At 39.7% G+C, this 144,179-nt stretch overlaps 1 protein-coding gene across 2 annotated transcripts; it reads right to left on the reverse strand.

Moving 5' to 3' along the window:
• Positions 1-328: 328 nt before the first annotated feature.
• Positions 329-94,350, reverse strand: LOC139346805 (cadherin-12-like). 2 transcript variants are annotated; one of them, XM_070986101.1, is made up of 12 exons: positions 93,893-94,350; positions 57,071-57,504; positions 40,072-40,366; positions 36,373-36,492; positions 34,411-34,578; positions 31,480-31,667; positions 18,839-19,092; positions 14,400-14,536; positions 10,841-10,962; positions 6,407-6,524; positions 4,433-4,684; positions 329-1,625 (listed from the first exon to the last, which is right to left on the reverse strand). In XM_070986101.1, exons 2-12 carry the CDS (start codon positions 57,314-57,316, stop codon positions 1,114-1,116), a joined length of 2,412 nt encoding a protein of 803 aa, XP_070842202.1. In that variant the 5' UTR covers positions 57,317-57,504; positions 93,893-94,350; the 3' UTR covers positions 329-1,113. The 2 variants fall into 2 exon arrangements, with proteins under 2 accessions (XP_070842202.1, XP_070842203.1); XM_070986102.1 differs by lacking the exons at positions 40,072-40,366; positions 57,071-57,504; positions 93,893-94,350 and adding an exon at positions 38,945-38,956.
• Positions 94,351-144,179: the final 49,829 nt, after the last annotated feature.

The raw sequence follows: 144,179 nt of genomic DNA on the forward strand, positions 1-144,179 counted from the left end.
ATGAGCGGAGGACTGACCAATGAACACCATTACTACCCTTCCACTAGTTTGGCCAAAAATAGCAGGACTAGAAAGAATAGAGCACTTTAAACTCATCTTATTGAGATTAAATGTTGGCCTGAACCCTAAAGTTGTCAACAGAAACATTGTTTTACATTTCTATAACTCTGTTTCATGATTAGCTTTAGAGTTTTATGGCCTGTTCTTACTACTTATCATGAATAGTACAATATTTCCTTTAATCCATGGACAAGCTTTTAATAACAAAAGATCAGACACACACAGCGTATTAATGTGAGCCAAATAAGTAAACACAGAAAGGGATTTTGTCCAAGTGTGGTTTATTTAAGAAAACTGTGTTTATTACATGACTGAACTGCAGTATGTAGCCCTAATTAATTTTTTTTTTTACAACTCTAGTACAAGTCTATTCACAGGACCCAGCTAACAGAAACATACATTTTCATGTGGGCCTTGATTAATTACAAAATTCCTCGAGTGTCTCAAAAAATAAAAAATACAGATTGATGACTGAGAGATAAATAGATAAATACACAAAAATCTAATCAAACTCAATCAGCCAATAAATAAATAGAACAATAAATAACATTCAAAACATCTTTGGCCAAACTTGGGCCACTTCATTGTCCCCACAGAGTTGACATTGGTCTTAGTAGATGTCTCAGCCAGTCAGAGCACAGTATGCTGACTGAATTAGCTTAACCTATGGGGTTCTAAGGAACAACACCGGATATGTGGCATGAAATAGCAAGTGAAAGAACAATTATATTGAGGCACTTTTAAGGATGTTCTAGGAAATGACAACATTTCCATGTGTATGCGTATTCCCCAAGAGGAAACAAAATGTAAGACAAGAAACAACATTCAATTGAAAGGTAATTGAATGGCTGCTCCGCTCATCTAATCATGTTACCATATCTTCCCCTGCTTTTTTACAATTTTGGGACCGAGCATGGTAAAAAGTACCACATGAATTAGAAAACGGTGAGCTGGAAAAAAAGATAACATGGAAAGAAAACAATGGTAAAACATTGTGTGTCGCCAACCAAAAGGACATTGTTACGTAACCATTTTACGAGTCTGTGAATAACATCAATGTGTGTTCTCTGTGGTCGTTGAGTCCGACTGAGTTTCTGACTGCTCCCCAAATATCCCTGCCAGTGTCTTAAAGCGGGGCCCCCACTCATTGAGGTAATCATAGTCCTCCTCAAGGTCTATGGCGAGCGAGTCGATGGAGCTGAGCGACTCGGCCACGGAGCCGTTGCCCTCGTACGCGTACGTGGCCAGGGAGTCGTAGGGTGGCGCCGAGTTGTCCATGTCGTGCTCTTTCAGACGCTGGTTGATGAAATCTCGGATGTCGGCGCTGTCCTGAGAGGCAGCCGGCCTGGGACCTCTCTTCAGCTCAGGTTTGACGTCCCTGCGGAACAGGTTCTCTTTGACAACCTTGGGATTGCGAAGTGTCCCCATGTCAAACGCGTGCGTGTCCTCCTCCCCGCCCCCTTCATCGTCATAGTGGATCACATTATCCCGGATGTCCTCTTTGGATGACATGAGGGTTTCCTTTTTCTTCTGCCGTCTCAAGCCCACATAGAGGACCACGATAACTGGGGGACAGACCAAGAGAGCTGCATGTTAGACCACTGCCATCACACCTGCTTAACTTAGCCTTAAACATGTCCTGGTAGAATATCACTATACCTAGAAAGCACAGTTTTGGTCATTTTTTGCATCAAAAGATGTTCAGGTATTTTGGGTTAAAACTGGGCTGCATTTGGTTAATTTCTTTAAGATTTTGCATGTCAAGACCTCAAGCTTTTGGTCAGTCCATCACTTTGGTCCAGACTAAAATATCTCAACAACTTTTGGATGGATTGTTATGAAATTCGTCAGATATTCCCATCCCTGTTAGCATTAACTTTAATGACTTTGGTGACCCCCTGACTTTTCAGTTAGCACCTCCAGCTGATCAAAATTTTAATTTCACAAACACTTTGGCTTATGGGCCCATATCTGCAAAACTAATGACATTCCCAGCAGCCTCTGTGCTACTTTGGGGCTAATTAGCAAGCATTAGCATGCTGACACACTAAACTGATAAGATGGCACTAACTACGACTAAGATGGCAAAAGCAAAAATCTGCATGTTAGCATTGTAATTGTCAGAATTCTTGCATGCTGATGTTGACATTAGCTCAAAGCACCACTGTGGCTTAGTACAGCCTCACAGAGCCGCTAGCATACGTCTGATTTATATGTAATCTCAGTTTCAGCAGCATTCAAATGATATAGTTCAAACCTCCTTTATACTGAGATACAACAAATGAACTCCCATTGAAACTATGGTTCTGAGTAACCTAGACATTTTAAGACACTTTTCATCCAAATGTGGCCCACTTTCAACTTAAATGTCTGGTCCTGTAAATAAATGCCTGGGAATTGCTTTTGTGGCTCAAAGCAAATAATATACGCCGGCTGCATAGCGTACTTATAATAGATAACACAAGAGCTGTAGGGTAAAATTGTAACGCTGAGAATATACCAAAGCTACGGTTTACTGCTCTGGCACGCATCCCTTCAGAGGTTGCTTGAGGTTCTGCACCTTGTAGACACTGTAGTACTGCGGTGTGATTTTCAACACATAATGTTACAATAAATTTCCCTCTCTTCCTCTCTCCTGTCAGTGCAGTCTGTCTCCCTCTGTGCCCTTCTCTCTGCCTCCCCAGTGAAAAATGCAGTGAAATGTTTTCTTCCTCTGCGTTTTCAAAATACAGTTGCATATATAGGAGGAAGGTCAGTAGCCAGGATAAAACTGAAATCATTCACATGAAAGAGTCCAATAAAAACATTCTGACTGAAAAAAGTAGGTCCCTTCCTTTCATCCTTGTTATATCTCACTTCCTCTTTGCCTCCTCACTCCCAAGTGATTTTATCTGCCTGTGTATAGTGTGCCAGCTCCCCCCAGTGGCACCCAGGTGGACTTCAACAACAGTCTGCTATTGCAGGATGCACTGGTTGAACACAGCTTGTCACCGGGTGCAGCCAATCCACATCAGTTTGAAAGAAACAGCAATGCAGATGAAAGTCTCTGTGCTGGTCTCTTTAATTTGCTTCATCATTTCTCCTCACAGGACAACTGGGTCATCCTGACAAATCCTGCACAGGAACTAAGTGGCTCGATGGAAATGTTCTCAGTGTGAGTCCTGATTCTCTCTGCCACTTTCCTTCTCAGGGACAGCATGACAGTTTGGCGTCAGCCTCAGCCTTGGGGGGCGAGTCGACTTGGAGCTTTGAAGACATTCTTCTCAGCGGACGCGAACACAGCTCTACAGCACACCACGACAATCGACTGTGCTTTTGTGTTCCCTCGCATATGAAACAATGAAGCTCAAGCTGATATTTCACACGAATACGTTCGGGAAGGTAATGAAAAAGGATTTATGAGGAAGCATAGTAGGAATTTAACAGCGGATTCCTCGTCGGATCACATATTAGACAGAGATAAAGAAATCTAAATGCAGCTAATTCAAAGGTCATGGATACCTTGACTTGCACTGTCTGATAGGAGCTTCTTTAACAACCGACCATCCCATATTCATAATTCAGAAAATGAAGCCATAAACCTACATTTACTTCCTCCCTGATATGTAGATGAGTTTGGACATTAATAGTAGAGAATTAAAGAGGAGTTTTACAGCCATGACCTTGTGTGAAATGTAAGAGCTGTAGCCTGGGAAGCAGCCACAGGGCACCAAGATTGGATTTAGTTTATAGAGCTAAGCATCCCTCCCTCCAATCTTAAACGTCTCATTGAATGACCAAATTCATATGGGTTCTATAATTAACTGCGGATGGTCCTGGAGTGACGCCAGACTAAGTTTGATGGTCAGCGCAGCACGTTTGGAGTCAGGTGCTGTCTGGCCGTTCAGATGCACATTTGTATTTTGGATGTCAAGCTCAGTGTCTTACAATAATCTCCAATGTTGACATCATAAGCCAGTGGTATTTAAACCTGCATCAGGGAAGATTTTTAAGGTAAACTACACCTGAGCTGTCAGTCTAATTCTAAATGAGACACTGCAGATTTGCTGGTTTGGACAAAGTAAGGTTGGGATTAAGGAATGGACACCTCAGACGGTGAGTGAAAGACCAAATTACTTACAATTCTTTAAGCAACTGTATTCTCCATGAAGCAGCAACAACACACTTGAATCGATGTAGGTCAGAGCACACACCTTACTGAGATAAATAATGATAATAATTATCTTTCTTCAGAGGGAGCTGCCAAAGTGTGAGGTTCCCCTGTGCTGAAAGATCAGGGCAATACATAAAGCAGTCGCATTTGCTCCCTGATTATCGATGACACCGTGCTAAAAGGAAGACAGTTTACAAGCCAGAAGACAACAGGTCTCACCTAATAGGATGATGATACATAGAAGGATGGCGATCAGAGCTCCTGTGCTGAGGCCCACGGGGAGAAAGATGGCCTCTGCACTGCAAGTTAGCAGGGCGCCATCTGATTCGCAGCCGCATACACGGATGGTTAGGGTGCCTGTGCTGCTCTTGGGTGGGTAGCCGTTATCTTCGATCACCACAGGAAGGAAGTAAATCTCCTGCAAGCGCCGCCTGAAGCCACTCCGCTTTGTCACGATTCCAGCTGTGTTGTCTAGAAGGAGGGAGAAGGAGACATTTTGCAATCAGCCACCAAAAAAAAAATCAAAATCAAAAAGAAATCTTCAAAACAGTGGACTTTTTTTGAAAAAGTATGTGGTCTTAGATTAAAAGAAGCTTCCAAATGTGTATGGAAAGGCCTGAAGTAGTGCAGCAAGTGCTTTTATTTGATCCATACAGGTTAGACAGTGTTCTGACCGAAGCAAAAGAAAATATTCCACCTAGCATAACCTCACATCAATCAGACAATCCACTGAGCTACATTACAAGTCCGGAGGTCCGAGTATGAGAAGACCGATGAAACTCTTCAGTGTCTGATAACTCTATGTTTGATATCAAATCCTTTCTGAATGTGATGAGAAACTGCAATGTATCAAAGAGTTGTCTTATCAAAGCTCTCACCATTATACACCACTTACTTTAGAAGCCAGTACATCATTCCCTGAAACACTGCAAAGCGTTTTCTGTCTACCTGCACAGTGAGAACTATTGGGATCTGTTGTTATTTTGTTATCTCTTTGTGCAGGCAGCATCACTCCAGAGAAACAAACAGCAGATTAGCAATGCGAGATAATGGATAAAAAACAAATAAAAACGCACAAAGGGAACAACTTGAAGACAGCCGGGGGTGTGAGGGTGGCGAGTGGAATAGAGGTCGACAATGTATAGGAGGGAGAGGGAACATGTCAGGTTGGACCTGCCTGGTTCTGCCTGCTGCAGCGAGACTGTCTGACCCCTGTCAAGCCAGGTTTGTTCCACTGACGAAGCCTGGCACTTTTTCTTGACAGGAGGTCAGGCATTTTAGCACACCTTGCATGTTGTGCACAACTGTGATTTTGTTTGCACTCCCTCTCCCTCTCTTGCCGAACCTGTCCGTGGTGCCCGTGGTGTTTGTATTTTCTGTCCCTGCCTATCAGATCTCACTCTGTATCTGGAGAGTGTGCTTGCGGGGCCTCTGGCAGCCAGGAAACTGCAAGACAGTGTGTCCAAAAGGTAAAACTGGATCAGAGGTTCAGACCTGGGCTTGTCAGGGATGGTGAATGCATTAGTTTCCCTGGACTCATCCTGCCATGTCCCACTTTTCATTAGCCGTCTTTCTGGTTAGACTTCAAAGGGCTCAGCCGGTGCACACTGCAGAGTGTCATATATGCCCTTATCATAAGACAACGTCTGACTGCATGTGCTTCAGTTATTTTTAGCGTTGAGACACGCCACTCTTATTAGCTTGAGCAACAAACTTTTCAACTACTGTAGCGAACTTGAGAGGTTGTAGAGATTTGTATCTATTAAGATGTAATAATGATCCAGTTTGATGAATTATTTGCACCTAAATTCAAGTATTGTCATTAATATACTAAAAGCTGGTATTCATATCACTAACAAGGCCACCGTTAATATCATGTACAAACATTTTAATGTGTGTGTAATCTCACAAATTGCTTCTTTTCTTTCATAAGAAATGATCAATTCAGCAACAGCTTTCTTTCTAAGAAGCTGGAATTGATTGCAGGCACCGTTTCTTTATCATTTTCCTAAACTATAATGAATTGTCAGGTGTAAAGAGCCAGTGGCGTTTCCATAATTTAGAAGATGATGATGCATAAACTGTGACAGTAAGTGCAGCTAGGTGACACCTACTACTATATATCCAGAAATAAATCAGCTGTGTCTCTCTGTGCTGATTTCAGAGGCGTTATCAGAGTACAAGCACACTTACTTCCAAAGTCACGGATGGTGAAATTCTTGTTTTTCACGTCTTCCTTTGGTGATTTGAAGGAGAACTGTTGTCCAGCGGCTGGTAGATCCTGGTCTCTTGCACTGAATGTTTGAATCACCTGTTGGGAATGAAAACAAAAATGATGTTCTGCGATAATAAAAAGGAAGGATTTCTTAATGCACTTAGGTTTCAACTGGCATTTACTAGTTTCAAGCTTTAGGTTTTACTCCTCTGGTGTGCCTGTATGGGCCACATACATTGATTGCAGACTGACAACTTTTTCATCTACATACTGGCTGAAAACTAACACAGATGGAAGGTTTTGTTTTGAGTGGTTGTTTTGGTGTCAGACGTTTCACTTTATTGGGAAATGAAACTCCTACAGGTCAAACTGTTCTGTCAGAAAATGTGAAATTATTCAACGCTGAAAAGAAGTGTCAGCGAGTCCTGAGCTGACTGCACGTCAGACCCGTCAGTGCTGGAACAAGGCGCTGAATTGTTCTCTCTGTAGTTTTGGATACAGTTGCTGAGCACTTGATTGATAACTTGCTGAAATTTCTAGATCACCTCAAAACACAGTGTGATGGATCAAGTTCATTCAGAACTGCTGGAGCCTGTTGAAGGGTCATGAAGAGAAAACAGTTGTTTCATATTGTACTTATATTACAGTACATCGTCTGAAAGCACGGGGGCCAACTCCAATTACATTCCCAAAACAACAAGAAAAGAAGAAAAAGGACAGTTTGATCAGTCCAGCACCCACTGCAGCACTTCAGCAAGCTGCATGGCTTTATGTGAAAATGTGTTTACTGAACAACACCTAGCCAGACGATAACCTTTCTGTATTTTCACCCTGCTTGACATAGACTGCTGATTCAGCTGCCTTTGTACCAGACTGCTGACGGCTTTATACTTTCTTCTTTTCCCCAGACGTCGCGAAGCTTTGTCTGAAACCGGCTGTCCTGCCAGCCCAGCTGTGTTACCAGCCTGCTCTTCCCCACCCACTGGGCTTGGCCTGATACCTCTGCCCTGGATCCCCCACACGCAGGAACCACTAATCAACCCTGCCGCCCTGTTACATCACCCCGACTGTGTTGCTGTCCCACTCTTTCCCATCTCAGTATTTGAATAAAGTTCCCTCCGGGGAAGTAAACCTGACACCAGGTGCGATGAGAGCACTGTTGTGTTCCCCGTAGCAGCTGCACGCCTCACACTATTGATTTTCGGTGAACAAATTAGCTAAGTGATGAATAAATTTGAAGCTGCAACTAACAATGACTCACTTAATCCATCGATCATTTTTTCAGGAATGATGCCTTAGGTCCATCAAAGCTTACCACAGCCAAAGTGATGTCTTAAATTGTATATTAGTCCCAGTGGAAGAGCAGTTAAGTCACATATCATAGAGCTGCTGTGTCTGCAGTCCAATTCCAGGCAGGGACCTTTGCTGCATGTCATATCCCTCTCCAGTTTATCATTATATTATCATTATTATTATTCATTATATTTTACCATATAAAACGTAATTCATGTTCCTTTTCTTGCACTCAGTGGTTCCCACCTCTTCTCAGTCAGAAGTGGAACTGTGGCTGCTGTAACTGCTTATTACTGGGCACTATTGTATATGTTAAATGGTTTTAAGTTATTCTGTTTTTGCACTCAGCAGCATTGTAAGATAAGCAGATAAGAGTGCCAGCTAAATGCAGTAAATGTAATTGTTCCAGCATTTCAAATGGAGTCAGTGGTACACCATTATAAAAAGAAAAGGAAGTACATTAAAGAGCAAAGAACACATTATAGCACTGGCTGCCCTCAGTATATCTAATACGTAGAACTCCACAGTAAATATGCTTGTTTTATGATTCCTTTGTGGTTGCTTTTTCTCATTTCACCCTTCAACAGTTCACCAGTCAGGACTCTGATTACAGTAAATAATAAAATAAGGAAATATTCTACTACATTACTTTGCCACAGCCCTGACCGTTTTTATTTGCAAATCTCATTTTAAGGTCTTAGGCCGCTCTCCTCCCTGCCTCCCTCCTCCCACACATTTACATGAAAATAGCCAGTTGCTTCTCTTGCTTGGCTACATCCTGGTTACAGATTATTCTCCATGGGAGGCTGCGCCACAGCGTGAGACACTCCCAAACAAGCAGTTTGTATGTTTTTCAGCAGTGTGAGTGCATAATCATCAAGAGAGACATGTGATGGATTTTACAAGCGAGGATCTGCAATTCTTTATCATCCACCAGCTGTACGCAACACCTGGTGGATTCATGCTTCAGAAGCACAGGGGGAAAGAGTATATTCTGCACTAGAGGGCAAGGGAAGAGAGAGGAGAAGAAGGGGAGGGGAAGAGGAGATAAAGCAGCCCAGTCTCATGCCAAAGTGTGTAAATAACCTACCAATCCGCTGGAGGATAGCATGTTCGTGTCATGGCTTACCACACTTAGGCATGAAAGGTACATGGCTATGAAGGTGGAGTACCAGCAGGGGGCGATAATGATGGAAGCAAAGGGCAAACAGTAAAAAGAGAGACAAAGTCTGCTTATGTGTGGAGGTCGAGATGACCGTCACACATGCGTCACACAGGACCTTCAACCAGGAGATGAGAGTTTGAATCCTGTGAGAAACCATCAGTAACTATTGATTGTTTTTAGTCATTTTAAGAAAAAAGGCCAGAAATGTTTCTCACTGAGCTTCACATTGGAAGTCTAACTGGACATGAGACATTTATTATTGCTAAGTTGACCTCGGAATGAGATTGTGTTCTTTTCACGCCCAGACGGGGCACAGTGGGACACTGGCACGGTGAACTGGTGGCTCTATTACACGCTTTGGTGTGGCTGGATTAAAAGCAGGAGATTAAAGTAAGGAAGTAAGGAAGAGGATAAGCTCAGAGGAGATGAGAGAAGGTGATGCCTTTTAAATACAGGGCACATACTGCATGATGACTGCAGCTGATCTGAATATGAGGCTTTAGTTATCTAGTCTTGCACATGTTTTTTTGCCTTTTTGACTTTGACTTGTCTTTTTGTCTTCTTCTTTGTACTTTTCTAGGAGTTTTAAAATATGTGTTTCTCTGTTCCTGATCCACAATGTTTGAAACTGCTGTCTGATTTGTAGGTATAGCAAGATTTGGATCTCAGTGGTATCATTTGTCATAGTCTTGTCAAAGTATTGAAAAACTGAATGGGGAGAGTTACTGGGCAGAAGCTGTTCATCCTTAAAGCCCCAGAAAACTTCAGTTTTCAAATTTTATTCGCATGCCTCCTCCTGTGCAGTCATACAGTTAGCAGGTGTAGTTCAGTAGAAAGAAAATAGTCTGTGCAGATGTGGTTTGAGCAGATTTGATTGACAGTGCCCTCATGGCGTAAGAAAAAAACAAACCCACAACTGTTATCAAATTTTGGCTAAATCCTGATTGGTGGATTTACATACATGACGTCAAGCTGAGCTCTTCACTGTTCCAACCAGTCAGCACAGACAGAAAAAAAATCTGAGATTTCACAAGTGAAACAATCTAAACTCTGGCAGAAAATTGTGCATTCATGCAGGATCGCACTGTAGTAAGCAGCTGATTGAAAGAAAAGGTTATCTGGGCCACTTTTCTGAGTGTCTTGACTCGAGCTTGAAGGCTGAAAACATGGCAAAAATCACAGCCAACTTCAAGACAGCGATGCCTTGAAATGCAGGGCACAGCCGTTGTTTTGATTGCAACAGGCCTGAGGACCGGCAAACCATCCTCAATGTGATGAGGAGTCTACAGCAATTTGATAGACTGCCAAAGAAGCTGTTCCCTCAGAACGCTAACTGCATATAGATGCTAGTTAATGGGCTAATTTACAGGCACAGGTGGTTTACAATGCGCACAGGCAAATTCTCAACTGCATCTCTAATATATCATCTGAAATGTACTCTGGGTTGCTGATATGCAAAGTACTGCTGTGCTTTATGATTGCTTCTCCTGCTGAATCGAACTCTATGACACAATCAGTTCAAGGTTTAGATTCATATACTGTGCTGAAGGGTTCTCTGCAAACTCTCTTGAAATAAAAGGTTTTATTCGAGCAACCTTGAGTAAGATACTGGATACGAACCCTGTGTGAGGTATCAATGTGGGAACTAAATGTGTGTATTTACTACAGCAATACAGGGCTCCAAAAAGCAGAAAATTCCACTATATTTTATCTCCACATGCCACAAAATCACTGTTTATTTATGTCTAAGTGTAAATAATGGCTCCTTGCAAGCAAAACCACACCTTTCAGATTCTGAACACCTTCAAGTAGTTTTCAATAACTACCTTCAAGCCATGTCAGCTTCAATCTGAAAGGTCAACCCGTCTTAACAGCAGAAAATGTGATGCTTTCATTGCCATGAGTGCATGACGTGCACAGAAAGAGGCAGAGAGGAGAGCAAATGTGAACATACCTGTCCCACTTTGGCGTTTTCACACACGAAGGTCTCATAAGGACTGGCGAGCTCAGGTGGGAACTCGTTGATGTCCAACACGTGGACAGTGACGGCCACCCGACTGGTCAGAACTGGACTGTCTGGAGAAGAAAACACAACACAGAATAAGTAAGGCACAAATGTGCTCTCAGGACTGGATAGTGTTACATGAATACAGATAAATACAACATGGGGTTTTTTTTTTTGTTTTCACAGCACTGACATCATGTGGATATCTAAAGTATTACCATCATATGCTGAGCTGAAGCACAAAGGTTTATCACTGTTGCTGTAGGACAGCCAAGTGGTTAAAGAGGCCTTTGTGCCGAGTGTCCAGTCAGAGCGTCCTTGAGCAGATGCTAAACCACCGATCTGCTCGCCCACTGTAGGTCGCTCTGGTTAAATGAGTCTGCTAGAAAACCATTCATGTGTCTGGAACATGTTGAGGCATAAATTGCATCCGGGCGCTGCTTTTATGATTGATGATGAAAAGGAGAATTAAATAAAAACACACAGGAAAAGCTTCCCATGCAAATAAAGCATGTCTCACATTATGGAACATGGCCCTATAGAGAGAACGTTTTCTTTGCAAGCTTGTTTTTCCTCAGGTTCTGTTATGGGTTTTAGCCATAAGATGTGCAGCCCATATTAATTATAGTATGAAAGCCCCCTTGAGAGGGACTAACTTGAATACAGGGCTGTTTGTTGCAATGTTTCCTCACTGCAGGGGCACAACAGGGAAATGTTCTTTTTGTGTGAAAGCCCAAGTAAGGTAAACTTTATGGATTTGATGTGGGAATAGGCTTTGCTCTGCAGTGGGGGGCTTAGTGTGCGCTTGTTTGTGTGAGTGCCAGTGTAGGGGCGCGTAGGTGCGTAGGTTTGTGTGTAGGTGGGTGGTTCAGAAGAATGCAGGGGGGGATCTGTCGAGTCGTCTCAAGGGGATTGGAGACGCAGCCACGGCTCAGTTAGTAACCTGTCTCCGACCTTGACGGAAAAAGCAATCTTCCCACCGAGGTAAAAATGACACCAAGGATGGGATTTGCTGCTTTGCTCTGACTGAACTACTAACATTGATGCGCACCCAGCAAAAATACTGATCTTTTCGGTCATTGAGGTCCTCAGTTCTTTGGCTTCCAAAAAGTTTGGACAACTTCAAATCTTCTAGATCGCTGAAAATTTGTCTTTAAAGTCCCAGACTCCTGGACGCAGGAGCTTATCATTTACGCCTCATCTCATCTCAAGAACTCATCTAAATAACTGTTGGTTGACTCTCAGCATGTCATCAGTGATATATCTTATAGCCCACTAGATGGAGCAATGGTATAGTGCTTATTTTCAAATCTGACTAGTGTCAGCATTCCAGCCCAATAACAAATGCTCTATTTGTTTTATTGAAACAGAATCGTGTAGTGCGACAGAATGCTTGGTCGGTCAGCCATAAAGTTGCCTGCTTTATACTGCTTTTCTGCTGGATATTACTTTTTTAATTAAGCTCATTTTAATAAATAAAAAAACTCCATCTTTGCAAGCAATCAACCACAAATCTATAAACTGTGCTACAAAACAGATAGAAACATTCCATGTGGATAGTAATCTGTTAAAAGTGCAACTGTGGACAAAAAACTCACAACACTGAACTCCATGTTGGTGTGGAACTGCACTATTTACAGTTGCTGTAAATAGATAGAGAGCGTGCTTCCTCATTGCCTCCTGCCAAGGTTATTATTGCATTTAATACATCTTCCCCTCTCTTTGACTCCTAAAAATTGCCACTGGGCTTAAATGCCAAAAAGCAAACCGTTAATCTAGCCCCAGCTCTTATTTAGCACGCCTTCTGCTGTGTGCTGTGTCTCCGGAGAGCAGCAGACACTGCTCTCATTTTGCTGCATGACTGCGGTGTCTAGCAATGACCGGACAAATCTCAGAGGCTTTGTGAAGTGAAAAGTCTCCAACTCAGGTGTTGTGCTAATCATTACAAAGTAAAGGTACCTTTATTCAAGCAAAATGTCATCCAACAACTCATATAGTTGGATATTTGCTTCAGAGTCTTTGTAATGGGAATAAAAGGTGCAAAAAAAAAAAAAAGTTGGACATTATCAGCAGCAAGGACACACAGGAGATGGAGAAATGGGTCAAAAACAGAACTGCAATATTTTACTGTTTATTGAGAGCTGTTGTGCAGTGTCAACTGAGGCAGCTCCAGACTATAGAAAAGTCAGGACGTCTTTGTGTGCACGACCTCTCCTCGTACAATGCATCATTTCTACCGGCATTGGAGGTATCCCGCCTCAGTATTTATTGCTGTTCTTCATGGTTTAAAACCCAAATAACAGACAGACAACATCCCAATGATGATAATAGAATGCATCACAGAGGAGCCATAATAGCTATTCAATACCCACAACACAAAGTTCTGCCAAATCTCACTCAAGGTCAAAAACACAGTTGAACTCAAAGTTGGGACACAAACTCAGGGGTGTTTGGCTTATCCCCACCCCTGCTGCACCAGTGCAACCATGACTGTTTTAACGCTGGTTGTGGATGAGACCTTTTTTTTCTTTCTTCTCACAGAGAAAATAGACGCTGGAGGAACAACGGTCGTCTGAGAGGAGAACCAGAGAGGACAGAGGGATGGATCAGAAGCTGATAAGAACTGAGCAAAAGGCAGACGGGCGAGAGCAAGATATGCAGAAGTACTGCTCGATTCCTGCGCCGCTTAGACTGAACATGTAACGCCCTTGTAAAACTCTCCTCCTCCCACCACCCTATATCCTTTCAGTCTACCTCATCCTCCAGTTCCTTGACACTTATGCACAAAAGCCACACAAAGAGACACGCGCACACACATTGAAAACAGAATTAGCATGTCACTGCCATGACCTTGAGGGGATGTGAGTAATATCAGTTTCCAAGGCGACAATGACTCAAGTTTTAACAGCCCATATTTCACAGTCTGTCCTAATGAATATACAGCGTGGGTAATTTTGATTGAGCACCAGCCTGCCTCTGGGATAATGACTTTGACGGTTCTTAGCAGATTTGATGACTTGATGACGATGGATTTGCTTATTTATCCGGAAATTTGCTCCACTTCCTTCATAAAAACATAATTAGCTTGATGACATTTCTTAAAGCCACAGCTCCGCATTGCTGCGCTTTCTTGAGCTCACAACACGCTGTGATGCAACTGCATCTGGCTGCTGTAAAACTCTAGAAGGTTCACATTTTACTGCGGTGTAAGTAAAAGTTGACTCTGGCAAGAAAAGCTCCCGTCCAATGCCAATGTCATCAAACGTGCTAAAAAAGACTGTTAAAAATGAAAACAGAGTTGAAGTGAGTATGCTAGAGGAGACAATGTCCTGAAGATACATCCCGCTGGGAGAGCCATCATGCTTTATAGTCACCTATAAACCTTTCCAGCAAAATGGGATTGAGTATTGACTTGAGTAAAAGCGTGTTAAATCCTTCACACAGATTATGGCGGGGGAAGGACAACACCACCTGCATGAATCACAATCGATCGTGTTGTCATACTTACTAAGTTTGGTCGCCACGATGGAGATATTGTGCTGCGCGATGCTCTCCCTGTCGAGGAGTTCGTTGGTGGAAATCGTTCCCTCCACGGGATCAATGTCAAAGTAGCTGTCCAAGTCACTCTTCCAGTCAATGGAATACCTGAAAGAAAATGTTTGTTTAATGGCATCCATTTCCAACATAAAGCAGAGATTAAACCACAGCGATTTCCCCTCTGGGCTCATGTATATGAGTTAGGTGTAATATAATGTTGGCGTAGCCTTCATTACTCATTCTGAATGGTCATTTCCAGAAAATGTGCTGAGGATCGCATATAGTTTCCAATCTAGTAATGGGGCACATGTACTTTGGCCATGCTGAGCAAACGGTTTTCTTGGGGGCATAAATGAATTTTAGGCACTGTTGAAACCGTATCAATCTCTCACGGCCAATGAACTACAAAGGCATAAAATGTTGGTTTGGTGTCTGAGAACAGAGGATACGGCGTCCTCTCTGAGAAATACATCTGTGGTCCGGGCCAGTCGCTCTGAATGCAAACTATGAAACACAAAAGAGATCTGAAACCAAACCACATGCCGCTGACAGTGCCATTCATCATGCCATGCTATTTGATCTTAAAAGGCTATTTTTCATTAATAATTTTGTGATCGTCAGTGGAGTTCCCGCAGAAGAAAATATGTTGCTGTCTTCTATTCGCCATCACAAGGAGGTCAGAGGTTGGGGGTTCAGCGCCTTGCTCGCAGGCGCTTCCACAGGACAGATGCTGAATTTCTCATGGGCTTGAGCGTCAACTCTCCATATGAAGGAGCCTCTCCAGGCCACCACTCTGCCATTTTTTCTTTCTCATAGCAAGCTATTTGATCTTAAAAGGGTATTTCTCATTAATATTTATCATGCTTGTTTTTCACACTGTACAGCCTCAAACTGGACTTGACTCACTCATTAAGAGAAAGAGGCCTGGCGTACGTTCAAACCCCCGAAGTCTTTTACTGTAATGAGAACGATAACAAAACCGCTCCGGCAGAATTTTTTTCTCCAAGCTTTGGTTCCATCAGATTTTCTGTTTCAATTTTGATTTGTCCACGTCCTTTCTCTAACTCTGTGTTGCGCACAGCCTTGAAGTGAACATGATCGTGTCAAAATAGTTTAGTGTGAGTCTCTTTGATAAATATTACAGCCAAACTCCCATCAAGAGTTCAAAGATCAACGGTTTGCGATTTCTCCTCAGGGCAAAAAGCATTTTTTGGGGGGGTAGCACGCGTTGCACTGAGTGTGGCCCAGCAGTTTGAGAGAGAGGCTGACTCATATCCAGAATATTCCAAACTAAATGTTTTGAAATTTCCTCGACCAAGACGACAAACCCCCACGAGCACAATCTCACAAGATAAATGGCAAAAACGTCTCAGAGACTGCTATTTTTTTCTATTTATGTGAGATAGAAAACATCAGACATGTTGTACTTGTAATTGGTTCAATCTCTGAGTTATCATTAAGGAGAATGGAGCTCATCAACACATGTGAGAACCAAATCACAGATCTAAAGAGTCTACTTCAGTGCTGAGGACTGTGGATCTAAAAATTAATTACAGCGTTATCTCCTGCTTTGAACTGCAGTAATGATAACTCAGTCCAGGGGACATTACACACAATGCAAAGGAGATTTTAAAAAGTGAAGGCACATTTATGTTTATTTTCCACACCCATTGATTTTTACAGTTTATGGCTTTGCTGCAGTAAACACTTTTTAAGTTCATGGTCAGTATCTTGCAATCTGTGCTAATACCATTTTAGACTGAGGCCAAAAGTTCACTCTTTAAAAACCATTCTGACTTTCAGAAGCTCTTTAGAATCGACCAACAATGCAGTATTCATGACGCCCTTTTGTTTCCCCAGCTACAGATAACTCAGCATGATACTGCTAAATAGCAGATTCAGTTGAGCCTAAAGTCTAAAAGCATGATTCCCTATGCATGATGGGTCATTGGGTCTATTGTTTTGAAGTGAAGAATGCAAAGCTGCTCTCTGAGGGCACACAAATGAACAATGTCAGCTGTGGTATTGATGAATATTTAAAGTGCTGGAGACAAAGTGGAGATCCACAGAATAGAGGGCATAAGCTTTTTGTTGCACAAATCTCTGCATCTCCCCCTTTTTTTGTTGTCTGGAATAAAATATTCATGACAAAACAACTGTCCAGGCAACAGGTATTTTTGCCGTTTGTGTTACGCTCCAGTGATACATCCTGGAAGAACCATTACTACAAAGCAGTGTGCCTGAGCAAAAATAAGTACAGCAGTAGATTTTAACAAAATGGTCCTCATACATTTTTAAGAATGCACTTCTTTTGTCTTTGCCAATGACAGTCTATTGTTATCTATCACTCAAGTGTTACGATAGAACACCCCTAATGTGTTCGTGTGTGTGTTTGTGTGGTGGGAGGCACGTAGCGAGATGGAGAGATTGAGAAAGAGGAGGGATGAAGCCAGAGTTATGTCAAGCATGTCAGGACTGTAAAACTGAACAGTGATTTCTGAAAGTCTCACCTGATAATTACAGAGGAGAGACCTGCAGTCTGCAGCACAGCGCCTTGAAAGATTATTTAGGACTTTTTGTTATGCTATGAATTTTTGCTTGATGAGGATTAATTTTTGAGTTCTGTGGAAAAACAAAGTGGAATTGAAACATCACAGAAAACAGTACAGAACAGTGTTCGCATTAATATGTATTCTTTGCTTCTGTGGAGTTACTGTATATACTGCGCTACTGCATATGTTTTTCTTATCAGCTGTCAGGTTCAATTTAGATTATTGTTACTAACGATGTTTTCACTGTTTTATGTGCAAACTCCCGTTGTCTGGTCCAAACAGCAGCTCTTTTTTATAATCTAACCCGAAAATGTTGGTGTAAAACTAGTTATTCTGAGCATCAACTAATTACTGCGGTGCAGCTAATTCAGAATGTGGATAAAAATAAAAGCATGAGGACAGCTTCCTCTGTGTAATGTGGTCATTTTAATTACAGCCATGAAAGCTGCATAAAAGAACTCTGGCAAAATATCATCCACCTTATTTTCTTCTCAGTGAGGTCACAAGTCTGCCAGGCAACACGACCACACACAAAGGACAACTGTGCAATACCCAGTATAGAAATATGTCTTATGACAGCCAGTTACATCATTTGCAAGATCAGTGAGATATTCTCCTTCACCATAACTTACAGGGCAAAATGTTATTTTATTCATTATATTGTTGTGTTGATTTAATTTGAAAATGAGTTAAGTTACAGTAAAAAGTCCAGCGATCAGATTAATTCAACATGTAAATAATCGTAATTAATAATCTATCAACTAAAGTCAGATAATATCAGCACTCTAAAAATGAGCTCAGACATCACTCTCATGTTAACAGATATCAAGTTCAGACATGGGCCCACTAATAAAGTTATACTGTTTTCTCCGTCACTTCACCAACACCCCCTGAGCTGCTGCTAGGCGATGCTAGCAGGACTTTACATGACAATGTCAAATGTCCTACATCGATTGATTAGTCCTCAAACTGATGAGTGAAACGGACAATACTCTGAAGATTAAAGCCACGGTGACGTTGATGAATGGAGCCTGGAGACATTGATGAATGGATTAGAGTTCTAAAACCTTCAATTACTGGCAGCGGTATCACAATACTTCTCCCTTTAGCTCTTTTATCCTCGTGGGAGTTACCAGGGATATTTGGTTCAACAGTAAAGCCTCTCAAGATGAAGATGTGCGTTCAGATCCAGGGTTACTTCATTCCTTGTAACCACTCATTCCAGAGTAAGATTTAGTCTTCATGAATAAAATAAAAATGATTTACATAGCACTTCTTTAAATGGAAAGATCTATGGGTCAAACTGAAACTGTGCTTTCTTTCTGTTTCTCATTATCCTGACCACTATCAAGTATTATTATTTAAGTTTTTAATTAAAACCTCTCGTTTTCCAATAAAGTTAGACCTTAATGGGTCTTTCCATCCAAGTACTTAAGAACACAACTGAAAGTACAGTTCATTTGTGGTTTCTAATCAGTCCATATCTTGAGATTTTTATAGAAAATCCAAGAAAGTCCATAGTAAAATTATTCTGATGCCGCCTTAAGTCACCTTTAGTTCCATTAAGATTGGGAATTTGGACTGTTTGCTGAAAGCAAACAAAACTAAAACAGATTCACCACTAAACATAATCTACATATGTCACAAGTAACCAAAATAACATTGATCAAACATTTGCAAATGTGGCATTTCGGCCAAAGTGGAGCAAAGCCGTTGAATGCTTGCACAGTGGAGATACTCTCTGGTGAAATTTTCAGCCACTTCGATCATTTTGATAAATGCAGCTTGACAGAAAACCAAAGAACAACACAATGTCCTGAAACTTGTGTAAAGTATATAACGGCGACTTTAACTTTACCTGACTGGGCTGCTGCTGGCATCTAAATCCTGCGCCGTCACCGCACCAATGATGGTGCCCGCGGGTGTATCCTCGTACACATCCATCACATAGGAGGGCTTATTGAACACCGGGGGCTCGTCCACATCCAAAACGTTAATCTTCACTGTTGCTGTGTCTTTGAAGGCCCCGAAGCTTTGAAATCGTGGATCCAGATGAGCATTAGAGGCATCTACCTTAAAGGTGTATGCTTTCTTGGACTCAAAGTCCAGCGGCTACAAAAACAGAAAAGAGGACAGTTAAAGTTACTTCAGCTGCAGTATATCTTCACACGATAATCGTGTCATGATCTGGAATGTGTTATCGCTCCTGCTATAATTCACTTTCTCTGTAGTGTTCATCTGTATGAGCTAAGAGCACTTGAGGAAGTGCAGTTACTGAACATGAGCATCAGTGTTGACAGCAAGCTTGCCCTCACTTCATTTTTGTTATTGTAACATTTTCAAGGATGAGTAACTGCTACCAGATGTCAACATCAGCCTCTTTTTATCCAACAAATTTCAGTATTCAGGGGACTTGAATGATCATGTTGTCATTCAAAACACACTCAAATAGCATTGTTCTCAGGTGCCTCAAAAGGAGAAAACGCATTTGTGAAAACACCCTCAGATATGATATCACAGGTGATGACTGCATATGTTTTTCTTATTTAAATGGAAGCTAAAGTGGAAGTGAATAGTACAGTGGTGCCTATTCCATGAGAGGCACACAGTGGGTCTTGACCAGGTTAATGTCTTGCCCCCTCAGTGTGAATAAGTCAGCAGAATACGCCCCTTTACAAGAGTCCTCCATATAACAGCTCAGGGGTTCATGTTCTACCTCTTCAAGCCTCTGACATATCAGCCCAGAGTCAATTAGTCAAAAGCGGGGAGAAAAATCTGCATCCTCGGTATGTCTGCTGCTCAGGTGTAAACATCCGACAGCAGTGACACCCGTGTTCGTACTTCTGCCTGTCTCCTGCCCTCTCATGTGTGACCAACCATACTTGGCGAGCTTGCAGCCGTTCACGCTCTACTGGCCCGGACTCACATGAGAGACATTCCTTTCTGTGTATTTCAAATTGACTAACATGGAACCACTATGGCACCAATGCTATCTTCCCGCCCCAGGACTTGGGCTTCCCTGGCATGTTGTTTCAAAAACCACCAAGTGAAAACAGCTGGCTTTAGCACAGCAACGTGTGCTTATGTGAAGAGACAGTGAAAGTGAGAGGGGAGGCGTGCTGGAGGAGGTAGAAAAAAAGCTTTTTTTTTTTTGGATGCAAGATAAATATGACCAGTCGCTGTCCAAATTAAATGCACATGAATTAGCAAACTAATTAGAGTCCAACCAGTGACTAGAGGCTGTGCAATCATGATTTCACAGTGATAGCAGATGCTTCTCAAGCCCTCTGTCTCTCCTCCATCTCCATGGTTTCACAGTCTTGCCGCTACAGCAGGTGTCCGTAAAAAAGAAAAAAGAGAGCGAGCTATGTGAAGGCAAGCCAATCTGAAAGCAATCATTGACCATCAACCGCCATGATTGGTTTGATTACAGTGCGCCAGATGCAACTGGCTAGGCACAGCTATAAGATCCTTCAACAGGAAATACACTCTGTCCCTTTCAATCTCTTTCAAGAAGTGACAACACTGAGGGAAGACCAAGCTCCCTAAAGCAACGCTACCATAAAAAACTGAGTTCACTGCGGGTGTCATTCAAATGCTGATCCCCACAGTCAAACTAAAAGGTTTCCCACCAATTTGTGCCTACAAAGTGGCCTAAAATTTACAGCAGTCTTTATTTCAGCTTACTGAGCTTCGTGCTGGTTCCTGTGAATTGCTGGAAATCAGCAAAGGAACTCAACGTACTTTATTTTTCAAAGAGTTTTAGGCTGGGAATAAATGAATCAATGATGTAATGAAAACACTCTCATTATTTGGTGTTCATGGGATTCAAAAGCAGTATAAAAAAGAAAAGTAGACACCTTAGCATTAATGATACTAATAAGAGGCCTTCATGCACTCTACGTATATCACATTGTGCCTGAGCTGCCACATGTAGACAGCCATGCATAGCTCAGCTGAAATACGTGCACAGGTGGAGGAGGAGGAGGAGGGAAGGCGATGCTGGGGAGGTGGACAGCAGGAGGTGTACACCAAGCCTCATTAGCCAGAGTCTCACCGGGGATGAGGAGAAGCACTGCTTTCCATCTCAACATGCTGCATCGCCACAATTAGGATAGAATCCCAAACTCTCACCCTTTATAACTGTCTAATTTTCATGTAATCCTCGGCTAGCTGCAGACAGAGACTCGTGGGGTGTGATGGGGAAATGCTCTTCTCACACACAGACTTTGCACTTCTGACACAAATCTCCGAGCGAGCACAGCTGGCGCCCCGGCGTTCCATTTGTCAAATGGTGTGCGTAAATAATGCCTAAATATAAAACAGTTGAGCAAGAGGAATATTACTTAGGTGCAGGTGGACTTTGACGTTAAAAGTTACCGCTTTGAGAAGATACTTTCAGATTTTAGCTACTGACCTGTTTTCAGCCTTGTTGCTGTGGCCCAAGAAGCAGTTAAATGTTTAAAAGCACCACATCAGACTCACAGTTACCTTGCTATAACTCTAAATTGCCGGCAGGCTAATACAGCATTACATAGCCAAAACACAAGGACATATTTGGTCAAAACTCAGTTCAGATGGTTTGGTGATCACACTTGCACTGACTTACTTAAAATGGACAAAACAGAGACAACCCTGAATTAAAAAAAAAAGTTTAGATGCTGCATAAAACGTCAATAAAAACAGAATGCAATCATTTGCAAACAAACTGTAACACTTCTCTCTGTCTTTGTAAGGCAGAATTTACAAGTATGAATCATCTTAATGTTAATATGCAACTGGAAGCCACTAATAACATTAATGAGATGCTGTCAGTACCATGCAAATCAGATGCCCTCACTCTGATGATAGCTTTAGTTTTAGCTAGCTCACAAGCAAACAATATCAACAAACTCAAATAATTATTCTTTTGTCTTATTATTATTTATCTATTTATCTTTATTTACAGAACAGTTTAATGTCACCAGTATAACCACCAAAGGATGTTAATTCATCAACTCATTAATAAACTTTAGCTAGTTAATGTGTCACATTTATCCATTCTAGTACACACTATAGTATTTCATCAGGATTGAGAGGTTTTTCCTAGTAAAGGTACTCATTAAGCAGAACATCAGAGAACAAATGCAGCTCATTTCTTTGGCAGATGGAGGAGGGAGAAGCTTTTCTGATACCCGCTGAACAATGCATGGACAGGCATATGATTAAGTGTCAAGCAAATCCCACAGATTAATTTACATATTCTGGTTTGGGTGCCAAAGCAGTAACGTTGAGAGCTTCACTGCCTGTTTAATGCGTCTGAGACTCATGATGTTCCAAGTATGTCTGGGATATCTGTTGTTAAATAGGAATAAAATGGGGCCAGGAGGGGGTAATGAGAAACTCTGAGTTAATGAGAAGACGTGCTAATGTGTCAACGCCTGACTTGGGGAGAATCAAATCAGATCTGGAGGCCATAGGGGAAATTTCCCAGGAAGAAAAAGATGGCCATTCATTCTCTGACTGCATGTATCATTTTACGTTTTTCCCCCTTCCTCGAAGATGACCTACTTCTGCACTCAGAAGCAGTGCTGTATGAGTAACTATTACCCATATCCACACATGCATTTGCTTAAACAAGTTGCATACACCTAGGCATGTTCAATTACTTGTTTGAAGTGTCTCATTATGGCCTCAGTTGTTATGCACCTTTTATGGGTTACTGCGGACACAACAAGGAAGTGTATCAACGGAGGAATTTGTAAGGAGGACAGCCCGAGTTCCTCTCATGTCAGTGCTGCTGCTCTTCAACATCACAACAGAACACACTTGAAATTCTAGACATGGTGCTGTGCCCTTTGATATGTAAATGTGCACCTTCATTGCACTGGCAGTGATACTGAATGAAGGAACTTTTTTTTTCTTGCCAATTGAACGTCTTAGGTTCCAAGGGAATTTGTTAATTTAGAACAGGGGACTAATCAAGGCATCAAGGTCTCATAGGTACAGTATTATACTTCACACACTAAGAAGTCCTTGCATCGTCAGATTCACATGTGAATGCTGAACGGTGCTTGCTGACGATTTCTACTGAGATATAAAAGTAAATCCATAAACTGAAATCTGTTCTTCACTTGATATTTAGGTCTGTTTCTGGTCCCTCCTCCACAGTTTGCTCCCTGCGCAGTGTAAAGTGTTCGTCGCAGCTGTTTTTTCAGCTTGCTGTTATTTTGGGGATGGGTGAAGCAGGATATGCATATTGAATAGGTTTTCAGTTTGGTGTTCAGTTCAGTATTACAATAGCAGAGTTCAATACTCTTCTCAAACCTCAGCTGCGCTCAGTCAATAATATAGGGGACGGTCTTCTGCCAACACCCATGGGCAAATCCAGCCTTTCCCCTTGAAGAATCATTATCACAGCACAGCAAGTCATTAGCAGGCTGATATCATTTGTTTGTGCTGAACACAGGTACTACCCAAAGAGGCTGGGAGAAAAATATTTCAAATGTTGTTTAATCTGTGATACGCAGAGCAGTCTTAAATCCATTTAACCACAGTATTATATATTTACAATACAACTTATGAATCATTAACACCCCCTCACATGATTTATCCTCTGAGAGTAAATCAAAGCTAAGCCAAACAACCCTTGAATATCGCATTTCTAATTGCAGCAATGTGAGCCAACATATTTCTCCAAACAGCAACATTACACCATGTCTGGATGAATAATCCTAGCGAGGCCGAAACCTCCTGATCCCACATGACAGCGCCCATCATCTAAAAGATTTGCCTGTTGGATTGCAGCCAGCTCTAACAGTCCTAACAATGCTCCATAAGATGTAGACGTTATTTGTAGGATGCAAAGCTGCTTCGGGGTGGACATTCCCATGAGATTCTGAGATAAGCAATTATGAGTCAGTGGTTTGAGTCTGGCCTGATATCTCTGTTGTGAATGAGTGGCTTCTTTATAAGGTCACTGCAGTTATTGACTGAGAGTTCAGCAAGAATCTGCCATGCAGAAGAATGCTCAAGACCTCTAGCCACCATAAGCAGTCAACTGACCACAGAGCACAATGCGTTTATCATCAGTAGAGAAAAGCTTACATGCCCCAGAGAGCCATTTGATGTTCCTCTGAATACCGGGGGGTCCTAACACTGTGGAGAGGAGATGCTCACTTTATTGTGCTGCCATCAGTCACATCGGTTTGTGTCCTTGGTCGCCTCGAAGCCTTTCCATCCCCACAGTTCTCACAACAGTGGAGTGCCATCTGAGGACCTTGCCAGCAGCCCTGTCCACGCTGCATTGGAGTGGAGTGACTGTGAAAGACTCGCACTGCCACTCTTAATAGGACAGGGTTAGCCGTGGGATGAGCCCCGAGACACTAGTTTAATCTATTACACCCACGCCTCCCCAGGCCACCAGAGAGAAGGCACTTCATCGACTGCGAGCACCACCTCAGCCGCCTCTTTGTCACTCACTCTGCTGTTTTTTTTTCTTTCAGCTCATTCACTCACACACAGCACATGCATAACCAGACGTACACAAAGACATCCGCACACACATTGCTCCCTGCTTAGATGCTCGCTGAGGTGGTATTCATCTGTGCACCTGGATCTCCTGTTGTTCTGAGGTATTGTTTCTGTCTTTCCTCCTTCTTTCAGCTCCCTTCACACCAGGACTTAAAATAACTCATTTCACCTCCCACTGGAACATTCAGCACTATAATCAATAGATTAGTTTCAACTCCTGTCTGCGAGCAAGGCCATGTCACTGGAAGAGCTCTCTTATGCTGTCACTTTCAAGGCATAATATACTGGAATTACCCCATGGCAAAATATAGATTACATATATGTTTTAGAAGCTCAGGTGAAAAATGCATGGATTTGTCTTTGGATAAGCTGTAAACCATATTAAACCACAGCCCGTTGTGGTCTTTTTATTATTAGTATTCAACCAACATTCCTCACTGTTTTCTGGCCTTCAGTCAAGTTAGATGTTGGTTCATTACTTTTGTCATTTGACCGTTACTTTTTTTACTGCTTGGTAGTATCTCATCAGGACTGAAAGGCAGTAACAGCTTCCATTCTCTGAAATGATTTACTGTTCAAACAGCCCAGTAATGACATTTCTGATAGAGAAATTAGAGTGCAGTCACTGTCTGGCTTTAGTGAAATTAAGTCCTTAATTGATGGCAGGAAGGATGAAAAAGGTCTCTTGCCTCGGTACACCAATGGCTCTGACTTTAGGGAGGTCTAAATAGCTAACGTTGAGCTAAGGGAATCCACGCAATTAGTGCCATTTGTTTTGAATGCACATGTTTATCAGTTTTGCGCTCTGTTGTTGACAAGCTCTTTTCTTAAATGCCATGCAAGAGTGTAACATTAATCACTTGAATGTGCCGATCTTCAGGAATCTGGAAAAAATGTCACCTTATGCAAGCCAGATGAATCACTGGCCACTGTTTTTAGTGTGTTACCTGATCAAAACCTTGAAACAAATCAGTTTGCAGGGGTGAATCGATTGCATGCTCGTATTATACTTCAAAACATCAAGCTGGTTTGGAACAATGTTGGAGAACTATAGTCAGTAATCCAACGTATAGTTTTTTTTTTTTTTAATTATATTTGCAGTAAGCAGTCTGAACCCTTTGAACCAGTCTCTTCTGTCTCTGTCCGTGGTGCTGAAACATCACAAATCTGAAATCACTCCCTTGTTGACTCATTCTGTGTTCCCTATATGATAGACACTACATCATTTGCTTCACAGTAAACACAGATTCTGAAAACTCGTCTCGTCACTCAAAAAGTTGTGTAAATGCCATGGCCACTTAACTTTTTGAATGAACTATACGGTGCAGAAAATTCACTCTGTGAAACCCTCATAGAAACCATAAACCCTGGTCAATGCATTTATACAGAACTTTTCAAACTTATTGAGACAAAGCACTTCACAATCTGCCCCTAATTCCCCAGGTCTGTCCACTGGGAGCAACTGGGGTTTAGAAATGCAATTAATGGACCCGCTCTAGCTTCAGGACCACAGCCACCACATCAACATTAACTTAGCAACACTACTACAACAAAGACCAAACAGCACATAAAAAATAAAGCCAAAAAACACCTACAGGTACACCCCAAAAATCAAAGCAACAACCAAGCCACTTTTGCTCAGTAGTGCATAACTTTTCTTTAAAAAGAACATATTTTCTAGTTATTTTGATGATCATAATTGATTTTTATGAGGTATTTTACCACTAAATACTTGATTAAAACAGTGGTTGAAGTGAGCATGTAGCAGTTGCAGTACACAAGTCACCTGCGCTTTTCTACAGTGTTTTTGAACCCCTCTGACACTGTGAGCCAATGGATTTGGAGGCAGTGCCAGAGGTCTGCAGCAAATGCTCTTTATTCAATGCACTGTGGCCGCTGGGGGCATTCAGTTTGTACAGTGAGGAGATAGTCCTGTATTAAAATGGATTCCCTGAATGTGAGCCAGCAAATATTATGCCACACATGCTGCGGTTAAACAATGCCTTTCCTTTAGGCTTACGACAGCAAATTTCAATTATGCATATCGTCCATCTTTTTTCTCCCAGGAGGATGTAAATAAACATGCAAATGGACAAATGACATTTAATCTAACAGAAAATAATTTTACCAACACAACCCAAGGTTATCACGCCAATGCGTCTGATGTGTGGGAGGGCTATTGCTCTTCATACACTGGATGTACAGCAGCGTTTGAATGCGCCTGTGTGCTTCCACATGCTTTTTCATGTACAGTATGTCCCTCCATGTGCTCACATTTGCCTGCACGTTTCCTGGGAATTCTTTGGTGGATTGATCTATTGTCTCCTATAATCCTATGTTTTGCAGATGGGATGTGCAAACCCCCTCCATGCGTCTGTGCCTCTTCTTTCCTCTCCCCCTGTATCGGCAGACTGGCAAACAGATGATCATCCTTTGAACCCATTACTCAGCCTGATCCTCTTATCGTAACCAACCTTCCTGAGTCTCTAATTTGGGGTCTGCCAAACTCTGCTCTGTGTACAATGTGGCTTTCTTCTCTGTCCTGCTGTGTTTTTTCAATGCTGGTGCGAGGGAGGGAAGTCAAAAGAGAAGGAGAAAGAAAGACAGAGAGGGAGAGAGTGAGGGAGAGGGGTAGAGTGAGGGATTGTCTGCACACATTTGCACACCTGTCTCTGGGGATATTCCACCAATCTGAAATAAGACAAGTCTGTGGGAGGGTCAGTATTCTGGGAACACAGTGAACGACTCATAAAGGCTTCATCTCCAGCTACCTACTCCCCACACCTTTCCAAGGCACAGCTCATCCTTTCTCTCCTCTCTTTCTCACTCTATGTCCTGCTAATATCACAATCCCACATGGGCAGAAGCACATGTTGTTCAGTAAATTACACTGCAGAGGGGGGGTAAGGTCAGTTAAAGGCGATCAGAATGTCCCCCGTCAACAATGCCTTTGTGCAGTAGCCCGCCACTGTAGGGAATACATCACACTGCCTCATTGTTATATGGCAGCATATCAAACGCTGAAGTGAAACAATAGGAGGAATGATGCATCCTCACCATCCATCCAGGGTATACATGATGTAAACAAATAGCCGTGTTCATTTACATCATAATTGCCTCCTGTCTCATTCTGTTATTCCATTACTGTCAATGAGAAGGTCACTATACAATGATCTATAGCCACGACTGTGAGCACAATTCACACATTCGGTTCATACAGTGTACGTATGTGTGCACGCATGCATGATTTACACACAGAGGTTTGCATATGTTCATACACATGCACTGAGAATACCGAGGGAGCTCTTACACTGAGCAGGGAATCAATTACTCACTGAGCTGCATATTTTGGGGGATCAAAGGATCACACACCTTTGTGTGCTTGTGTGCTGGGGCATGTACTAAAAATGTACCAGTTAACGAATACCTCAGTCTGACACATCAGGAAAACAAATGCAGATTTGCATTCCCCCAAAGAACATTTTAGACACTTACATCAGAAATACCCTGAAAGGCATAGAAACATGTAGAATTGGCTGCACTTTTTTTTCTATTACTTTTGCAATCAGATGAAATATATGCTGTATCCCTGAAATGAAACAAGAGACAAAAACATGTTTTACAACTACTTAAAAGGATTTCATTCAGGTGAATTTGAGTGGAAAAGGAAGGATTTATTGAGAAACCCACTTTTTTAATCTTCCAGAAGTAAATTTGCATGTAAAGCTACAAAGTTTTAGAGGAAGTCTGACAGTTTTATCAAGAAAGTTTTTGGTTTGGTGGTAAATAAAATTGATACTGTTCAAGAGACGAGTGTTTGTGAGTAAAACTATTAATTCTGTATTATATTGGTATCGTAGGGGGTGCATCAATAGTGCTACGTGATTCAACAAACTAAAATGAGATATCCATTTTTTTTTCCAAATAATAGATGCTGTTAGCTGTTTGTACAGTTGTGACTTATCTGTTACCTCTCCTTACAAAATGTTTTTATGTGTATTTTTTGGAAACAATGGGACAATTCTCAGGTGCCAAAATGTACCCAAAAGCTCAAACAACATTTTGGGAAAATAAGAAGGGAACTCATTCCAGAAAAGGAATCCATGCATCAGGGCATTACTTACAAAAAACTTTCTGACATTTACATTATTCTCCTTTTCTGTATCGCAGAGGCATTCTGTGACCGTTGCATTATGCAAACTTTGCATTGCTCTGCAGTTCTTTTTTTTTTCTATTGAATCTCAGTGGCATTTAAACTCACCACAGGGGTCTGCTGCATCCTGCCAAAGGGAAATGCAAAACAGACTATGAAGGAATCAATGTGCAAGGGCTTGGGTGAGAAAGTCTTATTGTGTGTCGAACAAAATAGCAGGTTGAAAGCTTACACTTGTGCACGTTTGCCTGAGTGTGTGTGAGAGTACACATGACACTACATACGTGTGCGCCTGTGTAGTTTTGTGCATGGGTGAGACCTACTAGCTTTATCACATTCACATTATATTCTTCTTAACTCTTACACAACACATTCAGAGGCACAGAGGCGAACACTTGCCAGCTATTCAAGTGCTACTGACACAGTGTATTTTAACAGCTTGCTGGCAGAGGTGTGGAAGCCTGAGCAGTTCTGTTATTCAGTTGTGGTTCCAAATGGCAGCAAGAGCTAGCAGTTTGCAAATTGTTGAAAAGTGCACATTGCACAGTCTTGTTTACTAACCCGGCTAGCCTGCACTGCTTGATGCCGTAGCATACCAGACAGATTAGAGAGGCAAACAAACCAACATCTGCGAGCCCAGATTCCTCTGTACAGAGCACTTAAATTCTGATTGATGCGGCAAAATGCGGGCAGTGAGTCAGTCCAATGAAAATTTCATTTATACAAATTATTCTATTAATGCCCTTTTTGTCGCTTTGACGCTTGCCACAATTTTAAAAGAAGGCATACCTTTTAAGAGCTGGTTCCTGAAACCCTAATGGGGCCATACTGAGACTCTTTCATTCTCTGCTCATGCAGCACCCATAAATGCATATTACCCACCCACTGTCACTTAGCTGAATGCTTTCAATGTCCAAAGAGGAAGTAATATCATGCTGTTGCTCTCTACAGTCAAGCTGGAGGTAGAAGAATATTAGTTCTATTTAGTGTTTATGGACTTGATGGATCTTCAAGTCTTTAACTGGGCATACTCAAAGGACAGTGTCACAGTGGTGTACACAAATGAGCGAAGATTTCAATGTGGAGATTTTCATTTCATCAAACATACCAACATGAACATAGAGCGGCTGTGAAGCTCTATTATTGATATGTTTGAAATGAAATGAAACGACCATGATTGGTCTAACTCACTCCTAAGGACACAAGGTCATGATACTTTTTTAAGTATAAATGAGCTGAATCTTGGAACAGACCTTATAATTTTTTCATATATATATAGGCTACAGTTAATAACTGATTGCATAAAAAGTCTTATTATAGCCTAGCTTTAGTGGATTAGTACTCATTGCACTGGCTGGATCACTCTATTTCTCCCTCTAATTTTAGTCTGTGGCTGTAATGTCCTTTTTCTTTCACCTCTGGCAGTTGTGGGTCTCCCTTGAAAATGAGATGATAGACCTCAAAGGGTTTATCCTCGGAGTAATAAATTTCTCTAATATCACTGGTGCTTTTGTGTCACTTGCCATTTAGTGGAGTGATATCATGGCCCTGCAAATGTTATATGTGGTAAAACTTTGTATTAAATTATATACTTTTGCTCTGTGGTTCAAAGAAAATGCAGCCAAAGACCAAGACCCCTTGCTTTGGGTCACTATGCATCGGATGTATCAATCCATTTAGCAAAAAGAACATACTGTATAGCATAGTAAATGAGCCCTGACATGCTGAGTGAATGCTTTATATAGCACAGGCACTCAAAGGGAGCTATGCCATTGCTGTGAGCTGTGCTTCAAGGCGCGGATGGCAAGGAGACAAAACAGTGAGCAACATCATACTGAGAGATCACAGGTTCAGCCTGCGCATCTGCCAAGTGTCCTGCTGGTACATCTTGTTTCTACATCATATCTTATTTCATGTATTTCAGTGTTTGTATCTAAAAGTTTCTTTCTACATTGTGCTGTCCTGGGATGTTGAAATACGTTCATCAAAATGTAAAATATGTTAAAAAGGTAATTTTCAGCACCCTTGGAATAGTAGCACGAGCAGGCTCTTAGGCGTGAATCTAACATACACTGTAGGAGTGCTCTAAAGCCCCCACCCCAGAGATAGCAACCTCACTTCCAAGTTGTTGGGGGAGGATATATATATTTCTATATATATACATATATATGCAGGATGTTTTCTTTATGTTGCATCACTCCCGTTCCCTGTCACCTGTGATATCTTTGATTTTTTTTAATTATCATGAACCGCGCAGGATTTCCTGGTTCCTACAGTTTGTTTTTCTGTGTTGTTGTGTTGTGTCAGGAAGGATTGGACACGTTTAGACAGCCTCTGCAGCTTGAAAGAAAAGTTCCAAAGCAAATTCAGCCAAGAGCAGCACTTTGTAGGTTAGCATTGTCCTGAGTGACAAGTCTATACAATGCCTTACTTAATATTTTAAAACCATGCTGCTCATATTGTCAAATTGTTTGGCTTACATAACATAACATGGTATGTCAAGATGTGACACTGTGTGGACTCCATATGGGAGTGTTTTTCAGATACATTTCAGAGTAAGCTCCATAATAGATCATTCATGCATTTTACATTTAAAATCTCTGCCATCGCTATGTCCAGTGCCAACTGCATATATACCATTTGCTAAATAAAAAAGTTAAGGGATAAAAACATACTGTAAATTCTCAAATAATGGACTGTTTTGCCTTCAATGCACAGAGAACCAGGTCTTCCATCCCACTTAATGTAAACTCCTATAATGTCGATTTCCTGATTCCTTCTGTCCTGACCACGTTAAAGTTAGACACTTTGTCTTAGTTTCTGAGACTCCATACCCTTTTGAGAATGATGATCCCTTCTTGGTTGTGTTCATTGGTGGTGATGTCAAACATGGCGCCTCCATCTCCTGGCACAATGGTGTACTCTACTTCTGCATTTTTCCCGATGTCCAAGTCGTGGGCTTTGATTCTACCGACAGCAGATCCCACGGCAGAAGACTCAGGGACTCTTAGGTGAAAGAAACCTGTCAACAAACAAATATCAGACTGGATTCAGACCGGCTCATTTATTATCTCCACTTGACATCAGATGGAAAACACTGAGCTCTTCACATCCTCCGTCCTTTATGTAGTCTCTCACCCACCCGAGGATGTCTTATCCACCCACAGGCAAGCAGCTGATATGCTGCTGTCTGAAGTCAGCCCTGTAGCTATAGGCATGACATTATTCAATTTTGACATGTTTGGACATCAAGGCTGCTCAGTCCCTTGTAATTGGCTGGCTCAACCTGTAAGATCAACAAACACAAGAGCTCAGGGGCTTTGATACTCCCAACAGCAGAAACCACTGCTGAGGACTTGGGTGGAAATCTACAAACAAACAGTTTGTGTTGATTGATTGTCACTTCCACCTGATAAAAGGTGGAAATGACTCATTTTCTGCATTTCTCTTCACTCTCTGAGATGGCGAGCTGTTTGAACAATAGTATCTGTTTGTGCCAGAGAAATGAAGACTTTGCTGTTGTATTACAAATCTACTGCAAACACCTGGTGGCATCATCAAGGTGCCATCGGCAATTCGGCAACACTTTAATAGCGTCAGTATTACTGTGAGGACTTGGAATGTTTTGGAGTAATTATGCCTCACATTCTTTACCCAGAGCTGTTTCAGTTCAAGAAATGTCAGGAAATGTGACATTCATTTTGAAACTGCTGCTATGTCAAAGGTTACACAACATTTATTTGGGACGATTCATCCAGACTGAACGAGTGTTGTATAATCACTGTGTAGCACTGGTGCCAGACCTCTTGGCCAGCTTCACTGTTTTGTTTACAGTACATCACATTCTTCCATTTGATGAAACAAATTCCTCACACATCTCTCCGCTGCAACGAAGAATCGGCAAAGATCGGCTCTAGAAAAAAACATTTTTTTTCTTGGCTGTTATATGAAAAGCAAATCCCAACTTGAACTTGAGTTTAAGAATGAAGGCGATGTGCCAGAGAGAGCAGAATGCATGAGTCTCTTAGAAACTCCTTCTGAGGATAGTGCTACTTGGCACACAATGGCATCAAACTTGGAGATGGATGCACTTGAACATAAATGCCTACAATAAGCCAGAGTGTCAGATACTAGGCACCAGAAGGGTGAAGAAGGGATGCTGCTTGGCAGAGAGAATATTTCTCTCTTTCTTGGTTGAGAACCAAAATAAATGTGCGGAAACAAAAGCAAAACTCCAGCCTCTGCTCAGGCTGTTGGAGAATATTGCATTAAATGATCCCATTTAAATTCAAACACTGAAATATTTAAATGTTCACTACCATGCTTGACGTTGTGCTACACAATGAAGTATTGGAACTGCTGTTATATATATACATTATTGCACTCCCTCACATTTGTTATCCCTCAGTTTTTTCTGTGAATCTCGGCTCTTTCCTCAGTGTTGATTCTCAGATTGAGAGAGGGGAGCTGAGGCATATGGATGACTTAAGGTGCTATAATTTCAATAAATAATCAAGTACTTTCATGGGCATGCATTCATTTTGAAAGTCCTTGAAGGTTCATGTCCTCTCAAGGACAGGACAAGAACGTTTCTTTTTGTTAGCTCGAGTGCCAAGAAAAATTAACAAACAGCTGCTACAGTATATGGCACTCTCAGTGGGTTAACAAGCTTCTAGAATAATTCAGCAAAGCCATGTGCAGGTATATACACTGCTATTAGTCATGACCATTCCAGGCTTTGCTGTTGCAGCCACATCTGGTGCCATCACAGAGGTTCATTCAGGGGATTGACGGTTTACAAATACTTAATCTATAATCACTATGGAGGAAAAAAAAGGATTTCTGGAAAAGACAGATGTGGGATGGATCCATGCAGCAATATTATAAGTAAACTAAATCATCGGACACATTTTTTTTTTTTACCTGTAAACCCTCTTTAGATGGAAAAGAGAAGAAGACAAAGGAGAGGATTTAGGACAGGGCAGAGGAGCCGCCATACTTGGCCCAAACCTCTCTGCTGTGACAGCATTATGGAAATATCATCTTTTCCTTGCAGCCAAAGGAGCTTGACCGTCTGACTGCCTGTATTTACATTCAGAAGAGACTGTTCGGTGTCACCGCAAAATACCTGAAGAGACTGCACCAATACAGAGCAGGATATTTGCTTTCCTGTCGTGCTGCTCGTGTTGCTGTTTCGGAATCAAATATATTTTGCACACAGTTCAATATTAATGCTTAGTATATGCAGAGAGGCATTCACAGATCATCAATGTGTTTACAGCAATGAGTATTTTTTTTCCAGCTTGGCTTTTTACATGACCTGGTGAACGGTACAATCAAATTAATCTGGTTTAGCAGCTTATACAAAATACCGGATGAAATACAGTGTTTAAATACACTGACTCAATCCCTGGTGCAGCACCATCATCAGCTCAAACCTGATCTAAATATAGAAGGATGCCCCATGAGCGAAATAACACCAATCCTGCTTTTTGCTGCCAGGAGTAGTAGCTGTAGATGCAATCATGCTAAATAAATAGGTCTTTGCTTACGACAGCATATAATGACAAATAATGAAAACCAATTACAAAGAGCACACATAATGAATACCCCCAGCCCTGTTGTAATTGCATGGTGTGTTTTGTTTTAATAAAATATATAAACCTGTGTATGGTCATCTGCCTCATTATTGTTTGTAAAAAAGGAAAGTTGCTGTCATTAAACAGACATTATATTTAAGTCAATTATCTACAAAGGACACTCACTTTTGGAGAACCTGGGTGGATTATCGTTGACATCGCTGAGGGTGATGTTGATGGTGGTGGTCCCTGCCAGACCCCCCAGCTGGCCCCCCATGTCCTTGGCCTGAATTAATACTTGGTACTGTTCCTTCACCTCTCTGTCCATATTCGGCAAGGCTGTCTTTATAACCCCTGTTGTACAGCAAGAGCGATGAGAAACACAGATAATAAAAGGAGTGAGACATTGAGGAAAAAGAGAAGATAGTGAGACATAGAGAGAGACAGATAAGAAATAGATGAAGCAAACGTGTTTGATGCAAAATTCACAATTTTCCTCAAAATACAGGATATATTTACACCTCAGAAGCTCACCCTGCATTAAGAAGCTGTACATGTGCCTCTGACCAAGGCCAAAATGGAGGTCATTTCACAAACTGGAGACACTTGACATTCAAAAGGGAACTCTGGTGAAGCCATATAATGATCCACTTGAGGATCAGAGACCCTGAGATCAGAGAGCGTTTGTACTGCAGATTAATAGCTAGGTCAGTGGGAGGTTGGCAGGCTAAAAGGAAGCAGGCAGCATAGGTGGGTCTCCACGTTTTCCTCCCTCTTATTCCATTTAATATGGCGAGGATGCCCCATTTGATCCACGGACCTGTAACATATGTGAATCCAAAATCAAAGATCATGTTTATTTTTGAAGGTTCTGGGTTTAGAAGAAGAGGGATGTCCGACTCTGAGAGGAATAATTCTATGGCATGCATGGAGATTATTATGTGTTGTTGTCGTCCACCTCCTGTTGCTCACCTTTTTCCTCCCAGTGTCTGTTCCCCTGTTGATGTGCATTTGGAGATAGCTGCACGCCCAGCAGGGCAAACATTTACTTTAACAGTTAGATTTTTCCCAGCATCAGTTTGAAAAACAGTCACAGTATGTGCTCTGTAAAGCTCTGGGATGAGCAGCATAATCAGCAACAGATTCCACCGAATCTGCCTGTGTGATATGTATGAACCTATTTTCATATGCTTTGAACTGTCCCAGATAGTAAGCCAACAGCAGCCCACTACCGGCAAACACTGCTGGTATGAAGGTATTTCAGATTTAGAGCAGTCATCTGCCATACCCTGCCTGCTGCCACTCTGCAACCTTTTTACTGCCATTTCCCTCCTATGACACCATCTGCCTACACCAGCAAAGTGCAGGTATAAATATTGTCAAAATAACTAAATAACAATGTTAAGAATAAAATTGTGTTATTTGTCTTTTGGTGATCTTAATTTAAGCTACCTGCTAGAGCAGTTTGCTAGCTAACTACACACAACAACACTGACTACTCAGTATCCTTGCAGCAGAGATTCAGACAGTCACTGGAGTCACTGACTCTAGTTTCGTGGGTTGACCTGACATTTTGATATGTTGCAAGAAGTGATGGCATTCCTCCACCCCAGCAAGCTAGCAACAGCCATATTTAGAGCTACTGAAACTAGCTACTAAAAGAATTGTGCATTTGACATTTTTTATACAACTTCCTCTGAAGCAGATCCCCTTAAAAGTTTATCTTATATTTTAATGTTTTTTTGATAAAATACTTGATATTGGTGCTGCTTGTGTTCTTCATTTCATATCTGTCAAATAAATAAGTGACTGTCTTTATTTGAGAACATGTGTCCTTTTGTGGCCCACTGATTTGTGGAGTGGCCCACGGGTCATTTCTGAAACCTGCTTTATTTTCATGATATATGCTTGTACTCGTCCACAATATATCACACACACACTCAATCTTACGTATCATTCAAGACTAATGGCCTAGATAACCTTATTTCACTGCCTAGCTGCCATCGCCAGGCGCATGTTCAACAGAGGTGCATATTTTCTGACACTTTTTACTCACATATTTTGAGTAAAAATGTAAAGATGTTTATGAACTTTACATGGACTGAATCCCTATTTTGTCAAAGAAATGAGCAAGGATAAGTAATTTACCTGTTTTAGGGTCAACAGAGAAGTATGGCTGCCCATGGAGGATGCTGTATACCACTCTGGCACTGTTTCCATAGGTGGGGTCATCTGCATCTGTGGCTGTCACTTGCGTCACATAAGTCCCTGTGGAAAAGAGTGGGACGACATATTGACTTAGACTTAATTTGTTTCCTCGTGAGACTGAAATCCAAACTCTTCATCAGTTCATCAGTTTATTGAACAATCTCACCTGACACTAATGAATGATGAATCACAACTGAGAAAGCTACAGCTAATGCTGAACAGTCAAAGTCCCTGATGGAGTGCAGTGAGGAGGAGTGTGGAAGGAAGAGGACGTGCTGGGATGCTGTTCATTTTTCCTGTTGTATTTTTTGACTTGCACATTTGTAGCATTACTAAGTGGGAAAGGGTAAAAATGCTCTTGTGCAACCATTCATTAAACAATGCTACCATTAAGAAAACAAAGAGCCATGGCAAGAATAGTATTAGGATGGCAGTCTTCCAAACTCCTGCAGTAAGAGGGACAGAATAATTACTTGTTGGAGGTTTGGCTCATCCCCCTTAACTAGCTGGCATTGAAAACACTATTCCATTAACACAGTCCTTATTTACCATGCATGTAAATTCAACAGATTCAATCCAAAGTTTCTAGTTTGAGAAGAACAACCAACAAAAAACTGCCTTGTCAGCCTGAGTATTTTATAACTCTAAGATACAAGCCTGGTGTTTTTGGACAGATGGGCAGACTCAGTAGAGAGAGTACTTTCAGACAGGTTGACATGGATGTCTTCACAGGCAGACAGCTCCGTGCTCATATGTCCATGTATCAATCATATACCTACATCTGGCTATCTTAAAGACATGCTGTGTAAAATATTTTCGGCTGCAGCATTTGTGAGACAGGAGATACTGACCAGAAGGACGCAATTTACATGGTCATTTCACATTCTGGTAAGCTCCTAGTTGCCTGTAAAGAACTGACTGTATATTAAATAGGCTTTGCAGTCTGAGCAGATGGTAACAATGGCATTAAAACATTAGGTGAGAGAGATTAGTGTCTCAGTCCTTCCTAACAAAGCCACACATCCCTGATTAGACATACCAGAGAAGGACTGCATCATGTTCAACACGAAAACACAATAGACGAGATAATGCAAGAACACCTTTTCAGTTCAGCAAAAGAGAGGGAATCTGCTGCTCGGAGAGCTCAAGTGTAGTGAAAGTTTAAAAGCCTTTCCATTTCCACGCAACAGAGACAGCTACCTTTACCTGAGGTGTGAGACAATAAATATGGCGAAATAAATTCTATTCACGCAATTATGGAAATTCAGCAGTGTGATTAAGAAGTAGGTGGAAAGAATGGCTTCAAAGGTCATTGCTGGTAAACATGGGAGGAGAATGCAGACCAGCTTTACACACTATAGATTATCCATCTGACTTCATTAGATATTCTTTGAATTACAATATTCAACACATCGCTGTAATGTTACAATGGAAGCCAGAAAAAAAAAACAATTAACATGGCACAAAATACAATATACACAGATTTTCTATTTAAATATGACGAGAAAGAGAGACGCATTAGCGCAATCAAAAGATTGATCTGATTGGGGAAGGACTTATGTTAAATCATGTGAAAGTCTGATATTAACAACTTGAAGTGCATATTTGTTGACAAGAAGTGAAATCAACAAATTAATCCAGCCAAAGACATTCTGTGGTAATCACATTTTTTTCAGGGAACGCTCTGAAATACTTTTTTTTCTTTTCTTCTTCTTCTTCTTCTTTAAATCTGTAACTTTCTTTAAATGATTCAGGGATAAGCTAATTGCTAACAACTGCAAGGAAGTCCAGATTATTGCAATGAGTGATTTTATGTTTGGCCATAGACTGGTCTCCATTAACAACCATTATTGCACAGCGTATTTATGTTCAGCATTTCTCTTTTAGTTTTCACTCTGCTAACATAAAAATATCCACAGGGGGGTTCTAACCAAAGACAACAAGCGAGATGTAACAGTTAATGAACCCATTGATTACCCATGCCTTGCTGGTATAAATATTGATGAAGACTTTAGTTGGTTTTGATGTTTACACAATGGTTGCATCTTCCACAGTGTGAGCAACCTCTGAATACCTTTTCACTTCTACCACACATTGTAAGGGAGTGTTAAAAACTCACAACTGAATTCCCACCCAAGGTATTTCTGATGGTGGTGCCTCTCTGCATAATTTGGCAGCAATTATCAGCATCACAGTTTTTATGGCTTCATCTATAATGAAGTGGAGGTTATTTTTGCTGCCACGGGTCATTAGGTCTTGTTTAATGATAAGTCAGAAATGTTCATTTGCCTCGCTGTAAGCACGATTCCTCCTTCATCCCTATTGTTTGTGCTGTTTTCCCCTCCCGAGTGTGTCCTTTTTGTCTCTCTCTGTTTGTGTGCATGGGTGTGTCTGTTTCAATCAGGGTGTGGCAATGTAGTTTCCTCCTCCCGCCTTCAATCTACTCTTCATCAGATCATTCTGTGTGTTACTTTGTACATACGGAAATGTGGAATTATAACACACAAAATACCAGATTATACAGGAAGTTCTCATACTGAGGAGTAACTCGGCCTGTGAAAAGAGTTGTATAATGTCCCAGGTCTGAAAAAACACCCTAATGATGTCATCATGGTTATTCCACCGATGATTTTGCTGATGTCATCGGGGCATTTCAGTTTGGGCATCACATTTATAGCATAAAGCCTGTGTGTGGAGTTTTAAAGGCAATGAGCATCAATGACAGATGCTGGTAGTTGCATTATGGGAAATGTAGGATCTGAAGTTATTGGGTCATGACTCATACTAGTGACTAACGTCAGCATATGCATGGATATCCTTAATACAATAAACTCAAATGCATGCAGAAACAAAGATAATGAAGTGAAGTGATTGCTTCTTAGTGAATCCGTCTCTCATAAGCAAATACAATAAAGTATTCATTCATAGCAAGTAAGCGTCAAAGTGATCTTTTTGAATTACTTTCATACAGTGCCCTAAATCAAATTAAATAATAATCATAAATAAAGTAAGTATGTATCTTGTAATAACTGGGAGGCAACATTTTGAATCACCTGCTAAATTCACTTGAGAAATGATAACATTCATTCTGTGGGTGGTTTTTAAAGCTAATTTAAAGCTAATCTCTGCTCTCAGCTTCCGTGGTCACACTAGATGGGTTTGTGATAAACTTGAAAGCTTCTCTGATTCTACAGTACACAGTTGCAGAGCATCTTATGACTGAGAGTGTTCACTGGGGCTAGGTTATGTTGTTCCTGCTTTCTACCCAGCCCCTAGAGACTGCTGATTTTGGAGTTTTGAGGGCTTCATTGCCATTCACATCAAGAGGAACCATTCTGCCAGCGAATTACCTTGATCTGCTCTCCCTTGGGGTCGGGGTTGGGGAGGGAGGGTTGGTGTATAAAGACAAAACTGTGAAATATACTCAGGGCACACCAAGAATAACTGGTTCTCTGAAATGTCAAAATCTGTTGAGAGCAACAGCTTTGCCCCTCTGGTTGTACCTGTGATGCTCCTGAAACTTAACTTTTGTATTTTGTAGTTCAAGATGAGAAAACAAAGCACTCAGTGCTAAGAATTGTAATTAATGAAGGAAAATACTGGCTTCTGCAGCTTTAGAGGATAAAGCAAGTCACTTACCTACTGGCGACATCTCAGGGACACTGGCCCTATATGGTCCCTCCAGGAACTTTGGCTCATTGTCGTTGATGTCTTGAACCTTAATTACAAATTCAGATTCAGGCTCTAGGGGCCTATTGGTGTTGATGTCAACAGCCTGGGCGCGCAGGGTGTAGTAAGGCTTCTCCTCCCTGTCAAGACTCCTTAAGGCATGGATGTCCCCCGTTGTTTGGTCAATTGTGAAAATGGAGCCAGCCCCGTCCCCCGAGAGAGTGTACTTCACCGCATTGTCCCCTTTATCGAGGTCAGTGTGCAGCTGAAAGACAAAAGAGGAAAAAGACAGGTTGAGTGCAAACATTGGCACAGATAATGATTCATTGAAAGCACTGGGGAAGAGCTGTCAAAGAACACTATTTCACAAAGACAGTCAAGGAAACTGACTGCGCATCAAAGAGCAAATTCATGTCTCTGCAAAGAACTGCAAAACACTAAGTCATGAGAAAAATAAAATGGTGGTACTTTCAGAACGTTTCACAGATTAATGAGGCTAAATCTCTCATAAATAATGTATTCTCTCAGTGCAATTACGCTGCAGTGATAGCTTTTCAACATTGTGGAGCCATTTCTTTTCAAGCATGACTCAAAAATCTTCTCTTATGTGAAATAGGAGATAGGAGTTTTTCTAAAAATGGCAAAGACCAGACTGTGAAAACCAGAGGTGAATACTCCACAACCGTATATGACTTCATCTGACAGTAGAGGTCTGGACCAGATGACTCTCAGTACAGTTGCAAAACATCACTACTCCAGCCACTGAACATCTTTATTAATATAGATCCAGGACCACTGCAGCTCTCTTTGTACAAGACAAATACATTCTGGGCTGGTGGCAGAAAGCTTATTGACATAGTTACGTTTACCTCCCTGGGGAGATCAGTCATACAATTTAAATCCTTTTAAATATTTAAGACTCTAATGAAATATGATCATCACCACACATGGATATGGATTTTTACCTTCTTTTCAATGGCATGAAATTCCACAGCAGTCTTATTCCAGGAGACAAGAACAGATATTTTAAGCACTGAAGTAGAGGCATACAGTGCAGCCAGCTAACTTGAGGACCTGCTGGCTCTGGGCAACATGGATTAATTTTTCACTGTCAGAAAAGCTTCCATAACTTGTACTGAGGTACCTCTAATTCTATACTTAATGGCTGACTTTGGGCCCTTTTCTAGCACTACTAAAACATAATAGACATGATTAATTTTGGTTGTGTTTGGACGGGAACTTGTGTCATCAAACTTTAGTAATGTAAAGCAATAATATGTGTTCAACAACATTACTATCCTGCAATCACATTCTGATTTATCAGCCCTGTATCCCCAGTAATTATGTCTATATGGGTAATTAATGATTCCAGTGCCAACTTTCTGTGCCAGCGCAGGAAATTGTGGAGCCTATATGAGGGTGTGGAGGTAGATGGGCTTGTAGCATGTCCAGCTTTAATGCATTTTGTCTCCTGTCACAGACCTGAAATGAATATGTTTTTAGATACAGCAACCGCAGTCTTTAAGAAGTTTAACTACTGAACCCTAACCAGTACCACAGCCAGGATCTGTCCCTAACCTCTGTCAGCGTAGCCGTCTAATGACAAAATGAATCCACAAACTGAGAGCCTTCTTTTTTTTTTGTAATTTTGTCTCGACTATTTTCCCTGTTGGTGAATATTGAGTTGTCATTTGCAAATATAACCAATTTTCCAGTGAACCTCCATGGAAGCGGAAGCCATGGAGGGAAGAGGAAATTTTAGATGCAGCTATAAATTCTCTGTAGGTTACATTTCAAAACAACTCAAGACATGCAGACACAGGCACAAACACACCGGATATAATTGGTGATTCAGTGCAAATTGCCCAGTTCACACAAGCATAGCACTGCAATATAATGGTCTCACCCATGGTGCATTATTCATTGATATTCAAATGAATGAGAATTATTTTTAGTACATAACCCTTGTTGGGTGACAACTAGGTCCCACAACATTTTCTGCAATGAGCACAAAATCTGAAATGTAGATTATGTATTGTCCATATAAATAAAGTGAACATTATTCGACTCCTCCACAAACTAGACAATATGACAGTGAGACAAAATAGATTACAAACTTTTTTTGGGGACCATTAAGCATTTGGTGAAGAAGATGAATTTATTTTTCACAGCTGAAATGCAAACTATGCAGTAACAACCACCGCTATTTTGAATTTGTATCCTCTGCAATTTGTTTGTGGCAGACAGTAGAGCTAAGGGTTGCCATAATTATTATTTTAGGTGTCATGATACCCAAGTTTAATGAGTTGTCCTACACTTCAACCCACCTGCTCAATGGTAAACATCTCCATATTACAATTTTTATAGCACCTTATCATTAACATTTCCAGGCTTCTAACAAAAAAACTGTAGAATTTAGCCCAGGCTGTTTAGCTCAGCTCATGGTTCTTGTCAGCATCGTATTCTGGCGCTACAAGGATACCAAACAAGGGAACGAGGGAACACCCCGCGTGAAATAAATTGGAACCGAACTTGGCGGCCATCTTGCTGCCGGGCAGTTAGGACCTGGCGTCCTCATTTCCCGGAGAAGAAATACATTCAGGTGGATAATGCCAAGAAACTCCGCCAAGAGAAGATGAAATGACGGCAAAATAGGAAATGTTTCGAGGTAGTTTGACGCGATAAAGTTCGCTGTTTCACTCGGTTGAATTATGCTAATAAATTTAAACTGCGCAGGCGGACAGCTATCCTAACTACGGACCAAGCTCCAGTGAGATCCTGGCCAACGCTAGCAAGAGAAGTGGCCTACAAAAAGATAATTAATGTGACCTCCCGGACACAAAGAAAGAGCGTTGGGCGTTTTGAAAACACCTGAAAGCAACGTTACTGAAATACTAGCTGTAGTGACTTTCTCTGAACTTAGAGGTAAAGTCCACTTCAAGAAGGTTAGCCAAAAGCCACGCACTTGCTAACGGACGCGCCATCACCGTGGAAACGGAGCTAGCTTAAAGTTAAAGTGCCCAGCTGCCCGCCAGAAAGGTTAATCACGTTTTGGATACATTTTGGATTAACAACGTGAGCAAACTGATGTGGCTTGAACCAACATATCAAGAACAAATGGCCTCTTCCCCACCTGAACTTTTAAAGGACTTCGGCCGTGAACTTCAGTCGACATTTCCAGGTTCCCGATGTCCATTTGGAAAACGGACTGCTGAGCATTTGGACCGAGTTCGCGGTGGACTTGATGGCCTGTGACTTCTAAAGGTAGGATGTGACTATTTTATTCTGTTTTGTTGTGCTTGGAGGCAGCCTTGCCTTTTTCTGTCTTATATGTGCATCTGTGCGACACGCCGTTTGTCGTTCATTATTGCGGCGTTGGCTGCTGAGTTAGGCTACATTAGCTTTCGTAGTTTCTGTTTGAGTGCATTTAGTACTGGATGATTATTCATCACAATCTGTTGACTCTCAGCGGAACTGTACGTTGATAACTCAAAGTGGTAATTATCTTAGAAACTTACAAAGTGAGTTATTGGAGTGTGTGTTTTTCCCGTTTCTGTGTTTTGTCTGATATAATGCAGTGGAACAAAGATTATAGCATTCAACATCCCTTATGTTTTTTATGTATGCTACTTCGAGTGCTTTTGACATGATATGAATTGGGAAAATATTGTCTTCAATAGTATAATATTTATTTTCAAGCATATTGCCAAGTCTTATGTGCACATATGCACAGGTATACATCTGGTAGAGAAGTGACCCATTTTTCTGTTGTCTAATTTATTCTGGATTATTCTATGCTTGGCTAACATTATGATGTTTGGTCGCCGGCTGCCGTGCCGTTGTGCTTTTTTTGGGCTCATTTTGCCTGCTGTGTGCTTTTATGTGAGTTGCATCATATTTTCTGATCACAAATCTCTCTGCAATGTATGCTTTTTTGATCTGCTTTCTTCTTATCACACAAACCATCTTTTTTAACATGTTGTGAATCATGTTGTGCAAAGAAAAACATGTGGTATGCATGAAACATACACAACAACAACAACAACAACACGCATCGAATTATGGGCAGGATGGGAGATTCAAGACAATTTGTCTGACTCCAAAAGGTTTGACATTATTCTATTCCATCCTGTGCTGCTGTGGCATTATACACGTATTGGTCGCTGTGCCACCAAGTCACCTTTTTTTTTTTTGTGTGTGTGTGTGTGTGTGTGTGTGTGTGTGTGTGTGTGTGCGTGTGTGTGTGTGTTGATTTTGCTAAATTACTCCTTTTGTCAGTAATTAGTTATGGACATTTATTTGTTGGGCCATGTCAACAGATAAATTGGAGAAATTATTTCAGTTGCGATGGTTGTATTAATTTATCATTGTGACACATGGCATGTGGCTAAACTGTAGGTGTTGTTCAATGATTATTAATTAGCAAAAAGCCAGCAGGGTTTCATTTTCAGCTTTATTGGTTTAAGCAGTTAACTATTGAAGTGATTTAATGATTTATTTTGGACTGTAAGTATTGACTTGTAGAATGTAGTTACACTACTGAAAGGCTTTTGGCTTCATCTTGGGCAAGTTGGGACCCTCACAGTATACATTACAGTGATAGTTTTGGTCAAAGGTGGATTAAACAGCAGCATGGATGCAACATGTCTACTGTCTATGTACATATTGTATAGAATTATTATATTCTATGCTGAGTTTTTCTATTCTTTTTTTTTTTTGCTGCTGCTTGGGTTTGGGTTGTCCACCCATGATCCTCTCACTTGTTTGTGTGTGTATGCATGTGTGCACATACATGTATGCATGTGTCTACCTGCCACAGTGTTGTTTGTAGTGGTTGCATACTTGCGTTTTTTGTTGGAAAATGGTTACTGTCACCTGTAAAATCAACTGGACAGAGAGCTTCCTCTTTAATCAAAGTGCCCCCATTAGAAAAATTGGGAAGTACTTATTTGAGCAGTAATGAGCATATTTTTTTCCATCATTCTGTGATTGTGTGAAATGGCATGTCTGGTGTGTCTGCAGTTGAGGCAGCAATAATTACACACACAAGTCCACTTGGACTTCAGCTGTACGTGTTAAAACCCTGAACAACAAAAGTGAACTCGAGTGGAATGAATTTTCTTAAGTGTTTTTATATGAAACTTTTTCAAAACTTTAACTTGTAAAATGTAGATACATTAGGGTATGATTTGGTTTTCATTGCCATAGATGGTGCAAACAAAATACAGCCATCCAACAGTTGCATTTTCAGTCGAGCCAAAACGGGAACCATTTCTTGTGGGCTGTCAGCAGTACGGTTTAAGAGTTGTTGCCCTCAGGTGCTCTCCAGAAACCTGTGCTTCCAGGTTTGCCAGGCTTTAATAAAGCACTGTGCATTCCAGTGCCATATGTTTTAGTCAGATAGTAACAGGGGATCCTACAGCAAGAGTAGCTGTTATTTGTAGCTGTTCATTTATTATCCATCTTGTTTCCTATTGTTTTGTAATCCCATAATCTTTTGCAATCCATTCACACAGCATAATTTGTACTAGATTATCTCAAGATATTAGAGTTATAGACATCTTAAAAGAGTTTTGTCCCTGAAATTACAATACCAGTGAGCAGCTATTTCATTCTTAGGCATGATGAAAGTTGTTACTCCTTTTCCTTGTGGTGTACCAGAGAGATCAGAGCAGCAGATAGACTGTTGCAACCATGTAGTCATTGGAGGGTCCACAATCTAGTTGTTAGACCAAGCCAAGAAAAGTGTATTCCTGACAGAAAACATACTGGGGTGCACACAACAGCATAAACACCTGTGTCCAGTCTTGTGCAATCCAATACAGATCACCCTCAACCCTGCTGTGAAAAAAATAATGTTTCATTTTTGATGGCATGCAGTTTGTGATTGTGATTGCATTATATTACAAGCTTACAAGTTTACATTACAAGCTAGACAGATCGTGACACTGATTAATTAATAAATTGATCATTCATCAGGCTCTTCACTTCAACAATGTGTTCAGTCTTTATAATCACCAACACAAAATACCTTTATTAACAGATGCCGGTTTGGGCATTAATATACTCTGTTTTGTGGGTGGGCTCACATTTCTGTGCCCTATTGAATAAATTATCACTTTCTATTTATGATTAATGGGGAGTTTAGATTTTGTTGTCCCTTAACTGACAAGAAAAGAAAAACAACAAAGCATATTTTTCACATTTGCAGTTCATTCAATACAAGTACCCAGGAGAGGCACCTGCAAATCGATTCCGAACTGCACAATTAAAGATGAAAAAGAAATGCAAATCTAAAAAAAAATAGGCCCATTGCCACATTAATTATAAGTGAAAGTTGACTGATATTAATTAAAAATTCCATTACGCTAACAATGGTAATCAATTATATGAAAGGATTCATTAACAGGGAGGCAGACAAGCCCTTCTTTTAAACTACAAAACATCGTTGAGCTCAATAGACAAGAGGCAGAATCACAGCTGCAACCTTCTTAACAGATTGTCAAAAGAACGCAAGTGATTTTACTAAAGAGAAGAGAAAATTGTCCATTCCTTTCCTCTAACAGTTGTTTCCAATTTATAACACAGGAGCCAACAAAACAGAGTCTATGCATGCAGAATTCAGATGATGGCATTACTGATAACCTTATGTAAATCCAAAAAAGCAAACATGCATTTGGTTAACAAAGCATGTGCAGAATGACTGAATGAGAGCTGGCTCGTAGAGACTGCATGATAGTATGGACCCATATTATACTGAGAATGTCTTTACACTCCATTTTTTATGATAAACATAATTAGCGAGATGCTTTGCTCAGGGTACCAGTTGACACGGCAGCTATAAAAAGAAACAGGTAGTGCGAGGAAGTGAAGTAAGATTCCTGTTACCATCCAAGCTCACCATCTGTTTGAGTAATTATGTTTGCAGTCACAATTTTTTCTCTCTCGGATGATTGGTCAGTGTTCACAACCTTGCAAGATGCTGAACATGTTTAATTGTTTACATTTACATTTTAGACAGTTAGTTTATGCTTTTGTCCAATGGATGTTTCGCTGATCCTGAATGAGGTCAGAATTATGCTTAACCTCATTTTGGCAGGATTTATCGCCTTTTATGGACACTCATTAGATACTACAGGGTGCAAAGCTCTGACCTGCAGGGCAGGATCATACCATGGCCAAACGGCCAGTGCCCCGAGTGTGGCAGTAATGCCTCTTCTACCGCACGGCCAGTTTGACATGCCCTATCTTGAACAGGGACTGTTGTGTCCTTAAAAGAAAGTTGCAAATTTCCTCATTCAAAGCTGCATGCAATGCAGCAAATAAACAAATGCAGGTTTCAAAGTGTCTGTCATCAGCTGGATATCAACAGTAGTACAAGCTTTCTCCCCCTCTGCAAACATTAACAGCTAAAGTGCTAACTACATCAACTGTGGCTACTTATTGGTTTCATTCACAGTTTATAGTGCAACAATGTGTGTTTGTATTAATTACCGGCGGTAGCTGATCAGGCTAATTATCAGCTAATTGTACTCAATGGCAGTATGCTGTAGATAGTTGCCCTTTGTGTGCATGTTTTTAAACTATTTTCCTAAACATGATGTGCTCAGTGGTGTTATTAATGAGTCCTGATGAAATGTGAAAGCTCAGCATTCTCATTGCCCTTTTTTAGCTTCCCCTTTTTCAGTAATAGTAAAATTTATTCACCCAGAAATGGCTATTTCTGTGTATAACATGACCTTCTCTTTCTGTCAGTTGCTGTGTGTCTGCAGTGTATCTAGTGACGAGAAAAGACTAGTAGCCTGGCCTTGAAGTTTCTCATTGGTGTGTTTAATGTTAAACTGGTAAAAAAGGGTTTTTAGTCATTTTTGTGACATTGTTATGATCTCAGACTCATGCTAATGGTTGCATGGGTGCTGAATCTTGTTCAGGTTAATCCTCATCACCCTGGACCCATTTATAGATTTTATCATGAAAGTAGAAAAATAACAATTAACATGAGTTTTTCACATGGAAAAAAAAAAAAAAAAACATCAGACAGCGTTTTGTGGAAAAGTCAAACTTTCAGGTTACAATTTTACAGTTTTGGGAAAACTGTGGGCAGTCTGTACTGGCTGTGGAATATTCACATTCTTAGGGTAGTGCTGGTGCTTTAGGAGGAATGCTTAGCCTTGAGAGAGGGTGGTGTTCCCTGTTACTTTCAGGATTTGCAGCACATGGTCCCTCATTGGATATGCAGTAAACCCGCATATTGATTAATTTGAGCGATTTCAGAGGAGAATGTAACCAACCTCTGTAGAAAATGCTGTAATTGGATTTCTGCAACCAGGATTATGTGGAGCTCCTCTAAGGAATGCATATGGAAGCCACAACTCTTTGCTGATAGTGAGCCAACATTGTTCCTTGAATGGCCCAGCAACCCAACACCAGCAAGTACATTTGCAAATCAGTAAACATTCTGAAAAGTGTTAGTTTGTACTTGTTCTCATCATCATAACATGCAATTAAGTATCTGTGTGGAATATGTAATTTAAAGTCCTAATGGAATTAAATTGCATTGTTTTTGTCTGATGGAGCATACATATCTGCTCTGTTAATCACCTTTCTCCTCTGACAAAAAATTTAACTAAAGTAGGGGAGTTATGTTTTAGATTTTTCGAGTTGTGATGGTGCCTTCCTGCATTAGTACGGCTGAATATTGTTCCAGTATTCATCCGCTTAGATGAATACCTTATGTTGATAAAGCCAATCAAATGTTGCATTAAGCAGAAACATCAGTGTACTGTCACAGGCACAACAGACAGCAGCCTGCTACACAACACAAGACCCACAGACTTTGCACAGCAACCCACATTAGCTTTTCTAAAGTCTCCTTGTTATCTAACTGACGCACATGTGAACACGTGTCCTGTCCTGCATCTTAGCTTGTTGAATGAGCAATATTTCCCAGTGTCCATTATAAAGATGTCCCCTAACTGGTGCCACAAGGCCAATTCTGATCAGTATTAAACGGTGGCTTATGCTTTAAGGAAAACATACAGTGTATGTATATACCTCCCTTGAGAATTCATACTATGTGCTGTTAATCAGTGTAAATCATTCTACATCCATTGGTGGTTTGTATGCATCCCAGAGCTAACACTATCTTGACTTTATTTTTATGCTGCTATTCATTACGAGGTCTGCAACTACCTTTCAGTCCAACAACTATTCAAACACTGCCCTTCCAAACGAGTAGTGAGAGGACATACTGGCATTGTGCTAGCATGGTGGTATGTTGTAGGTGGCTGCAAGTTTGTGCATTGTCAGGCCAATGCCATGTCACACCACATCGTGACTGCTGGTTGCGTGGTAGGTTTTCGCAGGTAGTCGGTGTACTGGTGAGCTGCTGATGGAAAGAAAACACTGTGTCAAATGCTGCAAGCTTATTATAGCTGATCGATATTGGCTTGCGAGCCATTTCTTTGCTGCTGACAGCTCGGAGCTTGCTATCTGGGTTGTGTCATGCCTCAGTCAGGTAATAAGGATGGAAGCAGAAAATGCACACATACACACTGGAGACTATATGGGTGGATTTGCAATGACAGAAAACATGTATAGGGATGTGTGTGTTTGTGTGTTTGTATGTGTATGTGAGGGAGAGAGAAAGCAAGAGAAGGAGATGGAGAGAGGACAAAATGGGACAGATTGACAGATATAGCCTTGGGTGTGTGAAAAAAGCTAGATGTGTTGAGTTGCATTCACCTCTGAAGCTGTATTTGCACAATACAGCGCTCATCTCACCGTAAGTTGTAAACTGGCATTCTTCAAAACCGTGACAACTACGTTCATTGTTTGTAGATGAAGATGAAGTTTGTAACCATGCTCCTTCATATAACATTTACCCAGGTGAAGGATCAGAGTCACTAAAAGGATGCAACAAGCAGGAGCTTTATCATACATTACTGATTTTCCAAATGTGTTTTCAACTCCGGTTGTCTTTTGCTTTTGCAAATAACATGATGTAAGAATGATTTTTGACATATCACATGAATATACATAATTGTTATTGATCTTAGAGACTCGGGTTAAGGCTTGATTCCCTTTTCTCATATCACACTTGATTAAACAATATAGTGATATTGATACAACATACAGACTGCAATTTTCTACCCAGAATTGCAACATTATTGCCCATCAATGTCAAGGAACAAATGGAAAATGTTGACCGTGGTAGTAAGTGATACTGATTGGGGCATTAGCACACCGTTTGGAAATATGATCCCGGCAATTCAGGGAGAAAGTCCATTACCCATGAGGATAAAATATATGAAATATATTACTTTGGCAGAACAGATGAATGGCACCATTAGCTTTTATTTCAGCTGTTCTTTTCAGAATTTCTCGCAACATTCATCATCAACATACATTACAATTGTAAATGCCCTCAACCCCTTAACATGTTCTAACGAGCAGCTGAATCACTGGCACACCTCATGCATAATCTTCAAGAGAGTAATCCTTTCAAATTACTTTGCATTTGACAGTGAATTACTTGGGCAACAAATTCCAACATTAATTTAGAGATAAGATCATGCGAGCATTTTATAGAAGAGTGTTTTATATACATTTGACATTATTTGCATTTTTTTTCTGCATTTTCTTCACAGGCATTCAAAAAAATATCCTTATCTTAGAATGTAATTCCTGTTATTAAAGAATCGTATGAACACTACAGTCATGTGATGCCTGAAAAATCTACTTGTGTGCTATGTTTTACGTTTCAGTGATTGCAGTATATTTGTGTCAGACAATCGGTTACTGCATTAGACATGCTTGGTGGATGTCATGGATAGATCAACAAGATTATCGTGTGGCACTTTGCTCAGGCTCTGCATGTAATAGCCTTACTTAGCAGTAGGTCACTGAATAGACCGCTGCATTGAACAGTGCAAAGCAATCAAGTTATGATGCCTGTGATTTTGGAGTTGATGTTAATTAACTGCTGGCTTGCAGTAAGTCCCACTGAAGTATTTTACAACAGTGGCTATCATCATCCTCGTGTGTAAACAGGTTTGCTGCCTTTATATAGGCCTCTTCAGGTTTTCAAGCATTTTACAGCTAAGTTCCCAAGCATTGCAACTGCACCATATTTAACCGTGTGGAACACGCTATCACGAGTATGGATGGTAAATTTCATACGGTCAGATGATGGAATCTCTCTTTGTTGTGCCTGGTGCATAAGTCTTGTTGAAAAGATTTTTATGTCCTTCTTATAGGCCCTCATTGAAAGATTAAATTGCGGGCTCCACATCAGTAATAAATCTCAGCCAGGTGTGGGGTGGGACTGGGAGGAAGAGCCATCAATAAAAAGAAGGATGGTCATTCCTTGTCAGGCAGGAAGCGAGGGAATAAACAAGTTATAGGACACAGGACTGCCCTTCTCGAGCAAAAGTGGTTTGTTGACTTGTATTTAAATGAGTGACCTTTTGTCTGCAAGTGTGAGAAATGGGGCATTGGAGCATGCCACTGCATGCCATCACATGCTCTTTATTGCAATAAAGGGTACTGACAGAGTTTTTTTTCCCTTTCCTTTTTATAGGTCCTAAGTGTGACTATCTAAATTGATTGGATATCTCTTTAACCCTCAATGCATTGGAACATATCATGTTTACTTTCTGAACTTAATGGCTGCAGGGTTTGGGGAATTTTTATGATGCAGATTCCTTTACTGTATTTTCTTGCCAAGCATATCATTTGTTTTGTCCCCTTTGTGAGAGTCTTACTGTACATAAAAAGAAAACAGGGTTGTGTCTGGTGTCGCTTTCTGTGGGAGGTAACACAGCAGAGGCTCTCTGAGGTGCAAAAATATATTTTTAGATACATTGCGAATCTAGAGACCAGGTTGTTCTTACGTGGGTCCAATCACTCCACAATGAGATTGCAATGGATAGGACCCTGTGCAAATGCTCTGTGTAGTCTCTCCCAGCTCCCTTACTCTCTTTCCAATTTCTCTGCACCCTCCTGTCTCTCCCTCTTTCTCACTTGCTCTTTTCTTATACATATCCAGGCCTTTGTGTGAGTTGTGCAATCACAAGATAAAGTCAGTATAAATGATTAGACAATGGCTGAAATGTAAAATACCAGCCCACAAATTCTTTTTTTTTTTTTTTCGTGGTCATGCTCAGAAGTCCATCCACTTAGTGACACACTGTATGCTATGTTGTCAATATAAAATTGTAGCATGTCATCAGAAAATCTCAGCATTGTTTGTGATGTCAAGCCTGACAGACATTTTGCTTTTGATTAAACCTCCATTGGTACTAAGCGGCCATTATATTTGTACTTTGAAATGACAAGCACAATTCCTTTTAAGTGAATTCTGAATTGCCATATTACTATAATTCTAGGTAAAATATGTCAAACAGAAATAAATATGTTCAGATAGAGAGTGCCATGATGCTAGAAAGAAATGCTGGAAAATAGCTGCTGAACTCAGCGGAGAGTTTAATAGAGAGTGGAGGAAGCAGCTTGACGTGATATACCGCCTCACCACTAATGGCAGATTTTACTTGCAGATAATCACTGCTCAGCATAGGAAAGGCCTCAGCATTATCTAATTGTGAGTGCACAGGGTTGTTCCATCAACCCTTTTAAGCCCTCTGGGCTTTAATTGCTAATCTGTAATAAATGTGGTTGTTGTCAAAAGAAGATTGTCAGAAGTTTCTCAGCATAAAAGCTTGTATCTCATGTGAATTGTTAGTGCTCAGAGTAATTTCTAATCAATATTTTCTAGTGGTTCTTTTGTTTCTCAAGTGACAGAATAATTATTCATGTCTTTTTAAAGCTGTGGAAGGAAACAGTTATAAAATTATAATGGTTTGTTGTTAGGTGGCTCTCTTAATTTTTTGTGAATGGCATTAGAATTTGGGAGTTACACAACACTGGTTTTCACTCAGAATAGCAGCCTTATAACAAACTTGAACAGGTATAATCGTACAGAACCTTTTTTCAAAATATCATTTACACTCTTTGCACTGCTTTTTCTTACTACATGGACATTGTGGTATGTATACCTCCATTGTACTATTTCAAAAGTAAATTTGTTTCACTCTAAATAACAGTTGTATTTTCCATGGAGGAGTCATAGTGGCCCAGAGACTCTTGAGACGTGCCTCTACTGTATGTGAAAAATTAAATAAACACTTTTCTAAACAGCTTTGAGCAAGGCTCCAGGGTCTTTCCTTCCATATTAATGTTAGCAGTATGGCACTAGCAGTAATTCTAAAGACCATGTCGAATCTAGTCATGACCTTACTTGTGCCTCAGGGAGTAAAGAGGATAATTAAGTAGATAACGCAAGTTGTATCTATATTGAGATGTAGCTTTGTGTATGTAAAATCAATGTAAATATATTGTTATACTTTTTGTTTTTCTGAGATAGACAGTTTTTGTCCTCAAATTAGGCCTCATGCATTAAATGTTTTAAGAGCCTGAGCCTAAGTTTATTGTCTTTTCTTTATGTATTCATACCATACCACCAAAACAAGTGGAAAAGCAGACATGGCATATTTTTCTACTGGTGTCACAGAAGAAAAGAAATGTTGCTTAGCTTGCTCTCATTAATCTGAAATGCACCAAACAGCAAGTAAAGATGGATGGTTTTTTTTTTAAGCTTGTCCTTCCCTCCCTACAATTCCCTCCTCAACACAATAATTAGCTACACCTCATATGAGTTCCATATGACAAGAACTATACCTCTGTTAAGATTACCGTAATAATTTTTGTTGACTGTGAAGTATTTTCATTTTGGAAGATGTAGTATGATGTGTGTTTTGCTGTATTTCACCATGCTGAAATACTTTCAAAATTGTGTCCATTGTGTGCAATATATTAGAAGAAGTGTGATAGCACTGAGATGTCTAAAACTGTGTTGAAAGCACAAAGAAAATGCTGATGCTTATCTAGCTATATTGTTTATACTGGACAGGCACTTCAAGACTTTGTTATGCACAGTGGTTAAATGTATTAGTATCTAGCAGGATTAGATATTTTTTTGGTGGTAAGGTGATGGATCTTGTAAATGTGCCTGTGTGCTTCCTGTGGTTGAAATGGGTTCAGTGAAGTCTGAGACTCAGATGAGCGTGTTTTGAAACTTTGAAAAAGCAAACAATTAATTCATTCACAAGGACAACTAAAATGTTATCATGTTGTTTCCAAACACCTGCTGTCACTACAAGCGACTGCTGGTGCATTCAGGTGAACGTCAGCAGTGGGGAAATAGCTGATCCGTAACACTGGAACTCTACTCTCCACTACACCATCAGTGGCTGTCCCTCTCCCCTTCTCCCTCCACCCTTCCTCCTTTACTAGTTGTCTTCCATTCTCTATGCTGTCAGAACTGACAAAATTACTGCATTTTGTAAGTCGTGAATTATTTTAATTTTAATGGACAGTGCTAATTAGTAGTGATTTGGCTGTTGCAATTGCAGTTGGCAGTGATGCATTTAATACAACACTCCTGAACTAGATTTTATTATTGCTCACATGATCAGGTTTTGGTAAAATCCAGAACATAATTTCAGTGAGGTTTCTGCATTGTTGGAAAAATGACACATCTCTGAATAATATTTTCTTCTGTTGTTCATTTAATTGCACTGTGAGGCAAAATAGAAACCAACCTAAAAGCTTGATGAAACACTTCGTATTGATCCTGAGACCTCAGAGTTAAATAGCAACTAACAAAGCCTTGAAGCCACAGATAAATAAGGACTTACTTTTTCACCCGGTTTGTCAATTTTTAGTCTTATATTTACACCTGTTTAACTGCCCTTTTAATATCAAAAGTACAGCTACTGCATCAAAAGTTTCATACAAAACAAAGGTTACCTCATTGTGTACCAGTAATAAGAATTTCCAACGCATGGGACTGTCACATAAAGCAACGGTGTTGCCTCACATGCTTTAGAAATATCATGTTTCAAAAAGATGTAGGGTAAGTAGAGCTGTATCTGAATTAACATTTTCCATTTTCTTTACACCAAGTTTTGTACATCAGATACAGGTACAGGTACATCGAATTGAATAGAAGTAAAATGCTTATTGATTGTTAGCACAAGATTACAGCTCCCATAAAACCAAAAAACCTGCTTTTGGTTTGTTATCTTCGCTGTATTTAAGGAGGAGAAAACCAAGATAAACAACACAGTGGCTCACTACATCACCTGGCAAAGCATGTTATCATGCTCACACTCATAAGTTATATTGTTGCAATAAGTTTCTCAAATATTTCTACAAGGTCAAATGTTAAAAGGTAAACGGTGTGGTGTGCCATGTGCTAATTAAGTTTTAAGCAAACATGCAATAATAGTAAAAATAAATAATCTAATGTTCATTAATGTTCAAAGAAAGGTATTGAGGGAAAGAGTGCAGAGTTGCTCCTCAGCTGCACTACTGAAAGAAATGAGTGCTTACACATAAGAAAGCATGCTAGTAATAATTTTGATAATTACTTTTTCATTTGGTCCCAAAGGGCACTTGTACCACTGATTGGGAAGCGGCAGTTTCTTGTGCCACTATAGTCCCAATACTCTGCAGACCCCTAAATGGAAATCATGTTTACGCTCTAGAGAGAATACCTTACCACAGTTAGGCAGTGATCTATTAAAGGACAAGCATTCCTTGGTCTAAGCTGCATGGTCCATTAGAGTTCATTTATGTGTCTTGAAAACAAAACTGTTACCCTTATAGAACTTTGTGATGGTACTTGATAATTACTTGGAAGACATGTCACTGACACCCTGCCCTTCCAGTCTCCAGGTCTTATTTGTTTGACTTTTATCCTGTTAGCGCTATGTACAATTGTATTGAACAAAAGCTTTTCCCTTAAGATTGTCCTGACAAAGGTCTGAGGATCTCATCTCCAAATGCTTTTCATATGGCAAAGAATCAGTCAATTATTTTGAAGCAGTGCAGCAGTCCAGGATTAAGTGACTTAGGAGTGCAGCAGACAGCAGCCTCCCTCCCTCTGCTTTTAGCCTCAGAGACTTCCACAAACAGCATGGCTTGTCAGGGCTGATTGCAGCGGTACTGGGGCAGATAAGTCAGTCTTACTATTATCCTATGTAAGCTAGGAGTGCCAAATTACAGCTTTAGCCTTAAAACCCCACAGAGTTTACTTACGAATGTCTTAAGCCACAGCAGAGAATAAAAAATCCTATCCTAAAAACAGAGATGGCCAAGGTTTGAGGGGGACAAAAGAAGTGTGTCTCAGTGGATGTGTGTATACGATCTCGGCCTGGATTCAGTTAAGGCTAATGGGTCTCTCTGCTGTCTTTTTATTGCTGCCAGTGTCTTCCCTGGCTCATAACTATGATGTTCTGACAGCTTTTACAGGGACTGTAATTTAAATTTATTTCTACCATGCCATTGATTCTTTCACCACTTCAATGTCATGTATGTCTGGCTCGTCTAACATAGAAATGTTGGCACAGCTCCATTAGCATGTATGGATTTTCTCCCCATGCCTGAGACCATTTATATCTCAAAACACTAACAAACAAGGACAGGTTTACAACAAGCATTATCAGATTAAAATGGTGAGGCTTCGTACCAGGGGCAAAATGATAATGAGTAACTTGCAATGGCAATTGCCAACAGTTGGCAGATGTATTTATATGCACAGTAAATATAAAAATTTTGCTAAAAAGAACAATAGATTGTCCCATTGTTTTTGTACATGCACCAACAATAGATAAACACGTGATATTGTATTTTGATGATATTGCCCACCTGAGACCAAAGTGGTTTTAAACTTACTCTACATTAGTGTTCTTTTCTGTCCCTCTATTCCTTTTCTCCAATTTGATCTCCCTCACGTTCTATTGTCCCTTCATTTACCACCAATTTAATTTCTCCCAAACTACGATGTGATTTATGACTTCTCCTGTACCATTTTGAAAAATGAAAGAAGAAAAAATAAGGCTTTTACCTTGCCCACGTACTGCGGGTCTGACCCCATGTACTCCTCCAGCACAAAGAACTGGTTCCACACCCAGCCCCTTTTGACCCGTTGAAATCCAGCTGCCCCATTCCTCATTGGGCCCACCAAGCTCCTGCCGTGCTCCCTCCCCGTTCTGCTCCGTTCCAGTGGTGGTAAAGGTGGACGCAAAGAAAAGACTGAGCCTTCGTCAACAAGAAGCCAAAGGAACAGCAGCAGGCAGTTCCTTGTTAGCATTGGCGATCTGTGAGGTTCAGGTCCCCAAATTAAAGTCCAGTGATGAGAGTTGAGCCACACTGAAATAACTTGTGGAGGTGGTTATGGGGAACGGGTGAGGCGGGGGGCTGTGCCAGGTGTGGCAAACCCAAAGAACTGTTTTCCTGGGCTGGTCAGGATCCCACTCAGAGATTTATGGAGCTCATCACCTGAATGGTAGAAAACAAATACATAGGTTTAAAAGGTTTGCTTAGCTACATTATCTCAATGAATGACGCAGTATTATTATTCTGATTAGAGGCTGTGCAGGACCGACTCATAGCACACACTGCTTGTTGTTCATGAAGACCAGTGACTTGGTGGCGCATAATCCTTACCCCCACTCTCCCATGTTTTAGTTTTTAACTGCTCAATGGTGAATGATAACACTGGCATTCTCAATCATAAAAATAAGTGTTGTAATTATTTCACTGGCCATAGATTTCCTCTGTGCCAGACAGTTCTCTTGGATGTATCCTATAATTAGCTGGATTACTCTCCTCTGTGGTGAAAACTGTGACTGAAAAAACTGTTTTTGCTGTCAATTAAAGGCCACCGACCTGTCAGTGTTACTACAGTTCCTTGATTGCCCATGGAAATTCAAAGTCATGTATTATTTAATGACACTTTAATGAGAGGGTGCTGATGAGCTTTTATGTTTTGCTTCACAAACCTTGTCTTAGTAATTTTAATCAAACCAATCGGAAAGCTGATGAAAAAATGTGCACTTGTTACAAAAGTTGCAGGCAACCGTCTGAAGCTATAGCATGATTCATTGGCAGTTCAAGTATCAAACTGACACGTGTACTGTATGAGATGTCAGTGCCAAGCAGCATGCTCACAGTGATTTCTTTAAGATACTTTGCTGTGTCTCAGACATCACTCCTGTGAGGAGCACAACAGATTTGACAGCCAATGGCCACAGGAGATTGTTCTGCTTGCCGCTCCATGTCATTTGCCATGCATTCTATGAAAAAGGCAACTCATACAGAAGATTACTAATATATAATCCTGCTCACAGACATGCATTTGAATATTTAATTTAGTCCTTCTACCAATATGTTTTTTTATGTCTTCATAGATCAGTGGAAGTACCGATGAGTACCGATGAGCTTTAAGCATAGGCAGGATGTAGCATGCAACAGCATAGTCATGCCACCCTCTTGAATCTGATTTTTTGTGTAGTCAGTAAAAAATTAATTGATTGTGAAAGCATATTTTTCAGCACATATTTCAGACTGTTTTAAGACACTTCTCAATCACTTGTTTATCCAATAGCGTTCCTTTTTTTTTTTTTATAACAATACAAGTACAATACAAGATTTGATCTCTTGAGACCATTTATGGAGCATGTTAGTGTAGTGACCTAATACAATTTATCCATCAATTTGAATACAAATGAAAGGACATTCAGGTACTCAGTAACTTGTTTACTTTGTGTATGTGGAAGTGCTTTCATAGAAACAACAAGTAGTGATGATAAAATGAAACAGGATTACAAAATTCCATCTAGCGTAATTAGGTGACTCTCCACCTTGTGACCCATGAAAGCTCTGAGTATTGATAAACAATCAGCAAAATATGCTTTTGCTCAAAAGTAATGCTCAAAGTAATTTACCTGTATTTGTTGATGTCAGGCTTGTTGTGACATGTAGCACATTTTTTATAATTAAGAGCACTAAAACTTGATTTCGTAATTTCACAATCTTTCATTACACAGCCTAATGCATAGAAGAAGAAAAAAAACATTACAGAATGAACCTAATTTGTTAAGCCTCATTCATTATTGAGAAAAGAACTATTGCGCTGTTGCTGTTCACACCTTGTTTGCAATCCTGACTACCATATCAACACTCAAGCGTTCAGTTCTGGCCTTGTTACGAGACACTTAATTGCGCTGAAAACAAGACACGGGAACCACAAATGGTTGGAATGAAGAATGGAGCTAATGGTTTCCACACCTGGCTTATTGTTCCTCTCTTCCTCCTAATGCATTTATAAGCTGTACAGTAATGGAAGACAGCGTGCCTCTAATTTCATAACCGGAGCCCTCATTGACATCATTGTCTTTGATTAATTATACAGACTTGGAACATCGGCTTCAGAGGGAGATTGCTTCAGCAAGGTTATGCCATGCACCCAGATCCATTTATTCTTTCTGTCACCACAGTATCTTAAAAGTCAAAACTGATCTGCAAAGTTCTTCGTGCAAAATTGGCAGGAACTATCTTGACACGGGTCAGACATGCCTCTCCCGCAGGTCACTCCTCATTTAGCATTGACATAATGGAAAATGACTGTTCCCATAATTCCTGCAAAATCACGCCTCTGCCACTGTACGGCCCTGGGAGGGCTTGATGCATATTTTATGAGATAAGTTCATTAGCATGTGTCAGGCTTCGGTTGTGAGCCTTGACCCGTGTGTCTACTTCAGATAACACGACGCAGTGGGCTGACAGCATTCTCACACATCACCTTCAATAATCAAAGAACATATGGCTAGCCGATCTGCTGGTGCAGATTACCACCCACAAGAGACTCCCACAGAAAGTTATTAGTCGTCAAGGCTGCCATAAACATGACAAACAAATATGTAGGCATTGACTTCTGGAATAGAGGGGAGAAATTAGTCATCTGAATCAAGTTCTTGTTTTGCATATACTTCATTTCCTGATAGATATGTGGGCAGAGATATTTTCTTTCTTTTCTTTTTTAACAACTGCAGTGTTTTCCATTGTGGACGGATGTGTCATTCAGAGACATGGAGAAGGCACAGTTGTTTTGATTAGGTTATGTACCTGCCTACTCATGATTCAGATGGGGATTAATTAGTCATCGAGGAGTTTTCAAGAAATCGTTTGAAATGTTGGATTGGATGTGATTCACTTTTGGAGTAGAAGCATGTAGAAAAAAATCCTGAATATAGAATTAAAGTGCTTCATCTATAGACTGGGGGCATGGTCTACATGTATTGAGGCATCGCCCTTTGGTGTCAGTTAATAGGTCTGTATTTCACGCTATGCAAGGACCCAGAAATCATCTAATGATCATGCAACCAAAGCGTGTACAGTTAACTGCACAAAGGGGCAGCAGTCATGCAGCCAGGGTTATATGTAGATAAGATTACTGATAATTCAATATCTTATAGGATCAGTTCCCATAAACCCTGTCACTGACTTTTTAATTTAAGATTTTTTGGCAGGTTGGAGTTGAGTGTATGGATATGAGATGATGGACTTGGAAGATAGGATGGATTGAGATGTTCTGGACGTGGATGGTTGTGAGAAGAGTGTCATGATGAGCACATCTTGCCACTAAATAGCTGCCTTTTGTGAACTGACCTTAGATCTTACCTACAGCAGTACAATTTATACCCCCCAACAGTATTATTTGAAAAATGAATGTAGAATATCTATCAAAATGTATTCCAGCCATAAAAGTTTCCTATATTATAATATTCCTCAAATATTTGTTGTAGATTCCCCTTTTTGTTCTACAACAGTGGTCATCCATTCGTGCTACAAGTCAACAGTGTAATAACATTAACAACAGGAACAGAAACTGAGAGTAGTAAGCTGTGACACAATGATTGGGGAAAAATAGGCAGGTGATTCGTGTCGTAAAGCCTTAAACAAACATGTAATGAAGGTAATAAAGGCATTGAATCAGTATTGATGAATGCACTGCAGAACGATTTTTAAACTCTTATATAGGTATCATAGTCACTTCATTTGCAAGGCGTTTTTTGACAGTATCACCTAACATGAAACTGATATTTTTCATTGTACATCTATGTTTTAACACATTCTGGGATTTCCAGAAGAAATGACAACACTGTGAGGCGTTTTGTGTATGGTAAATTCAGAATGTGTGTGTTCAGTTGTCAGGGTATGGCTGTCAACATTCACACATCCCGTAACATTAGATGTGCGAAGCAATCAACTATTATCTGCAATTAAAGGAGAGAAAAATGACAAACTCTGTATTTTGTCTCTGCACATACAGTACAATACATGAAATGGCCAGTTCATATCGTCTTAAACATCTTATTATGTTTAATGATGTGAATCTTCCTCTCGCAGATGTGTTGGGATTCAGCACTGTCACCACAGTGATCAAAACAGTAACCTCAATTGAACTACAGTCCTGACTGATGAGAAAGTATGTGCAAATATGTGAGGAGATGAAGGAGAATAGTGTTAGTCAGTTAGGGAAATCGCTGTGAAGACATTGTTTTTGTGCAGCTAAGGCCAAAGAAGACTGTAATATCACTGAAATCCTTCAGGGGAAGAGTGGGAGGAGAGAAGTGTAGGTGGAAGCCATGTAATGAAAATGGGAGTAACAACACAGCTGGCCAGTCAAGCTAAATTATCAAAGAACATGTCATGTGTAGGTTATAGCACAACCAAAGTAATGAGTAGTGAATAAAATGGCTTTGTTAGTTACTCACATACATTTACTCATTTACGACAAAGTTTGGCTTGAGCCATTCTCTTTGCTAGGCAAAAAAAACAAGGGCTTTATTCTTGTCTAACTGTGATACAGTGGCTCTTACTGTTAGATGCAAGGCAGCACAGTGGATATGTTGCTGTGTTGGAAACAGAAAGATATTGCACTTTTTACATTTTCACATTAAAAAAAAAAAAGTCTTTACATGATATTCATTGGAGGGCTGTTTGCATGCAAGACTTGTGCACAAAACTGTAAGGAGCACAAAACTTGGTTCCCTGAACAATGGAAACATTAACATGATCTGATGAGTCGTCTTCCCCACTTTTTCTTACATCCTACACACATTATGTTTGGGGATAGCCAAAGGAGGCCTTCCACTCACATTTTGTCTGGGTAGTTGTTAAACTTGGTGGTGGATATGAAATGCTGTGGGCACTCACACCAGGAATATGATGAATTTTTGCTTAGCCCAAGTTACTCCTTAGTATGTCAGTGCTGTTCCATCTACAATATTATAATAATGTTCCCACCCATTTTAACTCATGCCAGTATCTTTAAAAAGAAGCAGTTTTGTAAATATTTGGGTTAACATCAGACAGTATTACTGAGAAGTCTTCTCTTTTTAGGACAGAGCTCCAGGAAGACTACAGATGATTTGTTTTTGTTATATATTGATCTGTGTTTCACTTATGTTGTCCACCCCCTCATTTTAGTTTACACATTACAAGGGTTTTGACCATCAGCAAAAGACTTTATTAGCTGCTTGCTGGAAAACTGATTCAGCCATTAATAACCTTGGTGGTTTGAAAGAAAGAATAAGACTACTGAATGCCAGTACTAAGGTTTTTGAAACATTGATTTGTCCTGTTGAAAAACACCTCTGTCTTTCATTGGGTTCATTAGAACACCAAGACAGTAAGCCAAAACACTTTCTTTTAATAGTGACAAATGGGGACTACTCCCATTGCCAAGGCTATTTCTGTGATAAATGTGCCTTGAGGCTTACTTTAGCAAAGTGCTTTGTCGGCAGAACCAGGACTGGAAAGATTCTTTGCGGATGGTTTTAGTCGTGTAGGGGAAGCTGCTTTGGAAACACAGTTTTACATGCTGCCAGTGATTTAATATGGAGAATGCTGGACAACAGAGATGTTACCCTCAAGAATTCAGTTATTTTTTTGTCAGAAGTTACTTTAAGTAGTTCAGTTACACATGGTATCCTAATGTTTGTAAGTAACCTGATGGCAGACGAAAATCAAACAGCCGAAGATCTTTTGTGAGGGAGGAACTGCCACTCTTCCACTCTCATTCTTACAGTTAAACCTTTTAAGTCATGTCAGGGCAATAATTTCAGTCGTCAACTCAATAGTTTAGAATCAGAACCCTTAGTGTTTAGAGGACTCGGGATTGGACAAAAAAAGAACTTGACCAGGACATCCCTAGTTTCAGGAATGTACATGTTGTTTATAATGGGAACTCTGACAAGTGACTGTCAGAGAGCAGGATCTGGCAGTCAAAGCAAACAAGACAAAGTTGGATTTGTCACAGTATAACAGATGTCAACTTGTCTTTTTTTTGTACGAAATGTCTGTCACTCCATCACCCCAATATTTTCACTTTGACATCTTCCTGCCAGAGACAACAGTGTCAACCTTACCTAAACCAATAAAAATAAGCCCAATTATTGTGGGCTTATTTTGCATCAACAGGGCTATATAAAAAGAATGTACTCATGTGTTTAAACTCTTAATAAAAATCCAAATCCCTCTAATTGTTCAAAGCAATATTTTAACTTCAAATAGCTGAAAAGTTATAACAGTATACATTTTATTTCCAAAAATACATTTACACTACTAATTTACTCAGACCTAATCACTGTTTGCATGGTAATACACACAGTATATTTGTTAGAAAATTGGCAAAGAATTGAACTAATCATGTTCCTCAAGTTTCCTATATCCCAATAATCCTGTGCTCAGCTATCTTTTATCATGTCTTTGACATCTGAAGCTTTGACAGATACAAATATTCAGTCAGGAGACATGCCTGATCTTAGTCTGGAGCAGTGAAAGACAGGCAGCTACAGAGATGAAATGAAGCACCCCTGTTGCCCCAAGGCAGCTATGGAGCACCAGTGGTGCACAGGCAACTGCTATCATCCAGGCAGACAGTTCCCAGGCATCTAGGGCTACAGCAAATGTTTGACCCTTTGACTTTTGACTGCTTGAAAACAGTTCTGTCGGGACTCTTCTTTCAGTAAGGGACTGTCAGTTCCTCAGAACCTAATATGTAATTACTGTACTTAAATATGTATTTCAGAAGACTTAAGCTATGCATGTTAAGTTGGAATGAGCTTATGTAACCAGTGTAAACAAGCCCAGACTGGCTGAACCAATAGGGGACAGTGTGTCAGTGACACATTCTCCAGGGTGTGAAAATTATACATGTGGATGAAAATGCAGTGGTGGCAGGGGGCAAAAATGAAGGGAGCAAAGGATCAATGTTGTATGGAGAGGAAAGAGTCTGTGTTGGACTTTTAAACAGGAGACTGGGGTTGTGTCTACAGTTGCATCTATTAAAATTAAGTGCATCAGTTCACAGTGCTTTTCCTGACAGATGACTGAAAAACAAAGACAAATATAACTTGTGACCGGTTCAATCACAAGTCAGTTAGCTCCTCATCTTCTTAGAGATTTGGGATGTCAACATGTTGGTTCTTTTTGTAAAATAAACTCCTTGCAGGTGAAAAAGCCCCTTTTTGTGATGTTGATGTAACCCTGAATTATCCCTTAGATTGTTTTCCATAACAGTCGGTTGTAGACTGACAATTGGTTTCACCAGTTAAATTTTGTCTCTTTAGGAACCCTTCACATCATTGAGTACATGAACTCCCTGAGATGGTATACCACCTTGAATATAATCCACTGATGATGAAAAATAAATTAGCTGCATGTCCTACTGAACGAAGGTTGCCTCTCTGTTAGAAACTGAACTTTTCCCCCCTGAAGATATGGAAGGCTTAGCTGTAGAGACAAAACTGGCCTGAGGCAATAAAGAAGCACCACACTGACTCAGCTCTCCCCAGCGTGAACATGTCTGGATCCCCTGCCAACAAAGTCTGTGATGCAACAGATATGGCTCTCAATGAAAGGTTATGATTAAAAAGGAAATGTCTAAAAAAATTCAGAGAGGCGGCCAAGATCTAAATTATTACTGTATAATTTTTAGATGCAATGAATGATATGTGACACACACACACACACACACACACACACACACACACACACACACACACACATATATATATATTTACAAAAAAAGAAAAATAAAGTATTACTAACAGTGGAACAGCTCAAAACTGATGCCTGGTTCCTGTTGTTTGAGTCAGAGCTGCTGCTGTTCTGTGATCTGAACTGAATGAATGTACATTAAAATAAAAGGTGTGAATGTGGAGACCTGTCAGCACTCAGCTTGACTACAAGCCCACAAGCCAAATTGACTGTAGGGGGGAATCTTGCTTTACCTGGGTGTGCAGTGCACACTCAGATAGCCCCCATGGCTTCAGTTTGAGCGAAGAAAACACAGACTCTAAGGCAGAAGTTTGAACCCCATTGTTCTGTTACAGAGTGTGTCTTTAAATTCTGCTCAAGGCAATGCCAACTATTGACAGAGGAGGTTATAGAAGGCAAGTCAGATTATAACAAAACAGATAGCATTGAGCAAATGTGGCTGCTCTTCTCTAGGTGGAAAAGGAACATTACCTGTAGAGTTGCAGAACACCATGTGGAAGTAAAACACCAGCAGCGTGTTGTACCAGCTGTGTGTAAATTCAGAAGTATCCTAGTTAGGACATAATCTCTAAATAGCACCAGCTGAAGTAATTCAACAAGTACAAACTTAAATTTTATACTTGGCCCCTAAAAGGTGTAAAGTCCCCTGTAAAATTGTCATTGTCATTGCACATCGTCTCAAAAACACAAATGTGAAATAATATTATAGTGTTTGCAAGAAAAAGTACAGGGTTAGATATCAGCTATTCAAACAGTTTGCCAGTGTAGACTATATCTGATTGTTGTAATGTTACAATGTCATCAACCCATAACAGGGTACCTCTATATTACCTCGTGTTGTAGTTGATGGTTTCACCACTCCATGTAACTATTTCTGCTTTGCATGTGATGTAGATTATGGTTGTCTAGTTACATTATCATAATGCATTGTCCTTCTATTGTACGTTCTTGTTGTTTGCCGATTAATGTTAGCTATTTTTAGTTGTTAGCCTCTTTGCTGTTGTGTAGCAAGTGTTCAAATATGCTTGGGCATGACAGACAACATTGTAATAAACACAGCATTAAGACTGGTGCTTTTCACTGATGGGCCACAGGAAGTGAAAATATCATTTTCTGTGAAAATAGTTCAGATGAACCTTGCATGTCTGTGATGCAACCAATCATGGACACAGCCTACTATCAAACCTGCTAGTTTCAGTATGTTGTTTGACATGGAGAGATCTTATGTATACCTGGTGCAGTGGGCACTGGTCACTACAAAGAAAAACTAGTGGCCTCTAAACAACACTTAGGGTTTGTCATAACTGTTTGATTACTCGTAAGGCATATAATCAATTTGTTAGACTGATTCATTTTTCATAATCTATTTTCATAATGTTGCTAGAAAACAGCAATGTGAGACATTTAGTTATAAACAATTCTATAACATGCTGGCATAAAATCCCCTCTGCAAAATGTAATACATTGCGTGAGACTTCAGGGCTACTTCAGAACAAAAAGGCTATTTCGCAGTTCAGTAACATGTAAAACATGTTCAGTAAAAAACTTCTTAGTGCCACCGAAAGTATAGACTTAACAGCTGTGTAAATGTAACTTACTTTCTTTTTCCAGGAATATTTGAACAATGTTGTCAATATTTGACAGTCAATAGATTAGAGTAATTGTTGGTGACTGCATGACACTCAAGATGTAATGATTTTACCTTTCTGCTACAAGTTTTGCAGACATATGTTGATGTCCCACAGTCTTACACGATTCTTATTGAAGGCTTAACAACACGGACAGTTGAACCACAAATGTCCTGCTACCATCATGAAGGTCTTTTAATGGTCCCTAAGTTCAAAAGTTACTGCAGTTTGAAAACAGCCACTTTAAAATGGCTTCATCATCCCTCTTCCGTTGTAAATCTGGTCCCTTAAATTGCTGAATTTTATGCATCAGTTGTCCCATACTTTGTGAGGTATAGGATGGGCCCATTAAATATAGTACATCAAGTTTAGTCATGGGTTAAACTTAACGAATGGGTAAATTTAGGAGCAAGAGCATCATTAAGGGGATACCTTTGGTCTGTTAAGTGTCATTTAGCTTTTTCCTGCTTGAATTATTTATTCCATTATGAAAGTTTCACTTTAATCACTATTTAAGCTCAGTGGACTCCTTTAGACAACAACTGTCCATCATTAAATATCGATTTTGCAACATATGAAGGATGTCAAATAACAAGGAAGAGCTGTTTCTTTGAAAACATGAGCTGGCCCTAGTTCACAAAAACGAGGCCAAAGCACTGGGTTATGGATTGTGGACTGATTATCTAAAGAGTGTTTCACCTCTGCTCCACTGAAGCTTCCTACTTTAGTGAAGGAATGAAGGAAATCCACCAGCAAACTTGAGGTAGGGTTTGGGAAGTGGTAATGTCAAATATGCACAACTTATAGTTAATAGATTTTAATATGCAAAGCCACCAGTATACTTCCTGGCAACAGATCAATGAGAGCTAGCCAGATAATGCTGTTAGTTGGCAGACCATATGGCAAACCTTGCAAGACAAACTTGCTTAGATGTGTCAGAGACAAAACATTCAGGCAGCAAGCTTCCAATAAACAGACCTGAAATTAGCCTTGTTTACTAATTTCTGTTGAGATTACAAGTAATACACCTATATAAGCAATCAGTTGTTGCTCAGTTCTTTCTGATGGTGAATGCAGTGTCACCTTGAAGTCTTTTATTGAACCAACTGAGTAGTGATTCAATATTGGAGCGGATCTGCACGGTTACTGTTTCTTTATCAGATTATCCAAAACAACATTTTCAGTTTTTGTAAGTTTTTGTAACCCTTCACTAGGAATGATAAATGGAGAAATTTTAGGTATTTTGCCAGTTGTGACCTTTATCAGTCATTTGCCCAGCTGAAAACAATTGATGTACTGCAGGTTGGCCCCTTTCACAGCTGAACAGCTTTTGCCTATTATAGCTGTTGTCTTATTCTAATTACCCTGATCTAATAAGTGCATTTACTTACTGTGACAGACATACATCCCAAACTATTATGACTGTCATTATCCAGCCGCAGCATTTTTCAGCCAACACATTTCCCATTTTCGCTTAATTAGACATTGCTAAATGTTAACAGATAAAGCTTGGGCGAGCAAGTCAGTCTGCGTTCAGATTTACACTCAGGCTGAGCAGATGGCAATAAATTAGATATGAGAAGAGAGAGAGAGAGAGACAGAGAGAGAGAGAGAGAGAGAGAGAGAGAGAGAGAGAGAGAGAGAGAGAGAGAGAGAGAGAGAGAGAGAGAGAGAGAGAGAGAGAGAGAGAGAGAGAGAGAGAGAGAGAGAGAGAGAGAGAGAGAGAATGGGCAGTGGCCTAAACAATTCCTGAGTTCCTGCTAAATGGTAGCAGAAAAGGAACCTGCCATGTTTGCTTTTGTGGCCTTTTTGAAGGTGTCAGTTTCTATTTTAATCAACAATTGTGGAGCTGGTATTTTGAACAGTTCCACCTCTTCCCACCCCACCTCCCACTGTTTATTTTATTTCTCATTTGGTGTTATTATGCAAGCTATTATGCATGGCTGCTTTAATATTCCATGTTATATTCAACATTTAGATCAAATGGTTTTTACCCAATACAATAAACGGTCTTCACATCAACCACAGCCTCACGTTGATGCCATGGACAGACAACTCACATTTCAAACCAAGTGATAAAACTCTCTCCTGAAGTAGGTGAAGTGAAAAAGAAATATTGCAAGCATGTGTTGAATAGAATTGTCCATTTTGAGTACAGTAAGCTCCTGAACATTGTTATTCTCTGAAACTTAGGGCTAACATCTTCACCTCTGAAGTCAAATGAATGCTAAAAGCATAGACTTTTCAGAGTTTGCCAGTTATAAGACTTCTATTGTGGCACTAACCTGTCTGACCCTGAACTTAAATGGAAAAACTCCTCCCACTTTGTAATGTGGGTGTTGTGCACACACAGCCAGCTTGATGCCTTGCCAGGCTGCAATATGAAGATCTTGCTCAACTTGGAAAGTAAATGCAGAATAAGTTAATGCTGAATACATTTTCTCCAACTTAGATTCAGCTGTGTTTCCTTCCTTTTGTTTACATTTCCCCACCACATGAATGATGAATTCATGAATTCTCACCCAATGAAGGTCTTATTATTTGTAAGTAATATGGTCCAAATACAGTGTTTTGGTTTTTTTATGTGGAGATAATTTGTAGTTAAAATAGCAAAAATAATTATTCATATTTCCTGTTGTTATATTCAGACATTGTTATTACTCTGTTTGAAGAATCATAGTCGATGAAGATTTAAACTTTACGGAAAGCAGAGCACACTTCAGACGACGAGGTTGTCTAACAATGGCAGTGATGACCTGTCAAGGTGAGAACATAGCATACCTCCTAACAGTAACTGTACAGTACGCACCGTGTGTACAGTAATGTTGCTGAACCCTTGTTTGTTTTTGCTTGTTTTCTATGCGTTAATAACTATGGATTAGCTGTTATTGTTGGATTGATGGATTGATTATGACTATTCCATTACACATCTTTTCATACACCCGGAGTGTTTAACTTTACAGTTTTATTCAAAATACAACCACATTAGTCTCTTTTTCAGAACAAGATTCATCACCATGGTTTTTCTATTACCACAGTAATCTAAATGCAAATTTTAACTGTCCCTTTTTCCACCAAGATGATGCTTCTGGCACAGCATGTGCAGTAGAATTGAGATGTGTTTTTCCCCTTCTGTTCTCCCTCTTCTACCTAATCTTGAATGAAGACTGCTTATCATGTTGACATATTCTAAAAGAAATAATGTCACTAATTGAACAACAATTAAGCCTTGCAGTTAAATTCTGACAGTGTTTGTCTGCGTCTGCTAGGCAGAGTCAGCTGTGCCACGGAGAGACTCTTCGGATCAGTCCACAGGGATGACTAAACAGAGGTGTATTATACTAAAATAAATCATCTTATTACTAGAAGCAATCAGTAGCTGAGTTACGGATTCATACTCTTCCATGATCCAGACGTTAATTTTGAATCTAAACAAATTACGGTTTCAGCATCTAGTCCTTTTTAAATGAAACTGTTAAAAATGTAATCCTTGGGGGATATGCTGCCTTTACCATCTGGATTTAAATGAAACTTTGCTTAGTTTTTCTCACTCAAGGTGTCAGCCTGGTTACTTTCATTGCACAGGGGAAGGGGAAATGCACCTTTTACACACTGTCTACCCACAGTGTGATGCCACAGCTATCCTGGATGCACTGATATGGATTGGTGGCAGTGAAAGGCTTCATCATTCCTCGCCTTCCTTCTTGCCCCTGCCATCAATTTTCCCTGCATGGATATAGTCCTGAGTGACACCTAGTGAGTTGCTTTCTCCTATCTCCGCTCTTCCCAGACACTGTAAATACATCTATAGCGCAGGAGTGGAACGTGCCTGTCCTCGTGTAACTTTAAACCCACGTGTTGGTGGTCTGATACGAATAATCTTCCTTTGCACGTTTCTACTTTGGCATTGCCACTCAATTGTAGTCCATCATTGTGGTCAGGGACGCCTGCTGTGGCCTTTTTTATCATCTCCTATTCATTAGAGGAGTGAAGGCTGGGGAATATCTAGATCCACCATCATTCATTTCTTCACTGTCTCTTAAAGCTAGGTAGCATTTATCTGGAGTGAAACTCCATGTGCCTCATGAGCCTACATCATAGGGTTAGCCTGCAACATGGAAAAAGTGGTGGGTGATATGGACATCATTTTTTTCAACCGTTATTTTTGCTACAACAGCTGTTAGAGATAGACAGGAAATGGGAGATGGAGCAAGATACACAGTAACTGGCCTTGGGTTGAAATTGAACTGGACCGCTGCTGAGGACTCAACCTCAATACATGGGAGGCATGCTCTACCAGGTGAGCCTCCAAGACACCTTTTCTGTTTGTACAAATATTGTGTCAAGATCTGTGCCTCAATGTACAGCAAGTGCTGCAGTGTATTCAGAGTTCAGCCTCACAAAGAAGAAAGCTAGACTCTTCAATGAAGGCTGAACCTGCAATAAAAAATTATCAGATAAATACAAGGTTTAAACTCTTTGTGTAAAGAAATCCATAATAATTTCAAATGTTTTACCCAGTGCTGATTTAAGATGTTGAATGTTTAAATGAGACAGTGGATTTTAGCCTTTTTACTGTCTTTCTTGTTAACATGGCTTTCAGGTTAGATTTTCAGAAAGAATTCCAGCCGCCTCCACAGTGCATGGTTGATGAAGAATTATCAATTTTCTTTTGTGTGTGTTACCTGCCAGTCGGAACCATGCTCAGCTCTGTTTACTAAAGAAACTAATGGAACAGTTTTTTGAGTAGTCACTAGACGTTAAAAGAATGACAATAGAAGTTAGACAGTATGCGCCAGAATAAAACCCTTTGTGGGAGTTGAGTCTTGCTGGTACATTTTGTAATGTTGTGAAATTAAAATCTCTTTCATCTCCTCAAGGCGGTTTGAATAGGACAGCTTTCAAAATATCTTGACATTTCCTTTAAAACAAAGACAGGAGTCAAAGACCTAAGTAATGACAACTCAGTGGGAACTATCAATGCTGGTAGAAGTACCTGATAACAGACTGATGAGTGGAAGAGGGCTTTCTCAATTGAGGCTGATCATACATTTTACCCTCTTTGCTGAGAAACTGGGCTGTCTGTGTGTGTTTTTGTAATGTGGAGGTATATTTAATGTTTAATAACATTTGGGCATTTAGTGGCAACTCAGAACAGCTCAGGAATAATTCAGAAGTAGATGGAACAAGGATCACTACAAGGATACTACAAGAAAATACATGTAAGACGACTGTGACAAACTCAAAGTAAGTGAATGTTAGACAGCATATTTTGAAAATGAAAACAGATATTTTAGACTTGCCAGACTATGAGGATGTTGGAGAGTGTGTGTGTGTGACTATAGGGTAAGTGGGTTATGTAGTAGCAGGTAACAAGGGTGTAAATAGAATTTTCTTGAAAACACAATTACTGACAGGACACAGTTGCACCGCAGAAATAGCATAACACTTAGAGGTGAAATGGCAATTGCATTTAGCCAAAGGCTGAGGAACTCCAGATTATTCAGAGGCAGAAAAGAAGGATGCTGGATGGAGTCTCGTCTCAGATGCACATCAATATCACGACATAATTTGAGTTATAAAACTTGATTTTCTTTAAAGATGAATTACTGAAAAACATCATGTTCAACTAATTTCGTTCTCTGTCACTTTCCATGACAGATAAGTAGAATTGGCATCATTGATTTTTGAGTGTGCATAAACACATAAAACACATAAAGCACATAAACCTAATAAAGTGTCCTCCTTTGCCCTTCAATAGACACAGCATGATCATGTAGAGGTTCAGTTTTCTACGTCTGAGATTTTGAACATTACTATAGCAGCAAACAGCTACTTTACCATGCAAAGATTTAGTGGAGTACTGGCATCCTGAGCAGAGAATGAAGTCATACTGCCTCAGTGTTCAGCTGAAGGCCACAGAAAACATTGATCTTTAGCTACCCAAAACATATTCCTTGGTTGTCAAGTCCTAGTGTAGTTAGTTATTTACAGTATGAACATTATTATGTTAAGTATCAAAGCAACCTGTAGAAACAGTGAATTAATAGACTAAATAAATGTCTGTCTCAACCTTTATCTCAGCAAATGCATTGATTTAGGTTTTGTCAGCATTTGACAATATTCCAATAATCTACATTGGCACACCAATGTTGAACTTTCCTTTGGAAAGAGAAATGGGTTATTACAAACATTTTAATAATTTCTGATGATAATTTGTTTGAGAGCACATCTGCTGTAGTCCAGTAAGCATTTAGAATAAATAATGAGAAAATTTTAACTCTGAGAAAGGTCTGCTTAATTATTTAATGCCTCAAATGGGCTCAGTAGTCTACATCAAATGGATGAACATCAAAAGGAAGATAAGGAGATCACAATTATTCCACCACAGAACTTCCCATCCACTCAAAATTAAGCTCAGCTGAATGTGCTTAATTTTGTAGGTAGAAAACACTTTTTTTCCCTACTCACACATTTCACACTTTTTTTTCCTGTTATCAGTTATCTATTTTTTTGATAATGTATATGTGTACAAAAGCCCACTCTTGGAAGCACATACAAAACAATAGTTTGCAGGTTACATAGTTGCATGTTAAATAATGAAATACAGGACTTCAGAGAGTGTTTTTCAATAGATACTCATTATAATGAATGTTGTGACTGCAAATAGTAATGGAAATGATGTGCCAAAAAAACAGAAACCAGAAAAAACACATGCAAATACAGGTAAACTGTGATAAGCTCTGACTGTCCATATTTTGACAGATTCACAGTAATCAAACTCCACAGGTATTGCTATTGTTGGACTACATCTGTTGCAGCAAATAATGACAAAGAAATAGAGTAACTGCAGGGAGTCCAATATAATCCTGGCACAGGGAGCAGCACATTACCATTTAGATTTATTATACAGAACCAGTAATCAGTGTGTACGTAGATTCAGTGTGCCTCTTAATTTCCCTGTGTAACATAGCACTAAACTATGGATGGGTGTTGCATGGATCGAATGTTACATTTTCTGTTGCGGACAACCTGATGCCTGCAGCATATTGAAAGGACACAGGACCATGACCTCATGAGACTTTAGACTTAAGACTGCTTCTTTATTGATCCCAATTTGGGAAATTATTTAATAACCCAAAGGTTTTCAGAGATTGTATTATTGTCATTAAGGAAGAGCATGAAACTGAACCTTATACAAGCTGTCTAACGTCACTCTATCATCAGGATGTTATGATGTTGCACACCTTTCCTGGTGATACATCATGTTACAACATATGATTCAAAGAGCTAGTTCGGTACCTCAAACGCGATTATGTTGTGCTGTGTACAGCTACTGCGACTAAACACATTGAAAAAACACTTTGAGGAGACAAAGGATGAGCTAAAAGTTAAGCTAGCCAAGGCAGACAAGCTAGCTCTGACCACCAACTGCAAGACAGCTCTCTGGCCGTCTCACATGCCCCCTCTTGCTCCTGATTCTGTGAATGAAGGGGTTTATTTCAACCAATCCAGAGTTGGTAGTGATTGTTGTAACATCCAAGATGGGTTTGGTGAGTTTTGTTTTGTTTCTGATGGGTTTGACTAAGGTGTCTTTTATGATGATAGAATAGCCAGTGCAGTCTGGCGACTTTGTTGAGTGCGATATAGTGGCTGTTTCAGGTTAAATAAAAGAGGATATTGCTCTTTCACAAAAAAGTATCTCGTTGTAAGACACTTCGACAAGCACTTTTAGTGGACATACGTTGATGGTACGTTAACCCCCCCCGGAAAATTTCATTGCAGCCCATTTTGTGGCTGCTGGCTGGAGCATCCCAGCTCAATACTTGACCAATTTGACAAATTGTCCCCATTAGTCACTTAGGCACAAAAACATAGGGAAATAGGGTCCATAAACACAGATATTTGACTGGAACTCCTTCCGTCTGTCTTCCAGGACATGACTGACTGGGAGGAATAGTTCAGTGTGCTCCTCAGAGCAAGGTTAAGGTCAGGTTAATGGCTGTGAGGTGATCAAAAGCAAAATCAAAGTTAAAATGACTGGTGACACTGTTGTAAACAACCAGTAGGTCTTACTTGCTTACCCAACTTATCTACTTTACATAGAGTAGTTATACATTCATGCACCTATATGATATATTGAACTGGCGTAACAGACATTTCACTCCATTCCATTTCAGTCTCTCTTCCAAATCTGGGTTTTTAGATAATTGTGTTTAACTTTCAAATAACTTGGTTGTTTGAGAGCTCTTGTTGCTCGCACTATGTGACACTTATTAATACAAGCAAAGCAGAAACAGCAGGCAGGAGTACATTAAAAGAAAGAAAAAGAACTTTCAGGGCAGAAAGGAGCTTCAGCATACATTACATACATTTATGAGCCTTTAATGAAAATAAACGTCAGAGGCCAGTACAATGAGAACACAGTGTGCAGATTTAACAGGCAATTTTAATATAGTTTGGCGGATCTGAGCAGGATGACATGACTGGTGATGAGCATTAATGGGCCAGTATCAGTCTGAAATATGCAGCTTTGCTCATCTTGCTCTAATAATGTAATTTAGAAAGAGATACATTTTCTGCACTCAAAATTTTGATAGATTGTGTGGAGGTTACTCTGTGGCTACTTAAACAAATGCCCCTTGTGTCTGCAAATCGATATTTCCCTCGGCTTAAAGTGTCAGAATGTCAGCACAACAAATTTGTGTCTGCAAGGAATCAAATGAAATCAACTGAAGATCTGTGTGTTACAGCGGTTTTGTTATTCCATAAGTGACAACAAGTCCTTTGTACCAATTTTCACTTGCCCCCCCCCCCACACTCCCCCCTTACCCTTTGAGCAGAGTTTCCCTTTCATTTTGAATCTGAGTCAAAGGAAATGGTTGTCAGGAACAGTGCAATCCAGAGAGCCAAAAATAAGGAATACATTGCTTCAGGTTAGTTACATTTCACACTCGTCTACCTACTTTAGATGAGAATGTCTTTGCAGATAACATTAATAGATATTAGGGGTGCTAAGAATGTTATTGTGCACTTAAACAACTTTTGTGGAGGTTAATATACAGGCTGTAAAATGTTAGCATCATCATACATCATTAACCACATCTCTGATCGTTAATGGTAGGATTCAAAATACACTCTGCTCCTGTTGTCCTGAGTGTCAGCAAGCTGCTCCAATCCTGCTCTTTTTCCACATTTGGTACATCGATAAACAATAGTCTAAATTAAGTCTGATGTAGAGGCAATAAAAGATTGTAAATGGATTTCAATGTGATGGCTAAACTCAAGATCATATTAGTGTGATCTGCAGTGTACAATGTCAAATTCATGCAGTAAACATTTAATTGTGTGAATCTAGCCCCCCCCCCCAAAAGCCCAAATTCACTCTCAGCCAGGCTGTGGCATATTTAGTTCGGCTCTAGCCAAGATGATGGAAAGAAGGCCCACTAGGGTTGGGCGGTAATCCTGTAATAAGGTATCCCGCGGTATCTAAAAATAGCAACGGCATCAGTTTAATTACCGTCATTAAAAAAATGCTGCGCATATATGGTCGAACATAATTGTAGCATTGTCTTAACAAAAATGAAGTCCACTCCATTCAATGTATCTGGTTGGATTTTTACTCGAGGAAAAGGCAAAAGTACATGCTAAAATCTGAGCAATTTTACAGATGTTTTAACGCAGGTATGTCCAGGTGCTCATATGGGCGTGTCTGGGCAGAGTACCGTTATCTCGTCCAAGCATATGGAGAAACTCCTCTGTTGAAAACACCTATTCAGCATTTTTTCTGCTTGCTATTGTTCTTAGCTCTCATAAAAAGACGAAATGCAAATAAAAGTTAAATAACACTTCGGGCTGCTCAGCGGAGTCCTCTGTGAGCGCTCTCTTCCTTCATGAGACGGAGCGGTGAAACTAACTGCGTAGTTATGCCGATCAATAGCTCAGCGACCCACCCAAATTCACCATAGAAACACCAATGACGATCCAGCAGGAAGTAACCCCAGAGATAGGTTATTGCATGAAGAGCGCTCCCTCCACTCTAGAAATCCCCTCCTTTTTATGTAAACAAGCAGGACCTTTGTGATTGATCTCAAACTAACACAGAGTCATAGGAGGAGACATTAGCAGCATTTTTTCGGGCTGGAATGTAACTTTTGACCACAAAACAGCAAAGGTAAGACATACTGTATGATTTAGCAAAGTTTGTTTCTGCTACTCTTTGGCTGCTAGCTTGCCGAGTTTCCGTCGCACAGTGAGGAGGCAGACACCTTCGTGATCATCAGACTCTGTGCTTTCATATGATACCGCTTTTGTGGTTTGTGTGAAGTGGTGAAATCAGCAGATGCCGTAAGTTTGACGTGCGCGATTTTCGTGTTTTCGTTACATGCATATAATTTTGTGCGGCATGAATTATGTTTTGTTTGGGTGGCAGTGCTTGGTAGAGGCTTTTAACTGAGTTTCTCCCCGTCATTCTGGTATGTTACAAGTTAGGACTGGTGCTTCTTTGCGTGAGCATTGACTGTCTGAACTGTGCGCAGTGATTTTTAATTAGTCACGGTAATACCGTATACCCTGGGAAAATGTGGGGAAAGTTTGACAGTATTAAAATTTGGATACCGCCCAACTCTAACGTACACACACATCCATATACAGGTGGCTTAAGCTGGGAGAGCAGGCAGGGATGGTTGTTTCACACTGTGACAGTCCCCAAATCTCTTTCAAAGAAGTCAGAAAGAGGGTCTAAGCATATGACAGCTTGCAGCGCATGTATGGCTCTCTACAGTGACGACTGTGTGTGTAACGTGCCCAGAGCTGACAACAGTGTGTTGCTGGTTGCCGAGCACGTTTGTGACTTAGAGAATGAGTCAAGAGAAGAATCAGACGTATCAGAGATGGAACCAAAAAAAAAAGACACAGTGAAGGCCATTATGCTGCTGTACATACTACATTTTATTTATTCGTTTTTCAGTTGAACTATATTTAAAGTTGATGGCAGTCCACTGTTAAAATCCTTTCTTTTTTCTTTTTAAAGTTCAATAAATGCATGTTTCCAAAGACAATAAGTAATCATGTTAAATAATCGTGATTTCAATGTTGATGAAAATCATCATGAGTTTTGCCATAGTCGTGAAGCCCTTCTGTAAACTAGTTCTGTATTCAATGTTCTTTTTGGTGTACTGGATTCATCATGTCAGGCCTTTTCTATAATCTACAACACTGGTTACTCAATGAGAGGTCCAGCATTTCAGTTGCTGATTTCAAAAGATGAGACTGACTGAGACTGACTGAGCGGTTGCTATTAGTCTGAATAATAAGGAAGCCATATCAATAATAGTTAAAGATTTTACACCACACTATTTCCTTTACATCTCTCTAAATCACAGAAATAATAGCTAAGTTAGGATTTCATAGTTGGAAGGTAGCTTAACTATTTGAGGGTAGAAAGAATAGGAATAAGTCCCATTTGCTAGAATGATCAGAGTTTTGCATCGCCACTAGTGTAAGAGCAGGGCTAAAATCAGAGCTAAGACTTGACAGGGCTCCATGTTTTAAAATCAGCCAGGAGTCTGTTAAGTTAATTTTACTTTTTAAGTGTGGTGTCCATTGTGCATCTGCCATAGTTCCCTTTACTTTGTTGTATTTTTTTGCGGTCTGCTCCTATTAATCAGCCCTACTTTGCCTCAAATTTTTTTTTTTTGGTTTGTTTTTCACCTCCTCTGTTGTCTTATTTGGCCGTCACATTATCAGAAAATCTGTCCACTTATTTGTCCAGCTGGAAGATTCTTCCAAGGGAAATGAATAATTTGTTTCAATAATAACAGGAAATATGGCTGCTAACAGAATCACCCATACCACACATAATTGTTGACATTGATTCAGATCTGTTTGTTTGGGTCAACTGGACAGCTGTCACTGTGGAACCATGCACTTTGTGTTGTCTAACGATCTCACGTTTAGCAGTTATAGTGGAGGAAAAAACTGAGTACAAATAGAAAAACAGATGAAGTTGTTTGAAGTAACATACATAAGACAGAGCTGACTCACCCGCTTGTGCTGAATCGACGCTGACAGAAAAATTGATTTTAAGCCAGAGCTTTTTCTTTTTCTGAGCCACGAACACATAAAAAGCACTGCTAAAACATATGTAGTGTAAAATACTCTTCTTTAGGCAATGGTACTTGGAGTTGAAGAGCACAAATCTGATTGACATTGATTTGTCCAACTTCTTACTATCCTGTTTACTCGTATGAGTTATGTCTCATCTGAATGCAGAAAAGTATACAACAGACAGAGCATCTTCTATTTTTAATATGGAAAATTAAATGCAAAATTCGAGGTTGATGCTTGAACAAAAATATCATCCGAGCTGATTTCTCCTTTATTGCAGTTATGTCCTTGAAATGAAACCTCCAGATGAAGCACTCTGGACCTAATTTCATTAAACGCTAGATTTTGCCAAGTCGGTGAACCTAAAATGATGCAGTTGAACTCCCTGGTCGCCAGTCTCTGTCAAGGGGGGAAGGGTGGAAGTAACCTCAGACAGGTTGCCATGCTGTGGCCTCCAGTCAACCTCAACTCCTCCTCAACTTGCTCAATTTCAACCTTGCTTTTAATGTCTCCTCCATTTTCTCCTACATGTTGTCCATTTTCTGCTCAACTGTGCTGCAAAATAAAACTAGAAAGAGAGACAAAAACAAATATTTTTTTCACGTTGTTATGGGTTATTAGGCACACAGTCACATTAAGCTGAGCCTCATTATCAGGGCAGAGATAAACTCAGAAGGCATTAGGGTTGGAACGCACTGATGTATAGCTATGATCATCACGTTGGTTATGCTAATGTATCTCTGTGTTTTCTCTGTGTGTGTGTGTGTGTGTGTGTGTGTGTGTGTGTGTGTGTGTGTGTGTGTGTGTGTGTGTGTGTGTGTGTTTGTGTGTGTGTGTGTCTGTGTCTGTGTGTGTCTGTGTGTGTCTGTGTGCGTGCGTGCGTGTGCTACCCTAATGGTCATGTTCATCAACATGTGCATCTGTGAACAGTGTGCATGACTGTATGCCTATGAGACTGAATGAAGAGTAGAACAGTGTGCAGTGTTAATGTAAGAGGACTGACAAAACAAAGCAGTAAATGTTTCCTCAAAGCATTTCATTGAAGTTGCAAGTGTTATAAACTCAGTGGTCCGAACATATAATGTCAAAAGTAATGGGCCATTATGCACGTTGTGCACACTGGAAATTTAGAGAAATAATTATCTAATTAATTAATGCAGATCAAAAGAACAGAGAGAAGAGAATGTGTTCAGGACTTTGCCTTAGGCAGCCCTCAGTGACCACAGTTACGTGATATAAACGATACGCCTCATGGAATCTCATCTTCCTCCCCTTTAGCAATCGGCATTGCAGGCTATTGATGTTTGCAGCAATGCACTCAGTATTGCTGGGTGATATTACTTTCGGATAAGTGGCTGCAAAAAAGGTCCACTTTAACCTGTGATACCTTTTGTGCAAATAGGAGAGGCGCCACTTTGAGAGTCAGTGATTTTGAGGTGGATGTTCGATGGGATTATCGTTTTGAAATGGTTGTGATCTCATTTATTTGCCACTTCCACTGCCTGCTGTCATCTGGCTCTGATTACTGAAAACAATGTGATGCACGAAGCTGACAGAGACCATTAGAATGATCAGGGGTGATGCGCTTTCAATTAAAAGGGAAGTATTGTTTTTGTTTTTGTTTTTTTTTCTTTCAGTGCACTGTGACACACTGCCCATACGTCTGATGCTTATGAAATACGTTTTCAGTTTCAGATAAATAACAAGCTACAACAGTTGTATTTATTTATTGTCTGGTAACCTATCCCTTTGAGAGTTCATCTCAGAGCCCAGTTTGACTGCCTTCCCCTTCCTGAGAGTCCTTTTTCCAGCTGTCAAGCCCCCATCTCAAATCACAGACAATCTAAAGGACCCTCAACTGAGCTTCAATATTAAAGTGGAGTGTTTTGACCTCAACGGCATTCAGAAAGCTTCTTAAGCACCAGTGTTTTTCAGCACTTAATTAAAGTGACACGAGCAGTATTCCCAAAGTGTTTAATCAAAGCATTCTTGAAGGTGTGACAGTCTCTTTATTTGACTGAAGTGAACTACTGCTTTTTCTGTACTCCCTCCAGTTTTCAGTGCAGACAAATTCCACAATATGGAACTTGCGGTTTTGAAAGGCAGTTGCTATCACCTACTTCGGAATTAAACAAATAAGGTAAATTGGCAGAGTTAGTCTAAATACTCACAATTAATCACAAACTCACAATTGGCAGTCAGATCCAGTTGGTGGTGTTTGGGAAAATTAATTTCCATTGTTTATTGATTAATATTTGGGATTTGTGAAGGCTACTTTGTCACAAAGGGCCCATCAGCTTTCGTAATCAAGCATCACAGTTCAACATTATTAGCCTCAAGCAGTGCTGGTATAATCAGTCAGCCAGGTAATATTAAAAGGTGGGCTCTTTCAGGCTCTCAAGTGACATAACTGCCTTAATCACACAGTTATCACGCAATAGGCCAGTGGGAGAGAGAATAATGAGAAAGCAATATCCTAGATTAAGAATTAGTCTTTTCTGCAATGGCTCTGTCTCACTGGGTCAATGGTGCATAATGGTATAGCATACAAAATTGGGGAGAAGAAAGTTTGAGGACGGTGGACTGGGGTTTCATGACTCACACTGATGGGAGCAGAATGGAAACTATTTGTCCCGTCCGCCAAGTGGAAAAGCAAAGACTACAGGAGTTAATGTTTTGTCTGCTTTTCAAAGCAACGGTTTCCTTTGTCTGGTGGTCTGTCTGTGCAGCTTCATTTCCTAAATGTTAAAAGCTGTATTTGTTGCCTGTGTGTGTTTGTTGCATAGTGAAGTTGAGAAAAGGTGACCGCCACTTCTTAGAGAATAATTGCAGATATGTCAGACAGCAGAAACACCTGTATTTAACAGTCAAACATATTGATATGTTGAATTTGAGATTGCAAAATATTTGCAGAAATGCCTTAATTATATTTTAAAAATGGAAACACCTCTCACACACTTTACTAGCTGAGAGGATTTTAGAGAGGATTATTCTGTATATCAGATAGTATGCAATGTCTTTGGTCTGTGTGGCAACAACACTGGCCCTGAAAGTCCCACAGGGAGGAACTTCTCGCTCTCTCTCTCTCCATTTGTACTTTATTCTTTTCAAGCTGTATTGAAATATTGAATAGATGGAGTCTAATGCTGACAATGGCTGTAAAAGGCTTATGAATAACTTCACATTCTGCATTTTTTTCTCCCCTGCGTACATTATTCAGTTCCAGTTAGCAAGTAAACTTTGAAAAGCTTTTGCCATGTATTTAAACTGGAGCAGGTTCATGTGAATTCCTTAAAAAGAGGAAAATCTTCCCCAGAAAATAGAAGTTGTTTATCCATAAGTCTATGAGCTGAAATGAATTTAAGACCTTTTCTAAAAAGGTTTTTTTTTTTTTTTTTTTAAGCCGTCCTTTATTGTAGGCAGAAAAATATGCAAAGGTAATCTGATCATAAAACAGGAAAAAATCCTTTTCACCTTCTTGTTTCAGGTAATACCATTTGCATTACTCTAACATCAACCCCCATCTCCCCGAGTGCAATGGTTAATAACAGGTAATCTTTAATTTTAATAATGTTCATAATCTCGGATTTTAATCACATTAAGTTGGATTCACTGTGCAATCGAGTATTGATAATATGCACCAACATGTACAAGGATAGTATTTTGGTATGTTATTAGAATCCCTCCATGAAATACTGGAAAGTAGATAAAGTATAATGGACTGTTCCATCTCAGTAACAGTCTGCTGTATAAGTGAACATGAGTGGATTCTGAACTGAGGAAAAAATTGATTACGTGTTGATGAGACGCTAATGCAAGACATCATCTGTCTGATGTGACAACACTGTTTTTTTTCCAGCAGCTTCAAGCCTCAAATCATGATTTCCCCAGAGCGACTGTTAATTATGTAATTCATGCTCATGTGATAACAGAACATGCGTGTGTTTCTTGAATGAGTCACATGTCCCTGTTATGAGTCCTTTATTTTCTTTTACACGGTTATCATGCATGATTAATTTATCTGAATGTACAAATGTCATGCCATCACATGTATTACCATTTGATGACATAATTATCACATACCCAAAAACATACACTGTGTTTTAATTGTTTGTCTTTCAGGAGAAAAGTAAATGAGTGAAGCAAACCAACTAAATCTTTATGTTGAATATAAAATACCTCACTAACCTTTCCTTATTAGCCTGGTCTGAAAATATCTGTACACCACAGTGCTCTGTATGGCTTTCTACCTGTGTACAGTGAGTACTGTGCGGAGGAAGACGAAATGTACCACATGGCAGAATGCATTAACTATCAGAAGAGCTCTGCATAATTAAACAGGAAGCATTGCTTTCTTCAGAGACAGTTTGGTCAGTTTGGTTTTGATTGAATTAAAAATAACTTTGCTTATGCTGAATGCTTTGAGGCACTATAAAAGCATGTGCTCCCCTACAGTTTCATGTATGCATCTCAGTTGTTTGACCACAAGTATAATGAGTAATTTGTATGTATAATTGAGCATTTTTTTTTTTTTTACATGTGAGGATGCATAAAGTGGTTCATTTCAAACCACAACTTCTAAGAAAAATCACTTTACAAATGTTTTATAAGGGAGGAAATGCCTTTGTTTTGTGCAACTTTGTTCGACCACAAAGTTGCGCAAAACGCAATTTGGTGAGAAACATTCAATGCAAATGTAACTTTTATTTGTTTACAGCTTTTATTTGTATACGTGTGAACAAGTTTAATAGTGGCACAAATTGTAATTATGTTAAATTATTGGTGCAAAAACAATGTGACATGCAGCACCCGCATTTGTCAAAGTTTCATACGTCTAAAGTGAGTGATGGCATGTGTAGCGTAGTTCAGGTTAGTTAAGTTTTTGGTTCTAAGATGAGGAGATCTAAAAGCACATTTTTCCATCTGCCATCTTAGTTTTGTTAGTGCCTGCTTGAGACATGCAGGTTACTACAGGTGTAGCAGTCCGTTTGGATCAAACCTCCCACACAAACAGCTAATTAAGGGAAGGAATGAACCCTTGACACATTTTAGATAACACCATGCAGCTTATGTCACTGCAGGTTATTGAATCAAAACTTATCCAATTTAAAGTTAAGATGTTTCCCAAAACATAACACTGAGTGATTTATGGCTCTATATAAGAAAGATGATAGATCTGTCAGACAGTCAGAGAAAGGGGCTGGTGGAGGCATGGCTTGCACAATAGTACATTGTTGTTTATGCTCTACACAGTGAAGTCAGAGGACCCTTGCTCATCAGCAGAGCTCAGCAGGCTAGGTCACAGCTGTCAAATACAGAGCCGCAAGCCTTTGGGGGTTTTCCTTGATTTTTGCTTCCACTGACTCACTGTTTTTCTCGAAGAAAAGTAAAACTGAACCTTTGGAAGTTTAGTATGAACTAGGCTTGGGTCGTAATACGTTTATGTGGTTATCCCCTTGTGTTTGAAAATTGCAACATCCATCCATCCATTATCTATACCGCCTATCCCTTTCGGGGTTGCGGGGGGCTGGAGCCTATCCCAGCTACAATGGGCGAGAGGCGGGGTACACCCTGAACCGGTCGCCAGCCGATTGCAGGGCCACATGCAAAGACAGACAAACATTCACACTCACACTCACACCTACGGACAATTTAGAGTCATCAATTAACCTAATGAGCATGTTTTTGGTCTGTGGGAGGAAGCCGGAGTACCCGGAGAGAACCCACACATGCACGGGAAGAACATGCAAACTTCGCACAGAAAGGCCCCGCCTGACCCGGGGATCGAACCGGCAACCTTCTTGCTGTGAGGCACCCGCACTATCTGCTTCTGACGACCAGAATTGAGCTGTCATGTGACAGCTTCTCCTCAGAAGGGAGAATATGAAAAAACAGATGGCAAATGCATTCAAATTGGTCCCCCAAAATATGAAACTGCTGCAGTGTGGTAGCATTTCGAAAGGAGACAAAGATCCCTCTTATCTGGTGGAACTCAAATGTCAGCTGCTTTCCACTGATGTCAAGGGTGGCCCGGAAGTACTTGTGCATCTGCAACAAGGTCATGATCAGAGCGGGTGTTCAGCACTGCAGGCAAAGTTGGAAATATGCTTGTTTTTCTGGCAGAAAAACCTGGAATATGCTAAAAGAATAGCATAATGTTGCTGTGTGTTGGAGACACTGCTTTTGATTTAATTTAGTTGCATGGGATTGTTGTCATAGATAATGTGTTGTTAATTTCGTACTGTTTGGTTGATAAATGCCTGAGAACTATTGTCATGTTGTGGCACTTTTCTTTTTTTGCCTCAAGCTACCTGCTGTAGTTGCACTCAAGTTCTTTATTCATTGTTAATGGACATTGTTAAATGTTAAAAGCATTTGCTATTCTGTTTCTGATGTGTCAAATTTCTGGGAGTGAAAATAATAATAGTAGCAATAGCAATTATTTTCATAGCACCTTTCATACATGAAATGCAGCTCAAAGTGCTTTACAACAAAGAAATGACATGCACCGATTGCTTCACATAAATAGACATAAAATGACCGTTAAAAACAGTAATGTAACATAAGAATGAAAGTCACAGTTGAAGTGCAATCTAGACACCTTGTGGCAGGAAATGGTATAGCAGAGAGTGGCGGCTCTCTTAAAGTCCTCAAGTGTGATTTTTTTTATCAGCTGGTAATACCCATATACTTCAGTAATATTTTGGGAAGGTTTAACTATGTCAATATTTTGATACTACCCAAAATGGCCTTTCTTGTGCTTGGATTTTTTTAATGTAATATTTATTTATTTATTTTTTTTAGTTTGGCTCATGTCCCATCAACTGACATGGAGGGGTGGGATTTATGGCCTACAGTGCAGCAACCGTCAAGGTGACAGCAAAGATGTTTTGACTTCTCTTTTGAGGAGTTTTCATCTATCTTTATACAGTCATTTCTTTGAGCCCAAGCACTACAAGTCTATAATACTGCATCACATGGAATACTAATACGTTCAATGCACTTCTTTAAGTACAAGTTGTTTGGTACTGCATAAATACTGGATAATTTTAGATATGGAGATATGGCGACAATAGCTGTTGCAGCACCTGTGCAAGCACCATCATCTGCCTGGGTTAACACATGCATGCTGACGTCCCAAGTATGCAGATACAAAAGCACACAAGAACACAAATGTCCACACAATACAGTCATCTAGTTTTATATGTCAACCATAAGTTTCACATCCAGCATTCATTACAGCTGCCATATCATGGCCTACAACAAACACAGGCATGATGGGTCAATCCATTGACTTCAACAGATATGTAATACCTTTTGTCCCATCCATTTTTTTGGTTCTGTTCAGTTCCATATTGTGGTCCTGGAACCAATTATGCCAACCAGTTTAGTTTTTATTCAAGGCAAGAGGGACTGTTTGATGCTGTTTCCACATTTTCATCTCAGTGTTGAAAGAATCAAAGCATTTGATTGTTGATTGATATTGTTCTCTCCTTATTTTCTTTGAGGCACACTCAAAACATATTTCTGTCTGCAGTAACGCTGCCTTCTTGTAATTTTGAATCAACTCAGAACAATTTGAATTTTCCAGGCGAAAAAAATATGATCATATTTGTAATTGTCTGTAGTTGTTTTCTTTTCGCGTAGTTCTTAAATGGTAAGGTTATTTAAATATATTCAAGCCCACAACAAATAAGAATTTATTTTTATTTTTTCATATGTAAGTCACGTGACTCTCTTCCTCTTAAACCTTTCACACTAACATTTAAAAAGACACTTGACTCTTGTTGTCTCTAAAATCTTAAAGTCACAACTTGGAAACTCACAACTCACTGTGGCCTCTATTTACAGGTAAACACAATACATTAACCCCCCCCGAATCTTCACCCCACCGCCCACCCCCGGCCCCTGGCCCTCATTTCTTCTCCCTCTCACACCACGTCCTATTCATCACAGGCACTTCACACACTGAGGAAAGTAGCCTACGATCACGCTGACCTTGAGGAAGTCTCGCTCATACGAAGACTCACCCAGGCCGAGATCTAGGGTCTGTCAAGATGATTTCTTATTCTATTTAATGGAAGAAGTGCAATGCTTTATCACTCCGCAGGTTCATGGTTTATATAAGGCATAAGGGCCAACCCTGTTTGAAATGGTAAGCTGTTAAGTAAAAAGACCCAGTACACAAAAAAAGATGTCCTTAAGAGTCACAATGATTTAGGTGCAGGGGGTGGGGGTGAATGGGTAATTTTATGTTAAATTGGCACTCTTCTGAATAGTAAACTAAGAAACAGATGACAATGTCCTCCTATCTCCTCAATGTCCTCAATGACATTTCCACTAAGGCATTTGTTGGAAGATAAGCATGGATGAACACAGGGGAAGTGTTTCTTTGTCCTTATGCTCTCATCTAAGACCACAGTTCAGAGTAACAGTGCGGATTGTTAAGCTCCAACAAACTTTTTCGATTGGTTTGAAATTTCTGCTTTTCCGGTGCAGTGTAGCGTTAACGGCAGGAGTTACCTTACATTACCACATGCATTGTTCCAAGAGCTGTCATTTTATGCCAAACTCACCAGATTTTGCTGCAGCCTGTCCCAGACAGCCCCCATCTCTCCTGTCATAGAAAACCTGCTGGCCTATCTAACTACATCTGCAAATGCTCTCTGCTGTCCATAGCTCGAAGAAGATTGTATTACATTTCAACTTTTAAATGAACAATAACGTTTATTGCAAATTCATAGTTCAGTATTATTAAATCAATCAATAAAAAGACAAATTTCCTTGTTATGTTTAACATACTTCAATGTGGCTGTGGTCACAGAGCGGAACCTCCATCATGGCAGTGGGTGACATGACTGACAGTCTAGCCTCAGTATATACTCAGACGAACATGAAGACAATTTAAATGAACAGGCTGATATTTCATGTGAAGGTGCAACTGCGTTTTGCAGTTAGCTCCCATCCTCCCATATCAAACTGCTGCCTGCTGCTGTGCTAGCTCAGCCTGTGTTCTACTTCAGTAAGTTATGATGTAATTTTCCTCTCTGCCATGATAACGATAAGAGGAGGAGATACCAGAAGGTGCAAGGTCTATGGGTAAATATTTAAAATTAAATTTCAGCACCCACACGAGCCATTCTGTGCACAGACTTTGAATTACCCCTCAGATATTGTAAATCATACGTCGCAGTTTCCTATATCCATTTTTGCTCTGTCAGTTTGTATTCTAACTGTAATTTTATGGAGTTTTCCTTCCTCTTATAATGTCTGTATTGAGTAGTTACCTTCTACAGAATGCACTGCAGTATCCAAGACTGAAATGATACATGAATTTGGTGTAATATACTGTGATAGAATTACTGAACAGATGGGAAATAGACTAAAACATTGATGCTGCGCTGGTTGCATTCGAAGTAGTCTGTGTGCTAGGGAGGATAAGTTGCTCAAGTGTGTTAAGCAAAATGTGAAATGTTATACTTTGTGAGAGGTACTTCACAGGAAGGTGGTGTCTGCTGCACTGGGAAATGATGTGATTTAAGGAGCAAATTTTCTTTTAATGAAATGAAGATGAGTTTTGACGTGGATGAATAAAAGTGAAAATTTTATGTGGCGTACAGTAGAGGACAGAATTAATTGCAGAGGATTCTTGAAAAGAGGAAAAGGGAAATGCTGTTGCTGCATTCACCAGCTTGAGACCTCTTATATGTGGGCAACACAACCATTTATTTTTACTTTAGATGTTTTACATCACATACTCAAGAAAAGTATATTTGTGGCATTAATGCGTTGTAAGTTGTTAAGTTAACCATACCTTACTATGTCAGTGTCATTATCAGGTTGTATTGCAATAATGACCTGGAATTTTACTGGTTCTAGATTCTCAAATGTGATAGATAGACTTTTGGTTGGTAAAAACTAGCAATTTGAGGAGGTCACCTTGGTCTCTTGGAATTTGTGATTTCTGTATTTTTCACCATTCTTTGACGTCTTGAAACTAATCAGATGAATTTCAAAATAATAGGTTTGTGATATCCATAATAACATCCATAAATAGTTGTGCATCTTAGTGGTCGTTTTTATTATAAGCAGAGGAAAACTTACAGATGCCACAGATTAACATCCTTGTTTATTTTAACATCCATGTGAAAATAAACATGGAGGACTTTTATTGATCCTTCAAACCCAATATCTTTAAAAATGGTATGCTAATACCATTGAAGTCATCAGCAAGATTTAATCAATTCACTAGAATGGAGTACTCCAGATCTATTTCCACCTCACACTTTCCTGCAGGAGTGCTTCAGCACTGCTCAGCCCCTATAATGAAAGGCCCCCCAGCACCCTCTCTAGAAATCATTACAATCTCCCTCTACCTCTAGGGTCAGTAAACTAATAGTCATTCACCTGTGTGACAGGAAATCTTTCCCAAGTTGCCATTGGGGGCCGGCGAGGTTGTGTTTAAGGTTATAGAGTCAAGTCCAGCCATAGATGGCTGCTTATTGTTTGGATGGATCCTGATGATTAAATGTGTGTCAGATCGAAAGCATTTCATCACAAATGCAAAGGATTACATATATAACCAGCTAATTGCCTGTCTTTTCTGATGCTGGCAAGCACTGAAAACCTGTTATTCAGTGCTTGCCAAATGTGGAGACACAGCAGAGAACAACTTTATAAATAGTAGAGTAAAGGCATTGGCAAGGAAACACCCTCCATCATCCACTTGTACGTGTGCCTGTGCATGGCCTCCAGTGATTTTTATGACCACAACCGTTCATGCCCACTGTTTACTGAGAATCTGTGGTGGATTTCTCAAAGGGATGGCACAAATGTATTCAAAGGCACAAAGGCCCTAGGGTATCTTCAGGCTATTGTTAGACTTTTAAGACTTTGTTCTCCAGTAAAACATGTATGAAAGAAAGTTCATAAATAATGTACTCTAAAAAAGAAGAGACAATAAACCGACCTCACTTTGGAGTTTCCTCAAAACATCTTCAAAGAAAATATTTTTGAATGGAATGAATTTAAGTGGAGTTGTAAAAAATCTAAGAAAAACAGCTCAATAGTGTCTTATCATTTTCCTTGACTTCAGCTGTGGCCATTGTCATGATCAGTATTCAAACTTTCACTGCCTTTTGTCTCACATAGCACACCATACTGAGCTCACTGTTTTGTACATTCATATGGCGAAACAGTTGTGTCCTAAATATAAAATGGTGTCTTCAGGTAACCGCATGCTTCCTTCCTTCTATTTTCACTACGACTTCAAACAACATGTGTATACCACAGGGAAGAATATATTTGTTTGCTTTCCAGAAAAAGCCTGAGCATCACCAGGCTGCAGAAACTGTGCAGTTTTACCTATACGGAGTATTTCTACCACAGAGAGGATGAAACACCATTTCCAAAAAGCTGACAAACAAACACACACAAATCTATATAAATAATTGCTAAGTGGAGTGAAGAGGAGTTGCCCATCATTCAGAGCAGAAGCGTGCACAATATCCCCTGGAGATTGAAAGTCATCCATCACTGCAAGACTTTAATTTGAGATGTTTAGGACTCTTGCTGATGATTGTCTCTGAGCTTGGGAGAGCCCTGTCTTAGAGGTCTGCAGGGGTCTTTGCAGAGTTTATCTCACTGTGGGAGAAATTGTTGCCTGACACAGTATGTACACACAGCAAGTACAATAGTTTCATCTGAGATTGGCCTTGAGACTGCAAACAGAACAACCAAATACACTATCTGATTAGCATTCAGATGCTTTAACCCGTGCAAGCAAGTTTCTGACAGTTAGCTTATTACATCTTATGGTGCTACAGAGATGCACACTGACAGACACACTTTCATGCTCTCTCTCTCTCTCTCTCTCTCTCTCTCTCTCTCTCTCTCTCTCTCTCTCTCTCTCTCTCTCTCTCTCTCTCTCTCTCTCTCACACACACACACAGAGGCACACACATAGATTCACGTATGCACGCTCAGACACACGTCATTTAGAGCGGAATGATGTCAAAATGAGTGCATTGAGTGGGGGCGGAGATTGAAGAGCCCAAGGTAAAGGGAGTCTGGAGACTCCAAATAATCTCAAGTATTGATTCCATTTAAGACCAAGGCTCTTGATGGACACTTACTTCAAAACGCAGTGATAGGTGGCATATCCGAATGACTGATCACTGTAGTTCTGCTTACGGTAAAGGCTGTGGACCATCCATAAATAACAGCTCAGCCTAATCAAACAGTGCAGCAGATGTGAAGATATGATGACAGCTTAGTGGACATGAGCTTTAATTTACCACAAAGCACTCAGTCTTTCCATCAGATTTACATGGACACAGTCAGAGCAGAGAAACATATCAAGAGCAGGCTGAATGGACATTCACCCTGAAGAGTGCTCTTGCTGTGGCAGATAACTGTCAGGCCATGAAGGCAATTGATAATATCTATTACATATAATTAATAGCATGTTTGTTTTGGCCAGAACAGGTTTGTTCTGGTCCTGCCTGAACATTTAAAACACTTCGGATAGATACACTTGATGAGCTAAAACTGAACCAAAATGATATCATTCACATTGGTTGCATACAGTGAGCCACACACAATCACAAAGCAAATTCATAATTCTAGAATTCTTATCTGTTCTGTGGTGATATGATGAGGTGTCTTGAGTTAAATGAATCATAAATCGTAAAAACTAATCAAATTTGATTGCAGAGTGATATAATTAAATGTGTTAGTTAAAGAACTGCACACACTCAGATAATTTCATTGAAACAAGAATTCATACTTGATTAAATCTGTGTAAATTGAAGTCTGTGTTTGTCAGTGTGAAACAAGCAGATCTGATGTAACACTATTCAGAATAATACAGTATGATAGGATGCAGCCTCCTGTCCTTGTGGAAAGGTTTCCACCTATCAAGGGCAGCACTCGAAGTGTACTGCATTTGTTATAGTAAGCAAATTACAGAAACCTGACGTTCCATCCAGGGAATGAAATTAGCACCTGCCACCTGCAAATTCAGGGTCAATGTTTTTTTAAACGGGCAATTCTTGGGAACAGTCAGGGATTAATGTTACACGATATATTCCCTGAGTCTGTTGTCAGATACCACTGAATCAGTGTTTACATTTCTACACAGATTTCAGAAGCGGCCGACAAAAACTGAGTTGCCAGTAGAAATGTTGCCACAGTGGCCGATGATGTTAAAACGTATTTTCACACCCATTATTAAAGTTAGTCAACAGATATGTCACAAAACATTCTCTTCTCCTTAATTCTGTCTCTAAATGTGTGAATTCTTTTGTCATGATATGCACCTGAGCCAAGTAGTGTCACTTTCATCACTTAATATACCACAAGTATATTGCATGTCTCTTCATTTATCCCTTCTAATGCAGTTATAATACCTGAGTGGTTGGTGGCTGCATGCCCTGAATGCTCATTTTCTGCACAGTAGCCTCTGTGTACTCAAAGGGTCCAGCTCCTCTTTTCCTCTGGAAGTGGACTCCTTGGAGCGTAATTTGATTATTCCAAAGCAGGTGTTTTCGGTTGAATGCTGATAAGAAGACTCAGTGCCTCTGACAGTAAAGTGAGTTACATTAGATGTGCTTAAAGTAGTGGAAGGCAAGAGCTTATTTTTTTATCTAATCTGTAAAAGAAGATGGGATTGACTTTGAAATCCTGTGCTCGAATCCACGGGGCATTTCTTCAGTCAGACTGAAATATTGTTACGCACATACTGAGAATGATAAGTGAGCAATCTGCGTTATTTCTGGCGTAATAATAGTGATGGACATTCGTTCAAAAGTCCACAAAGTGGCAATAGCCATTAAATTTTGTCTGTCTTTGTCCATGTGGCTGCCAGATGCTCAGACTCTAAATGCATTCGATGCAGTGTAGTACTTGAGATAATTTTGCCTTGAATGATTTGAAGAGATGCAGAGCTGATGTCCCAACTTGCAGTGGGACTGCTTATGTAACAATCAAATGTATAAGTTCACAGCAGATGTAGCTCAGCATCACTCAAGGGTACATTTCTGTGTTTTGTGTCCTTATATTTCCTTTCGGGCTCATCCGAATAAGCATCTGCTGCTGCGGAATGAGGGCAAGGTTGCATCTGTGATCCCATGTTTCTCAGCAAATCAGACTCTGTCAAGCCTCTTTGATATCCTCTCAGATTGTTCTCTCTAATCCCTTTCCACACCCCAAGAATGGTCTTAACCCACTAATAATATTGCTCATATACACTGTGTGTAAACAAAAGGTATAATCTCTAGCCTGTGATTGAGCCATCAGACCCCATGTACTCTTATTCTCAACTGAAAACAGTTTTATTAGCACAGCGCTGTGTACACGGATACTAAACTGTCTGCCATTTAAGCTGAATACATATGGTTGTCCTTGAGGCTGTCATTTCCATATAGAATAGACTATTAATTTATGTAATTCCCCTTTTCTTGATAATCATTATAAACAGCAATGAAATGTAGTTAAAGGTTTGTAAGTGTGGTGGCTTATTTGTGCACAGCTTAGATCAACTTGCCAAAACCACTTGACATGCCATGGTGTGATAATCAGCGTTGAACACTCGCCAACACAGAGTTGAAAAGCTACATAGCCTTTCATATGCAGATGAATTAAAATTACTCAGACCTACAAATGAGGTCAGCACACAGAGTTGCCTGACACGTGAACCAATCTGCTTTAATTGACACTTACTGAATTCTCATTTCATTCTACAAGCCATGACACAACTGCATAAGTGTCTGCGGTGCTCTGACTTGAACAGCAACTCCTTTGGTTGAAACATTGTCAAGGGCACATCTGAAGCACATTTCATCACACTTAACCAGCTGTTAGAAAGAAGTGTCTTAGCTGTGTTTGCTTAGGGAATGATACCAATGACGGAATCGAACAAAACACCTTCTGCTATCTGAGGCTCTGTCAACAAACCATAAAATGTCCATTAACTGCACAAACCAGGTAACGGTGGAGTTGCTGAAAATCAGTTTAAATTCCATAAAGGTGAAAACTTGAGTACATGCGAGGTGGCTACAGGCAGAAAGAGAAGATAGACTTACCTCCAGTGGGACACTTAAGAGCAGAGACGAAGCCAGTTTAATCCAAATATTCACTGAATCAAACTGTCCTCCCACCTCTTAGCAAGAGCAGACTCTCTCCTTTGCTGCTTTTACTCCTGTTAATTCCCTCTCTCACCCTCTTTGATGCCTTTCTTTCATTATCCTGCTCGCTGTGTACAGTTGGAGCCCACGCTGGAACAGAACGGATGCTTGTGAGTGTATGCGCTGCGCGAGTTAACAGAGACAACAGCTTCAGGATTGCTGGAGAATACACGGGAACGTGTCCGTGCAGCTACAGAATGACGACTGAGAGCGAGGGAGCGAGCGGTGAAGTGAGAGAAAGAAGCTTGTGTGTGTGCATGCATCAGGGGGTAAGAAGAGGAAGTGTGTGTGAAGAGAGAGAGTGAGGAAGAGAGCATGTGAGCGGTTTGTGAGCGCTGCTGGCTCAGTAGAGAGCCACAGTCGTCGTGATTGCATTGGCGTAAGGCAGAAGCGCAAACACCCCCCCCCCCCAACCTTGTCAGGTCCCCTGAGCATTGGGGATCTTCATCATCAAGCAGATTAAAGCCCAACTGGCAAGGCACCCCACCCCCAAAACCACCAGTGCCACACACACACACACACACACACACACACACACACACACACACACACACACACACACACACACACACACACACACACACACACACACACACACACACACACACACACACACAGAGAGCCAGTGGAGAGTGCTGTGGTCACCGGGGATATTTTAATCAGAGAGACACTTGGCGGCACTTCTTTTGTCCAGAGCTCATGTCCTTGCGGATCCTTTAAGGTCCAGCTGAAATTAGAGAACTTTTCGCTCTTTGTACTTTTTTCAGAAAAAAATGTGCACTCAGTATTCTGTAGGAGGTTGTGGGTGTTGGGTGCTGAAACTGGAATTTTGCCAGCAAGTTTTAAAGCAGCTTAAGCTGCCACAGTTGACTACCTACGAGCTGTGTAGCCTGCCTAATGACTTTAACAAGTGCATTTTTACCGCGGGGGACATTTAATTTACTATCAGGTTCTGCTAGCCAAGTTGTTAGACATTTTATGTTTTCATGCTTGTAGACAAAATAGACACATTGCAGCACAACCGCTAATGTTTTTGACACATCTTGTGTTTCCATGTCATTGGCTGTTGAACAGCTGGCTGTTTGTGTTACCGTCACACCACAATAGGCAATTGAGAATTGCTGCTTTATGCTAATATAATTTAAAATAAAATCTTTTGATTTTCACTGTTTATGCAAATTGGTTATTCATCTATGTAGATAGAAACCCAGTGGCTGCCCTACTGGCAGATAAGCATGGAGAGTGCCTCCTTCCAGACCAAAAACAATAAAGAATAAAACAAAAATGAATTTGTCACTTTTGGGTACCAATTTCATTTCAGTTTTTGTCCTTAAAGGGACGCCATGAGGCATGTCATTTACAGAGCATATATATATTGAAGTGTCGAAGAAACCCATTTTAGTTTCAGCTAGACTTAAATGGTAGTGTGATAGTAGGGAGATGGTGTATGAGTGTGTTCATTTGTTTCTATATATGTGAGACACATTCTAGGAAAATGATCCTTGGTGATGTCTCAAAGGCTGCAATTTCAGTTGTTAATGGTGAATTTGTTCTTAGGTTTAGGGTTGATTTTAAAATTATTTCAATTTTAAAAATCTCAATATATAGGAAATGTCATTAAATCTCTGTAAACGTGAGTATCAGGGTCAACAGGAACGTTACACTTAATTTAGAATATAGATGTAACATGAAGACTAGTTCATGGTCATGTTAGGTTTTTGGGTTGGAGTAATTATTATGATTCGAATGAGATTCAGAGCACAGTTGTGATTCCAGGGTGCAGTAATACAAATATGTGGGTGTTGGGGTATATTGTTGGGGTTATGAAACGTTTCTTTGCTGTACGTGTGTGCTGTCTATGAACGAGTCGATAAAGCACATGGATGAGGGAATTGGTCTGGGGTACACTGGGGAACAGGGGAATCTAGTTGGAAGTGGAGGCATCAGCTGGTTCCTGCTAATACCCATAACCTCTCAAAGAGAAAGAGCTAATAAAGAAACCGAACAGCCCCCTTCTATCCCCAGCAGACATCACCACAGAGAAAGAATTACATCATCTAAACATCAAAACTTTAAGGGTTTCTCTGAAGTCTGGCAGTTGTCGCTGACGGTGACCTAAATTCCCTTATTTTATGTTTGGCATGATTTAATGCACTGCTACTTGCCTTATTTGGAATATAGGAACACAGATGTCATCTTGCCTCTCCCTTATATATTGAAGAGCAACCACCAGCTTTAACCTTTAAAATTACAGCTTGATATGGTGGGGGAATCAAAGGTGGCACACATCAGTCTATGGAAAAGGTTATTGAGGCATTAGCATTTAGTCCTCTCTATATTTCATTTTGACTGTCTTGAAGATGGACAGGGCTCACAGTAAAACAAAATTCCCTTTCTTTTCCTTTCCTTAACTTAAAATGACACTGAAGCCCTCTTCTTTGATTTCAGTAGAGAAGAGGTTGTTGAGAATTTACACACTTTCTACAGCCTCTCTGTCTCTTTATGTAGTTTAAATTTTAGGACTGATGGCCATGAAAAGGCGAATTAAGAATGGAGTGCTTGACAGCAGGAAACCACTTTATCTAAAGATAAGAAATAAATGTGAAATCATGGTGGAATTTTACTCTGACTCCTCCATTTACTCCAGTTTGCCAATCATCCCATTTTCTATGTCTTCTAATATGACAGCAGACAGCAAAAATCCAATAGTCAGCCTAAAGTAAAAAAGCAAATGTTTACAAGTAGTCCATCTCCACTACTCAAAGGGAGCATTATAAAGTGAAAGCAATGTCGAAAAAAGGAGCTCTGAATTGTGTGATAATGACCCTTTTTAAAAATATGCTTCTGAAAAGCTGAAAGCTGTATTTGAATGTAGTTGTGCAGTATTTTATACACTCAGCAGTCCTGGCTGACAACCCTGCTCCCAGATCAACCCTGTCCAGATGGCATGGCGTGGCCCTAGAGGACTCCATTTTTAATCCTCTTGGCACAGGCTCCGCTAAGCGAGAGGTGGAACGGATGCTCGGAGTCAGACGTCAATCAGGGCATTTCAGTCTGGCTCACTGCCGTATGGGACACAAGTGTCCCCACACAGGGATGCACACAGGGCAGAAATTGGAAAAAATGTATTGCCCTAAGTCCATGTGAGGGATTGAGTGACATTTAATTGAAGATCTTCATACATTCTTATTGGCATGTCATATAAGCACACTGCTGAAATGATGGTGTTCCAGCAATACAGGAAATATCACAACTCATTTGTTCACGATAATAAAGTGCGGTGTAGCACAAATGCACACAGCACATGTAGTCTGACACCAAGAATGACATTACATATCTCAAAGTGGTTAGAAGTTATGTTGTTATAGTTCAGGTTTACTTGAATAGTAGATTTAATGCAAATGAATTTCAAAGTAATTCAAACAGTAATTTAACACTTAAAGTAGAAATGAAGCAGAGTCGGTGCAAATTTAAAGCTTCCAGAAGGGATCGAAAGCAAAATAAGACAAATAATACTAAAGATAAGATTAAGAAAAGTAGTGTGGTGGTCAAAAATAGGTTACTTCACAGTGACTGAACATACTGGCTTATTTCCTCTAAGGTTTCATAGCTGTATCCACGTATTTGATTCAAATATTGAAATATTGCTTACAAATATCAAAAGACACTGCAGTGAATTATGTCTGTGAATTGTTAATAAGCTATGGGAGTATTTGTACTGTAAAACTAATGCATAGTATTAATTCAGAATTAATTGCATTTGGTTAGTCTGTTAACTTTAATTGGCCACCAGAGGGGTGCAATTGCTCATTTTTCTTTTATTTTAAATTTCACTGGGCAACTACAGTAGCTATTGAAGTGCAAACATGCTTTTTAAGGTACATCAAATAAGAATGGAAAATGAAAGAAAGGTGGATATCCTGCTAAGAAGCTAATAGGTGCTTCAAATGCAGTCTTTAACCTCAGGTTTTCTCTGTGTGAGTCACAATTCTTTAGTATTTTTTCCAGTTTTGTTAAAGTACAGGATGTGTTGTTGCCCACAAGGGTCCACAAGGGTTTTTAAAATGTCTCTATTGCCGCTAGTGTATTTTTTATAATATAAAAGAATTGTGAATGTTTAGACATGCTGTGAATATGTGGGCTGACTTGGGATATGGATATGTTTTTTTTTTGTTTTTTTTTCCCTTTTCTTTGTAAGATTTTGTGTTGGGTGTAATTTTCTAGGAAGTCACATTGAGATTAAAATCTCTTTTACAAGTGCAAGCCAAGGCAGGGTCAAATAGCAACAAGCACATAAATGGAACAACAACATCAAGTCAATAACAACAACAAGTACAACAGAGATATTCATATTAAACTGACTGAATCTAATTTGGGGCCTGAATTTTTGAGGGAGGAGAAATTTATGCAGATGGAATATTCACAGGTTTTACTCAAATTATTATTTTTTTTCCTTTCCGCTCAATATTTTACTGCAGCATGACTGGGGATAGGGATGTATTGCAGGACAACAAGGACCCAGGTGTACTTCTTATTAGTGGCTAAGCTAATGGAATCACCAGTCTGCCTCTGTCCAGATCATGCAGCTCAAGACGAGACCAGACTGTCCTGAGGGAGTCCTGGCTCAGAATAGGGCATCTGGTGCTCTGGTCTGCCTCCCCCTCTCTGACTTACTGCAGTTACCATCAGGAGAGACAACGGCATTATACTGTAACAATTACACCAAATTTGTGGATCAAGATTTTTGGTTTGGTGTCATTTAGACTTGTTATTTACCTTGTTTTTGAAGGGCCTTAAAGATAAATCCTTGCCTTACATTGGTGAGACTTGATCCAAACTACTGGATTTCTAATGTTAATCTGGTTATTTATGATTCAAAGTTTCACACAGCCAGTATACTTAACCCAGTCTGATCTGCATCAAATGATCATATTTAATACATAAATGATTGTACATAAACAATCTTTATGTCAGGGAACCAATGAGAAACTAGCAACAACATTTATATTTTTAACAGCTGTTAGAGCAGTGCTTCACTTGTGAATATAGTCACATTTGGTTGTGAGGACTCATCCACATCCAAGTGCTAAATCACAGCAGATGAATCTTTGATTGAAGCCTGCTCTCATAAACAGGCTCTTCACAATCAAGACCTGAGGCACAATGAGGAAATAGTTTGAAGGAAAACTCAAATACTGAATACTGATCTCAGAACAAATGCTGCATTGATCTGAATGGAGCAGTAATTAAAAGAGCCATGTGTTTCAGAGAGTTGCTTGAACAGAATGAGCCAAACAGTCAGTCTGACAATGCCCCTGCAATACAGGTTGTTATAAACAACAATCAGTGCAGGCAGTAGGATTGAGACACTTAATCAGTTTTTCAGAGATGTAATGCCAGCCTAATGAAAGAGATTAAAAACCACTTATTTGAGAGAGGCCGGCGCATTTCCCTGATGATGTTTTTCTTCTTCGAGCTGAAGATAAAAAGCAAGGTAATAATGCCAGAAGAATTACACTCAACCAGGATATGAGGTACTGAACATGGGAATTCATTTTCATTGGAGAAAAATATTGGTTGGACAGGAGAAGAATCCACATGCAATTTGATATGGAGTCGCATCAGGCTCTGTCTGCAAAATGTGCATGTCACAGAAATTGACCCACAAATAAAATGGGGTCATATTTTCTGCAGGTGAGAGTGAAAACTATCTTAAAGTTTGGATGATTTGACAATTTGATCAGCAATTTTCACAAGTAATCAGTTCTGGCAGACACAGGCCCACTCCTGTCTCTGCCACAGGCTGCTGCAAAATGAGCCCATATTACTTGTCTGCTGCAAAGGCTGAGGGATGTGTTGTCAGGCAAGCATTTGGCAAAGGTTTGGAGTGGGAGTGGGAAGGAAGAAACGCATTAAATACTGTGGAGAGATGAAGCGGCCAGTATAAGGGCTTTAGCCTGAAGAGTTGGAGGTATATTGAACGAGTGAACGAGGATGGGGTGAACGGCCAGAAGGGCTGTGGTGCAGAGACTGCCTCAACTCACCGCAGGCTCTGAATTGTGCTCAGCAGCTACAGTATATTACCTTCTCCTGCTGTCCACCCGAATGCGGCCCACAGTCAAACCTATTGAGAGTATTTTAGTATTTCACTCAGGCTGCATAATTGCACCTGCAGCCTGCTGTTGTGAAAGTGATTTGATGTTGTTTCCTCATTTAAAAGAAGTAACATTCAAATGTGATGCGACATGTCGTGCATTTTTAAAGACCCGATGGTGTTTAGATGACACACTTGCTCCACTATGGTCTGTTTTTCTGGCCACTGCAATGTGGTGGGATAAGTACTGAGGTCTGTCCCATTAATGGTGGCAAGCCAACTTGGATGTTATGATGAAAACGAGAGACATGTAATCTCTGAGGGAAGGATGATGCCAGGGAAACGGCTTTCCTGTTTGTCCACAGCACAGATTTAGATCCCTTCATCCCAGCTCTCTCCCACTGCCTTCACAGCGTTATTATTCTCTGAATTCCCACGGTGTGGCCAATCAACAGATGTATTTAAACATAATGTCTCTTCCCTCCCAATAAGCCTCCCCCACAACCAGTGATATTCTATCATCCAACAGAACATGGCAAATTCGTCATGATTGCCAAAATATTGTTTGCAAATGAGGTTTGCATATAACTGACAGTGAGCAAATGCTTCGTCCTTGAGCAAAAATGTCATGCCGGAGCATTTCGCTCTAGGCTAAGTGTACTCTTAGTGTTGTATAAAAAGTAACATATTAGTGTACATGTAATGAAAGAATTGTTCTGTTTTACAATGTTATGAATATATTCAAATGATAAAATATTATTTCTATTCCACTTTGATGAATCATCACAGTGATGGCTTGTGGTAGTAGCAATATTTAACACTGTTTCGTTAATTGTTTGAGATATTGAGAAATACATTGAGACCCCTTGAATTCGAGAAGAAAAGTAGAAAGCTTTTGAATGGGTAAATAGCTTGAACGGTGAGCAAAATCACATGCCTGAATGTTTTGTCTGTGACATGGAGCTGCACTGAAGACCTTCAACATGGAGTGGAGGCCTTGTATCAGGGAAAAAAAATCACAAAAGAAACGTCACTTGCCATATTGCCTACAATGAAACAGTATGTCATTGAATGCAACAACATGAACAACATGTTTTTTTGGCAACAACTTCTCTGACTACAACTACAGTGTTGCATCTCCATGTGGCAACAGTTCATCCAGTACATTTGAAACATTATTAAGGTGCCGTACAACCAGTGGTTAGAAAACACTGCTCCTGTTCTGTTTAAAGTAATTAGGGTCCTCCTCTGGCAAAACAAATGAGGACCTTTTGAAGAGTAAAACAGATTGAAAACAAATGAGATACTGATTATGTGCCACAGTCCCTTAAGAGTGAATAAAAATGTTCAAAGTAGATGGTAAATTTTCATACTTTCCCCCCAAAATAAACTAAGGTAATAACCTAAGCTAAGAAACATTTTAATTTAGAGTTTTTGGAGGAATTTCTGCCTTCATTGGATCATGCTTTGGGAAGCAGAAAACATGGGAAGAGAGAGAGGAAGATAGTATACAGCAAAGGTTCCTGCATGGTTTTGAACCACACATCTTGTTAATTTAAATTGTTAAATTAAATTGTTAATTTAAGGATCCCATTAGAAACACATTGACGTGCCTCTGGTCTTCCTTAGGTCCTGAAATACAGTGTGTAATGCTCTGGCTGCATTGATTGCCTCTTAGACTGCAAGGCCACCATTATGCACCTTATTTATTCATATTCAAAATAAAAAAGAGCCCTGCACATGATTCATGAGTAGTTTGGTTATTACAAACATACAAGGTAGCTCTGCTGCAGTTACCATCCTAAGCCTAATTTGTTACTGCTCAAGATGATTCCAGCAATTCAGTTTCAAAATTGGGTCAATAAATTGCTGTCAGTCTAATTCATTTGGCACCGAGTCATTAAAGCCAGAATGATGCTGTTGTAGCACTGCTGCATCCGCCATTCTTGGCAAGCAAGGCTTGAATTAATATTCAGCTGGATTGGTTTGCATGCATACACACACACACACACACACACACACACACACACACACACACACACACACACACACACACACACGCACACATGCACACACATAGGGAGATGGATAAAGAGTGCGGGAGACACAGATTATTTAAAAATTATGGTACCAGGGCAAACAAATGACCGCCTTAACCTTCTCCTTCAGGAACTGTTTTCATGATGAATAATAAAGCACCCTAAAGTTTTGGGAATAAACACTGAGCTTTATAAACTCAAATCACCTGCTGTATTTCATTAGTACAACTCATAAACACGTAAGACTACATGCAGCTAGTTCTTTCACTGACTGAATCCACCAGCTGTTTTTGGGCTTTATGTTGAGCCACATCTTGTGACCATAAAAACCGTGTGGTTGTTATGCCTCAAAACACACTTTTGCACAAAATCATCAAAAGTCCTGCTATCATGTGGTGCACTTTCTACTGTTTGTCATCGAGCAGACTGACTAAATGAGTTGTCCAATCCATTAGACACACATTGTTTATCAGTGGTCAACATGTGTGGCAAATTAAATAAAGGCATATTCCTCATTTATATAATTTCTGGAGGGAAATCTGGACAAAAAAGATCTATAAATGGAGTGGCTGCTTGCTAAATGCCACCCCATTTCTTTAATCTCCACCAGGGGCTACTGGGACTTGCTGTTGCTTCTGAATGTATAAGCTAATAGTGGAATATCATTTGATATGGTCCTTGGCTGTGAACATAATTTATAGTACTTCTTTTTCTGACACGCATTTGTGTATCATAGTAAGAAGGAAACAAGCTTTGGATATTCAGTAGAATCAGGCTCTTTGAGGAAATACAGTGTGTGATCTTCTTACATGCAAGGGCATTTTCAATTTTCTCCTTTTACCAAAGGAAATCGAGTTTCTAGATGTTTTGCATTTTATGTGTTTGTTGGCAAGGGAAATCACAGGCATTCTTCACCATCATCAACAGGCTTGCACGGGACAAATGGTGCTGTTCCTGCTTGAATGATTTTAATCTGCATGTGTTTTCCCATTTAGACAAATCCAAGAAACAACATACATACACAGTACTTCTGAAGTAGACACAATAAATTGGTTCTGCTGTGAATACTCACAGCCTCTGCTGGGGGCTTATGATGTGGCGTTGCACAACACCTTAGCGTGGGTTTAAAAAATGGTTGCCATTATACAGTATTTCAACACGTACTTTACTGTGATCTGTCGTGAAGGGGTCCAGCCTGCCTGGTAAGGGGTCTGGTCATTATTGGGCTTAGCTTATGGTGATGTTGAGTGTGGGATCATTATCAAATGGTTTCTTCCAAGGCACTAAAGAGTAGTGTTGGCAGCCTTCGGCCTCAAGCTGTTCAACCTTACGCTCACTAATTGCTCTCTGTCAGGAAGGCCAAAAAGTGTCAGCTCAACAGTGTTCAAGGCTCAGGGAGGAACTGCGGGACTGAAACGAACTTAAGAAGGGGAAAAAAGTGGACTGCATGAAGAGGGAGTAAAGAAGTGGTGTCGTGTGAAGAGATGCGACATGGAATGTTAATGATATTAATGTATAGGATATTTTTTTGCAATTTCTTCTTAATACCATGACAAGCTTGTTTGTAGCGAATGGTATGAAAGTATTGACACGCAAGCAGTCGAAATTTTTTTCTGAAACGGTATTTTTCAGAAAAGCTGAACATGATGCTGGGTTATTCTGTTCGTTTTAGTGCAGGAAAAAGGGTCCTAGAGTCTTTGTCTAAGCACTTCACTCCTTTTGTAATCCGCTTTGCTCTGCTAACAGTGGGGACTGTAGTTCAGTGTTGGTTCATATAGGTAACTTCTTGCGACTTTTGCGTAGCTGATAGCTATTTTTCTTGGCTGATTGTGTTGCTTGTCTCACCAGAACAAATCCACACATGGTTAATTTCTGTGGTGCCTCTGAGTGGAAGCTGCAAACTGGGCAATCTACTCGTTCCTCAGGCAAACAGAGGGAGCAAGTAATCAGATGAAAACAAATCGATAATACAAAAGTCCAGGTGAAAGGCGACAAGAAAAATGAGACTCTGCCTTCAGAGATCATTCATGTATCACAATGGAAAAAATACTATAAAATAAGAACATTATTTTTTTGTCACTTTGACAGGGTCTTTAGGCCAAACGGAACAACACAGCTTAAACAAGCATGTGTAGGCACAGTCTGTAATATGCACCAAAATGAGCCCCTCTACACTAGATTCCAACCACAAGTAGAGTAAATCTTTTAATCTTTTATTCCTTCTGCACATATTAATTTTTTTTAGCAGAAATGTGGTGTTTTGCATACAGGTACACTCATTTGTGCTTGGGGCAGTCCCGTGGCCACTCAGCTTTACCTGTAAAAAGTAGGGAGTAGCTTGCCTTCTCAATGGAATATGGACCGCTGTTTATTATTACTTGTCTGAGTTACAGACATTGCAAGTCGGAGATGAAAACAAATAGTAGATCACGGGTGCTAGGACCTTTGTTCAATGCAGAAAATGTTACGGACAACACAGGTGAGGTACATATGTGTAGAGGACAGGGAAAATTGCTTTGGGTCATTCACCATGACAGCTCTTTGATCACCTCCCCCTTCCATAGAAGTAAAGAATAATTGCTCTTTGCCTCTCATATATTGCACAAGTGGGCTTTTAAGCAATAAAAAAGGACAGTTTGTGCCGTTTTGACACTTTGCCCTTTATTACACCCCATGTTGCGTTCTATACGTTTGGGCTGCTTGAAGATAAAGATGATGAAAAGAAAACAGTCCTGGAAGAAGAGACATCCATTCATTTTTAAGTAATAAAATCAAACAATCTATTATTAATGCGCAAAATGTCCAGCTTGGGATATCAAATGCACTTTTGAAGTCTGGGAGGATATGTCTTTTCACCTTGTTTGAAGCCGGTCCCAACAATATGAAAGGGGGTGAGTGTACACAGACAGAGAATATAAAGATGAGTGTGTGTTCACTTATTTATCTGTTTCATGCATTTGCTCTTTTAGGACTCAGTTCACAGGAAGTGCAGGATGGACGTCTGAGCCTTTTGGGTAGGGTTATTTCATAAACTGCAATAAGTGTTGTGTGCCCGCGGTAACTTCTTTCCCTTTGAAGACAATTCAGAACTCCTTTGTGAGTTACGTGTTCCCTTTACCATCCTATTGAAATTGGATTGGCAGCTGGTTTCAAGTTTATATTACGGGAGAAGAAACGACCAAAGTGGCAAACTTTCTGACACTTTTTCCACAATGCAAAGATACTGCACCTTTCTTGTGTGTGTGTTTACAGATTGAAAGTTCCTCCAAAGTTGTTCTTCAGTTCCAAACATCCAAAGGCCTTGAGATGTACTTATTGTTTTATTGGCTTTCTCCTGACCTTTGTTTTGATTGACAAGTTGACCCCCAAGATTTCATCCACACACACACACACACACACACACACACACACACACACACACACACACACACACACACACACACACACACACACACACACACACACACACACACACACACACACACATTTTTCTGGCACGGTACTGGTCACTAAACTCTGTTCCCACAGAATCAATATGAAAGCCCTTAAATGTTGATTTGCTGCAACGGATGATTTTAGCAGTTTAAAAACTCTACATATTAAGACTTTAAAAATTATTTGGAATAATTGTGGAGATTCTACATCTTCTAATCCTGTTTAACTCTGAAATGAATTGAAACCTCAGTGTTGAACAGTGGGTTTTTCTTACTGTATTTCTGTACTGCATTTTTTTTCTTAATGTATTTCACCTGCTAAGAAAAACTAAAGTCAGAGTGAAAAAAGGGTTTTCAATAGGTTTGCAAGACAAATGTGACATTTTGTTCTGTTAAATCACAGTGACAAATGCAAAAGTGTTGTATCCAGGCCACTGATGGTTTTCATGAATTTTTATTGTCTCTCCATATAATTCACAAACCACAGAGGTTGTTGGTAGTTCATTAATTACCTGAGGTCCCCACATAATGAAGCCCTCATGAGAACACAGAGCTTAAGGCTCTCTTCTGTTGATATATTTCTCTGGCATATTCATGCATGCCTTCATGGATAAATACGCACACAATGAAAATACAAAACACTTTAACTGTGGGGGTCCTTTTCTCATGTCTCATTCCCACCCTTTAAGAAACAAAGCAAACATAAGGAAAATAGATAAAACATTTGATTTTAAGTTGAACAGTCAGTTTACAGTCTGCTCCTTCTGCAACCCAGGTGTAGAGGAGGAGGAGCAGATGATGCCCTGCTTCTCAGTCATGTAAGCCTGGTTTGCCAAAGCTCAATCTGTTTCATTTCCACATAAAAAACAAGTCTTAGAAAGCACAGTGCTGATATTACATATCAAAAGAATTCCCCACAAAGTAAATTCTTAGGACAGTCAAAACTTAGGAAAAAAATGCACTTACGCATGCAACCCACTAGCATGGTGCTAACATAATGAGGTGTATCGACATTCACTATCAATAAAATGTTCTTGTTTGAATTCCAAATTTCCTAAAATGGTTGCCAAACAGTTTCATAAGTAGGCATTTTCTCACACTTTGCACTCTGTCTCTGACGATAAATACCAATACCAGTCCGTATTACTCATGCCGGAATAGGTCTGAGTTCTTCACTGTAGAGAGATTGAATCGACTTTGCTTTCAGGTTGAACCAGTAATGCGGAAATGAAAGAGGAGCGAAAAGTTGCAAATTAAACTCGTTGCTTCCTCTGGCAAGTTCTTTTCAAGACGAGCTGTCGGGGCTTGACTGGAGAGCTGATCTCACTCAAGGAGAAGATGATTAAATAATGGAGGCCCACATCTCGAAAATTCCACAGTATGGATTTCGGATTTCTCAGCAGTTTCACCTTCCGTACAGTGCCAAACAATCAATATTTGATCAAAGTCCCAGTCATCAGAGCCGTCGCATCCCTGTTTTAACTTTTAATTCCCACCCCCAGATGTGTAATTCCCTTAAACTGGGATGGCAGCTTTTGCCAATATTTGATTTTCTAAGTGTGTAACCACAATCAGTGCCCTTTGAACTGGATAATTTCAGGCATGGGTAGCTTCCATGTGCCTTGAATTGACCAAAAGACTGTGGTCTATAAATGCATTCGAGGCATCTGCCCACACATCTAGCGTATGGATCAGAAAAACGCTTAAAATCACATTGTGGGTATTCAGATGAAACAAGAAGATGCAGTGTTTTCCATTAAAGATAGACAATATTAATCCAAATAATCTATGTGTTGAACTTGTAAACCTGGGACTCATTTTAGACACTTGGCAGATGGGGATCTTTTTATATACATACATGTATTCTCACATTTGTAGCTAATGAGCAAATCAAAACGTATGTCTTTACACTTAAGTGAACCAGTTTGTATTAAAGTGATTCAGAGTTATTTTCAGGAGACAGGATGGTAATATCTGGGGAAAAAAGTTTCTGCAGTAGTGATGAACTGGAACTAATTCAATTCATTATTATTATTTTATTTTAATTTTCCTTTTTTATGGGAGGGATTGCGGTTGAAGAAAATCACAGAGGACTGGTGAAGGCATTCTCTTCCCTTCTAGACAAGCACTTTGATGACACTTGGAACGGGCAATAATTAAAATCTTATTTGCATAATGTTCCTCAAAAACTTTATGGACAGCAAATTTAATTAAACTACCTTACTTACACACCATGACCTTGCATTTGCTTAAAAAAAAAGAAGAGTTGCTATTTTTTCCTTTCAAAACTATGCTAATTATATCAGTTGAAAGCATTTTCCACCCCATCGTCAATTTTTCAACATACAGCCCATTTCTCTCAAGAGGTCCCACGAAAGTATGGCACTTTAAGTTTGAACTAGTAAGCAGGACAATTAGAAACCTCTGTGGTAAATATTAAGCCGATACTGTGCATTTGACTGAAAATGAGGGATTAACTACTTAAAATTTTCTGCTTCATCCCCTGACTGGACTTCAAAGTGAAGTTATATTGGAAGAGGAGTGTTTGAGCAGACGGGGCATTATCTGTGGCCCTGTTGTGTCACTGACACTCAGAAGTCAGAGAATCCTTCCAAGAAAGTTTGAATCCCGTGGAAAGTACCCTATGATCACAATGGACACATGACAGGATACACACATTTGCTGTTGTAAATGTTAAATGTTTTGCTTTTTGGGGAAAAACTAAATTAAAAAAATGTGTTGTTACTGTTGGTTGAGGTGGAGCTAGGACTGCAACTAATGATCATTTTCATAATGGATTCATCTTATTTCCTCTCTTAATCAATTGATTGTTGGTTTGTAAAGCTTCTGAAAATAGTGAGAAATGTAATCACAATTATGAAATTCATAATAAATTCAAAGGATTTGTGAAACTAAAACCATGAAATGTTTTTACATTGATGTTGGCAATTCATTTTCTGTCAATAGATTGATCAGTTAATCAACTAATTGTTTCAGCTGTACTTGTATGTACTGTTGGGTAGTTTATTTTACATTGAAACTTCATGGTTCAAAAATCTAGATCTGTAAAGTAACTATTGCTGTCAAATAACTGAGATTTTGTGGAGTAGAAGTAGAAAGTGGTCTGACACTTAGTTACACCCACTGTTGTGGATACCCTCTGCTTTTTTTCCTTTCAAGTGAAGACACAACAAAGTTATGAGTCAGTATCACATGATCAGATTTTCACTCTCTTCATGATGATGATTTTGTCTGTATGTGCACACACTGGCAGGCTACAGCTGCAACACTATTTTCCACTACTAAGCAAACACAGCATAGGTTCTCTAGTCCCCCAGTTCTCTTGTCTGCTTATTTTGGTGAAAGCCTACCTGGTTTTCCTCTGTATAAATGGTATTCTGCCATGCTGTCACTTTGCCCAATGTTTTTCCTCTCAAGCTGCTTTGCAGTTGGGGTATGAGACAAGCGTGCTAGTGATGTAGCATACCAGTACTTAGTGCTGGCTCAGTTTCAGAGGGTGCTGGCAGCCTTACACAGCTCCTGATTGCCTCTTTCTTGGCCAAGCACCAATCAAAAGGTGGTGATACTTTACTTTGTTTTCCATTGCTTATTATTTCATGCCTTTCATGCCCTCTCCAATGAAGGCATTTTGAGCCCTGTTAGTTCTTAATAACAGATCAAACATTCTTGAGTGGTTTGCTGATTTCTAATAAAATTGAAAACAATCTACTTGTGCCAGATGCCCTTGGAGGCTGCAGAGAAAACACCTGACTAACCAGGAAAGCACCATTGTAGACTTCCAATTAATTCTGAGAGCACATAACTTTGAATTGCTGCTTAGTAACTGAACAGTAACCTTTGCCTGACAAATTTCTGGCGCCACTAACAGGCAGCTGCTGAAGAGAGTGCAGTTTTTTGTGTTTTTGTATTGACAGTCTGGACACCACATCTTATTTTGAAACACAATTAGTGCATACGTCGATCATTTTAGGATGATGCATGCAGTGAACCCCAAACCAAAAAGAAATGCTGTGTGTAACATAAATAGCGTGACAAAATAAGATGCAGGGCCATCATTTGGAAACAAACTGTGTTTACCGACAACTGTTTTGCAAAGAGTTCCCAAGCCCATGTAGTAATTTCTTTGTTTTAGAGCCTGTTTCAAGCTAACAATATGAATCCTTTGAACATGTCAACAGCGAAACACAAATCACTTATTTAATCTCTGTCGAATGTCAACCGGCAGCTGTCATCAAAACTTCTCTGGGACCATGGCGTCATGGAGGTCGCAGGTGTTTGGTCATGTGGGCAGAAGGAAGATCCAGCACTGAGGCATAACTGAACTCTATTTGAAGCTAGAGACATGTTATTCTCTCTGATTCCTCCTCAGCAGGGACACTTCATTTCATACCTGCGGTGTTTGCTCAGGAGACAACAGTATTGACTCAATCCCAGAGGAGAAGAAAAAAAAAAGGTCTTCTAATATTGATATCATCAATTTTCAAAATTGTTCCTTTGTGGAAGCATCATTGGTATCCAGAATGGTAAGTCAGCTGGTACACATACATCAATGACACATTTTTATTGCAAATCTGCATATTCTGCATAGTGGTAAATAGATAAATAAGTAATCATGCATTTTGCTCTATTTATGCTATGTAAGAGAGAAAACAGGAAAATGAATTGTACCGAGAAGGCTGGTGTGGAAGTCCTGCATGATTGATTTAGATAATTGTTTGTATATATGCAGGTGTATGTATGTATGTATGTATGTATGTATGTATGTATGTATGTATGTATGTATGTATGTATGTATGTATGTATGTATGTATGTATGTATGTATATACACATACACATACACACGCACACGCGCACAGTCAGACCTAACAAGGCTCTTCTGCCAAGAGTCTCTGATAATACTTAAATTTTTGTATATGTTGTCAGCCATCACCTTTTTGATGCTCTGTTGAGCCAAATCAGTCTTCTCAGGTCAGGTAGGAGCACAAAGAGGTAGCTGAAGGTTTATGTTGTGTGATCACTTCATTCTATTATGCTATGTCCAAGCAGAAGTAACTGCTTGTAGTACACTGACAGTCGTTGCCTTGTCCCAGTAAAATGTCACATCTTCTGTGTCATTTTCTGGAAATGCTTTGGGTCTCTTTCTTGCTCCTTATGAACTGCATAATTCAGGTCTCTTGGAAGAGGACAGATTCACATTTCCAGGTGTCTCAGTGTCTTTATTTGCTCTCATTCTGTCTCAGTGCCATTGTTTAGCTGCCAAAAGTTACCAGACTGAAGGAGTAAACAATCCAGAGTTTGGAAAAGCATCCATGCTCCAAAAATGCCTTTAAATTATAAAATTAAATCAATGCTGAGTCTATTTAACTGACTCCCACCCAAGCATCACTATAGCTGAATCAAGTGTATCTGTGAATAATGAACTCTGTATAGCAGCTTAGGGAACTGATGAAAGCAGCATTTAATCAATTATCAAGTAATGAAATAGTTTTTTGGCCAGATTTTGGAAAAAGATGGTTCTCTTAAAGACAAAGGACCATTTAAGATGAACTCTAACTGTACAGGACCTTTACACATTTAAGAAGAGGACCTTCTAAATGAAACTGGAATATTTGTTTTGCCACTGTTTACTATTCTTAGTGTGCTGCTTCACTGCCCATGTGCCATTTTTGCAGTGCAGGAGTCATTGCAATTAGGGACTGTCCTCGATGAAAACACAAAAGTCTCTCTGATAGCCTTTCCAAATTTGTATGACAAATTATAGTGTTGGGTGATGGCAAAGCTGCTCGCTGTTTTCTCAAAAGCCTGTGGTAAATTTCATTTGAAATTCTAATCAATTAGAGGTACATCTTGATTCAGCTGGAGCAAAATGAGCTGAAGAGAGAACTTTTCCACACAGCTGGTTGGTTCCTGAAGTTCATCCTCCAACACTTAAATCTGTAATGTTTGACCACAACTAGAAGTGATACATTGTGGACACAAGTAAACATTTGTAGTTTTCAAAGTTGTTGTGTAGCTGCATTATGTTTGACGCAAAGTTTTTATAACAACATGCATAATGCGATGAGGTTGCAATACTTGTTTTCTGCTCTTACTTTACCTAGCACTACCACAACACACATTAGTAGCTGATAAACAACTAAAATATTAAGTAGATTAAATGTTAGCTTGATAAATTCTGTCACTCTTCAATTCAAGTCAGCAGGGAGCAAGCCCCTGATTGGCCCTTTGAGTATCTTATTAAAATATTAAACCTCCAAGGACGAACCTATTCCGAAGCCAGGTTTTTTTTGGTTTTAATTATGTATGTAATACATAACGAGACCCTATGATTGTGCTAATGGCAAGGTTTAGCTACCTCAGGTCAAGGACTAGTACAACCACACACAAGTGCCCTGCTCCTTATTATTCATACTGGAAAGTAGGACAAGTGAGGAGCAAAAAAGGGACTCACTGCAAGAGTATCAATAATGGTGGTGGGTGTATGTGTGTGTGTGTGTGGGGGGGGACTGGTTCATTATTTGGCATTTAGTGTTACAGCTGAGGATCAGCCATTCTTAGGTCTGAGAGAATGGGCGTGTTCCAAAGCAATGAAGGCTTGTTACCCAGAACAAAGAGTCTTGGCTACAGTTACAGAAATAAAGGCTCCTTTCTAATGCAGTTCTATACAGTAGTCTTCTCTGCTGGAGATCTAATTTCGGTAATTAGAGCCATAAAGGAAGTGAAATCTCATCACAGTTAGAAGATCAGATCAGACACTTCTAAGGCTGCTTTAGATCTTCTGTTGAGCTTCTTTAGACAAAGAGAGTTGGGTAATTAAGTCTGGGAACCCCGATGGCTTTGGCTGATTCACTGTTATTAGTTAGGCCTGCAAGAGGACAATGACTGGAATGATAAGTCTGCCCTGATTATTTAGCCATATTTTAAAACCATCAAAAAGAAAATTAACCAGAGGGCTGCACGTCCTGTAATGCATCAGCTTTTATGTGCATTATTAGTCACACCTACTGGCTAAGCAGTATTTCATGGTATTCTTGCATACATTGTGTAGGCTGTTAAATCAATAACGTAAGATACTGTGGATGAATGTATGATTTGTATTTATTGTGAATGCAACCATATTTAAGAGATGAGAAAGGGTTTTATTTCAAAGTCTCGTCACCAAAGAATCCTTTCTGCATTCTAATAGCGACACGACTTGCTCGGGCTTTCCGAGCACAGCTCTTTCTCCTCTTATCCCCTGCAAATATATTACTGCAGCATGTTCAAGTTTTCAGACATTCATAATTGAGTAGCATATGATGAATAGCACAAGGGTGTTCCATTTTAGGCTGACTGGAAAACAGTGGCAGGATCTGCAATGAGCCAATGCTTTCTTCCATCTATCAAGCTCCATATATCTCAATACAGAAGACAATTTGCAACAGCCTGTGCTTGAGAAGGAATACGATTCTGTAGTAACACAACACTTTTTCCATTTGCACTTCCATTGTCACATGGACACTCACTCATTTGTTATTTGTTTGTGTGAATACAGTGATTCATTATTTTTGGATTAAGTAATTGAGATTTAATAGAATACATTACAATTATGATTAGCTGTGGAATTGTTGATAATAACCAAATATGTAGGAATTAAAATATCTCATGGGTTGGGACGTGACTTGTTAGTGTAAACTACAAACTTGACGCTTTGAATCTTCACAGTTAGCTTCCAGATGGAACCAGATACTTGACATTCAGTATTGTGTAATCAGTTGGGTTCGTGGTAAACTACTCCATGTTAGAGTGTTGGTCAAATTTAATGTGGGTAAACAGTGCCAATAGCCTCCAGGAGGAATGAATGAGATCCATCTACTTATGAGCCAGAATCTGCCATCTGACTTTAACCATCTTCCAGTTATTTCACTGAGCCAGAACTTTTAACACCTTTGACTGTGACCTTTTTTAAATAAAAACATGTGACTCAAGTGTTATATTCACAACAAGGGCGCTTCCCTAGACCTACTTCATCTCTTGTTTCAGTGTGCCAAACATAAAAAGATTGACACATTCATACCTCCCAGCAAGTAAAAGTAATGTTTTTCAATGAGGAAACAGTTGTTATGGAATTGTATCAGTCATATTTTAGCAGCAAGTTACAAATTTCGGCCCATACTTTGATAATTCAAATGTGGTATTTACATACTGTCAGGTTCAAATTTTGGGCACCTTTGAGGTGCTTGAAGAGCTATAGCCAATGTGTGAAATTTTGAGCTTTGAGTTGTAGCTGCCTTAGGACATGAAACATGAAAATACTGAAGTCGGTACTCCCAAGAAACTTGTCCTTGCATTAGCTGCAATTTGTCTACACTCATGACATTTGCTCAAGGAATCAGAAAAATAGCATGTCTTGTTTTTTCTTTTGAAGCCCTTAAGGCCAAACATTCAAAGTGTTATGTGCACAGTCCTGACACCCAGGTATTTAGTGTAGCCAATTTATGGCAAACTATTGATTTATTATCAGTCTCGCAGCTCTTGCCTTGGGGGAGCCATAATAGCCCTATTGATGCATCCCCCTCGATCCATTAGAGATTGAATGAGGGGCTATTTTATATGGTTTTGTTCCTCGTGCTCATAAACTCTTCCTATGCCCTGTCAGGTGACAGTTTAGTCTTTTGAACGCGAGTGCCTCTAAAGTTTAACCAAGGATTTATTGGCGCGTGATCAAAAGATGGGTGCATAAATAAAAGCATTGATGGATACATCACTACCCAAGGTCACACACTGTCCGCCACTTCTCAGCACAAGTGTTTATTAGAGAGGCCACTCACTTGATTAAAACATGATTTAGATTTGAATCTGGGATGTGGGGCTTGGTTCATTATTTCTATACAACATAATGGGAGGTATTAAAACATTAAAGTCCCTATAGGAGGTGAATGCATTTGTTACGGCTTTCTGTACATACTGTGGTGACATAGCTTGAACCCTTCATGTTGAAGTTTCATTCATCAATCGAATGAATCATTTTGGGGTGTCAGAGTCTAGAAAACAGGTCAAAGTATTCTTTTCTGCTTGTGGATGCATATGTCATAATACAAAAAGGCATCTGATGACAGTGTCTACTGTAGTGGAAAGAGAGTTTTTGTTCAATATAGACATGTCATTTTACATTTTCCACAACATGCATCCTTGTCCAAGTCACCTGATATATTTTTCTGACATTAAATCAACGGATGCCTGTTCTGTCAACAGTCTGATACTTGAGATATGAATGAGTTTCAAGTTTCTTGAGGTCGCAACGAAAGCACTGAGTTTATAATTCAAGCAATTGGTTTGTTCAACATGGACTGCTTAAATACAGAAGGATTTCACACTGGAAAGCAAGAGGAGTCTTGAGGCTGCTTTGATCGCCAGTTCAAAATCCATTACTGTGGCTCAGTGGAGACAAGGAGATCCTGCAGTATAAATTAACATCAAAGGTAGATCAGCTAATGGGGAAAGGTCTTCTAGCCTCATACCCATAGAAAGTAAAATTACTGTACCAGTACCTAACTGTTTTCATTATTCTTCAAGAATCCAAAATGGCTTCAAGCTAATATTAAAATTCAGCAAATTTAATGTTTCTATCCTTTTGAATAATTTAGCTTTAGCTTCGTCTTTACAGGAAACAGCGCACATACTTTGGCTTGCTATGTCAATTATGTACAGTATGAGTAGTTTCCAGGGGTTTAGAAATACACATGGAGCCGATACAATAAGCAACCATAAGCCCACAATGAATTAAAAATTCTGATTCCTCCATTGACTTATAAGTTCCAATATGTGAACATATATATTTGAGAATATATTACAATTTGATTATCATATCTAGGCCATGGTTTCTTACTATATGGCACTCATTTAACATGAGTTCCCTGCAGTATTCAAGTTCTTGCCTTTCAGGGAAATGCAAATGATAAGTCTATTAACATAGCTCATGTTATAGTATTTGTCTATGATGGTCCCATAATAATTATATCTCCACCAGAAAAGTAACTCAATATGGGGGAAAAAAACCAACTTTTATATTGGTAGATGCAGCAGGATAATTATGATTATAAACCAGTTGGTATGTTGTAATGCTACTCCTTACTTACAAAATCAAAACTTTCCTTTGCTGTCCCTATTCAGCTACTCAGTTTCTGCTCTAGAATATTGTACCTTTCAATTATTACTATGGAAAACTAAACCTTGGAGTTTTCTTCTGTCTTTGGCTTTATATCTGAATTCGTTGGAACACAACATGTTGCTCAAGGACATGGAATATCGACAGTTTTTGCTCAATTTTTTATCTCACCAACAGAAAAAGCCACTTGTTTATTTAGACTTTACTATTCTTCCTTCCAAATAAAGTGTCGGGCAGTAGCAGAGCTTTTCTTTCTTAGCGTACAAAAGCTAAGAACAGATCCTACTGTAACTGCAGTGAATTTTAGGGCACAGGATGGATTTATATTGTGAGAAAATGAGCACAGTTGTGAATCGGTTTCAGAAGTCTTCAAGTTTCAAAGGAACAATACATTTTCATGCTGCTATTACAGTAGTATATCCAAGAAGTGCACAGGTGGTACTTTTATTGGAGTCGTTCATGTTCAGTATCAGAGAAGATAATCTCAAGTGATTTTTTTTTTTTTTTTTTTTCCCCCCTTTTACTATCAGCAGCAGTCCATGATGGACAATTTTCTCAGTTTTCCTGTGCAGTCACCATCCTAGTGCCAAATATTCAGCTAATCAAGACATATGAGCCGCAGCATCCTTTTGGAATTCCTTGTCCCTTGCAGGGCTCTGATTGGTTCAGTAAACGTGATGATGGATACATTTCCCATGAGACAAGATCTTTAATTAACTGTCTTTTGCCATTAACAAGAGCAGCCAAAAATCTTGATGACTTGTGAGGACACCCAAAACTATAGCCGTTACAATACCATACCCATATAATTGTGAATGTAAAAACAGATGAGAGCATGAAGAAGAAAGCAAGCAGAGCATGCTGATGTCAAGACCATTAAGCCATCCACAGCCTGATGCTATTCTGTCCTCTCTTTTCACTCAGAACTAATGACTTACCCTTGGAAGTAATTGTCATATCAGTCTCATTAACACTGAGGCTATTTCTTTCAAGTGCTTTTGCCCACTGAACTGTTGTGTAGTTCTACCACTGTCTAAAGCAGGTAAGAGGGCTGATGTATTATTTTAATAGCAATATGAGTGTTGGCCTGCAAGATGCTAATTTAGTTTATGTTGGAAACAATATTGTTGCCGCAGTAAATATGACTTTACTGCTCGTGCTAAGCAGACCAAAAGCACAAAGATATCTTCCATTTATTCCAAACAAACCGTTACTTAAGTGCATGTGGCACACTGTTATTCACCAAACACAAATGCCCATGTTGATCACCTTTGGTTTCAACACAGCACACTTAAGCAATCTCCACCACTACAGCTACCATGTCACACCCCTTTAAATTGCTAATGAAGGCAAACAGGAGGGGGGTGGGTGTGGGCGCAAAGGATGAAATCATGTTCTGGTTGCTTCGTGTCAGCGTGAGCATCTTCCTGGGTCTGACAGATAGGCCAATTAACCTTATTTACCGAGTCTCCCCTCATCCTCTAACGAGCTCCACTGGGCTTCTTTCTAATAACGAGCTGCTGAGATTGGGGACCATTGGTGTGTTGGTTCCAATTGCGTTTGTCCTGTAATTATTAAGGTGACAAGATAGCAGCTCATGCTCTCCTGTATTGTCTGAGCAAGATCATGCTGCTGTTGGTTTTGTTTTTTGTGATTGGTAAGCCTCATATGGAGTTGCTTCGACTTCAATTAGTGCAATATTTATTTGCTCAATTGTCAAGTGACTTTGGTTCGCAGGGAGTACATTAATACCGATATAATGGGATTATCTGACCTACACGAATAAAATGTAATGGAGGCATTTTACATGATGTTTACAAGCTGGAAAGTGCTTGGCGCAGTGCCTTATTCATTGTCCTCTTTAATTGTCAGTCTAGAGATTGTTACCAATGCTGCATTTGGAGGAAATGGGATAAATGTCTTTTTTTTTTTTTTTTTTATACATACTCCATACTAATGATACAGTATAGTCTGACTCACCTGATGGAGACTGTGGGTGTAAGCCTCATCAGTCACTATAAAACAGCCAATGGCTGGCTGCATGTTACCGTTTTCAGAATCCCTGTTTCTGCTGAAAACAACAACAAGCTTCTCCAAGCCAGCAGCTTTCACTCTCATCTGTGCTGAAAATGTCAAATTACTCTAACCCTAACCTGGCTGCTAATGATACAAACTTAAACATGCTAGCAGCTGTTAGCTGCAGAGATTCAGCCATTCTAATGCCAGGCCTTGGCTCCCTATGTGCCAACGTTCCACCAAAACAAGTTGCCCCTGCTGACACTTTCTTACAGGAGTACCACTGATGCATCCTAGGTTTAGCTCCGCCCAAGATGATTTTGATTGGTTTAAAGAAATACAAACAAGCAAGAGTTTTTTCCCTATGTAAGGATAATAATGTATGCAGCCTGATGTTTCTTCAGCCCTGTGGAGACTGCTCACAAGAACCAAATAAGTCTAAAATATAGCCCATTGGTCTTTCTAATTCCAGTTTATTACAAAGAGAATTAGTATTACCCACTGGAATCAGCCTCTGCTTCCAATTTATTTTATTTAAGTATGTTTTAGTGTGCAGTGAGTGATAATGTTGTGCATTTTATTTTATTTTTATTGCAGTAAACATGGAGATGCTTTCATATGTCTTACCATGCTGTCCAGATAAGTTAGATGTTGTATTTACTGTAGCTAGCAGAAAGGTCATGTCAGCTAAACTAACTTAGATCACCCAAAAAGTTTTTGGGTGAACAAAGACAGAATGTAAATGGACATGTTGAAACTCACTAGCAACATTAACATTATGTGTACAGAAAAGGTGTACTTTCTCTCACACAGATAAAATACTTTCTTCTGTAGTTGTATCACACCCCTGAATAAAGAACTTGCTCATGCTAAGTCCATGAACAGGTCTCTGAGATCATCTTTTTGAACTTTTCTTTCTTTCTTTGTGTAAAAGTCTCATCCCAAGTCTGTGACAGTATTTCCTCTCTGTTTCATCTGACAGAAGTTTCACCAAAGGTAAAAAAGGGGGAAAAAAAAACAAAAAACCCCACAACAACTTTGCCCTGGTCAATTGTGATTCATCTATTCAAGCAGGCCTGCCTGTGGAGCAGATATACTCCTCGCTCCATGACCTTCACTGGACAAGCATTAGTTTCAGGGCTGTGATTTTCAGGTCCCCACTGTGTTTGGTGTGGATGCCTGTGGAGACACTAATACAACCCATAGTGCAGAGCTTTAATATGGTACCCTGAGCAGGTGCTAAGAATCCTCTTCTATTCAACCTTCAGCCTTTTGCAGGCACTTGAACAATCTTCAAGTTACCATTTTTATGAAGCACAGGCATCTGTTGTAAAACTAGAGGCACAAACATTGAGATCACTTACTAAAAGAAGAGTGAGTGTGTGCGAGCGTGAGTGCATTATTTGTCTTCATACCTTTAGTCCCATTTATTGCCCTAAATGCCTCCCGGGTCTTTTTACTTGCGCATAAACAGTCGTTTACAAAGTCAATATGCCCAGTTAATGTTCACTCACAATAGCTAATATATGGCAGTGATCCATACCAAGTGATGTGCTTAAGGATCTTGTAATGGTCTCATGTCAAGTTTGTGTTTTTATGTTTCAGTAAGTGCTGTCACTGCAATAAGCCGGTTCCGCTGCTGCAGCAAAGCTGTCACAAAATGCGATTTTCGAAAAGGCTTGTATTTACCTTCTGTTCTTAACAACACATTTATCTGATTCTTGTGGTTGGAATATGTTACCTCTAAGTAGATAAAAGCTTAGAAAGATGCACATCCCACTCGATCAAATAAAAACGAATATCTGTGTTGGCTTGTGTGTGTGTGTGTGTGTGTGTGTGTGTGTGTGTGTGTGTGTGTGTGTGTGTGTGTGTGTGTGTGTGTGTGTGTGTGTGTGTGTGTGTGTGTGTGTGTGTGTGTGTGTGTGTGTGTGTGTGTGTGTGTGTGTGCGCGCGCGCGCGTGCATGCGTGTGTGTGTAGACCGTCATCTTTCGCAATTTAAGTAGACCTAAATTATTAGTCAGTTAATCACTGAGTCAATTGCTTGAAAATTAGTTAGCAATTATTTTGAGTTATTAAGTAATTATTTAAGTCCCCTTTAAGCAAAAATGCCAAAAAAGGTTCCAGCCTTTTAAACATGAATATATGGAGGTTTTCTTTCCTGATGAGAAAAACCCTCTGAAGACATCACCTTGGCCTCTGGAAAATTGTGATTCACTATTTTGTGACATTTTAAAGACCAAACAATGACTCACATTACTCGTTTAGCAGTGAGTTTTAACTTAATATTATGGTCAGTTGTCTCTTCTTGGGACAAAATCGCATGCATGTATTGTGCACTTTTTTATCACAATATGATGATAATTGTAATGATACACTTTTAATGTTTTTAAGTCTGAATCACATTGTGAGATTTTAAATACAAATGAACATATGATTTGTTATAAATTTCATATTAATTCTGTGAAAACAAAAAAAGAGTACAAACAAACAAAACTTTAACAATAAAACTTGAACATGCTGTTTGGGATACTTGAATAATATCTTAACACATCCACAGTAATACAGTGTTGTGATTGATAGTTATTTGGATTTTAAACAGCTAGAAGAAAGATTCTTGTTACAGTAGAAGCATTTTGAGTAAAGACCAAAAGTGCTTCAGGTCAACTTGGGGGCCTATGGAAAATTGCACTTCACTTTCAGGTTAATAGTAATATATCTGTAAACTGTGACAGAGCGAGCACTATAATCCTGGTAGCTCCACATCTTTAAAAAAGAAAAAGGCAGCAGTTCCCAGGCATTGCAGAGATATTAAAGAAAATGTAGCATGTCATCTTCTCTAATGCAGCAGGAGCCATCTGATAATCAAGCTGGCAAGCTGCACTCACTTTTATTTGAACTGTGAAAGTTGATGAATCAGACTTGGCTGCACACTTACGACCCCTCTAGCCTTCTCTCCTTTGTCTGTTGCCTGGCCAAGATTTGTGCGCCTCATCCATCTTATTAGGGCACAGTGCCCTCCAATATGCTACCCTTCAGAATGTGCATGGAGGGATCAATTCGACCCATTTGAATCACAAAGAATGGAAGTTGGAGTGCGTTTCCATTGTGCCTCTGTATTCGACTGCTGTTTGTTCAGAATGGCTAAAATGTGCAAGCTTGTGTGAAAATACTCAAAGCAGTGTTGTGCTTTGTTGCATTGTCCCCAGCATGTCAGTTGGATTAGGTTTGTTCTTTAATGACTTCGGGCTGTAACTAACAATTATTCCATTATCTGCCATTTATTTCCTCCATTAATTCCGAATTATTTTGTCTATAGACTGTCACTAAACTGTGTAAAGCTGCTTAAAAAGCTGCAATTAATCAACAAACAATCTGTAATCAATTAATTTTCGTACTTTGAGAGGTTTTACTTTTGTTGTAGTCCTCAGCTTGTTCTTAAACAGTTGGAATATGATTAGTTGTCCGAACTCTTAGTACCATATGGTTCAGTTATCACTTTACATATACTGCCTCGAATAATAAGCCGTGGGAAGTGTCCACAGAGAAAGATTACTGCATATTTTGAAAACTGTGAATGAATTAGGAAATGTATGCATGCTGAATCATTTGACAATCTTTCAAAAAAGGAGATATTTGTGCAATTTCCATCAAATTCAATAAAATTGCTTTAAAAAGAAAAACCTTGGTAGAATTGTGGGTGTTGGGAATCTCAAGGCTTTCTGGGGCTAAGAGACCATACCATCCCTGGAAGGTATAAGAGCAATCATGAAACCTGTCCAGGCCCAATTCCTATGTGCATACTGTGTTTAAGACTGTGGCTGTTTTCCAGCTCAATAGAGCACATTTATTGTGGAAGGGCTGGGCAGTATGACTGAACACATGTTGATATTTTTAGACTTAGACAAAACTGAATAACAAAAGGATTTTTTAGAACTGAATAAAATATACAGTATACCAGATAGCATTTCATCAATGACATATTCACACTGAATAAACATGCTTTCTTTGAACTTTCTTAACATTATAGTCAGGTTCTGGCTAAGTAACTACATTGTACTACAAGATATTGCACATTTACAGATGACTGACACTTGAAATCTTCCAGGCAAGCTTTTAAAAGTCATGGAGAAGTCTTGGAATTTTAAGAATTGGCAACATAACATCATTAAGATAGTATAACATGTGCATGCTTTGTTTAACAAATGTAAAACCGAAGCTGTGTCAACTGCAGTGCAGCTGTTCACAATTTTTTATTAGTTCATTATTATGCCAGTGTCGGTCATACTTACACTGCTGCCTTCCTTTAATTGCACTGGCTTTTCCACTTTGAAAGAGAATACCACAATGAGCAACATGTAATTCAAGCCAAGAGAGCTAGTTCACACAGCAGAATTATTAATACCGTGCTTTGCATCATGATATGATGCTTTGTCATACTACATTGATGTTGGATCTTGTGTCTAATTAGCCAACACTCATCCACTTCATGGAAATATGTAAAAGAAAAACCAAAAAACCCCCAAAAACTTTTTTTGTGTCAATTACAGGCTACTAAGGCTCAAGGGTACAGGGTGAGAGGGGGTTGTACCAGAGATATGTCTTGGAGGAGACAGGTTTTGCTGATGTTGTTACTACAGTTGCGAGGTCAACAGATATTGTAGACCACTTGACCTCTTGAAGTCTCATGCTCACCTGACAATTCCCCCTCAGTAGTTTTTAAACCACAAATGTCGGTAATACAGTGAAGGTGCATCATGCTACCAAATGAAATATTCAGACCAAAATACATATTTTAATTGCCCCATCATAATCGGATGAAAAGCTTTAGATGTCAGTCGTGTCATTTTAGACACATTTCCATGTAATTCCATCTGGCATATTTAGCATCTGTGAAAACAGTGAGATCTCCATTTGAATTTAAAATGTAGCTCCAAGAATTGGGAAATTGCTCGGTTCCATGTAATGACGAAACCCAACATAAGGGTTCACGGGAAATTGCAAACATCAAGGTAGAGGTGGTTCATTTGCTTACACATGCTTGGATGAAAGCACGGATGGAAATTCTACACAATTTACTCTGATTTCTAATAATTCACAGCTACTGGCAATACTGCAATATCTGTGTCAGTATAACTCACCGTATTTTGTAGAAGTCTTGATGAAAAGGAAGGGCTTCATACTATCACAGTTGCTCATATCAGGAAGCATATCAATAACCTTCACTGTACAATAAATCATAAGATTACTATAATTTCAGAGGCAGGATGCCATTTTAACAGTCCTGGTTTATGGGGGAGCCACAGACAGCCGGCTGTGCTCTGCCTTCATTTCCTTTGTTCTAATTTCTATTTCTATCCTCTGGACATGATCCCCATTGTCAGTTGTCGGCCTCAGCGATTGAATAGCCTCGTCAAGTCTCCCCAGAGGAGTCCCCTGCTCGAGCAGTCTTGGCAGGAGGGGGACAGTTGATGTTCCCCATCTCTGCCTTTCTCTCAGGAACACTGGCACTTCAGCCTTTTTGTATCACGTTGATTGATTTCCTAGTAGATGGTTTGATTTGTTGGAGCACTTAAGAGGGCCAAAGATGGTTAAATCACTGTTACAACATTGTCATCCATGCTGTTTCGTCTGCTGTGATCCTTCATATTTACAGATTTGGGTGACACAGTGGTCTGTTTTAGAGAAGTGTGATGTACAGTATCATACAATATCTCTATGTCCATTGTTTTGTTCGCTAACTCTGAGGGTAAGGTGCAGTTATTTCTATTATACTTGAAATAAATGACAGTTCAGTTCAGAGTTTGTACATTTCAATATGTAAAATTGGAATATAAAAAGACAATTATCTGCTTTCCATTAAATTAGTCATTCATATTGAGATTAAAGTCTTTCTAGGACAGTCTCAGTGCTAGTATCATCACCTCAGGCATGCACGCTTTGCCTTTGTGTTTTTTATCTTAAAAAGAATTTCTACATTTTGTCTTCAGCTCTGATTTCCTCCCTGAATATTCCTCTGACATGCTTACAAGGGACACAAGAATAATTCTTGTATCTACTGTCAAGAGTCTCTCACTTTTGCCCTCTTTTCATGACTCACTACACACACTCTGTGTGTGTGTGTGTGTGTGTGTGTGTGTGTGTGCGTGCGTGCGTGCGTGCGTGCGTGCGTGCGTGCGTGCGTGCGTGCGTGCGTACCAGCCAGTGCTGTGGTCAGATGTTTATATGTGCCACTGGCATATCTCCTGTGTAGCTCAGCACTCTTAAAGAACATGAACCCTTCTTTGCCTGTCACTGTTGTCTGCTTGTGTAAGTGCAGCAGTGGACAGATTGTGCCTGGCCTTGCGTGCCCATGGCCTTTTGTTTTGTGTCCCTTCGGACCTCCCTCTCGTGACAGGCCCTGTGTTCAGGTGGAAACCCTGCCGAGCACCCTGCTGGCAGGTTAAGTGCTCTTGCACATTGCCGTGGGGACTGCAGACAGACAGGCAAAGGTGTGTCTCTATCTGTTCCTCCTTTAATGGTTCTTATGTGAAGTAGGCTTTTGTTTATTGCTAATAAAAGATTTTATATTTCTTTTTTTTTTTTTTGGATACTAATTGAAGTTCATTATATTCTCACAGATCTTGGCCAAATTGAGCAACCTTTCAGTTGTTTAACTCTTCCCATTGCTGCGTTTCATTGTCTCTTCTGCAGATGTTTAACCAAACACACAGTGTAATGAGTTTCTTGGCTCTCCTTTTGCTTCTTGGTCAAGTTAGCATTTGCACCAAGCAGAACCGTTTGTGATCCCTTTTCCATCTGCCAATCTTGACAAGTGCACTGTGTAATCTGACAAAACCGCACATGTCCATTCCCCATATGCCTGCTCACCAAAGCTTTGCTTTGAGCACCAGTGTCCATAGTGATCCGCCTCCATTGTGGCTGCTGGAGACAATCCGCTGACATTGTAGTGTGTGTTTGTGTGTGTGTGTGTCTCGACCGGGACTGTGAGCCACGTATGACCCTGGCTTTTTTGTCATCACGCCCTGTCTATTTTTGACATAATGGCTCATGTCTCTGAAGCTTGAAGCTCACTTGTGACTCCCTGTAATTATTGATGGTTGACTTAAAATTGATTTTTAGTTATGCTTTGAATTTGTTAGGAACTTAAGTCTTTTTTTTAGTGTGTCCTGCGCAGTCAGCTTATTGTAGCTAGCAGTTTATTGTGACCAGAAATATATTAATATGTGCACACACTTTTTTAACCAATTATTTCTATTTCTTTAGTTTAGCTGAGCTGCTCCAAAGATCTTTCTGTGGACCCCCTTGCAGCTATCAAATATCCTCTTGGGTACACTGGTTCAGAATCACAGACTGTAATTGAAAGTAACTTACTAGAAATTTTGATTTTACTGAATATTTCTGGAGATCACGTGTCTTTGACCTTATCAACATCACACTTTAAAAGATAAAACTCCATTTAAACCCACCAGGAAACATCAGACCTGTGTCTTGTAGAGCTAGGATTTGGGCATCTTTGAGCTGCAGTCTGAATGTAGCCAGAACTGTAAACCATATACCCACTTTGCCCGTTTGGTCCTCTTCCTCCTCTATTGTTTGCCGTGTTCTCTTCTTCTGCTTGAGGCGTTTGCTGAACAAGCAGCTTTACTTCTGCCAATTTCTTGACTGTTGCAAGTCTGAATGCATCAACGCAAGTGTTTTCATGAGATAATTCCCAGAGAGCAAAGATTTAATTAAGTGTGCTCGGTTTTTTTTCTGGATCTTCTGTTCATCAGCGTAGTACAATTGGAGAACTAAACCGCTGTGTTTGAACCGTTCATCCAATCAACTTGAACAGACATTGTTTCTCTATTGTTTGTTGCTCCTCTGGCTCTGGATGTCATAAGTGTTTAATAGGGCTTTTATCCATGAGAATTGCGCATGTTTAACTTTGTACATGACATGGGTAAACTTGCTGAGAGAGGCACTTGTATTTCAACTTTGTCAGAAAGAGTCGGGGGGTAATAGGCTTAAAATTGAGCTGTGAAGCCAAAGGTAGGCTGTATAAAAGTGACCCTTTCCTTCAGGACATTCTTCATTTTCTATTCCATCACAGTTTATACAGTGTTTGCAGTTCTTCACCACTGTCATTTGGAGTAACACTTGGTATACTATTATGGATATTCAGCTGTGAAAACCTTGAACTCATCGACAACCTTTGCTCAAAACCTCACACACAAAATAAACTTGCAACGGCAGCCAAACCATGATACAAAGGGCATTCATGTTTAAACAACCAGGACTGGAGAATTCATGACTGACAGCTAAATAGGGATTGGTTTGTAAATAAGAAAGATGAAGGCAACGCGATGTACCGCAGGGGGCATGCACTCTGTTATGAAATGCCTACATGTTGAGCCAGACACTGAAAATAATTCTCATACTTTGGGTTCTGATGGAAATAGAGGTTTTATTGTAACTTTTGATAAGACGACAGTGACTCATACATGCATACATACTTGCACAAAGCAAACAGCAGAGTTCATGACTGCACTGAAAACAGGCAGCCATCAAAATCCTCTGACCTTTCAACCCTACCCTGACTCACCACCCATGGACTCTGTGGATCCTCTTCATTATCGACCTCTCCCCGCTCAGCTCTGCAATGCTTGTGACTTGAGGGATCTGGGGGAATTTTCATTTACCTGAAACTCAAACATGTGCTTACTTTTTTGTTCAGAATGGATGTTGGTATGATTGCGTCCCCACTGACCTTATTATAAAGGGTGAGAGCCATAGCGACTGAGAGAGATAGAGGGGGTAGACAAAAGGAAATGGGTCGGCTGCATTCTTCTCTGCAGGTTCTCCGCCAGGCAGACACAAGAGCAGTGATGTGACTAATGCTGTAAATGTGCTGGCGTACTTACAATATGGGCTGCTTGAGCGAGCCAAGCCAATCGGTGCTTTGCTGCCTGTCTCCTCTCCTACACATCTCAAAGACTCATCCAGAGAGGCAATTTAAACTTTTGTCTCACTTGGTTTTTCATCTTCACTTAGGGGTGATAGAAAGAGTATCTTACTGTGCTAAAAGTACAGGTTATTTGACTTGGAGATATGAAGACAGATGAAGAGTAAGGCATGCTGCGCAATTTTGTGTAAACTTTCTAACATCCAAAGTCATCGTATTGTTTCATCTCACATGCATTAACAAAGCTAAGAACTTATTCGAAGCATGTTTCTCATTGTCGAGTTCTGGCCACTCTGTTTAAAATGAGACCAACAGTTACAGCTTTGGGCAGGGACAATACACAGTGGACAACCTAACACCCTTCAAACGCTCCTCTCAGTGGCGTAATGACAACTTTAAGCACACACCCCCAGTTTGGCCTGTCCCTGCTGTCAGATTAGCTTAGATCAACCTGTCCAAGCATAGTGAAACTTACCGATCTGGAAAATGTTTGTGCCATTGTCCTGCAGACTGGACTCTATTTAAGGAATAACACTGAATGTAAAGTTAACAGTTTGTTCAGAAAAAAAGAAGTCATTGTATCCATTTCAAGCACCCAAAAATGACTATTTTAAGAAGTCATAAAAGCTGCCGCATTTTACATAATTGTTATTATGACATTTTTTAATAAAAAGATCTAGTTGACAACTTACACAATACTCCAAAATACAGATTTTCAGGAAAATATTTACTGTTATCACATGAAACAAAATCAGATAATAATAAAAATAATGATAATAATAATTAAAACAAGTAAAATTTATGTGTTTTTAGGAAAATAGTAATTCTATGGTATTCTCATAGTGTTTGGTTCATTCTACAATTGCCTAGTTTAATGCATTCGTTTTGCCCACCACTTCACAATATACATTCTTTTCGAAAGACGTGGCCATGGCATGTTTTTGGAGTGAGGAGGTTGGAATGCATTAACCATATTAGATGTGTGCATTTCATCTGTGCAGCCTTTTAAGGGGGGGCGACTTCTGTCTATGTCCAAAAACATTTATTATTTATTCTTCTTTGAGAGCACAAAAGTGTTTTTGGTGACAAGAGGCAATATCAAAATGGGTTCTTTAAGTGCATCTAACCCCCATTTTCCCTTTGCACACTTCAGGGCATCCTGTCACTGTGGATTTGTTTAAAGAGGCACATTGGTCCCTTTGTGGCAATTATTGCTTCCTTCATTTGCTCTTTGTTAAGTCTGTTAGGATCACTGACCACAGTGCTGTTCCAACCTTAGGAACTGAATGTAAAAAGAGTCTCCACTTATTCCTCTTCCACCTAAATAAGATTATCATTTCAACAATATAAGAACATTAATGCATTAACACAGTTTGTATAATCCGAAAGGTGATGCACGTAGTAGTCGTGGTTGCACCCACAGTAAATATCACCTAACGGCGTCAGCTGTCTGTAGTGAGAGAGCACTGAAAATCTGCTGTATAACGGACAGGCAAGGTTAGCAACTACCAGTGCAGCCAAAGAGCCAGATATTTTCTTCAGGAGTTGGTGGAGACCAAAATAAAACTAAAAGAGCAGTTGGACTTAGATTCACCCAGTAGTGTGCTAATAGGCAGTCTGCTTTGTTACCATGTTTGCCATAAGTCCAGAACGTGATGACACGTCAGTGTTGTGTTTAGATGTTATTCTGCTGCACTTTCTCTGGACATATATAAACTCATAGGTAAACAAAGGAAACATGAAAGGAATGAGGAGCTGAAACAGGAACAACCCCAATGCAAATACACTCACATCTTCATATCTTTCCAAAAGACAAAGTGAGGTAGAAAAAGATATATGATGAGTAATGATGAGGTCACTTCACATGCAAAATCCAAAAATTCCTGTTTTTGTCTTCTCCTGTTCCAAATGCATCATCTTACTTTTTGAGGCTCATATGCATACAGATACTTGTCCATGGGCACATCTCCCTCAATGTGACAAATTGTAGTAATTACTCTGATGAAGTTCAAGGATGACACCATTATGATGATGTAATAATGAGCCCAGCCCACCTGACAGGCTCTAATAGGAAAGTGCCGAAGGACATTTCAGTGATGAATGAGTATACCTCCGTATGCATTGCTTTTTTGTCAAACTCAAGTACAACCTGGATCTAAATAAACCTTCCCTTTGGGTTTCAAAAGCTCATGTCCAGGATGAAAAAAAAAATGTTCAATACAAAATGTAATATCCTGTCAGGAGCTACTTTTAGATTTTAGATTAGATTGTTAACACGGGCATGTTAAATTGGATTTGAAATATCTAAACTGTATGAAGACTTTTCTTTGATACCCTGATGCAGTCAGATTGAGTTAACATTCGGATTTAGTAACACCAGAACCTAGAAACTGATGCAATGCGATTAATGCAAATGATCAAAATTGGCAGAACTCCTTTTTCGCATGTAGTGAAGTGTTAACTCAAACTATAGATCACGGGAAGTTAGGTACAATAGCAGCAATCTCAGCAATTAAACACCTCTCAGACTGAGACATGTGCTCTAAATAGTAACGGTACCTTGTTGTTCTTTAGACAGTCGGAGCTTATTGCCACTGGAACATTTACTCACAGCATTGCTGCTTTGACCTACATACACCCACATAATAATCTTTTTCTGTGATCTCTTTTTCTCTTGTCTGTTTTGTTTTGTTTGTCATCTTTATCTAAGCATTATTGTGGAAAGTCAATACTCAAATGGCTTCTGTGGTGGTGGTAGCTGGTTGCCAGGAAATTCCTAATACAATTGTGAAACCTCTGAAGTGTTTGCCTTTTCAGAGTTCCTCTAACAATTGCAATCATATCTGAAGTCCATTAGCATTAGAGGTTTGCTTCAATTATATTAGGACCACTCGAGAGCCCCTGCTGCGGTAGGGCCTGCAGGAACAGCTGAGAGTTCGGGCAAGGCAGCTGGTGGCCAACCTCGAGACCCCTCGCTGCTCCTCTAATGGTCCCGTCGGCCGCCTTGCTGTCACGGTCCCGAAAAACAATCACCCAGGGGAGAAGCAGCCACAGCAATAAGACCAATATGTGTGTAAATATTCACCAAAAGGAGAGAGCCAGTGACAGCACATCAAATATGAATGGCCTGTCTACTGGTCCACTAATGTGTTTGTTCATAAGTGAGCACATTAAGACTGGGATGGTGTGTGCGTGATGCTGTGAACTGCCTGAGGATTTATGTTGTAGAGTGAGTAATGGCTGGACGTTGACGAGGTTATGATACCATCTTGCATTTGTGGTCTTTATCAATCTCAAGTTATTTTTAAGATTCAAGTACAAGAAACAAGTATATATTTTAAGGCTTTTTTAAAATCAACTTACAGTGCTAACTGCTAGCCTATCACAGTGGACATTTAGCCACAGTGTTGCTTGGTAATGCAGGTCTTGGTGCAGTGAAATGCACATCCAAGATTGAGCTAGCTCTTACACTTCAGCTGATTTAAGACCTTCCTGCCAGCCCTTGAATGCACCACACTAAACACTAGTCCGAACAGTCAGTACCTCCAACTGCAGTAACACACAAAGATAGCATACCAGTGGGTGCCATGTAGCAATGCAAAAATTTTGTATATGGTAAAATGAGTGCTACAAAATGAACTACAGCCTTTCATTATGAAAGCATTCCTTGATAATAATATAAAAGATGAAATGTTTTAAGTGGTAGTATTGTAAGATTGCTTAAATGTATGTGCTTCTGTGTTTGGGTCCTGCTCTTAAAAGCTGCATTGCGTATTGGTAACATAAAACTTAAAAAAAAGAAAGATAGAAAGATGACTGTGAAGGCTTAGTGAAACAGGAAGTGGCATTCAGGCTTTCACAGTCAGTTTTTTTAAGTGTTTAATTTTGAGGTATTCGGTCATCCAATTCACATTGCTGGTGATTTTCAGCTTATTATTATGTCTCTATTTGCATGTGCAAAACACCCAAGGAAAGATGGTAAACTGAGAAAATAAAAAAAATAAAAAGACACTAAAACTTTAGTTGCTGCTCTAGGGCTTAGCCTATAATACCATAATGAAAAACGAAAATGGTGTTGAGTGCAGCAGGGTGTTTCGGATCAGCAAGTCAGAAAGTCTATATAAATCATTAAACACTTCAGTTCCCTGGAGACATAAATGGAAGAATATGCTTTATTTTATATTGAATTATCCATTCATTGTCATTGAGGTAAATGCTGCTCTCATGATCCATTACCTTTTCTGTCTAACTGACAATTCCACCATAATCACATTCTCTCTCAAAAAAAAAGTGAAATTACACATACCGAAAAACACAAACATAGGAGCCTAGAATTAATCTAGATATATTACTTATGTATTTATCTTTCACATATGCAGCACTGTAGACGTCTCCCTGTTTACTCTATGTGTTGCACACGGCATTATACCACTACTGTCTTCATGCCAGAAAACAATTGTGCTGTCAGCAGAAATGCTTCTTACACCTCATTGCTTCCATCTGCACAGAAACTCAGGCAGTTTGCTCAACATACAGATGCCAGATGCAGGCATTATTGCTGGACTGCTACTCCACCTGCTCAAAGAATTGTTTGGAAGTTTCTCCCAGATATCAATGCTCTTTAAAGGATGCAGCTTTTGTATATGCAGTGGGGGAATTGGAATAGATAAAACTATCTATTTGGCATGATTTCATTATAATGCTTGGCTGTGTGCTCGACCCAGGATTATTATAAGTAATTAATTGAAACAGGGATATAAACTAATGGCAACACTTTATATTGAAGTATACGTCTTTACCATTAACTAGTTGTTTGTTGGCATGCACATTAGTGACATATTGGCTCTTTATTAGTGATTTATGAAGCACTTATTGATGCCTTATTCTGGAGGATAGGGGGTTAGTTTTAGATTAAGAATGTACAACAACGTCCTCACTTACTATTATGCAGCAGTAATTAGGATGTTAGTGAGGGAAAACTCAATTACTTAATGGCCTTGTAGTAGTCATAGAATGTGGTCATGCATAATAAGACATTGATAAGCGTAAGTTTATAATGACTACTAAAGAGCCAATGTGCTCCTAACATGCATGCTAATAAACAACTAGTTCATGGTATTCATACTTTAATATTGTTGCAAAATCAGTACACTGCAATTAGTCTTACATATTGGTTAAAAAAAAGTTAAAAATAAATATAAATTATTGCAATCAACCTACCTTACTACATCAAAAAATGACATTAAAATCATTTTTGCCGGTTGAGAATAAAGACTTCCATCTAATTGTACATCATAATTGGAAGGTTTACACGTTTTGTTTTGGATTCAGGAATATTAATCTGTATTTTGTGTAGCAATCTTTTATTGAGTAATGTTGGAGTTATGCCAGCAAAGTAAACCAATATAGAATGAAAATCCACAGTCTCACCATTTATCATATTCAAGGATGTCAGTCTGTGTATTTACATGTCAAACTGTGTAGTTGAAATGGAAATGTGTGCTTAAGACCTTTCTTGTTATCTCTAAAGGCTTTGAGTCAACGCTGTTAGGAGTAAGAAGAAACGCTGTCCCTTGAGTGAACACTGCACCGCAGGGGTTTTACTTGATAATGGAGGGATTTTATCTCAGAGTGTGATAGTCATCAACTGCTTAGACATGATAAACCATGTATTTGTTATGCAACAGCGGTTCTTGTTGTTCTTAGTCAATCTGCATAGACTAAAGCACACACTGTCTGAATATACAGATAGGTCACCAAAGGATTTTTATTTAGTTCCTTACATTATGTGCCAACCTTTTAAGATTCTGTTCAGCTAAAAACTGTCCAAGGATTGGGGGAGCTTTTATTAGAGTTGCACCATATACTTTAATGAAATGACCCTATTATTTGGATTTCACAACTCACGAATATAAATGATATGATAAGCTGAACTAAATGCCTGACAGGTACTACATCTCCTCTAATTGGAGGCATTCGAAGATGTGACTCTTTTTATCTCCTACTAGTGATTACAAGCATGTTCTGCCCTAATCCATTGACTTTAAAATATCGCTTTAAGAGGGTAAGAAGATGAATGTTTATTGCCTGTAATCCCTGACTGTGATATATGAGTGCTGCTGTTCCCTCAGTTTCCCCAAAACCTTGCATGCAAACCACCATTCAGCATGCTGGTGAGATCACAATATCCTCTTCAAATGAATCTTTCCTTTTTTTCCCCTTCAATAGATGTCAAGTAACGTTTTCACCTTCATAAAGAATTTCTTATGTCGACATTGACACCTTCTTAGAGGAGCATCAAGGCTGTGTCCGGGTGAGCTGTCACCATAGTGTAAAGGATGTCATTGTAATCTCTTTATAGCTATAGTAGCCACATGGCTCTGTAACAGGAAATGGCTGACTATACTGTACATATTTCACTCCTGTACAAATTAGATGTCCTGATTTATTGAGGCCCGTGAGTAACTGTTGTATAAATCACTGCAGTTCACATCTTACTCCAACATATAGATAGCAAGAATTTCCAACTCCTCAGCTCTATGCAAACTATAAGTCACATTGCTTCTTTACGCCAGCCAGGGTTGTAAGGTTATCTTCACAGAAAAACACTAATGGTTCCTCCAGACAGCTATGTAAAATATGCGCACTAAAACAAGCAACATAATTTAATTTAATTTGGAATATGCAAAGATGGAGGGGCGATGGCATTTCTCCTTTTCTTAATTGACATGTTGTTAGCTAAAGCCTTTTTCATCGTGCAGTTTGTGTCCTTTTTTGTGGGGATGAGTGCACGATAGACTCGCTGTCACACCCTTAATGGCTGCAACACATTGAACCTCCTCAGGATAACATCCTCTGCTGAGCAGGTCAATAAGAACCAGTCAATGATCTGATCTATTTAACGCTGTTATAAAGCACGACTCATTTGCAGCACATCTGCATTTGTTTGGCATGATACACATTGTGTTATTTTTAATCACATTTTGTCTTAATGCTCCATCTAAGCAGGTGAATAGGTGAATTGATATATTTATTCTGTTCAATCGGTCAAGGACACTACGGACATTTTGGACGGTCAGGATGTTGATAAATACGTTGAGTGCAGCTGGAGTTTAACCTTTCACCTTTTAAGGGTTTTGTGACATATCTATGTGTCTTTTGTGTTCTGCTTTATTTGTGGACTGCTACAGAATGATAATACTGCAATCACTCCCAGCTCTGTGAATTCCAGTCAAGTATTACCTGGATTTATGGATCCCTTTTTCCCATGTGTATGCGTTTAAGTGACTAATGGGGTCACCAATTTGGCATTGGTTTCCAGAGCGCTGCAGCTGGAAACCTTTGAAACAGACAGCAATGTAACCCCTCCAGGTACATGTGCACTCTCAGACTATGTCCACTTAAAGTGCTTGTTTTAGCCACTGACAGAATCAGATTGTTATTCTAGACAGCGTCATGGAAAGGATCCCTGTAGAGATACTTTTTTGTTAGAGTAAGATCCTTTTCGTTTAACCGGAAACAGCCACTATACTTCTCTTGCCAAAGCCACCAGGCTCCATTTACATAAATACTAATTTTATCATTGTAAAATACACTATTAAAATGGGACAAAAACACAATAAAATTCACCAAAACCTTCTTGGTTCATCTTTTCACTGTTCCAACAATCACTACCAACTCAGGTTTGGTTGAAATAAACCCTTAATTCACAGAGGAGAGAGAGAGAAGGTGGACATCAGAGACACAGCAAGTAGAGACAGAATATTTTCATGTAAATCTCTGAAATTATATTCAAGGGACACTACGACAGGAGAGATTTAAATATGTCAGACTTCAACAGATTTTCCAAGGGAAACAAAAGGCATTACTGGATGACAGAAGCCCTGCTGTGTTCTGTGAGCACATTATGAAACTAATGAAATAATAATGATAATAAGTTTAACTGACTAGTATTTCTGTTGCAAATAAGTGAGGGTTGCAACTTGCTGACTGATTGCTCACATCAATACTTTGAACAGCATCCATCTTTTGAAGTGAGTAATTTCACTGTAATGTGTAATGTATTTTTTTTTAAATGGATTTATACAGTTGATTGAAGTATGATTCAGGAAGCAGTATCAAAGCCAATGTATTGGTAGAGGATTCATATTAAAAACGCTACCCAGCCTTAATCTTTACTTTGTTTCACTCTTGTGTGGAAGAAGTTTCCAGAAGTTTGAATTTTGCAAAGCAATCTGATCTAATAATCATTGGTGACTGTTCAGTTTCCCCTTTCTTTAACTTTTTAACATGCGTGTCACTCCTTTCTTCCAGTGTGCCAGTGTTGAGCACATAGCAGTGCTGTGTAATATAGCAAGCCTTCAATCTAAATTGAAAGATATCAAGTGCACTTGATTGCACTTGTGAGGTTACATCCTTGATAAAATGTCAGTGGTGAGATATTCTTTGGGCTCCTACAGTACTTCTCAAAAGGACTAGTAAAGTCTTGGGTGTATATTTTAATGGATATAGCTCCTTTACTTGCAAAGCCTCAGTTGAAAGTTCAGTGTGTTAACCTAAGGTATCGTGTGTGTGCATGTGTGGGCAATAATTTTTTTCCTTAATGAAAAGCTTGGCCCTTCAATATGTGTGCACATGTTAGTTCAAGGACATTGAGAATATAAACTTTCCTTTTGAAGTCATGTTCAAATTGACTGAAGCTGGAGCAACAGAGTTGGTGCTCTGCCTGATCTGCAGACCCCTTGGAAACCCCACAGGAGTCCTCTTCCAGATTGCTGAGGGCATTTTAATCAAACCCTCCAAAACTAAAGCACAATTACATACATGGACACACACGCACACGCACACACACACACACACACACACACACACACACACACACACACACACACACACACACACACACACACACACACACACACACACACACACAGGGAGACACCATGAATAAGCAGATCAGCAAAGTGACATAGTTCATTTTTTATAGACCGCTGCACGAGGCAAGCAAGTGTATGCAAATGAGAAGCACTGAAATCGCTGCTTTGCTAGGATACAGTATTTTATTGACATGAGGTTAGCACTGTAAAATAAATGAGGTGACACCTTAAATGTAGGTGTTGTCATTGCGATATCAAGGTACACCATGTGAAATCTCTCCATTCTGATGCAAGTGAAGACAATAACCAGGCGAATCCATCACTTGAAAACAATAACATTCCTGACATTTCTTATCCCACTTGGCAAGACTCTAAAATGCCGGCACCTTTATTTGAATTTCAACCAATTTCATTTTGACATCAGATAAGAATAAACAAGGCTCATTAGCATCACTGTAATTAGATCTCTGCCATGACTCTGTAATTAGCTCAAAAAAGCCGTTCTCAGATCTCTCAAGTTACATCAAAAGAATATCTTTCTCAATTAGAATTCAGAGTCCCATGTAATTTTCCCTTTGTTTACCTTTTCTGAGTAACAGTCTCCTTACTATATAGTGGTTGACAGCTAGCATCCATGAGATTTCCATATTTTCCCACCCCCTAACGAGTGGTTCTCAGCCTTTTTTAGAGGCATGACATACTTTTGCAAGATGCAAAATCCACCAGCAGACTTCAGTGTGCAAAATGAAGGTGAAACCAAGCTCCAGTGCGACCTGGAAATGTTCAGTTTTGTTTTCCTCCTGGAAACAAGTGAAACAACCTTCGTCTTAATGTACTTCTGGACCTTTTTTTATATGGTTGACGTTGAAAAGACAAAACATTGGCTCTCTCTGCTGCCTTGTGTCCCTCCGCTAAGCTGTTCCCACCAAACCCACAAGTTCGACTGGCAGCAGAAGGAGTTGGTTGCCCTCAGAAACCTCATGCTTGGCAGGGCCCGCTTTCCTCAGCGTGAGCCTCACCAAGACGCCGATCTCTCACAGTGACTGACATCACTATCATAAGGCCTCTTCAGAAATGAGTATACAGGAAAGGAGAAAAAAAGGATATTGATTGACTGCTGAATGTGAGACCACAAAGGGATTCTTTTCGAAAAATCTTTCCCAGCTTCAGAAGTTGTGAAATATGCCCAAAATAAATAACCTACTAAATAAATCCTATTTGCTACATCCCTAAATCTTCTAGTTCCACATTGATTTTTCTTAAACTGTAAGCTGCTGCTGTTTTATATCTCAAGTCTGCATTGACTTTCATGTGAAGGAATAAAGGGTCTTTGAGTGACCCGCTCTATTAATGGAGAATTATTCTGTCACTCAAGTCTTTGGCTTGCCATAGTCATGTCATGGTTTTCAGATGTTGCTCCCAGGGCATACACACTAAACCTGTCACAAAATGATTTGTTGAGAGAGGCCTTTTAAATATGAAGTGCCCAGCAATATTTAAGAAGAGTGGAGCACGTCATTCATTGACATATCGCACAAAGCGGAGGGTTGCAAGACCTGACATTTGTCAAAAGCCTACTCTATTATTGCTCTCTGTTTGTGGAAGCTGTTGGGAAGGCAAACTGTTCACAAGTATGACCAGACAGGATGTAACATCTTTGTCCCCAACCCTTCGGTACTGGACATTTGGTTCAGTACACATGAGGATGCTGATGTTGTTTTTAGGCATTTACCTTGATAGATTTCAAGGCTGCTCTCCTTGTGCTACAGATCTTGCTACGACTGACACTTTCTGTTGACCTCAGGAGTGTAAAACATGACCATATGTTTCCATGACATGCAGATTTGTCAACCACTTGTTCTCACCTGCCAGTGGGGAGCATCACCGGAAGGGCATCATACACACAAGGGTTAAAGTTTCACACATCTAACCAGTAGGAGTTCTGTGACAAGAACATGGTCTCTCTGATTTCCCCCTGCGACCACTTTCAGTTGTCTTTGATGGGGCACCTGGCCAAGCCACAGGCGCCACAACAAGGCATCAAGCCTGGGACAAGGCAATTGTGGGAAATTGTCCTTCCTCTGTCTACCTAGGAAAGTAATTTTCTCATGTCATTAGGGCTACAACTAATGATTATTTTCTTTATTGATCAGTCTGCTGATTGTTGTTTGTCTTTCAGTTCTAAATGTCGTTATGTACAGTATTTAGTCTTAGCCAAGCACACATACAGAAACATGCAGTAGTTTCCATCAGTTTGCCACCATCCAAAGCATTGAAAGGAACCATTTAATGACCAAGTAAACAGGATTGATGGATAAATGTGAAATTTATCAAGAAAATTCTAAAAGAAAAGCAGATTCTTGTTTGTAACATGCTGTGAAACTAGCATGGGATCATTTTAGTTGAGGAAAGATCGACAAATGTGTCCACGTATCACTTAAATGGAGATCTACTGTTGCATCAGATATATTAAATGGGCTTTGTCGTGCAGAGCACAAAGTCAGCAAGCACATTTTATGTGGTGGAAGTGCTCTATATAATCTATACCCATATGGTCGAATGCAATGGTTCACGTGCCCTGTCCATTTCCAGTGTAGCAAATCTAATCTGATTTTATGACAAGAATGACTGTGTCATTAATAACTTATATTACTCCCTCTCTCCACTCCACTCCAATTCATTTTTCAAGGGTTTCGGTCAGGATAAAATACGTCTTGCATTGGATAGCAAGAGCACCAGTTTCAGTGCTTCTCCCCAAATGCGGAGTGCTGGCAGTTTATTATGCCATGCTGATTGTCCTGCAAACAGCTCAAATAAAGATTACTTGAGCCTTGACCAGAACAAATGGAGTGACCTAAAACCAATATTCAAATGTACACAGACACTGTACATATAGAGGCAACATATGCATGCATTTAGATTCCGGCACTACAAATACAGATAGAAAATGTAAAATTGTGTTTTAAAATGCTGTTGAAAGTAAATCATCTGTGTGTCTTGTTAAAAAAGAAAAGAAGAGAGAAATAAACAAAAAACAACCCTCCAAGATCCTCATCAAACATCATCTGACATTCAGGCTCGGTGTTTACCAGAAAGCATGCAAGAGACTGAAATAAAATGGAAGAAGGTTATTATCTGACGCTATTGTGTGATGGGACCAAAATTGAGCTTTTGGCCATCATATTAAATGTCATGTTTGGTGTAAATCAATAAGTCAAGACTAGTCTGAATCCAAATAGGCACAAAACAAAGATAAATATCACATAAGACAGTGAAGAATCAAGAAGGCATGCATTTGTCAGAAAAGGATTTGTCATTAGACGGCGCATTTGATGTTACGTATCCTATTAGAGCTTGAGCTGTATGCAACAAATAATGATGTCATTTATGCTTCAAGCCAAGGTCTGAAAAGCCATACTTGCTCAGACAATCGAGCAAATAAACCAGAAACAAACCTGAACCAAATGAAAGCAGGAAAGCTGATCACAGGAAGTCATAGTCATGGCATTAGAATGCGTAATTACAGCTAATTTCACAGCAGTCTATTAATGAGTGAATGCAGAAAGTACCAATACCCCCAAAAGCTATCTGGTATTAATTTATAGGCCTGCATTATTTTTCTGTATCCAATTAGGATACCCCCTTCTGTGTTGGGAGAGCTGAATTAGGAAAAATGCAATGCATCTGAGAGATGAGGAGAGAAATGATGACACGCCAAAGGTGGAAAATACAATCACCTCTGGCTCTCATATGGAAACCTTGTACAATCACATACATAATTAAATAACATTACATCACACGATGTATGAGTTCAGACTATAGTACTACGACTTATAAACATGAAATAAGTAGATCACTTGACAAATTGATTCAAATTTCTAAATCTAATTTTGCACTTTTTATGTAATAAGTGAAGCCAAGGAGATTCTTAACAATAGGCTAAGACTCATAAATCAGACACACAACATACGTAGTCTTCAAAAATGAGCCAATTAAATGTGTTGTTTCGAGAAATTGGCAATTCCTATAACCCTGCTCCAGTAATCATAAACAAAGTACAGCTTTGCAACTTTACTGTGCTAAGCTGTATTGCTTGTCATCCAGGTTGTTAGTATTATCCACATTTTAACACATATCTTCACCTTTTTTGTCCTTATCCTCTTCTGAAATGCTCCTGTTTCTTCCCATTGTCATCTTATTACCTTTAATATTCATTATAGAGTATATCTATCTGTCTGTCTATATTTCCTTGTGTTTAATATCGTCTGTTTTGTGTCTTGACATGTGGTGTTTTTATCCAGCTGAATATGTGCAGGGACGCACCAAGAGAAGCACAGACCCAAATGAACACACACAGCATGCACTGTATGATATAAAGTAATTTGCAGCTGCCACTGACAAGACTGCAATGTCCAAAGCTGCTTGCACTATAATGTATTAGTAGCCAGCAGGGAGCATGGGGGTGTTAGTCGTACATTGTGACTTGCTCTCAATCTAAGGCAACCCCCGCTGTCAGAGAACACAATGTTAGCAAGAGCATGCCGTCTAATACACAACGCGGTCTAAATGCTAACAGGCCTGGCACACAACTCTGCCTGCAAGACAGAGTTATTCATATTAAGTATTATCTAGTTTAACACATACATGTGAGTCTTCCCTAACCAAATCACGGTGTCCCTACTCCATCTTAAACTATGACAAAGAGACAGACGTGGGAAATAATTGCTTTAGTTTGCAGTGGCAGGATACTGTTTGGCAAAAGCGAGCACATAATGTGGTTTCCAAGCCAAACAAGAACTAAATTACTATGATAACAGTTTACTGCCATCAAGTGTTGTGATATGCTCTTGACGTTTTAAAAGGGGGCATCACCCATGGAGCTATTTTGATAATCACTCATTTAAAACACCACAGTTGTCAATCTGTGCCAATCTGTTTATATGCTGTATATTCATTATTTTCAGTAGGACAAAGGTGAATTTCAATCCAAACTTTATAGGCTTCAGCTAATATATGCACATCTAGTCTAAAGCTGTGGAGTTAGGGGTGATGGTTAAATGGAGTGCCCATGCACAACACAGTGCAGGCAAAATCAATAATGAATTATTTATTTTCTTTATCTCTAATTCAACTGGGATAAAACGTCAGTGAATAACTTCTGGTTGCCATGATTTGTTCTCTATTTAATAAAAAGGATTGTACATAAAAGAAAAACTCATGTCTCAACGGGCACATGTTTAGACATGTATTACTTGCTGCACCTTTTATTTGCAGTTTTTAATTTTTGCAGTTTTTTTTATGAGCATTTTCTCCTGCAAATACATTTTGAATTGTTAAATTGTTCACTGCTTTTACCTGCCAAATGATTTTAGATTTACTAACTCAGCAAACCGCTTTGGTGGCATTTTTAAAATGAGAATAACCTTAACTAATCCAATCCAGTCACTAGGGGTGAGGCAGGCTGCTGTTGGTGTATGGAGTACATTTTTGCACAATTGTTTTACAGGTACAACCCTGATACCAAATAAGATGGGACACATTATAAAACTTAAATAAAACAAACTGTGTTTACCAACAAGGTTTTCACGAAGTGTTCCTGAGCCCATGTAGTAATCTCCTTCCTTCAATCATGTGTTCACAAAGTGGTGAACCTCGCTCCGTCCTCCCTTGTGAACGACTGAGCCTTTCCAGGATGCCCCTTTCATGCCCAATCATGATACTCTCACCTGTTAACAATGAACCTGTTTGCATGTGGAATGATCCACACAGAAAGCATTAGCAAATTACCAAATTCTGTTTTATTATTATGACTTTTTGGTAATTGGGGTTGTCGTTGTCAGTGTGACTTTGGCCATGTGTACAGGTTTGTGACATGCTGCTGTTTGTGAAAATAATGAGGATATGGATGAAATGACAACCAACAGCACACCATCTCTGCAGCTGATCATCTTTCCCTGTGAGTAGATCGACTGTGTGCTCACTTTCTTGTCATGAGCTGGACAACTTTTATCAAGGACGCCCCTCAGTCGTACCACTAACTGAACTGGTTTTAATTGAATTACCTTCTACTACAAGTCCTGCATGGGCGCTGGTTTCTCTGGAGAAAATGCGATGAATGAATTATAAATCTGGCTGTAGAAGAAGAGGTCCAGTGGTGATATTACATTTCAGTTTAAGTCTTTGGGATAATGAGCTTAGGTTTAAGAGCAATGAGCCAGACAGTACTGGAGTGACTGTACTGCAAGAAGCTGAGGAACTCCAGGGATATAACTTCTTAAATCCTTGTCTCTTTTATGTCAGAACTTTACTCACACTTGAAGTCGATACAAGCATGGGAGCAGAAAGACATTTAAATGGAACATTAGCAATTTATCACACTTCTCTTCAGTTAAACTAACTGAAGTTTCAAATAAGAAATGACAGCTTCAGAGAACAGTGTGTCTCCAAGGTACGTCATTTAAATGCTTATTTTTGGGCCAAACTGAAATATATTGTGTTTGATGTCCAGGCAAACTTTCGTGGACCAAACAAAAAAGAATTGACAGCTTAATGCAAAAGCTATATCAGGATTTGTCGACAGTGGTTGCCACTCAATCTAAGAAAAGGGTCTCATCTAAACCCAGAAAAAACGGACTCAAACCATGAACTTTAGATATTAAGTTTATAGATAAAATCTTACATTATCTTAAATTATCTTAGAGAAAAAGTGCAGGGAGCTCCAAGCAGCCTTTCTTATAAAGGTGAGTGAAAGTGTAAATAAAGTTTAGAAAGTTAAAATTAAATATATCTAAAAGCTTCATATTGACATTTTGAGTCTTTCTTGAAGTCCCTGTCCTCAGTCTGTTGTCCCAGTTCAGCAGCACCAGGTCGGGGTGCAGAATGCCGGCTTGCTCGGCAGTTCTCCGGTGAGACAGACAGCCTCTGTTCCTCTCATGAATCGCAGAGACTTCAGTGGAGACTTCACTGTGTATTATTTCAACTATGACAACAAAAGTCCCCTCACTTTAACACAGCAGCTGGATAAGAGGAGAAATTTGTGGTTTTTTTTCCCACTGATGTTTAGCAGAATTTTTTTTGCTGATATGGGACATCAGGTCAGAAAAAGCTAAACCATTAATTTGGAGGAGTTATTGTGAGAAGTGTCTGTCCAGGAGTGCTGATCTATGGCCTGTACTTAAAGATTTCAGATAGACTGACAATTTAAAACTCTTCTCTGAAGACCAGCTATCTCAGCATTCACAAAATGTTAACAGGATAGTTGTAAAGGATGGGATTTCACACATTTCAGATAAAAAAAGTGATTTTCTAGTTGCCGGATAACTGCCCACCACCCTGCACCACAGCTCTGGTTAAGTGCTGCAGTGAAAATCTCTTGGACTATATTTATTGGTCCCCCTCTCCCTCTGCACTGGGTGAAAAACCTCCTCTGTCCTCACACTGACAATGTAATCTGTTTCTAAATCAGCAGATGACGAGAGATACTATTATGAGTATTAAACTTTTTGAGGACATCTGTCTCTCTCTATAAACAGATGTTTTCTCTAATCCCTCTCTTTTTGCTGAATTATTTTCCATCCTTCTCTTTTTAATCCAGTGTTTTACTACTCATGGCGTGCTGCTATGTCTTTAGTAGTTCATTTTGTGTCGTGTAGGTAGTGTAGTTGGACTGACAGGAGTGAGTGTTCGAGCTTTCATGACCTGGCTGCAGGCTGAATATGCCTTTTTTTCAATCAATTTAAAGTTGATAGAGGCTAAAAAGAAATGTCTCTTCTTCCAAATGTGCCATTATTTCTTAAATATGACAATAGGCCTTTGTTGAAACGTCAAGATACAAAAGGTTTTCTAGATATCTAAGGCAGCGGCAGAGTGTTCAAGCAGTCACAGGCAGCTACTGCTCCCACTGACACAGTGTCCCTCCGGGAAACAGTGATAAAAACACAGCATTTCATCTTTCAACCTTATCCAGCAACTAATGGTATTCTAATTCTGTTTAACACCAGAAGAGAAACAGCATCAACAAGAACCATGGGAGCTCAGAGGGACGTACCTATGTTAATGAAGCAACTTCAGAGTTTTTTCAATAGAGACCACTAATGAGACATGGATTGGCAGAGGGGATTGTTATGCGTTTGAAATGCTAATTAAATTTAGAAGTGAAATTACAGTTCGGTCACATGGCAATACCAAGATAGTACAGTGAAGACTCCACTAATATCAATGCAGTCACAAGAGGTTGGCAGAATTAAAGAACAACAACAAAATGAACACCATATTTTTTTGCTACGATGGGTTGGGGATTTGTGAATGATTCAGAAGGCAGGGACAAAGTTCACATCAGCGTTAGCTAAGCTCCTTTGAAAGAGAGCAGATCTTAAGTTTAAATTGGGTGGTTGGAGGGTCACAAAAGAGTGAGTCGTGTTCATGCTGCAGTGAGATAAACACTCAGGAGATCACAGCAGCCCGATGTATTCCTGTGAAAGTGGATCCATTACAGTGCTGGAAAGAACACGTAGCTGGCTTGTGTTCATCTACGTTTAGCTGATGTGGGCATATGTTTCCTTTATAGGCAGATCATTTTAGTGTGTGTGCTCCATCACCATGTAACAGTTGGT

The sequence above is a fragment of the Chaetodon trifascialis genome, chromosome 18 (genome assembly GCF_039877785.1).
Source record: "Chaetodon trifascialis isolate fChaTrf1 chromosome 18, fChaTrf1.hap1, whole genome shotgun sequence".
Lineage (NCBI taxonomy): Eukaryota > Metazoa > Chordata > Actinopteri > Chaetodontiformes > Chaetodontidae > Chaetodon > Chaetodon trifascialis.

Excerpts from the sequence above, each read along its gene's own strand:
- LOC139346805 (XM_070986101.1), bottom strand. The coding sequence starts at position 57,316 with ATGCTAACAAGGAACTGCCTGCTGCTGTTCCTTTGGCTTCTTGTTGAC. Across the intron at positions 40,367-57,070 it reads ACCCGCAGTACGTGGGCAAG|CTGCACACTGACCTCGATAA; the intron begins GTAAAAGCCTTA and ends TTTGTCTTTCAG. Across the intron at positions 1,626-4,432 it reads ATGTATCATCATCCTATTAG|TTATCGTGGTCCTCTATGTG; the intron begins GTGAGACCTGTT and ends TCTGTCCCCCAG.